Here is a 136257-nt window from a genome sequence, read left to right on the forward strand (position 1 = left end):
CGATTAAGTAGACATTCAATCCATATAAATAAGTTACAGTCAATATTAAGGTGTTTTAGTTTGTAAGGCAAAAGATTGTGACATACATTGTCGAAAGCCTTTGAAAAATCCAGTAATATACAGTCAGTTAGTGATGATAAGTCTAGAATACAGTGCAATGCATGTGTAAACTAGCCTTAGTCGCTTTGGAACGTAAAACCCCATAAACCAAACCAAACTATATTAACTGTGTTTCGCAAGAGTAAGGTTTTCGAAAACCATGTTGCGCTGACATAAAAAAGCTGTTCAATGAAAGGAAGTTAACAAGGTTGGTGAATATTATATTTTTGAAATTTTGGGTCAAGTATTGGTAAGGGATATGGGACGATAATTAATAGGGGATGCTTTGCTGCCGGATTTGTAGACTGTAACCACCTTTCTGATCTTCCACTCAGTAGCAGCTTTGACTGGTCAATGCTGGAAAAGTTTGGTTAGTATAATGGGCGAATAAGCTGCAGTGCTTTTTAAGAACTTTGCGTTAACGCAGTCATAGCCCGGAGCGGAATGAACACTGTGTCCATCAATAAGCTTATTCACACCAGTAGTAGCAACAGTTATAAGTGGCATGAAAACATAAATGAAGTGGTGAGTTATAGGCATATGTATACATCAGATATGGCTTGTAAAGTTGTCAGTGAATGCGCGGTTAAGAATCGTGGCGCAAATGTCGGAAGGGATGGGGTCGTCTAATGGGTCAGATAAGGCAAAGCTATCGTCGGTGGAAGAACTAATGACAAGCCCGAAATTTTCACATTGGTGGTTACATGTGAGTGGAAGTGCTTTTAGCTCTTTTGAGCGCCTGAACATACATGTTGGAAGCCGCTGAATACGAAGTCCATCGCTCACTAGTTGGCGAGAACTTTGCGATTCGGTAGAGGCTTTCTTTTTGTTAGATAAACGTTTAATGTGATTATTACACCAGCGAGCTATTAAGTGGGTGGTAACAGTGCATTGAGGAGTGTATTGTTCTGTGAGTTGGGTGACTATTGCTGTGAACCAGCTCCAGTTGGTCTGAACGCTGCGGAAATCAAAGCTATGGGAAAGCATCGATAAAAAAAATAGTTCATTATTTATCGCCGGAAAATTTGCTCCGTTGTAGTCTCGTATTATTATTATTTTCTTTTTGTTAGTGTTCGGAGTAGCTAGATTAATGTCAAAGTGCATTAGCAAGTGGTCGCTGACGCCTGGCAGATATGTAATAGGTGAGACTAGGTCAGGTCGATGTGTCAGGATTAAATCTGGCGTATTCGCCGCGTTAGCTGTTATAGTGGCTTGTGTGCACAAATGCACTAACGAGAATACTGAGCGCACATCTAAATATTCGCGACTTTGAGACGAGAACGGGGACATTAAAGGGGAGTTGGTATTCCATGTTATGTTCGAAAAAATTAGATCGGCAAATAAAAGAAAACTGAGATAGATCATGGTGCTTTGTTTTTGTTTCCATAAAAAAGTATGGCAACAGATAGGGAAAGGCTTAAGTGACCGTGATCGAGGAGGTTAGACTGAAAAAAATTCAGGGGGCACTTTGGCTCTCTAAAGTGCTGCAAGGCGAAAGCGTTTCCTGGCACACTGTTTGTTTTTATTTACTTTTGTTTTTCATATTCTTTTTATTTTGTCTCCTATCTTGTTTTTATTGCTTTTTATTTTTATTTTCATAACCTATTTTATTTTTCCTTATTTTCTTATTTTTATTTTCCTTTCCTTCACTTTATTCCTTTTATTTTATTTATGATCCTATGCATTCACTAGACGCGCATTTATTTGTGCTGGAACCTTGCGCCTTCGTGGCGGAGTGGTAGCGTCTCCTCTTCAAATGCCAAAGGCCCTGGTTCGATTCCCACCCTCGGCGCAGTTTCTTTTTAAGCAGTGACGCCGAAAGGCGGACAAATCTGCCGATGCGTCTGTCGACATGGCTGCCGACGCGTCTGTCTGTCGACATTCCTGCCGACGCGTCTGTCGACACGGCTGCCGACGCGTCTGCTAACGACAGTATGAGGCATTAAAGGCTTTCGCCTTAAAATAGTACAACAGCTTGAAACAGGTCTCCACATCATTCGTATATACTAGGACATTGCAGGAGCCCGGACAAAGGAAAATGCCAAAACACAAATTACGTTTGAATTGAGATCATGGCAGGAAAGTGGATGAAATGTAGCTAACCCGCCGCGGTGGCTCAGTGGCTATGGTGCTCGGCTGCTCACCCGAAAAACGCGGGTTCGATTCCGGCCGCGGCGGTTGAATTTCTTTGGAGGAGAAATTCTAGAGGCCCGTGTACTGTGCGATGTCAGTGCACGTTAAAGAACCCCAGGTGGTCCAAATTTGCAGAGCCCTCCACAACGGCGTCTCTGATAGCCTTAGTCGCTTTGGGACGTTAAACCCCGTAAACCAACCAATCAAATGTAGCTAAAAGAAGAATTGTGAAGAGAAGCAAAGAATGTAAAGCCAGAAATATGCGTATCAAAGAAGACATTGCACTGAGAAAATGGACAGCATGAAATAAATGAGCAGCACAAGTGCAGCGTACAGGTCTTTATCAAAGAATTTACTTTTTTGTTTATTTACCACCTCCTGATGGTGTTCGCTCCATAAAGGCATTATCAAAATTATCATAATTTTCAGTTTTATTTGCTTAGGAGAACGTTAGAGCAATAAGAACTTGGTTCATAACTGCACTTCAAATATTGCCATAAATCATCATACTCTTCGTCCTGGGTCACAAGAGCTGGGGCTTCATGAGATTATTATTATGGTGCATTAACAAAAAATTCAACATGCCGTCATCATGTAAGGATTAAATACTGGCACTGAAAAAACACCGCATGTTGAAAATTTTCACTGGCAGGAGGGAGTAACTTTCTTAACTGCGATGTTTTGTTCCTAAATAAATGAAAGACGTGTATGCTGACCTCTTACACCTGTTTTGCAGCAAAAACAATTCGAAAAATATGTAGCGTAAGATATAACACTAATTCACTGTGAAGCTTGATGCCTTGATTGGTCCAGTAGAGTGGAGGGCTGGACGAGTTAATTGGTGCACGATTGTAGAAAGAAAACCAGCGCAAAGGACGGGGACACAGAACTGGGAACACAGAACACAGCCTCGTCCTGTGTTCCTGTTCTGCGTCTCCGTCCTATGCCCTTGTTTTTTTTCCTTAATTGGCCATGCACTTGTGCCAATTTAAGTGCACTTCCTGTGAATTTTGCACAAACGTAGGTTATTTTTGCATTCACCATTTTAATAGACTCAGTTGTTTTATCATTTGGTCACTTCAGAAGAGAGGAGTTAGTATAGAAGTAAAATACTTGGATGATACAAGGAAATAGCTTGCGATGAATTTTCTCGTATTTTAATTGTGCCCGATGGGAATGCATTACCTGCCATACGGTGTTACTCAGAACCAAACACCCAGGGCTCTAAGCTGGGCAAAGCATGTATCATATGTGGAAGAGTGAATATGGTCATGGTGCGCTGGGCGTCTTGCATGCACAGCAGGAAGTGCTTTGTGTCTAGACCATCCAGGAGGGAATGCACAAGGACGGGAGGAGTACAAACGCTAAAAAAAAAGCTAGTTGGGGCTCGAAAACGCCTTTTTGGTTCTAGCAAGTACCAACGTTGGGGAAAAGCAACCAGTTTTGGGCGCCTTGAAGGGTAAGAAGAATGGAAGGTTCTGGGAAGCGTAGGAAGGGCTGCGTACAGCGCACGCGAGGTTGCGCGGTCACGGTGTCCAGGGAAGCTTTTCAAATGAATTACGGTATTGCTAGAAGGCTGGTCGTTGACCGAGGCCGACAAGGAGAACTTTCACTACCCGCCCCAGATGTCTATGTTTTCTTGGAGCAGCACCTGGGGAAAGGGTTAAATTCTTACACTCGCCACTGTCGGTATCCAGCGAAGGTAACGATAAGAAGTACTTGAAGCTGGGCTTGTTGGTGCATATTCGTGAAAGACATGAGAGCGCAAAACGGGGACACGGACGAGGAAGGGAACAGGACGAGCGCTGCCATTACAACAAAACCGCCTTCTTTGTCTGCCTGCACGAGCTGCAGATCTTTCGCTCGAAAAAACGAAACGACCTTCGCAGTGGGATCAGCTCGATGGCTGGGAGGGTTTGGACCCTTACTGACCTGGTGAGGGTGTCGACGCCGTCCAAGAGGCACCTTTCCTGGTTTTCCTTCGTTGCTTTTTGGCCAGTCGTCGGTTGAGGGCCAGCCATTCGTGTGGCTTAAGCTTGGCTTGTACGCTGAATTTTGGTCCTTCCTTTAGGACTGCCGCTATTCCTTCGGGAGTTCGGCTCCTCCCAAGTCTATCACATCGTGGCGTCCGGGATTCTTGATCTCCCCCTTCTTGAGTTGTTCCAAGTGTCTCGTTACTCGGTTCATAGAGCACTTCCACCAAAGCTCTGTTGTCTGGGCCGCGAGCTTCTTGCTTTCTCGATGTCTGATGGCCGCCAGCCACTCTTGGTCTTAGCATGCTGCGCGTAGAAGATCTTGAAGCAGCCTCACTTGGTACCACAGTTCGGACCGGAGTATCTTGCAGACTCGTTTGGCGTGGCCTACGGTAGGCTTAAAAGGACCGAAGATGCCGGTGACTTCACTAAAGGAAGTCCTAAAGGAAGGACGCTTCCTAAAGGAAGCGGCAGTCCTAAAGGAAGGACGAAAATTCAGCGTACAAGCCAAGCTTAAGCCACACGAATGGCTGGCCCTCAACCGACGACTGGCCAACAAAGCAACGAAGGAAAACCAGTAAAGGTGCCTCTTGGACGGCGTCGACACCCTCACCAGGTCAGTCAGAGATCCAAACCCTCCCAGCCATCGAGCTGATCCCACGGCGAAGGTCGTTTCGTTTTTTAGAGCGAAAGATCTACAGCTCGTGCAGGCAGACAAAGAAGGCGGTTTTGTGGTAATGGCAGCGCTCGTCCTGTTCCCTTCCTCGTCCGTGTCCTCGTTTTGTGCTCTCATGTCTTTCACGAAGGTAACGATGGGACGCTTTGTGGTGTCATTCTAGGAAAAACGCTTCGCAACTCACCGCAGAGCCGGCTGCCCTCTCTTGTCCGTCTACCCGGCAGGAGCTACTCTCTCCGGTGCCGGCAGCTGGGGAGACAGACAATAGTCGCGGGCGAGAGCAAAGCGGGGCCCCTACCACATGAATGGCATAAGAGGAATGTCACTGGTGCCTCCACTATGGCTCAGCTCGTACTTTTCTGGCGCAGCCTTGGTTGCTGCGTTTCGCCGTAATCGCTTGTCAGCGAAGTGAACACAACACCATGCCTTCCCGTGAATAGCAGAAGCAGGGACGTCGCGGCCACATCGGCATTCGCAGGATAGCGCCGCGCCGTCGTTTATTTGCTCGCTTATCCTCTGACAAATCAGTCTTCCTGTCGTGGCACGCCACCCACGGCTTACGACACCACGCCTGTCACTCCCATTCGTACTTCACGCGTTTCTCTACTTGCTATGAAAGTATTAGCCGTTGCGGCCACCAATTCAAGCAGCGAGAAAAATTTCAGCGCCGCAGGCTTCGTAATGAAGGAGCGCCGCTCTTGTTTCGATCAAGCCATCATCTATGAACAATTAAGCATATTAACTTAGAGTGATAAATCTATACCTTTATGCGTTATGTCTGGTGTATATTCGCAAACTGTGATCTGGAATGCGAGGTCAAAATTTGAATGTCATTGAAATAAACTCATTTTCCTGAAATTCTCTTCTTGTGTCGTCGCCGCTTTGCAGGTCGGGCCGGGCCCGAGCGTGCTCAGGGTCCTTCAATGTAGGGCCGGGCTTCTTGACGGTAGGGTAGGGCCCGGGCCGGGTGCGCGTTCGAAATTGCGGCCCGTACACAGCTCTATTCAGAAACCTAACCACATTTCCTTTTGTGAAAAAAGAGCTATGTGCAGACTTTAAATTGTGCAAGTATGAAGCTACAATGAAGCCAATTACAGACTTCTGTACAACAGCTAGAGGAATTTCAAGAGCATGCTATACGGGACGCTAGTTACCTCAGTCACAATTGATGCAGTCAAGTATTATTTTGTATATTTTTTTTACCCAACAGACATGAAATGTCTGAAGATGAATATCTACCAAACACATCGAAGCATCAGTTATGCGTGAAAAAAGTTGTACTCCAACATATAAATGCTCAAGTCTCGATAAGCAGGAATACTGAAGGAGAATAAAAAACAGTTTTCTTTTGTTCGGGCTCAAGCACCTGCTACGAACATATTCTTTATACATAGCAATAAAATTTGAAATAGCTGTATAAGAAGCCTTTTGGTCAAAATAGCTAAGTACGACGGAAAGGAGTCTGACATCGCACAATACACGGGCCTCTAGAATTTCGCCTCCATCGAAATTTCACCACCGCGGCCGGGATCGAACCCGCGTCTTTCGGATCAGCGGCCGAGCGCCATAGCCGCTGAGCCACCGCGACGGGTCGAAAGCACGGTGCAAGAATACTGAGGTGTTGACACTGCGCCCGCTCGAGCGTCCAGATTACGTTCGGCCGCGGCGGGGCGGGCCTTGCAGTTCGGCTGCAAGCCGACAGATGGCGCCGATGTCAGCGGGCCCAGTTGAGCGTTGCTGGCGCCTTGAGGTTCCGCTGCTCCAGCTCGATTCTCGATATCGTGGCGTGAACTGAATTCAAAACTGTAAGGAAATTCCTTGCTTGAAATTACAATCAGTAGTGTGCCAGTCTGAAAACTATGTTTGTATGAAATTATCGTGTGTAAAGCAGTTAATGATATGGACTCGGTCGAACAGCACTCGAAGCCCATTCAAGTTTCGCTTCCTCGCTCGGTTCCTGTTTCATTCGATCTACTCATAGCTCTAAGCACAATGAATGTAAGTGGGGGTCCTGCTACCATTTTCCGCTCGCAATGGTAGAATTGCCGTACCGGAAATTTTCTTGCTCCACTCTTATCGGCCGCCGCGGTGGCTCAGTGGTTATGGTGGTCGGCTGCTGACCGGAAAGACGCGGGTTCGATCCGGGTCGCGGCGGTCGAATTTCTATGGAGGCTAAATTCTAGGGGCTCGTGTACTGTGCGCTGTCAGTGCACGTTAGAACGGGCATAATTTTCATTAAGCTCCTTTCTACAGGAGGCTAAATGGCTCTTGAAGGACTCACGTGTGCAGGGGTCAGCGTTCAGCCAAGTACGCTTTCGAAACTCACAATGAGGTGAAAAAATATGAGGAAATCACCATCTCAGATGTTTGGACTGTCCTGTCACGGCCAACCTGTACTCCCACAATTTAAAAACAATAAAAAATTTCAGAACTTTATTAGACACCATATGCCCAGGGCAAATAAAAAATGCTGTAACTGGGTGAATGATTCAAGATATAATCAGTGTCACAGCGCGATAACAGCAGTTTTCGATGTAACCTAAACAGCAAATATAGCAAAAAATGTGGCATGTTAAAACATGTTAATGACAATTCCGGATAAAAGGAATTTTCTAGGTGACTTCCGAGGTGGCTTTCAAGGTCTCTCTTGCCGCTTGAGATACTTGGGACAGTTCAAAAATAAGGTAGGAACTGCATTTCTGGAAAGCACGGGCCTCTTTTCCGTGTCAAGTAGCACTCTTCCATCGAACTCCGCGTAATATGCCTGGGATATCGCGTCCCCTGCAAAATGATTGGCGCACACATGATCAGTGTGCATTAAAGTCCGGTCTGCCCTAGGAATCGCACGGCGCCACTTCTCCGAACGAACATTGTCGGAAGGAGCTTTGAGTAATGGCATACGCTACGCACAAGTCCGGTAGCCCGAACTGCAGTTGGGCACGAAGCACTTTCTTCCCATTGCGCAGCACTCGCAAGATGTGGGCTACTCTGCCGACGATAGCAAAACATACGGTCTTGTTGCAAAATAAAAGAACGCGTTTAAAACAGCACAGAAGTGCAGCCGCACACTCATAAATGTGGCAGGAACACATGCGCAGAGCCGCGCCACGCCGGACCGAGCCGCCAAGCGTGGGCCCGCCTTTCGCAGCGCCCTCTAGGTTAGCGACCGGTTGCCATGGCAACAGCCGCACCCTCCCCCGAACATATTGTGGCCGCGAGCAGGCGGCACGCTCGCACGCGGCGGGAGGAGAGTGTCAACACCTCAGTATATTATTCTTACACAGTGGTCGAAAGACATGACAGGGAAACGGCGAGGAGGCAACGCTGCAGTGCACGCTGCCTCCTCGCCTCTCGGCTCCTCGCGCGCAGCGGCGCAGCCCCGTCCGCTGACGAGCGGTGGCGGGGAAAAATCTAGAGAAAACATGCCTGTCCCCAACCAGAGATGACGTCAATAAATATCACGCGACCTTTACCGTCACGCGTATGATGTCATATTTTTTTGACCAATCAGCGTTTTCGGCCTACCTACCCGCAACCGCTTGTAAGGCAAGACAACGAATAAGCGTTTGCGGGTAGGTAGGCTGGAAACACTGATTGGTCGATGGGATGCGCTTCTCCGTGACGTTTTTTGGCTTCGCCCTCGTTCTCAACCGGACCTGGCGTCACCGCGTCTTTCTCAGCCTCTCCCTCCTAGAGCGCCAGGCGAATCGCTAGGCGCACCCGCCCCGCGTGCGTGGTGAACCGGCATTCGTTTCGTGAACCTCGGCGCTCCCGTTTCGAGGCGTGTACAGCTATGGCGCTCGTGCGTGGTGTGCTCGTCGGCGACAGCCAGCTGAAATTTGTGTGCAGTTCTTGCTTGCGGCTTTCACCGTTTCGCCAGGAGCACGTGGCTAGTGTCGTGCTCGTATTTGAAGTTTTTGCCGCGGCACTACAAGGATCCACATCAGGCGCGCTTTGAGGACCACCGTTTGACAGCCACGCTGACGCGCTTGTCGGGCGTGCGCATTCTCAACCCCGAGGTAAGGGCTGAACTACATCGTCGCAAGTTTTCTCGTTCATTGAGGACTCGATCGCCAAATCGCGGCGCTTGTAACGAAACTTTTTTTTTGCAGCATCGTTTCCTGGAAGCTTCTTGGAAGCCGAAGTTGTCATTGTTCGCCGCGGACCGCTACCACGTAGCGAGAGATCGGGGCACCGATCACAAGTCTAAGATTATCGCCGCGGCCCTGGTTAAAATCCATGGACCAGGGATCACTTCGGCTTCACGGGCAAGTCCAGGAGAGGTATGCGTCGTGCATCGGTGTCGTCGGTGTGGAGCAAAAGGCCAGAAGAGGGACCGCTGCTGGGCCTACTTCTCACCGCGCCGCCACGCCGCTGTAGGTCGACGTTGACGTTGAAGTGCTCCTCCAAACGTCCCTCTTCAGGGCCACTTCAGTGCTTCCTGGCAGATTGCGAGCATCATGTCTCGCGGCCGTGTTCCCTCTCTTTGTCGAAATTGCTTTAAAGCCCACGCTACGCCTCGTTGAATAGGTTAAGAAAGTGCAGCGCCTAGCTTTGTATCTTTGTGTTCTAACCTGTATACAGTGCACCTTTGTTCGCTCCCTACTTTTGTTTTTTTTCAGTCGTTTCCTGAATCCGTCCAAAGAGCGGGGCTTGCCGGATGATTGTTCGCCGTGAATGGAACCACGAGGCGATCGCACTGCATACAGCACGACTTTGTTCCCTTGTGTTTTTTAAATAAAAACATCAGATGTCGAAGGTCGTGGTCGCGTCCAAGGATTGCTTCGACAGCTCGGGCAAAACAACGAGGACTGCACACGCCGTGTCGTGCTGCTTAGTGAAGAGGCACAAAACGGATGCCGTCCTTACTAAAGGCCCTTCTCGGGGCCACCTCAGTGTTTCCTGGCAGACCACGCGCTTTCCGCCCGTGTACCTGTTCCCCTCATTTCCAGTCATTCGTAAGTTGCATATCAATGAATTAATAAATCAGTCAATGCACTTTATTTACCAGAAAAATCTGGCTTTTCACCCTGGGCTAAAAGCTGTGCACACAGCTTGACAAGGCCCAGGGGACCATTAGATGACAGTAGTGAACGTAAGAAAAACAATTTGCTACTTTAAAAGAACGTGGAAAGTTCACCAAACAACATAAGAGATACACATTACAATCTCATTAAAAAGAAAACACTTTGACAGCAGACATACAGTATCAACTTACACTATAATACAAAAATTACGACTTTCAGCACTATGGCAGAAAATATAAGAACAGCACATAAGGTAAAATAGAGAATGCAAATTGTAATAGTAGATATAGATTAGCTGTTTAAATTTTACTATGCATAAAATGAGTCCTCAGCTCCTTGGGCCTAAAATCGGCTTGTGTGCTTATATACCGTTTACAGCGCGCAGTTCTTCCGTTTGAGACCAGATGGCGCCACACGTGCGCTCGGAACACGGCACCATTACTGGCCTCGTAAGTCGCCGGCGTGTACGCCTCGAGTCAGCAGTGGAAATTTCGCGGGTGGTTGCGGAATGTTTTTGCTACGATGTGAAAAGGCAGAGGAAACACATGCTCGGTTGTGGATTGCAAGAATTGCGACAGAGAGTTAAAGGGTCCCTGAAACGGTGTCCATGTAGGCAAAGAGAAGTCGAAGTATTGATAGACATTGAACGATCCATCATCCTACCGCAAACATTTTTGATCTACCTTGTGCGGAACCAGAGATAATGGATATTAAAAATGACCACCAGCCTTTTCCCTCTCAACTCGTACACCGGAGCGAACCATAAAAAAATAAAGATTACAGGCCTGGACCATGCTCCGCCCACAAATACGTCATCGACGAGATCGGTTTGTTTACTTCCGGTTGACGCGCGCTTTCGCTCGATCGCTCGCTCGCTCGCTTTCCCGCTGTCTGCTATGTTCACCTGTGTCTCGCAACCGTCGCTGCGGCTTCTCTCGTACTATAGACCCCGAGCAGAAGGAACGACTTTTGCGGATGAGTGCCGAAATGGGATTTCAGCCTTAAGGCGGGGACACATGTGCGAAAAGTGTGTGCGATTCGCTGCGGCGCGCCGTTGTGAACGACGTCGTAACAACCGATCGCAGCCCGTCGCCTGCGTCCAACCTGCTGGATGTCTACGACAAGCCGCGCGCGGAAAACGCAACGACGGGAAGCGGGAGCCAATACGAGTGCGGAGAGCGGCAGCGTCATGATGCCGTACAGCGCGCTGCTCAGGGCGCTCGGGGCCGAGCCACGCCGGACCGGCCTGCCAGCCTTGATGCCGGCCACCGGCGACTGAAAAACGCGCTAGTATTATTTGTTCTCGTCCATAGCAAGCCCTTAGATAGGTGCATGTCAAAAATGCATAATTTCTGACGATCGTTGGCCAATACCGAGTTGCTGGTAAAAGTGATGACTGCGATACAAGCAAATTTCATCCAACAGCCGATTTGGTGCTGCTGCTACTTAGTGCAGTTCGCCTACCGTCTGCTAGCTCCGTTGCTGAAGGCATCGTGGAAATCGAACATATCTTTTATTATGGGACGAGTTCGCAGTAAAGCGATGTGAATAGTAGGCCTTTTATTATAGCGCAGGCAACTTCCGAAGCGCCGTCAGCTGCGGTTTCAATGCGAAACCAGATAGGCCTAGCGACGACTAGGGCAGCCTGGGACCAGCGCGCAGTTCGTCGCGCGGCGTTGCCGCAGGCGGTGTCGTTGCCGAAAGATCCACTTTTGCACAGACATATTTTCGTTGCTCGAATCTAGGAAGCATCCTCGCTGGTATCATGGCTGTTTTGCATTTTCTTGTGCGAACGTGATGTATGCCGAGCATGCCGGCCGGCCGGCCAGCCTGGATCCCGTCTGCCGGCGACATAAAAACGAGCTAAAGTGTGTTCTTGACGTAAATAATAAACCCTGGGATAAGAAATGTGAAAAATGTGTCATTTTTGAGGATCGCTGACCAATACTGAGCTGCTGGTAAAGGTAACGACTGTGATACGAGCAAATTTCTTGCCACAACCGTCTCGCAGCTGCCGCTGGTCCGACGTGGGGTCCGGCTCGCCTGGCGCCCGCTCGCTTCGCTGCAGAAGGAGTCGCGGAAAGTGATCATACTATTATTTTATTGTGAGATGATGCTGTTGACTGCAAAGCGATGTGTAGAGTATAAACCTTGTATTATAGCTCAGGCGACTTCCGAAGCGCCGGCCGCTGCAGCTTCGATGCCAAAGAGGCAATAGGCCTAGCGACGACCACGGCAGCCAGGCAGCAGCAGAGCTCGTCGCCCTGAGGGCCCTCGAGCGGTGCCGTTGCCGAAAGCTCGCAACATAAGCAGGCGTGCTTTGTTGCTGCTCGAGAAGTATTTCTGATAACAAGGCGATCTTTCCTTGTGATATTTGTACACCATCACAAGCAGCGCTCAGGCATTGCTGCACGGCGGCGAAGTGCGACACGTTTTGTGAGCGGAGCTTGGGTAGGGCGGCGCAGCGATGCTCACCGCTCCGTGTCTCCCTGCTTGTAGTGGGGCGGCAGTTCGCAAGCGACGATCGGTGCAGCGCGTCGGCCAAGCTCACGCCATTCAGAAATCGAGCGCCGAATCCTGACGACGACGACGGCTCGCTCACTTCCATCTTTCGGCAGACAGTGCCGAAGGGCAACATCTTGCCGAACCCTGGCTTTGCAACCAACGACACAGCACGGCCGGTCCATTTTGATTGCGCATGCGACGGAGGTCGCGACAGAAATCAGTAGTGCGGTGACTCCAAATCGCACCTCGATTCTCGATTCGGTTCGACGGCGGCGCCGGCGGAGTGACACAAGCGGCACGAGCAGACGAAAACATTGTAAACCGGAAGTGCAGTACTAATTTCTGACACCAAACACACAATAACTGCGTAAACATGCATATAAACGACAACTCTGCTTGCTGAAATGCGAAATGTTTCCGAAAAGAGTAAGAGTGTGAAGTATCTAGAGCTTCTAGTTTGTTAAATGCGTGATTTCACGTTGGCACCGCGAACCAATCATAGCCCAGCACTTGTGACGTAAAGAGTACAAACTGACGTAATGAGTACGGATTCGGACGGAAGTTCACCGCCGCTGGTCGCCGCGAGGCTCGGGAGAGGTAGTTTTTGAAAATGTATTGTAAATTATCTACTCGCCTTTGATGTATTGTACGCGGCATGAACGTTCAGTGGCCTACGCTCTACATAATGTAAGTATTTGTTTGCCAACCTCAGACACCCCTTTCAGGGACCCTTTAAAGGTGCGGGATGCGGTAGTTTGCGAGCTTCATGAAACCGAACTGCACAAGGAGGTAACGCCAATGTTCGCGCCCGTTCGCCATGCACACTTTCCGAACGGGCGAATGCAACAAACACGTTCGCCAGCGCTAGATAGCTAATAAAGAAAGGTTTCGATATTGGAAAATCTGCGAGGGTAAGTGCACAACACAGCCGCATGAAGAAGCTGTGCCGCCACCTAAACCATGACGGCGTGCTTTCAGTTGTTGTGCACTGTGCTGAGACCGCATTGATCGTAAGTCATGGTCTGTGACCATTAGTAAAACGAGCGCCCGAGGCCGAATTAGGAACGAAAAAAAAGACGACTTACGCTCCTTCATACGCCTGCTGTTTATTATGCACTGCACAGCCATGCGAGCCGACAACGCTTACCGTCAGTCCGTGTATTACACGCCGTCTTGGTGCTACTGTTCAATTTCGCTCCAAGTAGCGCGGTTTTCGTGGACCATGTTCGGATTACAGCATTTGGTTTACGGCTGCGGTGCCGGGCGGTTGTCACTTGCTCGCGGTCCATGCGAGACAGTCACTAAAAGTGACTCCGCACGCTCAGAGTGAAGCTGATTAATTACAACCAAAGAGACCACGAGCATTTCCATGTCCGCATATCGAGCGTACCAAAATTTTTTATATGAGGCTGACATTACTGTGAAATTCGTCCAGCATGAACGCATGGCCATGCGCGCGTTATAACAATTATATCGCGGAATCCTTCGAAACGATTGCACGCCAGCTTGTGAAGGCTGCTTGATGCATGGTACTGCTACCATGATAGTCAACCTTTGTGCGTCTATTTATTTTTGTCGCTTTTATATGTTTAATCAACCAGTAGGAAATATTTCAGGTTTCCTAAGCACCGTTAACAGGTTGTAAACAAATGCATACGATGTGCATGTGAGCGTTTTAGAGCAGTGTCTGCATGCAGGTACAGAATAGGACAACAGCCTGTAAGGCTGCAAGAACATTAAACCTTGCCGTTTTATATAATAACAATAAAAAAGCATTAAGCAGTCTTCAGCGCATCCAAAGACAAGCATTCAGGCGATCCGTCCATTGGCTCGAAGAGGCGGAGAGCTCAGCGGCTCTCCGCGACATGAAGTACGATCGCGTTTTCACGCCTGCAGTGTTCAAATCAAGGTTCTCACATATCCTTCCAAGCTTTGGCCAAACCTTAGTTCCGTCTTCCCTCTCCTTTACAACCGTATTAGCCGGAACACTGCCTGTCGGAACCGAACCGTCAGACGCAGCAGCCTTCGCGACGAGGCGCGCACCGAGCGGTCAGGAGGAGAGTAATGGCGGCGTGATCACGTGATCAAAGATGGCAGCCCCCATGATAAGCCGCTGTAAAGCGTCTATATAAGCATAGGTCCTTCAAGTCCTGCAGAAGGCTTGAATTTGGAATTGCTAATATCAACGAAGGTTTAGAAAAACTTCAGTTTGGGCTAGATGGTGCATAGTACTTGAGAAAACAAATAGCGCCTACGACAAACACAGCAGAAGAACGATGCAGGACAAGCGCTATCCTGCGCTGTATGCTATGGAACTTTGTGAATGTGAAAAATGAACCTTCACGTCAGTGCAATATGAGTCTTTCGGGTGCCTACAAAGCGTTATTACAGAAAGAAAAAATATTAGTGAATGTTGTGTGGGAGGCTTGAATATTACTCTGTATTTGTTTATTTATTTACGTTACCCCTCAAGGCCAGTGGCATTACACAGGGGGAATGGTAAATATACAAAAACAGAAAAATACCGTTGATTACATGACTGTTAAACAGTGCCTGAATATATAATGTTAGCTAGTGCTACGTTGAACTGCTCATAATTTTCAGTGCCGGCAACTTCTGCGGGAAGTTGGTTCCGGTCGCATGAGGTTCGCGGCAGGAATGGCTGCGAGAAGCATTTCGTGTTGCATCACACAATTCCGACTCTGTGATCATGATCAATGCGGCGGGATACAGAAATTGGCTGGGGGATGAGGTGATCACGAAGAGCGGGATGATGGTACAGCTTGTGGAACAGGGTGATACGAAACACTTTTCGACGCGATGTCAGTGATGGGAGGCAGATATTAGACTTCATCGTAGTTATACTCGCTGTGCGGTTGTTTAACAAGGATCAAACGCACAAAGTTATTTGCACCAGCTCAAGATCATTAATGAAGTTGTCATGAGCAGGGTGCCATGCAGGTGTTGCATACTTGAGTTTCTACAGTATTAGCATTTGATAAAGCAACAGTTTCAAGTTAGAAGGAACGTTAAAGAAGTTGCGACGTAAGTAGCGAAGCATGCGATTAGCATTTTCAGTTATGTTCTCTGCATGAAGAGACCAGTTAAGATAATAAGTAATGTGGACGCCGATGCATTTGTATGACGAGGCTGATTCCAACGAAATGTTATCGATGTAGTAATGAGGTGAAACGGAAGTTTTTCTAGATACACGCATGACTTTGCATTTGTTCATATATAGCTACACTCACCATTCTTCGCACCAGCTCCCCTATTGTGTTGAGGTTTGAATGAAGTCAGTGGCGGTCTTTTCAAGTAGTCCCCTGCTTTGTACGTTTACCTTGTTGGCGGCCGTCTTATTTCACACAATTCCACGTTCTACATGTTGATAGTTATACGAGCACAATTCGTTGTGATTGTCGAGGTATTGTATTCCTGCCGAGCCCCCACCGTTGTCTTGCCATGACGGCAACAGCGGTGCCATTCACCTGCGGATGCGGTGGCCAGCAACCTCATCGGGTCGGAAGGGAGCCACCCATTCATGTCTTTATCCCACCATGTCCCATGGTGGGATAAAGACATGAACAAGACATGGATAAAGACAAGACGTAATGTGGACGCCGAGGCGTTTATATGACGAGACTATTTCGGAAGAAATTTTATCGATGTAGTAGTGATGTGGGGCGGAGGTTATTCTAGACACACGCATGACTTCGCGTTTGTTAATATTTAGCTGCATTAATCATTCTTCGCATCAGTTCCCTATTGTGTTGAGGTTTGACTGAAGTCATGTAATGTTGTTTGTGCTATTTCTCTAAAAATGACGCAAAAATCAGTGAATAGGTGAATATGAGAATCCATAAGAGCGGGGATCATTAATGTTAAATTAGGAAAAGTAGGGGTCCAAGAATTGAACCTTGTGGAACTCCGGAAGACACCTGTGTAAAAAATGGTGCTATAACCGTTAGCAAAAACCAATTGTGAACGATTAAGTAGACATTCAATCCATTTCAATAAGTTAGTCAATATTCAGGTGTTTCAGTTTGATGAGGCAAAAGGTTGTGACATACATTGTCGAAAGCCTTCGAAAAATCCAGAAATATACAGTCAGTTAGTGACGATAGGTCTAGAATACGATGCAATGCATGTGTAAACGATATTAACTGTGTTTCGAAAGAGTAAGTTTTTCGAAAACCATGTTACGCTGACGTAAAAAAGGAGTTCAATTAAATGAAGTTAACAAGGTTGGTGAGTATTACATGTTTGACCATTTTGGATCAAGTACTGGTAAGGGATATGGGACGATAATAACTACGGGATGCTTTCCTGCCAGATTTGTAGACTGTAACCACCTTTCCGATCTTCCACTCAGTAGGCAGCGTTGACTCACACTAAACAGTTTCTCACCCTTAAGGGTGCAAATCAGTTTGTCCCCAGACGAACACCCTTTGCACCCAATTGGGTGCTTGAAAAAGGGTGCTGAGAAAGGGTGCAGACATCAGCATCCTTAAGAAAGGGTGCACAGCATGAAATTTTAAAGGGTGTAAAGGTTGCACCCTTACTAAAGGGTGCTATTTTAGCCATAACACCCTTCAAAATGGGTGTTAGAAGAGTGCTCCGCATTGATTCACCGAACAAGCAAAAGGCTAGGATTGATGCATGAGAGCAAATGTGCCCATATGTGTAGAACGGTCGAATCTGCAGACAGTGCTGGTTGACAGGCCACTGCTGGCAACTGCGATGCATTGCATGATGTTCTATAGCTACCCAGTTTTTTGGATCATGCATGCGGTGCATCAATCGACGGCCCCTCCATGCATGTGCTGGATATGCTTGGTCACCATCCAGACATGCCTGCAAGGAAAAATTTATTATGGCAAACAATGCTGACCACTTCAAAGGTAACATATACTCCCTTGACAAAGGCAGATAATACACATCATGCAGCACTGGGCCACATTTTCCTCATTTGGGGCATGTGCAGCACAGGGAGCCTTGTATATATGCATATCAGAGTGGAGATGAGTGAGTGCATATGAGGCTACAGTTTTGGCATAACAGAGCAAATTTATTAAAAACACCAAAAAACACTTCACACAATGCCACTACATACTGAAGAAAAATACACATCACCTCGACTATACTTAATTACTAGGGCCCGGAACTTTAGGTATTTGCCTAAACATGCCTATAAATGCCTAAATGGGGGATTTTTGCACTTGCCTGCCTTTTTGGCATTTTTTAAGAAATCGTACCTATTTGACCGTACTTGTTGCCTATAAATGCCTAAATCCGGCATTTCAGTCCTAGGTGCCGTTCTCCAATTTTTTAGACATCTTTCTAAGTACAGTGAAAGGCACGTGCCGATGCACGCACAAAAGGCGCGGGTCTAGCCAAACCTTTTTCTCGAAGTGTAACTGGCGCAACTAAGCAGGTTGTATATCTGCTTGAGTGTAACCCGACACCCGAACCGGCACCGTCCAGCCGGCAACCGTAGCCTCAGCGCGCGCAAGACTAGCACACTCGCACGCTCACTGCTCGCTCGTCACTCGGTCGACTCTCGACCGCCTACTCCTCCACAAGGAAGGGCCACTTCTCTGCCTACCGCTTCCAAAACATGTGACATTGACTTGAGTGGCCTCACAAACTTTGCTTCGTCAGCGCTCTCCATTTCATTTCATATTGACATGCCGAAAGAAAAGGTATCGAGAGGCGCTCGTTGCAGGCACTGGGTTTCGCAGTTTGGAAATGCTTTTTCAACTGATGGAACTCTGCCATTCTGCAAAGGGTGAGAAGCTTCAGTACCAAGAGGGAAGCGATGCCATGTAGCGCAACACGTCGCTACCAACAAGCATATTGCAAACCTGAAGAGAACGACGGAGGGGACATCGCAGCTCCTACTGGCAGAGGCTTTCAGCAGTAGTTCGGCAGCAAAGGAATCGTCATTTGCCACAGAGTTGTGTCAAGCATTTTTGGAGGCAGATATCCTGTAATGGAAACTAACTAACAGTGGTTTTCGGATTTTTGTGGAAAAGTACACGAAGCAGCATGTTGCAGATAAATCAACACTTCGTAAGAGATACGTGAAAGAGTGCTACGAGGATACTCTCGCCAAAATCAGAGATGAAATTGGGTGTCAGTCGACGAAAACGCGGACGCTAGCGGACGGTATGTGGCCACCTTCATCGTCAGAACACTGAGCCCAGAGAAATCCAGACGAGCAATCCTGCTCAACTCAGATGTTCTTGAAAATTTCAGCCATTCGACGACAGCGCGTTTTTTCACTTCATGTCTGGAGCCTCTATGGCCAGGAAATATTCAGTATGAGATGATACTTTTGTTCGTTACGGATGGTGCATACTACATGTGCAAGGCAGGAATGGGACTGATGCTTTCATGCTGCAAGATGGTTCACCTGACCTGCGATGTCTATGAAATGCATCGTGTGGCCAAATGTGTCCGACTCTCTTTTCCCCAAGTAGACGAGTTAGTATCTAGCACAAAACAATTGCTGTTTTTAGCGCCACAGCACCTGACATTCCTCTGCCACCAAAGCCTGTTTTGACTCAATGGGGAACATGGACAGACGCAGCAGTATAATAGACACTGCACTCTTAAGTGGTCTGATCTGTCCTTTAGGAAATCAAGGATGACGCTGCGCGTGTGATTAAAACAACAGCTATGTTCCAGGAGGCGAGCGTGGAACATGACCTCACATACAGCACTGCAAACTTCTAAACACTTACAGAAAGGATGACAACGTTGGAAAAGGCCGGATTCTCAGTAGATGAATCATTGAAGGCAGTCGAAGAAGTACAGGCAGCACTTCGAAAACTGGAAGGAAAAGGCGCTACTATTCTACGAAGATGCAACAACTGGTAGAAAAAAACAGAGACCTGGAAACAATTTCGCAAATCAGAGACCTTCTAGGTGGAGACGATACGGCCACATCACCTGAACGCCTGAGCCCCTGTGAACTCTTATGTTTTAGGTTCACCCCACTAACTTCATGTCACGTCGAAAGTAGTTTTTTAAACAACAAAGCTATGCTTAGCGAAAACCGAAGGAGCTCCAAGTTGAAAATCTGAGAATGTGCTTTATTGTCGCGTGATTCAATTGAGGACAGCGTACGCTCCATGCTTGACTGACAAATCCTGTACTAATAAATAAAAAAGTATTATTCAAAGCGTCTATTTTTGCTTTATAGCACCTATTGCAATATTTTTTAGAGCCTAGATGCCTGCCTATTTCGAGGATCTTTAATGCCTAAATTTCCAGGCCCTATTAATTAAACACTTTTTGCGACTTTATTGCGGAATTTCATTGCCACCACCCTTGGTGTGCTCAGTGTGAGGCCAAGAAAAAGGCGCTCTAACACTACAAGCGTGTTGAACAACTTCCGGTCGTATTGAACATTAAAGAGCCAGTAGGCCGACAGAACAGCTGCCAGCCCCTCCTCTGCGTTTTTTAACCATATACAGTTTTTCCCTATCCACCTTAATATGAAGAAACTCCGCCTCTTCAATATGCCGTCCGGTGAAAACTATGCAAGGCGTTGCAGGAACACTCAAGTCCTGTGATGGCAAGAAATATTTCATTGTTAGAAACAGGCCACAAGAGATTAATTCAATCCCATCTCTCCATGCTTAAGTCACCCCCTTCGTAAAGTTATCTGTACGTTATACATTTTTTCAGTACAATACAAAGAATGTTAAGCTTCTCTTACATTTACACATGCAATTTTGGTTTATGTGCAACATTAATTTTTGGACCCCAACCAGCAGCACTCACAATTATTAGATGACAACTTCATTACCTTTATTTATTTATAATACATTTGCTAACCAAAATTACACCATTTCACTGAAGTAACTACATTGATATTAAGCTTCCTCTGTTCATTGCATCACAGTAAAGCTCAGCAACGTCTTAAACCAATGCTTTCAGTAAAGCCCATTAGTTCTACACATGCATTATAGCAGCACAAAATCAAGAAACTTACCTCCTCTCGCACAAACAAAGCTGAGAGCCCGTTCACTTCTTTCACATTTGCAGACAATATCCGCAAAACCGCAACTGTTAGGATGTCTATAAAAGCAAAACATTTATAGGGAACGCTTCAATGCATTTTTTTAGTATCTTCCTAAAGTTTCCTAATTATGTGACAACGGCTGTTTAGAAAGTGATTTGCTCTGTAACCTGTGCCCACAAGTAACGGAACATTGTTGCTGGGTTAACAGTATATTATTTATGTCTGCTGCATCATGAAGGCCATTCCAACGGGTCTTCAGATATTGTCTAGTACTTGACACAGTGCAAAACGTTCCTTATTTACACATGTAACTCTGCTATACTATTACAACAGTTTATTTCTGTTCCGTACACCAAGCAACATGCCATCAAATTCTTTCCATTCAGGACCAGACACGAGTTGCAAACATCGAAAGAACCAAACCTTTAAACATGGATGAACTCTACTGCTATGCCTATAAGATGAAACCCTGCAAAAATAATTTGCTAGAGAGTGTACGTATTAAATATACCAATAAAGCCTTTGTAACAATACTCACGTCGCGTTCGCAGCCTCTCTGGTGCCATTTCTCCAGCACTTCGGAGAGATTCCATGATGCTTGCTTCACAAGCAATCAGCTGCATATGTGCTAATTTTACAATTTTGTCGATCCCTTCTGCTATGGTTGCTGAAGGGTTGACCTTTGTCAGTTTGTGAAAGTCGCTGCAAAACTGAAAAAAAAATATAAAAGTGCTTTACAACAAGATCCCAACACATACAAAGCAGTGATTTTACTTTATAATGGCATCAACTGAATATAAGGCAAGGAACTGACAAATGTGCAGTTAAAACAAGCACTCTGACCACACAAAATACTAACACAACCTTATTTCTGGAGGTGCACTTGGGCCTGAAAACGTTGATTCACACACGAAAGAAAACCAAAAGTTATGGTGATGACAGTTTAATCTTGGCACAAGCACAGCCTTCGTGACACAGCAAATGAGTCTTCTGCCCAAATGCATTTGAGCACTAGCTTTTTCTCTACATCAATTTTTTGGAAGCAGTAGCTGACCGTTTTTTTGTACTACAAAAAACATGAGTTCGTAGAAGAGATGTCAAATCTCAAGAAATGTTGAAAGCTAGGAAAAAGGCAATTCTTTATTTTCTTCCCCAGAAGAATGCAACATTTGGAAAAAAAAGCGATAAAGCACATTTTCATTCAACAAACTTATCTTGCAAATCAGAAATAAGTAAAGAATTTTGTTGGCACCAGAGCAAAGCTACTGCAAATCCTTTTGAGGAAAACTTAGTGGCAATGCATAGAAACCAGTTGATGCAAAGCGCAGCATCAGTCTACCCAGCATGACATTTCAGTGACTAACGTTCGGCCGCCGATTCCAAGGTCGGCAGTTCGACCCCGGCCACTGTGATTGTATTTCAATGGAAGCGAAATGTAAAAACGTCCGTCTGCTATGGGATGTGAATGATGTTAAAGAATCCCAGATGACCTAAATTAATTCGGAGCCCTCCAATACCGTGTACTTCAAAGCCCTGACTTGCTTGAGAACATTCAATCTCATAATCAAAAGAGTATACCGGGGCCACTGAAGTCTGCTTTAGTGGAGAAATGCAAAAGCAATGTGCACTACTGCTGTTTCTGTTGGTGCGTTTGTGCAATTTAGTTCGCAGTGGCCACCAAACCGCACACCATTCAGAGCTCCTCCATGGGCCAATCCCCATACTATATGCAGAATTAGACATTCTCTACTGAACGTTCACAGACGCCAGTGAGAGCTCATGCCACTGCCAGTGCAGTGGTGCAGCAGTTAAGCGAAGCTCCAATGCATTGGCAAGTAGCTCTGCCTGCCACAAGCACCCATACGGATCATGCGACCCATGTTGCTCTCCTACTAGGAGTGCGCACTTTCTGTTCACACACTTGACGCACAGAACACCGCGTCATGAGCCAAGAAATGCTTTCGCATTAAAAATGGCAGTCATTTCCTCGGCTAGGCAAAGTCAAAGCAGCGTGGTAGTTCGAGCTGCTTTTACTGATATGCTTCGTTTTTTTCACTTGGTTTTGCATCTTAAAACGTTGCCACGCTGAGGAGTGTAGGGTGTGTCTTCCTTCATGGGCTACACCCCCCACCCCACCTGATACTGTCCAAGCTTACAACCTGATTACCACCTGCGTGGTGGTTCTTGCTTACTATGTTGTTAGTACCTGCCCGGTGATTACTACTTAGTCGCCTGAATGTGTGACATCAGCATAAATTACCCATAGTGCGTCCCCCACTGGAGGTAACGCAGTGAGCCCTGGCTTACGAAACACACAACAGCTAAATGCAGGAACTGCTAGTAGAAGTGTAGTAGAAGTGCTAGCAGAAGAGTAGCAGTAACAAAATTATTGCATCACTATGACGTCATCACTAGGGAAAAAAAATGTATGCTCATGCGCCTTTTCTTGCATTAAGGTTCGAGAGCATGTAGGTACACAACGCTTTGTATGCATTCCCCCCGTAGAGCAGCTCAGTGTGCACATTACCGAACTGTGACCAGTTTTTTTTTTTCACAGCCCGCAATCTTGGGATCAGCAGCCAAGTGTCAAAGCCACTGAGCCACTGTGGCAGCACCACAACCAACCGCTGTACTCAACGACATTATACCACAAAACACACTGATCATGTTACTCCACCGCAACTTCATAGCCCCAAATCCACAGGTGCAACGTATACACTCAATTACTCATGACTTTTTGTTTCCCTTATGTCTGTTGGCAAGTCTGCCTACTCATTTTTTTTTACTCTCCGTGATTACACGTGGACACACCTGCTCACATCGCAAGCCTGCCACGGCTGCAACTACAGTACCGTAGAAACGCGTGTAAGGGCCACACACTGTTTTCACGAAGGAAATACTGAAAAAAAAAAAAGACCCGTGTAAGGACCGCACCCAAACTTTCCATGACCCACACAATGCACGTGCCGTGGCCTCCGTGATCAGCTCCGGCTACGAGCAATGGTGGACTTGATCGCGGAGGCCACACACATGCACAGGAGCTGGCCAACCATGGATGGCACCCAAGGCCACGTCTCATCATCATCAACTTTTTCTTCCGCCGCGAGTCCTGCTATCCATATTGGCATCAGTATCACGAGCTCCAGCTTTCTGTGGCTGTCAAAGGCACGGGAGTTGTGGTAGTGTGTTAGTTCACTGCAGTTGTGGCTTTCGTGTGCTGCTGCCAAACATTGCAATTTTAGCATGATGGGCAAGCACCTTAATATCTACATGGCTGAGGGTTTGCTCTTGGCCACGACAAGTACGCGGCAGGCAGGGAATTTGACGTGGCTGAGAAGTGCGTCCGATGATAATGCAACCAAAAGGACGCATTGAAGAACACAAGCTGCAAAAAGTGCGCTTTCAGAGGCAAGCCGTGCAAGTTTCCCGAACTGGAAGAAGAGTTGCTCTGCTATGTGATGGAAGTGTGGAACAGTGGCTATGCATTGACAGCGGACATGATGCGCAACTTCTTGTGGGATGAGCATGCGCACAGCACCAGCTCGGAGTCTGAAGACTACGCGAGTGATGATTGAATGTATAATAAGTGCTGTTCATTCCCTGAATGGTGTGTTTTTACATACAATTTTTTTCTCGCACATTGTGTGTATGGGCCGCACCCCAAAAATTGACCCATCTGAAAAAAAGCCTTTATATGGTATTATAAAGACATTACCAAAGGCCCCGGTCAAAAGTTAAGGCACCAACCTGAGTCCACTGCACCTGCTGGCTGTCGTCCTCAGGCAGCAGCCGTGCCAAGGCAATGCACGACAGACAGGCCGCATCAGGTGTCAGCCCTTCCACTGCTGCCAGCAGGGTGTCCTCCAAGGCAGTGATGTTCCAGCTCTGGCCCTGGGCAAGGGAGGCAATGTGGCGCCAATGTCAGAGCACAGATCAATGGCTGAACCACTTTTTCCCACAACAGCATAGCTGCTGCTGCAAGTAAAGGTGGTGTCAACCTTTCACACACCGGCTGTCAGTAAACATGTCCTAGCTTTCAAAGTGCCAATGTCCATTCACATTTTCCCACTGCAGCTGTGAGACAGATGATGCACAGCAGGCAATGTTGCCTCCAAACACTAGAGAGAGAAACAAGCCTCATGAAAGTTTACCTTCCATACTGAAGGCCAGGCCCAGTATGAAGACATGGGAGATCTGGCAGGTGCAGTATGGAGACACAGGAAGGTAAACTTTGTACATTGTGTACCAACCCCCTGAAGTGCAGGACCGATTTCAACATGGTCTTTCCAGCCAGCAATTTGCTTCCTGTGAAGTTGTGCATAACAAACCATTGCCTTAAGTCTGGGGCCACTGTCAGTGTCTTCTTGTGTATTAGACCCATGTCAACCTGGCCAAAAGGGGAGAGGCATGAAGCAGCTCAGAGGTACAAGAAGGAAATCAAAAATCACTACGTCACCGGGCCAAGATATACAGGTGTCCACAAATGGTTTCGGAACATGACAAAAAACAAAAAAATGCTCAACTGCTTGGCTCTCTAGGCACGCAGCCTAGAACTAAAGGATGTGCTCTTCACTTTCCTGTGGTAGCTGCAGATTGTAACCCTATATAGTATCAGGCCATCCCTCCAGGCAGTGATTAAATTGAGCTTCTGTTATGGCATCCGTGTTCCAAAAACTTCTTTGGGCACCTGAACTTATAGGTCAGGAAGGCGTTCCCTGCCGGCAACATCAAAGAGCTATTAAGAAAGCATCTGCCAGATCAAGAAGTGGCATACTGTGGCAATCTAATACTTTCACTTGCAATCTAATCTAACGCAGCCAATCCAGAGAAAGCCCTTCCAAAAAGATCATCTGAAAGCACATAATACTTTAAGCTACAATAGTGTTCATCTTTTTTCCTTTTCCTCCTCCAGTTGTGTGTCCGGCAGAGCACACAGTGACATATGGCCCACCATGGCCACATCACTCTGCATACTTGTGTGTAGGAGTGTACAAATATTCGACAATTTTGAAGATTCAATCGAATAGCACAGTATTCGATATTCGCTTCAAACCAAATTTTCAGTATTCGAAGTATTCGTCTCGTGCGAATAGTGTTTCCGGGACGCTTGCCCACTTGCTTTATGCGGTTTTGGTTTTGAGTATTGCCGCATAGATGGCTTTTTTTTTATCATGCTTTCAATGCTCAGGGGTCAGTCAATATGCAAATCACAGCCAGGTCGGACTGCAAACCCAGCTACAAACTAAAGAAAAAAAGAGGTCCACGCGCTATTGCAGAAGATCCTGCGTGGCCGTCTTCGAGCCTCCGCACTAAGTTAGTTGCTGCCATAAGTCACGTCGCTGCCACCATGTCGAGGCAGACACACTGAAGGAAGAACACAGCAGACAATCGTCTAAGCTTCAAACCAAGAAACCACAATTTACTGCCAGCGAAGCCTTTATATATTCTGGCTGGTGGTGCCATTATCGACGAGCTAGGACATCATAGGTATTCGAACGCGGGCATCACTTGGCCACCTTCATCGGATCGCTAGTTCAGTCCGATGGAACTCCACAGCATATTTATTGCAGAGGCACGTGGCAAGTCAGTGCACCAAATGTGGCTGCCTGGCTCAGTGTTCGACATTTGACCCATTCGACCACTGGTTCAATCGTTGGCACCATGGTCAATGCGTCTATGAAAGGCAATTCAATATGGAGCTACTTCATGAAAGCTGCCCCCGGCAATGAGGCTCGCTGCTTGAAATGCAAGGCCGTTTTGAAGACACCAACAGGGACGACGACAACATTCTAAACGCATTTGAAAAGGCACCCGAATTTCTTAAGGGCCTACTAGGACGACTGTCAAGAATGCAAATGCACTGCCACCTTGACAAAGGCGAGCTGGCCGAGTGTTCAACAACCGTCAGTAGCTGAAAAATGAAGGTGGCAGTACCGAAAGCGCTAGAGATGACAAAGACGGTCGGCTGATTCACTACACACGGTATGCACCTGCACTCCATCACTGAGGAGCCTGGCTTTCTTGACATGATGAAACTCGCCATGCCCAATTACACAGTGCCGTCACAAACAACTTTCTCGGGGGTCATCATCAAAAAAAGAAGAGGTGCGAACGAAGCTTACAGAGGTCTTTGGAAGCGGAGTGGAGTCCTTCTCGATCACTATGCATAGTTGGACATTGCAAGTGAATGACCGCTATGCAAGTTTCACTTGCCATGTGATGAATAAGGCGTTTGTGCAACATGTACATATACTGGCCTGCACTAAAATGGTGGATGCTTACAGCGCTGAGAGCTTGGCAAAGTTCATCGGAACTGTAATAGAGGAGTATGAACTTTTGTCTGAAGGAATGGTGTCAACCTTTGTAGTCACTGACAACGAGAGAAATTTTGTTTTGGCGGTTGCGCGATAGTCATGGCAGGGTGTGCTGTGCTTTGGCCACACGCTTCAGTTGTGCATCAGTGATGTCCAAAAAAATGTGGCAGGGCTTGCGCAGCTTTGTGCAAAAGCAAGGGCAACAGTAGGTCGGTATAAGCGAAGTGCCATGGCTCAAGCACGCCTTAATGAAATTCAGAAAAGCATGCTTTTGGATTGTCTTGAAGTAGTGCAGGACGTGCAGACATGTTGGAACAGCGAACATGCCATGATGGCCAGACTTCGCACCCCTATTACTGTGGAACTCTCAGAATTTGATGAGGTTGGAAATCTCACCACACAAGAGTGGAAGCCACTAACAGCATCAGTAAAGGTCTTGCAACTGCTTGATCAGGCCACAAGTGAACTGTCTGGGGACAGCTACCAAACTAGAGTCTCAAGTTATCCTGCTGCCTGAATGCTCAAGCATCGTTCTTGCACAGCATTTGAATGATTATGATGCAGCATGAATTGCATCCAGCCTACTAAAGAGCACCAAGTCTAGATTTCCGGACATCAAGATGTCTCAGCTTCCAGCATTGGCCATGCTGGCTGACCCTAGGTACAAAGATGCACGCTACACTGTCGAAGCTGAAAAGAAATGGGCGCTTGGTCTCCTTGTGGAGGCAGCAGAAGAGACGGTGCTAGTGCATCAGCATGCTGAACTGCCAGGCAGAGGCTGCGCATCTCCAAGACCTTTGGGTGACTTTGTGTGGTGTGCCTTCAGCAAATTTAGTTCCGATGAGAGCTGCCGACCACGCCATACAGTGAAGAATGAAGTCGCAGAGTACTGGAAAAACCCCCTTCTTCCGCAGTGTGAAGACCCTTTGGCATGGTGGAGGACCAACGGCAGCCACCTGTACCCACCCATAGCACCACTTGCACGCAAATGCCTCTCAAGCCCAGCAACGCAGACTACCAGCGAAAGGCTGTTTTCAGCTGCAGGAAACATCGTGCGCTGTCAGAGAGAGAGCCTGCTCACCCGTCACGTAGACCAGCTTGTGTCCTTGAACAAGAACATTAAGATTGGAGCATGCTGGGCTGTTAATGGCAGCTGTCACCCGGAAGTGCAGAATGTTTTTTTTTTTATAATTGTTCTTAGTGCTCTTGCTGCAGTGTAGTGCAGTTACTCCTTTGGTTTCAACTACTGGCTGTACTAATGGCACCGTTCTGTTATACTCTCATTTTTCGTATTTTATCTCTAATTTCTCATTAGAAAGCAGGTGGTATTTTTATGTGTAACTTTTGATTAACTAAGCAACTAAAAATTGTTCTTCACTCACTTTAGGTGCTTCCTTAAAATTTTGAAGAGTGGCTTTAAATAAAGCCTCAGTGCAATATGTACTAGCTTTGTGTGTTGGAAAAATAAATGGGTTTAGAAATGCGCGCTGTCATTCAGCCTCTTTTTAGTGCCAGAAGTACTATTCGAACTATTCGCTTCGAAATTATTCAAAGAAAATCCTATTCACTTTGAATTCGCTTCGAACCAAAAAACCACTCTTCGCACACCCCTACTTGTGTGTGTACTTGTGTTATTCCTCACGCTGGCATTTCCACATCAGCCCTGTCCTTCCTTCCACCTCTCTTGACTCACATGTTTGTTTTTGCCTGCTCTTTATTTTGCAAGGTTACAATGAAAGGGTGCCAATCACAGATAAAACTAGACAAATCTCAGATAGAAGACTACAAAAGGTGCAGATTTCAATGAAGAACGCGAACACTGCACGCACACAAATTCACACGCCCCTCACTTGACAGCTATACCACCAACAGCAGCCATTTTCTGCCCCATGGCAGCAGGTGGCACAGCTTCTGTGCCCAGCTAACTTGTGCTATTCTTATACGGATGAACAAGTGCAAGGGGCAGCCAGTGATGCCCGCACCTTTCCGAGGTCGAGGAAGCCCTTGCTCTGAAGCACCTGGTCAAACTCCCGAGACATGAGGCCAACGCAGTCCTGCAGCAGGCGGTTGGCCAGAGAGAGTGCCGACTCTGCCCATCGCACCCGGGGCAGGGTCACAGAGAGGCGCTCACAATTCAGAGCCATGTCAATGGCTGTCTCTGCTGTCTGCACATGGAGAAACAACGGCCAGCCCAAGTCATCACAGGGTCCACAACAACAGTAAGTGCACGCCTATTCTGTCCAATGCAGCAAGTAGGCATTTTTTCTCTTATCTAAACAAAAAAAAAATTCAACAACTGGTACAAGAAAGAATGCAACAAGCCAACAAGATAAAGAAAATCTGGCAACAATATGAAGCAACAACTTTGAAAAAGAAAAAAAAAAGTGAAGAATAAACAAGCAATGGCATGAAATTTCATGACAGTCACAACAGAAGCAAATGCTTTCTGAGAAATTAATTGTTTAAAGGAACTGACTCTGCAGCATGTATTACTAACCACATGGGCTGGCTATGTCAAACAAATACTACCTACAAGTCTTCATGAAGCTGTCAGCTCTCACTTGAAAAGGAGGAGAAAAAAATAAAATTTAAGCTTTCTACTTCACTGTTGGCTTATCAATTAGCAGAAATGAACCAGAGCAAGACTTGAGTTAGTCTGCCAAACTCAGCGTTTAAAAGCAAAGCAGAGGGCTAAAAAGAACGCCCGAATTAAACAATTGATTGGTGGTATTTAGGGTTTAATGTCCCAAAGCTGCACGTGGGCTAGGAGAAAGAGTAATGAAGAGGTCCAGGGGAGTTTTAACCACCTAAAGTTCTTTAACATGGAATGACATTGCACAATACACGGGCGCCTTGCATTCCACCTCCATCGAAAAGCCACCACCGAAGCTGGTGTTGTACCAGCATCCTCAGGCTCAGCAGCCAAGTGCATTAACCATTGAGACAGCATCTGGTCGGTCGACTGCTATCATCAGTATGTACTGGTGACGCACCGCCGGACACGACACCTTCAGCACGTGAATTATGCCTTTGTCAAGTGGCTGGTATTGCTCGTCGCTTTTGGCGGCAGAAGAGCGTGGTGTGCCACATAGTTGTCGAGCACGAGAAGGACCATTCTTTTTTTCGAAATGTCATCATAAAACTCAACAAGCCACTTGCACGCAAGTTGCCTGTCATCCTCATGCCTCCTCTAAACTTATGCCTAGTGACACTATTCAAAAAAAAAAAAGTCATGCACCATTCAGATTTTTCTGTTATGCATGTAGCGTATGAGAATGTAGCTTCCAAAGCACTGCGCCTTGCAAGTTTTCCCAATGACAAATGGCGAGCACCGGTCGCTGCCTTGCATGCTACTTCACAGAAAGCCGCTAATGCGAAGCTTGCTCCACTTTCCACCGGCGCTAAGTGTCTCCTTTCAAGGCGTGAGATTTTGCCGGCCGCATCCGATAAAATGTTTTGTCGGCATTTCATATGTTCTGTATTTCTCATCTGCTGATGATTTTACTGTTCACGCTTTTTTGTGTTGGCGCATTATTTTCATAGGCAGAGGAGCGCTGCCGGAGCTGATTGCGGAGGTCACGGTGGCAGGGAGAGAGTGACGTAGCGATTAGAATGCTCGTCACTCTCCGCTCCTGCAAGAAGTGCTGTTTTTCGACTGCCGGCAGAGTTTACACCGCCTAATCATTCGCTGTAACCGAGCTGTGCAGCCACAGGTGTTCATTGTATCTGAGATGCAATGCCATTGCTCTAATGCATATTTTGACGGTAGCACTGCCCTTGTTCGTAATAAGCGAGTGTTCGTTACAACTGTGTCCATTATAAGTGTTATAAATGGGCTGGAGTGTATTTAATTATTAACACAATATAAATTGTCTAAAGGATTAAGGGGGGACACTGGTCTTGAAAAAAAAAATTTTATTAATGAAGTCACAGTTACGAAATCTTCAGGGAATATGTATTTTTGTGTGCTGATTCTAAATGTGTCATTTAATTTCATGTAAAACATTTCCTTGAGCAATTATGCACTTTTTATGCTAGTATTTTGTGGAGAGTTTTGAAGAAAATTTGCTGCGGGAAACTCGCTGAAATGTCTGCCATTGGGTTCTCTTGACACCAAGGAATACAATAAGGGTGAAATTGTCTTCCTGCCTATCATAGAACTTGAGTTAGAGTTTTGAAGTTGTCGCTTCAGAAATGAGAAGGAAAGTGTGTACAGTAAAAGCTCGTTAATTCGACACTGACGGGACCGCGAAAAATTGTCGAATTATCCGAATGTCGAATTATCGAACGAACAACAAAAACAATGTTTGCCGCAAGAGGACAGAGGACGTATACCTTTATTTGGCAAGGAAATCTGTAATCACCGTCCGCTTTTTCGAGCGAATTTGAGCGACTACGATAGCTCTAACAGCTGCCAGGTGCTCCGCGGCGCGTGTGGCACACGCGCAGTCAGGGATTTGTTCACAGAAGTCCTCCCGCACCGACAAGGCTTCTGCGGCTTCTTTCACCGTGTACTTTGGCATTTGGGGCAACTGCTCACAATCGTAAATCGTTGTTGTTGTCAGCGCCTGTGTCAGCTGACAGGACACGAAGGCGAGGCGCGCAGGCCCTGCGCGGCGCTACCCACCGGAAAGCAGCGCGGGGAGGAGGTGAAGGGAGCGCCGCTCCCCGCTTATCTGTTTTTTCAACCAGCGTCCGGGAGGGGGGGGGGGGACGGTCTTATCTTTCCTCTGATCTTTTAACTCTCCTCTTATCTGCACGGGGACTGTGCACAGGCGTCTTATCTTTTCTCTATCTTTTTCTCTGATCTTTTAACTCTCCTCTATCTGCACATGGCAGCGGTGGTGGCTGAGCCAGTAGGCAATCCCTTGCGATTTCCTTTCACCCTTCTCTCAGTCGCAACAAAACAGCAACAAGTAGCGCAGTAAACACGCTGACAAAGCGCGCATTTACCAAAAAAGGCGCCGTAAATAACCGCGATAGCGACTGCTGCGACACAACAAAGCACAAAAAAAAAGAGGCCAGCCGCTTCGGCCGCCGCTAACTCGCTTCCTCGGATGGATGGACAGATGGATGGATGATATGACCATAGGGATGGCCTATCAGCTCTACAGTAGCGCCGCTCATGGCAGTGTTTTTTTCTTTTTGCTCTCGGCACACCGGCTTGGCGGGCTGCGGAGTGAAGTCGAATTAACCGACGCACGGCAGAATTTGTTCGAATTAACGAGAGTTTCGCCCCATAGACTCCTATGTATAATTGTAGGGACCTCGCGCGCGCGTCGAATTATCCGATTTGCCGAATTAACGGGGGTCGAATTAACGAGCTTTCACTGTATTCCTGTTTATGAAGTGGCAGCTTCAGTACCCTATTACTCAAGTTCTATGAGAGCCAGGATGATAATTTTACCCTTATTGTATTCCTTGGTGTCAAGAGAACCCAATGGCATATATTTCAGCGAATTTCCTGCAGCAAATTTTCTTCAAAACTCTCTGCAAAATACTTGCACAAAAAGTGCATAAGTGCTCAAGGAATTGTTTTACATGAAATTAAATGTCATATCTAGAATCAGTGCACAAAAATACATGTGCCCTGAAAATTTCATAACTATGACTAAATTAATAGAATTTTCTTTTCAAGACCAGTGTCCCCCCTTAATTGCCATCAAGGTGTACTCTTCTGGAATGGAACAAATTAAATCCACAAACATAATCACAAGTGCACAAACAATAACTTAAAAATACCTGAAGCTCTCTTCCATTTAGGTCTAACAATATCAGACAAACTGCTTTCACTGAATGGGAGCTCAACGCTCGAGTCGTCATGCATGTGTTTTATGTTCACGCTGTTCCAGTATCTTGCACTTGGTATCCAGACAAGCTGCATTCTACAGTGGACTCCTGAAGGAAAGGAAGAATCTGCTCTGCCAAAGCAGAAACACCCAAATCTGCCGCTACCGTGCACTGGGGCCCAAGCAGCAGCAACCCACCAGTGCCTGGAGGGTGGCTGCGTAGCACTGCTGCTGCCAGTGCTCGGGAACGGTGGCAAAGGCCCGGTGAGGCCACACCCGAACGTAGTGGCGTCCCGCCCACTGAACCGCCCGGGCTTGCAGCTCCCGCAGCCCACTGCAGCAAGGTGCCATCTGCAGGCACTCGGCCACACCAGCTATGCACTGGCTGCATGGCTGCCACAGGGAGAGCAAGGGACACAGGCACGGGAGTTAATTGAGGCTCTCAACGAGAGAGATAGAGAGAGAAAAACAAAACAGCACACAGTCTGACTGTCATTACTAGAGACTGCACCTTTAGGCACTAAATTTCAGGGTGGCAGAAGCAAGCGCGTGAATCCACGTTTTAGACACCAAATGGGTAAAAAATGCAGAAACTGAAAATTCCGCTGAAAATGCAACAGATTTTGAGAAAAGCGAGCATAAACTACCTCTGTGCCAAGAAAACTGACGATGCGCCTTTTTTGATGTGAAAAAAAAAAAAGTGAGCTGCTGGAGGCAACCATTCATGTGCTGTCCATCAGCACGATTGGGACATGAGGAATTGCAGCAAAGCCTGTGCATAGATTTCAGCTAGCCCACTGCTTGCATTACAATACTATCTTGAAAGTTGAAAGGAGCATGAGCAAAGAGACAACGTTTAATAACCACACTTTCTGGCTCACAATGTGACATGCAGTCAAAAAGGCATGAAAACACAAAATAAAACACATTCAGGGCTGAGCATTATGAAGTGTTTCGGGTGCACGGGCCCCGTCAGGCAGAGCACATCTGCCTTTTGCCCTCGTATCCTAGACCTTGTTGCCTGAATAGAAGCATATCTATCTAAAAAAATATTAACCGAAGGCACTAACATCAGCAACAAGTGCACTCCATGAGAAACAGATTTAATTGGATGCTCAGACAGCAGCATCACAAAAAACTGGCAGTACCCACGAAGAACGTGTAACGGCGAGCTAAAATGCCCTCTATGTGGTGTGACAGCAAACTTTCAGGTTCCAATTTTAAGGACAGAACTCACAGTGGGAAAAAAAACAAGAAACTCGAAATTATCCAACTAGAAAAAATGTTCCACAAACACAGCTGCAATCAAACAAGAATTGAAAACCAGTTGATTCCTATCATATTCGTAAAACTTCCGATTTCGTGCGTTTCGGAAGCCTCAGCCTTTAAATTTTTTTTCCATACTGAAAGTAAGTAATAAAAGTGTACAAATATTTCCAACCTAAACAAAATGCTAAATTCATATTTTGCAAGCATTCAGCACTGTATCCAAGGAACAAACAAGTTATGAATGCCATAAAATTTTTACCATTAGCTGGCTAATTGAGAGAAAAAAGGATTAAAGACCACTTCTCCCCTAAACTTCCAACTGATGAGTTGTTCAGCGACAGTAATGACAATATGCAAGCAAAGATCATGCAAGCATGCCCTATGGACTTCAACAGATATGTTTTGTCGAGAGCTACACTGTGGTATGGCAGAAGACAGATGTGCCGACAAATTAGCCCAGGTGATCACCGAAATAGACATGGGCTGCGCTTGAGAAGTGTCAGCCAGACAGCACAGAAAATCCCGCTTCACATACCGTCAGACAGCACTCTTACCCCCAGTAAGAATGTCATAGGACGGTACGGTCAGATTGGAACGCGAACACTCATATGCCGCACTTTTCTAGTTTGCAGCGAGATGTTGCTTTATACAACCAGTTTTAATATGTACTTCGGTAGATCCTATACCCAGAAACGTGAATAAGGCAAGTTGTACGCTGCAGCTTAAAGTACTCAATATATCCTTTTGTTTCGTTCAAAGGCGCTGTTCATGTTTCATTCTGGCCTGACTGTACATGCTCCATAAACACTGCTCTCTCCTTGGCACCCCCCCATCAAACCCCATCAACCCCCCCCCCCCCCACCAAAAAAAAAAAAAACTTTCATTATGCATGCAGAAAGTACCCGAGACTCTGCATCTGCACAAATAAAGTTGTATGTGGCAGCCATGAAAAAAGTTGGGCCACATTTTGGCCACAAACAGTGCACAATCACTATGTCAAAACACATGGGCATGCACACTTATATGGTTTCTATGGTCTATACCATTGAGCAAGTGGTACGATTTATGTTTCAGAAACAAATCGTACAAGCTGCCACACTAAACATCATGCCTAATACATGCTAGCAACTGCTTAAGATTTCACTGCCACAACACAGGCTTGAGTAATGGCGCATTAAGTGTGTGCCCGCTACATTATGTCAAATTATGCGTCGGTGCAGTGTGAAATGCTGTTATTTATACCATGCAATCAGTACACAGCTAGAGTGATCCGCAAGTGCACAGATAACTTGAGTTACAAATTATTACAGGTGGCAGTGAAGACTGGTATGTAAGCTACAAAAACTCATGACTGCTTATCTGCGACAGCAAACTGGTGACAGTCAGACCTAGCTTTTTAATCTTGTCCTGCCTTGCTCCTTGCACAAAGCTCACAAGAAACTATCTAAAGACAGTACAGGATTTTTTTATTTATTTCATACTGCAGATCGTCAGCAGGATGGCGTCAGTCCTGTCTTTTGTGTGCCTTCCGTGTCCTCATTTCTTGCACCATTACCAGTTTTTTCTTTCGAACTATCTCCGTAGACAGAATATTATTACAAGGAAAATAAGCATTTCATTTGATTTGAACTACTCCCACAGCTATCTGCAACAAGGGAGCGGAAAACACAGGCTGGGCAGCCAGGTCCCATGCACGCACACACCTTGTGGAAGAAGTGGCAGTAGTAAGTGCGCACATGGGAGAGCACCACTCGGCGCAAGCTGTCCACCCCGAGCACTTCAGCCAGGAGGGCCAGCTCTGAGACATGCACCTCCAGGGGAGGGCTGGCCGTGCCTCCGTACAGGTGGTGCAGAGCAAAGACCACTGCACCATGCGTGAACCTGCAGCACACAGAGAGCATTAACACTCAGCCAAGGGCTGTCCACCCATGAAGTGCTGTATTCCCCAAGTTAGAGCACACTGTTTAGAGTTGTTCTCATCACAAGAATAAGCACCATCATCACCACCCCCACAGTCCAAGTATGGTGGCCAGATGAGTAGGAGTGCCAACTGGCAAAGCAGAAAGTGCAACTCCCCATGTCTCCACTTCGTGACGGCAAAAATGGCACTGCTTCTCTCAGTACATTAAAGCCCCAGTGCTCATGTAAGGGTCATCTGCTACTTGTCACGATTACATCTGACCTTTTGCTAACCTTGATCTTGGCTCACAATGTTACTTATTGTGTTTACTATTACTAGACACGATGGCTAAAATATATACGGACTGTCTGGCAATAAAACAGTAAAGGTATAAGTTGCATTATTTTTGTCTGTTTCAGCCAGTTCTCGCACAGCGCTATTTGCAACAAGCCCCGGGCTTTATACTAAAAATGAAGACCAGAATCTGTAAGGCCAGCCTGAAATTGGCAAGAAAGATACCCAAATTTCTATTGCTTTGGTGCCACTGCATTAAGAATTGTTTAGGAGATGCAAATTTGCTCTCCATTGGCTGAGAAGGTACTGCACTCCGTGTGAATGCCACTTCGAGGAACAGCTCATCAAATGGTACAACACATTTGTCATTGAGGGTAATGCTTTTCACATGTCGAAACTATTTTTAAGTAGTTGGCTATGTAGAGCAACCAATATGGGCCGAGTGCTAGTGTTTAATTTTTTTTTGGTGGCAGCCAAAGCTCATTCCCCTGTGGACATGGGCACTGCCAGCCTGTGTGAACATGGGATACCTCCTACTCCCACCCGATTCTTTGGACAGCTTGGAGATACATTGCTCTAAGACCCCACCACTTGCTTGTTTACTATGGGGAGGCATAGGTAAGACAACTAACTTTCTGTGAAGAAAACTTAAATTCCCAGAACTGGTGATGATGAATGATAAATCATTTGCTGAAAACCAAAAAGGCTAGGGCTACGGGAAGACTGATCGAGAACAAAGAATCTGCAGTAGTCCGTGACAGATCAAATAACGGTTCAGAATGCACATCACGTTATATTCGGATCCAAGAGATGAGTATGGTGCAAATTTTTTTAATGCAATAGCATTTAGGCTACCGTCGTGCAGTTTCTAGTTTCTCCATATCAAAATTCCCTGATTGGTCAACTGGGGTCAAGTGCATCAGCTTCATATGGGCACAGCAGAGGAAGTGAACAGTCTTTTCACTCGCGGCGCCACCGCCATGCCGTGGAAAAAATGCTTGCACTCCCCCTGCCAGTTGGCACAGGCACTCAACCTGTACACCATAGTCCAAGTGAAATCGACTTCTGGACACAGCCCTCTTCAGTTGACCTCCAAAAACTCCTGTCTTGTCCGAGCACCAGCCACACTACCTAAGTAAATTTCCTAACCTCACCGCTCTACCCAATTTTCTGAGCCAGTTTTCTACCTGTCGTGTGGAATACATGCCCTGACATGTAATGACATTACAAGAAGTTCATTTTGTCATCATAATTTCAGCTAAACCATTTTCAACTTGCATTTCTTCTCTGCAAAAATAATTTCCTGCCCCTTGCTGTATAACATTTTCTTTTCCATTGTTTGCTGGACTGTTTTCAGCTTCAAGCATTTTTGTCAGTCTCCACAACTGACCCTTACAGGTGAGTAATCATGAGATGCAACAGTTATATACCGTATTTGCTCACATGATGGGTAATGTTGGTTCGGGGAAGAAAACTTTGGGAACAACCCAAAAATTAAGAAAAATTTGGAGGATGCTTAAGCTACACCTTCAAGAGTGGAACGCGACAACGTCTTGCAGCGCTGCCAGGGAGTCCACGGAATGCTGTCGCCCGTTAGACAAATCGAAAACTGATTTTTTGAGGAAAGGAAATGACGCAATAACAGACTCACTTATCATGGTGGACACCTGAACTGTGCATGATACGCAGTCCCCAATTAAAGGTCACCGGTTCCCCCAATTATAGGTCGACGGTTCGAATCCCTGCCGCAAGCTAGGCTCTAACTTAACTAGTATGCTTATGTGGCATGAAACACTGAATCGTATTACACCATCTGGAACATTCTGTGGCAAACGGTTGGCATGATACGATTTTTTCCGAAGCGCGGTGCTGACACTACTATGACACCGAAGGCTTTTCGACCAAACGAGCTGTATACGCTGTCGCGTAAAATTGTAAATGCTGCAGAGGTTGAAAAACACAGGCTCCAATCCATCAGCATGTGGTTAAGGTGACTGGTACAGCACATCACATAGAATAGCAGCGGTGCTGTGAGAAACTCGTCGCTAGAGACAGCACCTCTGAGTGCCAAGTGCGATGATTCTTAGTGCTGAGGAGCGCACAAAAGAAGATGCAAGGAATAAGTGACTTCATTTCATTTACTCGCATAATGCACTCGCACTCGCTTAATGATCGCACCCTCGAATTTTGTTGGCTGCTAAACAGAGACTGTTGCAAGGGTTGTGCTGTCACTGGTTCTCAAACCAACACTGCACAGTCAAAGGCTTGTTACATGCTATTGCATGTCCTCAGGTATGTGAAGGGCAGAACTTCTTTTTCATGATTCCGGCGCCAAACATTATAATGAGTCAGTGCAATAATCCTATGCCTGATAGTAACACCAGCAACGTACTCTTCCTCCTTTCATCATCTTCTCTTACACTTAAAAGTTCAGAAAACATTCGAATATCAAACTTCATGTCAATTTTCCACTCTTTAAAACCTAGCCCAACTCGCTTGAAACATTTCAACATTATGATTTGCAAGAATGTGAAACTACTGTGTCATAACATGTACACAACAACACCTGTTTGTGCTATTCTCAACTCTGGTGAGATGTACCCTGCCATGCCTGACGCATTACATATGACATAGAAAGAAAATGAATGGTATTCTGCTGCCTATCGCACATATCTCATAGCCTTGGCATTCAATGGCTTGGATTCAGGCCCCTTGGTAGTTAAAGTACCACAGAAACCTAATATTAATTACATTTCTTCTTTCAAGTGATGCGTTAGACACTAGAATACATTGTTCCCCACGTGGTATTTGCCTACGACAACTAAAAAATTTATAATTGAATTTCTTCTCTTATGCTGTTTCGGTTTCATCAACCGAACAAAGGCAGTGACATGGTTGCAGTTTAGGTCACGCGAGTCACTACGTAGTTTTAATTCACTACAACCCTTAAGCCAGCCTGCTTCAAGATTTGGAACGACAAAAACAACACATTGGCAACTACACAGCCGCTTTTCCATGGCTCACGTGTCCTAAACACCAACTATACGTCACTGCCATTGTTCGGCTGATGAAACCGAAAGCATCAAGAAGAAATTAAAATATAAATTATATAGCGGTTGTAGGCAATTACCACAGGATGATATATGTGTACTAACGTCTAACACATCATTTGAACGAAAACACACAAGCAAAAATATGGTGTCTATACTCCTTTAAATACCACAAGAGCAGTCTACACAATAAGCTAGTGCAGCATGTCAACTACGCATATTTGGTTCATATGTGCAATTTATCATCCCAAAGTGGCATACAGGCCCCGAGAGATGTCATAATGAAGGGTCATGGATTTACTTCAACCACCAAGGGGCTTTTAAAGTGATTGCACAGAACACAGGAATTTTTCAATTTTGCTCCCATCAAAATGTGGCCAGAATTTATCTTACAACCTCATGTTTGCTCAGTAGCAGAATGCCTTAACCACTGCGCCACCACAGCGCATCAACTTATGTGGAAATGCTAATGGTCAACGAAACTGAACAGATCAAATGGACACTCGACAAAAATTTGACTACCAGAAGTTGTTAGACATGTGCCAGAGCTTCAGCAACAAGATAACAGGCCAATTTTACAAAGCCTACTGTGCATGCACGTGTTTAGTGGAAGCAGTCAAGTGCCATCTTGGTAGTAGTCCTTCGTGGCGGCGTCTGCATGACAGCACACCTTATTTGGTGCCTTGACTGGCATTAGACCCAGTCACAGCAGCTTTTCGCCATGCATTTATTTTGGTCGGTTAAAGGAAACAGAGGCGCCATGACAGAGTTTTCAGGGGCGCAGTCCTAATCGCAGCTGATGCAGTGCTGAGAGGGTGTGTAGTTGCTGCATACAGTGGGGTGAAAGCGACAGCGATGCTGCGCTTGTTACTCGAACCTTCATGCTTAAAACGTTGCAGGCGATGATGAAAACATGCTTGACAGTCACTTTTGCTCATTTTGCCAGCAGAACATTTCTATGCATAGCGATGCACGTGTTTGAGCGCCTTCATACAGTGCTTACACTTCCTGCCATCTCCTTTTGCCGTGTTAATTTTCGCACATCCATCTAGGCATCCACTAGCCATGCCATAGAATGTTTGTTGTCTATTTCTTTTTCATGCTTCTACCCTAAAAATGACCATCATCATCATCATTATCAGCCTGACTACGCCCACTGCAGGGCAAAGGCCCCTCCCATGTCTCTCCAATTAACCCTGTCCTTCACCAGTTGTGGCCACCGTATTCCCGCAAATTTCTTAATCTCATCTACCCACCTAACTTTCTGCCACCCCCTGCTACGCTTGCCTTCTCTTGGAATCCACACCGTTACTCTTAAGGACCAGCGGTTATCTTGCCTTCGCATTACATGCCCTGCCCAAGCCCACTTCTTCCTCTTGATTTCAACTAGGATGTCATTAACCCGCGTTTGTTTCCTCACCCACTCCGCCCGCCTCCGATCTCTCAACGTTACACCTATCATTTTTCTTTCCATAGCTCGCTGCGTTGTCCTTACCTTAAGCTGAACCCTCTTTGTTAGCTTCCACGTTTCTGCCCCATAGGTGAGTACCGGTAAGATACAGGTGTTGTATACTTTTCTCTTGAGGGATATTGGTCAACTGTCCATCATGATTTGAGAAAACCTGCCATATGTGCACCACCTCATTCTTATTCTTCTAGTTATTTCCTTCTCATGATCCGGATCAGCTGTCACTACCTGCCCGAAATAAACATATTCTCTTACTACTTCCAGCACCTCGCCACCAATTGCAAACTGCTGTTCTCTTACTAGACTGCTGAATATTACTTGCTATGCATGCATATGCATGCTAATTTTTAGCCCCGCAGTTCTGCTCTATTCTGATATTTTCTAATTCCCTCAGGACCGAACACGCTAATTCACGGGTAAACACTAGATGGCCGTTTTTTATTTTTTAAAATACTGATTAAGCCAAGAGTGATGCTTCAGCATAAATGAAATGTTGCTAAGGTGTAATGGTCAAAGACCATTCTACAACAAAAAATAAGGAATTATTTTACATTTCCAGTTTCATAGCCATGCTTTCTAATTCAACAAAATAGAGAAAGCACCATCGCTACTAGGGCAACTTGAGGGATTGGGAGAGAATACATGCATCAAGAACACACGCACTGTGGACTCCTGAATATAAGAACAAAACTTCACACAGTTCTTCACCCGCAACCTTACACTGGGCAGAAATTGCTGTAAAGATGGCTCGACGAAGCAGCTCAAAGGCGAATCTAACCACCTCCTTTTGTTGGCAGTTTAAGAGCCTCCCTCAAAGCTGAATGGCACATAGAAGGCTTTTCGGAGCTTCAGACCTTAAAAATTCACCATTTGCCAACGTACACTGATTACAAGGACATGACGGCTAAATATGCTGAATAAGGCTTCTTCAGCTGCCTCTCGTGACCAGCCCCTGCACTCTCTATTGGGGACCTTTTCATCTTTCCAAGATACAAAAAATCCAGCGCCCTCTGCTTTGCGCAGCTGTCGGAACACCTGGCACACCTCAGGTGAACCCACCTGTCCCAAAAATTCAGCATTCAGGCAGATAAACATCGCCTGGGGATGCAAACATGACTGCTTCTCGCACGTACGCCACACACCACGGCGACGCGGCCACTGGCTGGAGTACCAAATCTCTCAGAGTGCACAGTAGCAGCCAGCCTATCAGAGATGATAGGCTCACTTGTTGAAAGCCCAAGTTTCTCAAGTAAGAGAAACTTGCGCTAAAAGCTGCGTGAAAAAAGGATAAGAACACAAGCCTTTCTCACCCATCCATGCTGATGACCTCGGTCTCCTCGGCAGCAAAATCTTCCCTCAGAATGAGCAAGAAATAGTCAGACCGCAAGGCCAAAATGAACCTGCAAGGAAAAAAAACAATGCAATAGACTAATTAAACTGGTGGGCTTAATGAAGCCACATCAGCTTCACCTCTCTATTGCCAGAGGCACCTGCTACAGGAAAATGCCAGCACTATAAATCTATCTGTAGTGTATGCCTTCAAAGGCCACCCAATTGCTAGGACTCCATCTAATGGCTCAGGGCAGTGCAAAATGTACCAGCAAAATACTACATGAAAAGATCAATTTCCGTGGGCCACTTCAACATCCGCCGGATGAGTCTCCCCTGGTACACAGACTTGACACTCTTAATAACCCTTTGGTCGAGAGGCTGGATAACGGATGTGCATTTGGGGGGGAAAAAAAATCAAGTGGACAGTCATCAGGAAGTCTTCGATGTGGTGGGCACTGCAGTTATCCAAAAAAAGGCAGATGGATCTGCCCTGCTTTGGCATATCTGCATCAAAGGCTTCCAGCCAGCTGGAGAATACTGTGCGTGTCATCCAAGCTTTCTGATTAGCAGTGTACTCAACCAGAAGCCTTCGGTTACCTTTAAAGCACTGTGGCGTCGTGCTCTGGCTGATCACGAGGAGAAGACGCTTGTCGGATCCGTCCATGTTTGAATGCAAAAGAATGGTCACCCGCTTTTTGCTCAGCTTACCGCCATGACATTTTTGTCCCCTCAGGTCAAGCGTTTTTGATGGCAACATTTTGTAGAAAAAGCCAGTTTCATCCACATTATAAATTTCGGAGGACTTGCATTTGTCCATTATGCTTTCGTAACTTTCTTGCATCCAGGGTGATGCTGCTTCACCGTGACGCTCACAGGCTCCCCCGACAACACCTTGGTGAACGATGCAGTGCCATGCTTTGAATTGGCTTAGCCATCCAGCGCTCGCTTTAAAGTTGTTGTTGCCCCAGAATGCACGCGATGTGAATAGCCTTCTGCTGCAGAAGGCTTCCATACAAAGGCAGCGTGTTCTCTTTCGTGTCGAGGAACCACTGCAACACAGCCTTATCGACGTCTTCGCAGACCGGCATTGCCACAGTCTTGTGCTGCACGCACACTCCGGTCTAAGTGCCTCTATGATGCTGCTTTTAGATTTCAGAAGAGTAAAAAGTGAGCTGCACTGGATACTGAACTCCTCTGCAATATCAGACTTCTTTCTCCCTTTTGCAGCTTCGGCGATGACTGCAGACTTTTCCTGCAGCACCAAGAACTTGTGCTTTTTAACAGGAGGCAGAATCTTTCTGACACGCCGAACAAAACATTGGACGAAAGCAAGACACAGGCGATTTCAGCGTTTCAGCGTACACGCGGCACACGGCAAGATAGCGTGGTAGTGGGCAGTGTCAACGGCCAGCAAGGAGGAAAAAAAACTGCCAGATGACCAGCGGTGTCGTCACATGAAGCGTCACGTGCCTGCATAGTTGCCATCAGACAGCCTAGCAAAAAGCTGCTTTAAGCTAAAAAAAAATAAGTAACCTAGTGTAAACAGCAATGACCGCGCTGATGCTTGCTGGCAGAAACGTATGTGCCTGACTTGTCGGATGAGTGTGCTGCTGCAGTTTTGGTACTTCTCCGTTCCCAACTGGCTGATGAGCCGAAAAAAATGTTGCAGATCACTACCTCAAACTTTTGTTATTGCGGGACTGCTTTTTAAAAACCCTTTGCTGCTGAGAGGGTGGAAATGCATTGAACTCTATGGAAGTTTGCTGGCGGCACAAGATTTTTTCGTTGCCGCGAGAATTTCGCTCTTGAGGGCTTTCGTTAATGAGCAGTTCAACTGTATCAAATTTCCTGCATACATCTTGAAGCTTTAAATTCTATACTCTACACTGTACTTATTCGTAAACTCTCTACTATTTCTGCCTGGTCTTCTGTGCTCACCACTCAGGCTATAAGCATTACGGTCTGAATGTGCATTATGAAGAAAACACTGCCTGGCACTTGCAGAAGTCCAAGAAGCTTAGGAATGACCTAAGCTCTTCATCTTCAGCTCTCAACAAAACAGCAAGGAAAGCAAGATGGAAAACAACAACAATAGCATCACTGATCCTGCTGAAAAAGCTTTCAGCTTAGACCACTTTCCACAAGCTCAGCCCTCAAGTTCATCTTGAAGAATTTAAGCAAGTCCCATTGCCATATGGGGATCCCATTTAACGAAAGCTGGCAGGTCCTATTGGGAAAGCCTGCTCGTTCTACAGGAAAGGCAAAATACAAGACAGTGCATGGTGCAATATGCCAGGCAGTGCATGATGCGAGACAATTTACCTCTCACCCCATTCATATTTTTATTACAATTTTTAAGCCTATGATAAGTGGTAAACTAGTGAGGCAAGCACACCTCCAGCCAAAGCTTGTCCAACAAATGCTGTGGCTAGGAGATCATGAGAACATACAATGCGAGTCACCCTTACAGCCCTTTCAACAGTCTTCACAGCATGTTTCAGATAATTTTAAGTACCCACTGAGGTCCACGTCGGCAAGGCACATGACCGTTCAAATTCCATCACTTCTGTAAATGAGAGCCAGTACATCCTTTTTTTAACCTCAAAAACTACTCCAACTTCTCACATTAAGCAGTGCATTGCCTGTGCAGTAGGTGACAGTTTGTCGATGAGTGTTCATACCTGTGTGCCCCGATGTCCTTGCCCTCTACGCGAATTGTGATGTCCGTCTCCACCTGGCCAATGAACATCCTGAGCAGGTCGTCCCCCAACTTGGAGCAGGCACCCAGCCTCTCTGGGCTGCAGCCTGACTCCTGCATCCTCTTGTCGATGCTTGACAGGCAGCTCACTTCAGAGACCTCCGAGTACACAGTCTCTGAATCATCATCCCCATCTCCAGGAGAGAAGGGAGGCTGCGGTAGGCATAGGCAGCACATAAGGAAAGAAGCAAGGATACCAGGGCACCCACAAAACACTCCGCAAATGGTTACACTAATTACATTACACTAAGATATGGATCAATTTTTTGTTAACCTATCACTGCAAGGATATCTGCAACTATTTAATAAATGCTAGCCCTTGATGTCACCCTTGGAAACACTCATAAAGCATATTTTACACCAGGACTTGATATCACGTAAAAGTGTCACCAGCATAGTGTTCACCACCTTGTGAGCTGCTCTCCGATGCCAATCCATCAATTAGAATGTCCCTGCTTCACTTCCCATCAAACACTGAAGAGCAGGAGGAGGTCAGAAGTATACCACACTGAAAATGCAGACAAGGTTAGGCATCCCCAGAATCAGCATCCCAGAAGTGGTATCAAACAAAATTTGAACTCTGTGTTCATTCTTTTAAACCTGACACTTTATGCAGTAATTTACAGAGAAAGAAGTGCTTTAGTTGGATTAGTCAGGTCTGAGCTCCTGTGCTTGGATAAGGTGGTGGACCCTTTGGTCACCAGCATCATGCCTCAGTCACCAGCATCATGCTAATGGCCTGTGTTGCAAAATGCACATTGTGCACCCATATAAGCTCCAAAGATTTTTTTTTTATTTATTTATTTATTCATACTGTTCACCCTCTGCATGAGGGTCATTACAGGGAGGGAAACATATACAGACACAAGTGCAATTCTCTTCGCTAAAAAAAGAAACACTCAAATGCACAGAATTACAGATTTGCACAGCAATCTTCCAGGAACGCGTTCACACCTATCACAAATTTGTCTACATCTGTTTGGTCCACAACGTCACTTGGTAGTTGATTCCAAATTTCTACAGCATCGGGAAAAAAGGAGTAGCGATAGACTTAGTACGTGTAATAATAGGTTGTAATACCTTACTGTGATTTTTCCGAGGGCAACGCTTCAGGGGAGGTGTAACATAGTGATGTTTATTAACTTTGACTTTATCATTCATTATCAGAAAAAAAAGTTTCAATTTCTGCTTTAGTCTTCTTTCTTCTAGTGATTCTAACTGACACTCTTTTAGCATTGCTGTGACTGAATCAGTGCGGCGGTATTTAGAGCATATAAAACGTGCTGACATCCTTTGCAATCTTTCCAGTTTCCGTTTTAAACCCTTTTGATGAGGACTCCACACTGCACTTGCGTACTCTATGATTGGCCGCACGAACGTCTTGTACGCAATCAATTTAATTTCTCTAGTCGCATTCGGCAACTTCCTCCTCAGGAAACAGACCTTCTGGTAGGCTTTTAAATAGACATTTTCAATATGGGTGCGCCAGTCAAGATTATTTGTTAATGTCACTCCCAAGTACTTGAGACACTTTACTTGATCTAAGGAATTTTCACCGATATTGTATCGAAACATCATAACATTCTGCTTCCTTGTTACTTGCATGTAATTAGATTTTTGGTAGTTTATTTCCATACCCCATTTCAGGCACCATGAGTTTAACGACTGAAGACATCTATTTATGTTCATCTGATCTGCCGGGGAAGCCACAGGAGAGTAAATTAAACAATCATCGGCAAAAAGTTTCATTCTGACAGGCGATTCGACAATAGCAGAAATATCATTTATATACAATAAAAACAAAAGCGGACCTAAAACGGAGCCCTGTGGCACCCCCGACAGAACTTCACGCCTATTCGATACTGCACTTTCTATTTTGACGACTTGACAGCGGTTACTTAGATAGGCCTGAATCCATAGTACTATATTTTCAGCGATTCCTAATCTGCGTAGTTTAAAAAGAAGCTTATGATGCGGAACTTTATCGAAAGCCTTCGAGAAGTCTACACAGACCACATCTACCTGCTGACGTTCATCTATAGCCTTGCAAAAGTCGTTCACTGTTTCAATTAAAACAATGAACAAAATAAAATGTGCACTCATCAAATCCAAACCAGAGCTATTAAAAAACGTGGTGGGTGGTTACCTTAAACACAACTTTTTAGTTAATGTTGCATGCCTGTCTTGAAATGGTTATACAGTAGAACCCCGTTCATACGTTTTTCACCGGACCGGGAAAAAAAAACGTAACAGCCGGGAAAACGCAACAGTGAGGAAAGCACCGAAAATTAATGAAAACAGTGCAGCTTTGACTTGAAACAATTAATTTCCGCAATTTGACCCTAGGACTTTAAAAAATCGAGAATGGTGGATTGCAGTTTCTTTCGCTCGCTGGAAAGAACAACGCGTTTCTCAATAGCAAAGGCCGCATTGCTGTCAGCGTCGCTTTGCGGTGCGGCCACACCGCACGCACGCAGCAGTGCTGTGCAGTTCACGCGCTCACTGCAGTCCACGCTGAAGCGATGTTGTGCACAGCGTCAAGCACTGAAATGTTTGTAGGCTGCTCGCCGCGCTGCTCCGCGCAAGCTGCCCTGGCTGCCTGTCAACTGCGTTTAGTACGTCCAGCTTTTCCTCAAGGGAAAGCCCCTTCCGCTTACTCAACGCTATCACGCCATCAAAGCACAATAAAGATGTTGCGACTGAGAAGGATGAAAAGGAAATTGCACGGGCCCTGCCGACTGGCCCCTGCCGACTGGCCCCTGCCGACTGGCCCCTGCCGACTGGCCCCTGCCGACTGGCCCCTGCCGACTGGCTCCAGCCGAGCCACCACCGCTGTCACTTGCAGATAGAGGAGAGTTAAAAGATAAAAAGAAAGAGTGAAAGAAAAGACGCGCTGATAAGCGACCGCAGCCGCGCGCCTCCTCCTCACCACCTCCCACGATAAAGATCGCGGCGTTCGGCGTGCGAGGCAGATAGCCATCTAGTGGCGGCCTCTCCAACTCGCGTGCGGCTTCTTGCAGCCAGTTCGGTAGCCAAGCCGGGCCAAGACTCGTCAAAAATCAAAATGGCGGTTGGCGCGCATTGCCCGGGCGGGTTCGGGAAGCCCGGTTGCGACGTATCATGCGGGATCGTTTCCTCGGCTACGACGTAACAGCGGGGTTCCCAATACATTGGATCCTATGGAAGCTGTGCCGGGACCCGAAGAAAACGACGTAACAGCCGGGAAAACGCAGCAGTGAGGAACGTAACAGCGGGGTTCTACTGTACTAAACATTTTACACATACAGTCTCAGCACTTTCTTTCAATGCACACACCAGCGGAGATTATGCCTTGTAGAGGAGGATCTGACAGTGCTCAGGTCACTTGTACAAATGCAAACACAGTGCATGAAGGGGCTATACTATCTGAGGCATGTACGCACCCTTGGTATAGTTTCCCTGGGTACGACTGCAGGAGACTCTTGAACCACACTGGTATCAGCCTTAGTCACAAGGACTTCCAATTCTGGTTTCTTGGGCAGTACTGTTGATGACACTGGTCCTGCTGATGGCAACACCTCAGCTTTTGAAGACACGTCCTTTTTAGGCACATCACCTTCCCAGTCACTCTCATGCTCTAGGGAATCACTGTCCTCGCCATCGCACACCTCAGACCTGTGGAATGTCATGGCATCCACATCCTGGGGCCGTGTTGACGACTTCACGGGCAATGCCCTGGGTGCTGGTTTCACAGGCTCTGGCTTTGCCTTGCGCCTGAGAATCGGGCTCATTGGCAGCAAGCAGACTTCAGGAGGCTGGAACCTTGATTGGCATGTCGACACCCTCTTTGGTGAGGAGACGTCCCCTTCAGCAGTGGGACAGGGTGCAATTCTAGTAGTAGGCTGTTCCGTAGCTGGGATCTCCTCCGACACAACCAATATCTCTTCACGCTCAAAGTGTTCCCACATGCGGTGTTCAACAATGCTTCGCTGCCTCTCTACACTGTTTGCACCATCCTTTGCAGGCTTTCCCTGGTAGTTACTATACGCTTCGTGGGCACAGACAACACTTTCACTGTGGTCATCATTGATGTCAATGAACATCGACAGTGACAAGGTGCATGGCATTGTGCGAGAGGATGGCTTCTCATCAGGATGAGAGTCATCGTGGTGAACTGTATTGAAGTCAACGTACATGTAGCATGACTGAGGTCGTTTGGACGAATCACTATCTCCTTTGGGCTTGCTTGCTGGTGACCTTTTCTGGGCCTGGCCTGCACTAGCATCTCCACCAGCATCTATGTACATGTACAGAGACGAACCTTGGTTTGACGGCTCCTTGTGCTGCTGTGCCTGGGTTTCTTCTGGTTTTGTCTTGTTTATGTCGATGTAGAAGGGGAACAGCGCACCCGATGCGCGACGCTCCTGGTTTGACCCCAGTTCAGCTTGGTCAGCAGCACCCTGCGAGGGCACTTCCCCCACATCATTAAGGCTGTCGTACGCCACTGCCTCAGTAACAGATGTGTTCTGGGACATGAAGCCAGAATCATTCATCCCAAAAGCAACACAAGAGCCTCTCTTCTTCTTGCCAAGTTGCCCACCGACCTTAGGTGATCTCGGAAGGCATTGGTATGACACTGGCATGGGAGCAGGAGATTTCTCGTGCAGGAAGAATGCAGACATTGGTGCCAGAGACTTTCCATCCTGCTCTGTGGAGACTTTCAAGCCTGCTTTATTGCACTCCTCTACAATTGTGGATTTGTTGCTATGCTGTTGCTCCTCATGCTCCTGCACACCCATTATCGCTGCTGTCTCTTCCCCATTCCACTTTTCAATGGCTGCCTCGAGTGGCATCTGGCTCTGCAGATCAAATGTTCCACTCCGCACCATGCTGCTGCTCATGCTCACGGAGCACTCGTCCCGGTTGTCTGAGACGTCATCGCCAGCTTGGCTTTCCTCGTACACTTGGGTGTTATCGCACAGGCTGTCTAGAGGTTCTTCTACATTTCCAGCTGTTGCACCACGGTTCTCACTACAGTTGGCGTCATTGTCATTCACAAAGCATGAGCGGAAATTCTCTAGAGAGTCCTCAGCCCCCGTCTGCTCAAGTGACCCAGTAAACAGGCCGTCATTGTCCCCACCTGGTTCATTGGCTGAGCCGCTCTCGGTTAGTTCCCGAGTTCCCTCCCTGGTGTCAGTCTCGCCAGTCATGTCCTGAAAATCATCATCGCCACCATCTTCATCATCTGTCGAGGCAGGATCATCCTGGGAGCGGAGGGCTCGAAGAATATCATGCTCCTTCTTTCGAATGTCATCATCGGAGTACACGCTCCTGGATGAAATGCCAGACAAGAGAAAAAATCAATCAATCACTGCACCAGCCCCCAACATGAACGGGATGTTAAGTGGTTGCTTCAGTAATCAGACATATTTGCACAAATAAGAACATCGGTAGACATTTCAGAAGAGATGAGGCTTGGGCATGTTGGTCAGACATACTTAAGGGAAAAAATAGCGCACACGAGAAGACGGGACAAGCGCTTGTCTGTGTCTCCTCGCTTGTCCCGTCTTCTCGTGTGCACTATTTTTTCCCCTTTAAATCGGTAGACAGGTCCTTAAGAACCAATTTTTTACTCCCTTCGTCACTTTGTGTCAGTTCAGTGGAAATGGAACAGCACACAAAGGGAACAGCATAATGGGACAAGCACAAGTACGGACAGACACTAGGACAAGCCCTTCCCTTTGTGTGCTTGTCTGTTAGAGCTGAATTCACATATAACCAACTATAAAAAAAAACAGTTTTCTTCCTTCCTTCTTCCTCATCCCAAAGGTGACACTACGTAGTCCTGGTATCTGTATTCTAAGCTCAACGCTCTTAAGGAATATTAGCCTGCAATGCACACCACACGAGTGAAGTAGCAAAAGCAGCTGTAGCAGATCTAGTGTGACAGAACACACAGGCAACCAGCGGTACCCACTCCCCCTGCTGCTTTGTACTGCATTTGCACAGGTCACACGGTGTTAATTTTCACTGAGAACCAAAGTGCTACAATATCAGAAAGCATGTCATAAAGATTCTGTTCATGCCCACAACTTTAAGGGGAGACGCAGGTCTTGAAATGATAAAAAAATGTGAAAATTTCGATGTTGCAAAAATGGCAAAGCACCCGCACAAAAAGGTTTAAGGCAATTGCATATTCTCCGCCTACGAAGAGTGGAAATTGTGATTTCGGAGCGAAATGTGACAGAACTTCGCGCCTGTAGCTTCTCATGACCACGTTCCCGATGGCCACCATCTTAGTTTTGTTTAAAAACTGGGCCCCTCCCCCACATCCTGGTATTTCTCACTACTGCGAAATATTACTGGAGTGTCCCCATTCTGCTGTTTTTTCAGGCCTCTACAACGACCTCCAAATAGCTGGCACACGCACTTCAAATGAGATTTTCTCAGCTTCATGATTTTTGCCATCGTGACTAGCCTTACGGAAGTTTTTATGTTTTTAAGGCGCAATTTCAAATATTCTTATATCGTTGAAAGCAGAAAGAAGTAAACTGTGGAGCTATGCTTTTTTTTTTGGCTGAGTCGAACATTATTATTTTGCAAACCATGTCACCTAACTATATTTCATAATTATGGTGCTTGGACATAACTGAACATTTTTATATGATGATGCACCTCAAAAACAGTATAATTAGCATAGCTCCAGATGGCAGGTCTTTGCCTACGGCTTCATTTCAATTGAAACCAAAAAATGTTGAAAGTGTCTTAATGACCCGTAAGAATTCAGGTAATTATGCTTCAATTATTTTCATATACTATGGGAACCACTGAGATACACTGAAACTAATTATATTTTTGAAAACAGGAAGAAACACATAAGCACACCCAATTTCATTATGATATCTTTTATAATTAAAATTTTCATTTCCAGTCCGTGTCTCTGGTTAACATAGTTACAATAGCCTTTATTGTTCCCACACTGCCCGCTTTTAGGCACTGCATTGAGAGTACGACTGCAAGGTATTGGCCTCACAAAGAATGAACTCAAAGTACAGGCAAAATATGTAACCTGGCAGCACACAACCAGGCAGCACACAACCTTGGATTTTGCAGCTGACATGATTCAGGAAAGCAAAGCCCATGAAATAAATCCCCACAAAGACTCACAGCACAGACAACACAGCAGCCACCATCATGCCCCTGAACTCAGTTTTCTTCACATCTCTTCTCCCATATAACACTTAAATGACTCTTAATCAATATAGCATGCCTCTCACATTCTGATATGGCCACACTGAATATGGAAATGAACAAAAATGGGCATTTGTCCGAATCCATGTAATTTAGCAATTAGTACACAAATTGCAGCCAAATAAAGCTGCATTATTTCTGCAGAACTTGCAACGAGATGTCACCCATGAACTGCCCAAGGAGACAAAGACGCAGTTCGTTTTTATTGCAAACTTTTGCCACAGGTTAACATTACAAGTAATGAGCTACTAGAAATAAAAATTACTACATCATGCATAGTTCCGTATGCACGAAAAGCATGTAGAACTAAGCGTTCACAAATGAAAAAAATTCACCTCTCTCAAGAAAGCAAAAATGCCTCTGTGTACACACTCAGTACTCTCTTTTTTAGCCCGTGCCATCATACAGACAACTTGGCACAACCATTTCTTCTACTTTCAATTGAAAAGCTCATCCTGACCAAATCATAGAAAATGGCAGTGCGAAAGAAACGGGGATGAAGATGTAGAAACACAGGCGACAGGACAAGCGCTGAACTACCCGCTTAATTTTATTGAAAAACAATCCAGATCTTAAACGTTCGAGTGCATCACAAGTCAGGTTATTGATAAAACTATGAATGCGCATCTAGCAGCAACACAACATTCATTCTCATTATCACTGGAGGCTAGATACAGGCAACCACGTGAGGGCATACCTCTAAAAGCGGAAGAAACGACCAAAGCACGGGCAGAACGAGTCTTTACATCAGAGCAAAAGCAGAGACAGATTAACCACAAAAACAAACAAAAAAATCAACAACAAAAGAGCCAACAAGCAAAGGTCTAGTCATTTAGTTGCACAAAAGCAGTGTCAGGTGGAAAAGGAACTAAGTAAAACCACGAAAGAAATGTAATCATTGGATGGCGCCATCCTGAAAGGAGATTTGTCTTGGTGCTGGATGCACTTTCATGGTTGCATCGATAACCTGACTTGTGATGCACTCGAATGTTTAAAATGTGGCCCATTTTTTCAATAAAATTAAGCTGGTAGTTCAGCACTTGTCCTGTCGCCCATGTTTCTACATCTTCATCCCCATTTCTTTCGCACTGCCACTTTCACTGATTTGGTCAGGATGAGCTTTCAAATTTAAAGTAGAAGAAATGGTTGTGCCAAGTTGTCTGCATGATGACATGGGCTGAAACAGAGTTTATTGAGTGTGTACACATAGGCGTTCTCGCTTTGTTGAGGGAGGTGCATCATTTTACATTTGTTAACGTTTAGTTCTGCATTCTTTTTGTGCATACAAAACTATGCATGATAGAGATACTTACGAGTTTAGAGCTCGGCAATAAATATATTTTGTTGACGTGGCCACATTTACATGCTGCAGTGTACACTCAAGCTCTCAAGTAACACACCCTTTCCACTCCTCTCAATCCCAAGAGTACCGGCTTCCAGGATCCTGGATCACATTAAAGGCCTACTTGACCAAAATTTTGCAAACCATAAAAACGTTTTTTTCGTAGTACATCCCCGGATTATGTTAACCACAAAACATTACGTTACAGTTTCAAGCAGTTAAGTTGCCAACGGTACACAAAATTCGGAGTTTTCAATACCGAAACAGGAAAAATGGGCGTCATTACCACCCGCTGGAAGCGATGCATGTTTAAGACAGGAGTCCATATAGGTTCAGAGCGTCTGCTCGATGCAGCTCGTGCAAAGCACTGGTAGTGGTAGCGTGTACAGCACTTTGCTCAATAAATGGTAGTTATATATGGAAAAACATATATTAAATTACATAACTTGCATCATACATGGAATGAAACGCCCCAGAAAAAACTGGCAGTGGCTTAGCTCAGCTAGGCCAGGATATACACAGCAAAAGCAATTTTGTCTCCTGACATTTCGGTAGCAACACGCCACCGTCGTTAAGCAGCTTGGCGGCGTCTCTTAGCGAGACGTTCCTCTCGTTTTTTGGACGTCTCGGCCGATCGCTTAGCTTTTCTCGTTTCATTATCATGCTGTCGGCCTGCCTTGCACCATGCGATGACTTCTGGATCGGAAGACTCAATGTCACGCAGCCTGTCCTGCTGCCGTGACGAGCACGGCCGCTCTCCTTCTTCTATGGTGCGTGTCTAAAGGTGGATTCACACGACGGACCGCTTCACGGACCAATCGGTCACGTGATGTCTGACGCGCGGTCCCCCCGTCCGCGGCGAGCATTCACACGACGGGAGGAAGCAGCAGACGACAGCGCGGACGAGCCAGTCGGATTATCGCATTGTCGGCGTAATCGTCTCTGTGCGTATCCCACAGAGCGGGAAAACTTTCCACAAGGGCAAGAAAAAAAAAGGTTGCGTCATCTGTGAACCTAGAACCGTACGAACAAGACGCGCTTTGGCTGTTAGAAAGTTCGCCAAGTGGTTCCATCTTCGCAGCTGTCAACAGGACTATGTAGTTTTTCGCGCTCGCATGTACTTTGGTTCGACCAGAGGCTTGTATTGGATTTTGTAAGCTTGCTCGTTGCCAGACTAAACAGTTTAACCGCTACTGCTTTGAGAGTCACGGCCAAGGATCTCAAGCAATCCGAAGTGTGAAAAGGTCTCTCGGCCATATCACGAATCGCTGCTCGCGAGTGAAGCGGAGCAGCAGGAATCAGTGACGTAGGGTCACGTGATGCCCATCCGCGAGGGCACTTCGCGATTTGGTCCGTCGTGTGAATCCAGCTTAAGGAGCGAGCGCATCGCTTCCAGCTTATATCCCAGCTGCGCGGCGCAACTCTGCGCATGTGCAGTGCGGCGCAGCGGCTGCGGCGCCATGGTTGCCATGGTACTGGTTGCCTTGGCAACAGCGCATGCGCAATAGCAGCCTTTGGCAGGCACCGCGAAATGCACTTCTGCTAGCCTAGCGTAGCTTTTGCTGCAAAAGTTTTAAATGTGTTCTATTTGCTGTGGTAGACTAGAAAACTCCTCGTTCAACCTCAGTGAAGATGATCGCGCCGCTATGCTAGTGAGCGTTGTTTGCCTGGTAGTATTCGATTACAGCTTGTGCAAAGTTTGGACACCGCGAAGGAAGGAGGCATGTTCAAATGGAGGCCAAGTAGAAAAAGTGCTTGTACTAATCAAGTCACTATTTTTGAGCGGGCCCGCATGCCAAAAGCACACATGCGCTATGCTATGTGTGCAATATGGTTATTGTCTTGATAAAAAAAAATGACCTGCCTTCTCCTTTCCCTTCTCATTTTTTATCCCCCGTAGAAAGGTATTTCTGCCTGTGCAAAAAAATTTGGAGCAGGTACAAGGTAAATCAATAAAAAACAGCTGGATATCCAAAAAGGGAGCTCTAGAGAATTAAGCATAGTGTAAAGTGAAAGAATCTACCAGAAGCAAAATTTGTGTTAACGAAATAAATATATATTTTTCTCTACGAGGACTGTGGTGTCAATGCGGTGCTGATGGTGGGCTTGTTCATCTTTGTGCGCCTCGGCCAGGCAAGCTGCTGCGCGTTGCAAAATGCATACCGGTTACAAATGAGCATAGACTTATGCGCTGTGTTCATTAATGTATTTACAGAGAGCCATTTAAAGCCTGTGTACTGCAGGGATGAAAAAGTTATAATCTTTTCAACCACACAGCTAGGCAGAACGACATGGTTGCCGGACCCCAGCTGACCATACGGCCACCACGCAAATTGCTGGTAGGCAGTGTATCTGCATCGACTGAGTAATAATGCAGAACATATAATCAAAATTATTTGTTGCTCTCGGTTGAAAATAATGTCATTTAAATAAATTATGCGCTTCAGGTCGCTGAGGTTTTGGAAACGTGCCAGATGATAACACTAAAGCTTCTTGTATTTGACCTCAAGTATGAATGGCGTGAGGCAGTCAGTAAGAAAATTGGGTGTTTTCAGTAACGCACGTGTAGCCTTCCAGGATTCTGAGCTCGGCCTGCGAGTCTTCGCGGAAGCAGATACACTCGATGCCCGACTGCATTATTACGTTTCAGGTACAGCTGCACCTGAAATAAATGTGTGAATGTTTATTCCTTTTCAGATGAAGCAGACCTCTACTTAGACATCTGCCTGGTGTAAATAACGTGACATCAAAAAGACACTGCTCGATGAGCAAAGCCGTCTACTTTAGCTTCTGAACCAGCTAAGCTAGCTTGTGACTCTGATTAGAGACTCCTCGCAGCCTTCCTTCTCCCAATTATAGCCCTCTTGGTACGTGGCATGCTTTGCCAATTGGACCAGAAACACGTATGTGCTTTGATGATGTAGACCAGGAGAGGTCTACTGACAAAGCCCTGCCCATAAATGGGGTTAGCGTGAGAGAGAAGAGTCAGTCGCCTACTGTTATATTTTTTTTTTTAAAAAAGGGAATACACGTTAAAACTTGAGCTCCAGACAGTTGACACCATCTTTCGAGATCGGGTGTGAAGGGCAGTGGCCGAGAGGTATACATGGTGCTTTCCGCATTCCTCGTATTCCTTTCCGCGGCCACGCACTTCGTCGACATGATGCCAGAGGTTAATTTTTCTCGGAGACTATCGAGCTTCGCGGCGAAAACCGCCAGAAATGCGCCAGAAGAAGGACTTACAAGGGGCACTCACTCACTTCGGAACGCCTGAAACTGGAGAGCCGACGATGCCCGTGTCTCAATTGTACGTCATTTCTGGTCAGATTTGTTAATTGTCCAACACACCGCTAGGGGACTGCGTCGTCTGCTACAGAAGTATCTGAACGCTTATGACTGAAATACTAGACGCTTCACAGCCCTAATATTAAACATAAATATTGTTCATAACATGCACACTATATCGAGCGCAAAATTAGACATAGTCAACTTTCGGTCAAGTAGGCCTTTAACACACATGGCAACCTCATCAGACAGCATCTTCACTGGTCAGACCAAAGACTTGGGTTACATTCTTTAGAGAGGTGTGACCAACACTGTGTTCTCGGTAGCAAAACACTTTCCCAACAGGAGGATTACAATAAAATACACCTATACTGACAACGTAATGCCTGAAGAATAGCCCTCACAAAACTACCCACGTCAAACCCATTTCAGGATCTCTGTAGTGCACACAACATACAAAAGTGTGAACAACGCTCCTTTTCTTAACTATGGCGGCTCACCTGAGGAAGTCCCGGAGCAAATCCTTGTCAAGAGGCACAGCAAACACATTTGCACCTTCCCCTGAAACAGCACACCTCTCAGTGAGAAGCTTCCAGAAGGCAGGCACCCTCACTAGAAGCACTGCCTTGTGGGCCTTCAGCACCAGGCCACCGGGAGAGTTGTCTGACAATGACTTGATGGTCACATCTGAGAAGAGGCCGTCTTCAAACAAGCTGCACAATAAGGCATCAACTATGTACTCAAAACCTCATAGGTAGCATTATTACAGCACTGAAAACAATGATAAAGATTAGTGGTTGGCAACTGAGACACAATGATGCCACAGTTGATGTAAGGAGCCATAGTAAACACTTCATAACACTAGATGTTTTCTAGCTTCCACAGAGAACTAACTGGATGGCCTAAATCAAACCTGACCACCACACTGACTGAGAAATGTTCTTATGTACTCAATATAAACAGACAACCAAAAGTTTACAGGTGTTCACACCCACTGCACATAATTAAGGTACCGTATTTTCCGGTGCACAAGACCCGGCTTTTTTTTCGAAAACCTTGCTGGTGCGTCCTATACAAGGGTGCGTCTTATATGCGAATTTTTCATTGTTTTTTGCGAGTTCAGAAATTACTCAGGTTCATTTTCAAGCTTTTCTTACCGAAAAAATATCACTAGCAATGATGCGGTTGTGGTTAATACTTCAATACGGGTACCACCGTGCGCAACTTTTTTTAGGTGAACTTTATCATGAAACGGCGGGGATGACAACTTCCGGGATCACAAACACACGACCGTTTCGGAGGCCCCAAGCAAAAGTAATGTGAAATGCCAAAAGATGACGACAATCACGCTTCTCGCCATTGTCAAGACAAGCCAAGACAAGCCGGCGTTCTTTTTTTAGCCACCCTTTGCAACTTTGTTTGCTCCGTGTACGTAGAGCGAAGAGAATGTTTCAGCCGCGTTGACTCCAGAAATGGGCGAACTTTTTGATAGCGCATCCGAAGGTGATGACTTCCAAGGTTTTAAGTAGAAATAAAATGTTCTTATGGACATATGGGAGAGTTTTTTAATTTTTCTTCCTTTTTTTCTAAAACATGGGCAGGAATGGCGTGAGTGTTGCCTTTTTTCACCACTTAGCGTTGCTTAAGAATTTCTCACAGGTACGGTGAATTTCGTGATGGTCGCGCAAGCGTGTTTAATTGATCCTCACTAGCCTAACTGGGTAAACTGGGGTGCGTCTTATATACGGGTGCGTCTTATATACCAACTTTTTCAATGACAGCCTGCATATATGGCGGGTGCGTCTTACACAAGGGTGCGTCTCATACGCCGGAAAATACGGTATGCCAAACAGCCTGCATTTGGGCTATTCAGTTTGAAAGGGACACTGATGGCAAATCGAAGTTGGTCTGTATCGATAGCTTATCATGTTTTAGTAATAATGATGCTGATTTCACTGAAAACAGAGCTTTTATAAAACAGAAAAGGCCAATAAATGGTAAAGAAAGTGTGCTGCCGCCACAGGCTGCTTTCACAAACAAACTGTGATCAAACCAAGTGCTTTTCTTTTTCTGTTTGTGGATCTCCGAAGCTAGACCACATTGACATCAACTTTCAGCTGGCGATCACAGAGTTCCAAATGCACTCAACGACATCATCAACTTTGGGAGTGTGAATTAAGTGGTGGGAAAAAATGTTCCATTTTATAGCCCAAATTTCTCAGCAGTCAATACATCTTTTGCCACTTAATGAATGTCAATACAGCCACAAAGAGCCAAACCATCAAATTTTACAAATAAAAAATTGGACGGTGTTGGCCTCAGGGTCCCTTTTAGTAGGAGGCCACAGAGGAAGGAATGCAAAGGCTGACAACTGTGCAAATCTCGCCATTTCTGTACTCTCACTGGCCAATGCTGCCTGACAGGGACCAGCCATACACGTAATGCATACAAACCAAGCTGCCACTCAAACCATGACACAGTTAGCTGCAACATGCAGCAGCAAAGATTGCGCTACCTCAGCATGTGGCTCTGTAGCTGCGCACGGATGCGGAGCTTGAGTTTCTCGTGCTCCTTGCCTCACTTGAGCAGGAAGCCTGGGCTCGGATGCAACGGGCTCCAAGCTGGGCTTCCCGCCGCCATGGGCGCATCGCAGCAGGTGCTTCACCCACCGCAATGCTCAACCATTGGCCTGCACACAGAAAGCGCACCCCTTAGCAGACTGCAGTCTCATACGAATGGTGTTGAAACAAAATGAGACTTCTGACAAATTTGTCCACAAATTTCAGACTGTTCCGCAATTAAATGTGCGCTGCAGAATGCTTCTCTCAGCTAAATTGGTGAATTATTCGAGCTCAAATTTCAAACAGAAATGGCATTTGGTCAGCAGAATTGCTTTATGCCGGAGTTGTTTGGGGTACATGCCTGACTGAATTGATAACAAAAAGTCAAATAATCACATCGTCTGCAGCGACAACGAAACAAAACAAGCCGTTATCTGAGCGACTGCACCAGTGGCACCATCTTATTTGTCAGCCGTAGAGATTTGGCAAAAGTGGGGTGCGTTTTGCGAGAGATTTGAAGACGCTCTTTCAACTGCTTTATAAATGATCACAAACAACTTACTTAGGCCAAAACCACTAAATTCAGTCTTTCATAAAGAAGAGTCTTCAAACCTCCCGCAAGCCCCCCACCCCCCTTGCCGAATCTCCACAGCCAACAAAGGAGACTGCACCACCAGTGCAATTGCCCAGATATCGGCTTGTTTTATTTCGTCACCGCCACACACGGTACAAATATCCAAATTTTTTTATTGATTCAGGCAAGTACCTCGAACAGATGTAGCATAAAACAATTCTTCTGACCAAAATGCTCTTTCTGTACGCAGATTTGAGCTCAAACAATTCACCAGTTTAGCTGAGAAGAGCATTCTACGGGGCGCGTTTAATTGTAAAATGCAGGGACTGAATTACAGCCTTGGTGCCTGAACTAGCCATTTTCTGTTCATCTAAAACGCAATAAGAAAAAGAGACAATCTCCAATGGGCAAGTGATAAGGTACGCATGTTAACAAATAGTACAGACTGGTTGGTTGGTTTATGGGGTTTAACGTCCCAAAGCAACTAAGGCTATGAGAGACGCCGTAGTGGAGGGCTCCGGAAATTTCGACCACCTGGGGTTCTTTAATGTGCACTGACATCGCACAGTACACGGTCCTTTAGAATTTCTCCCCCAAAGAAATTCAACCGCCACGGCCGGGATCGAACCCGAGTCTTTCTGGTTAGCAGCCGAGCACCATAACCACTGAGCCACCGTGGCGGCAAATAGTACAGACTATATTGGCTGTAGCAGCTAAGGCACATCAATACCTAAACAAACAAAAGGTGTTCTGTAGAAATGACAGCAGGTGAATATTTTCGGACAGTATGTGTGGTACTGTTCTCAAGAACAGAAAAGTGCACAAAGACTAAGGTGGAGACAGAACAGGTACTATGAACACATTTCTGTGTGCTTTCATGTTCTCAGAAATGCAACTCCAACTTGCCCAATCAATAAGGCAATGCCAGTTAACATGCAGAAAGCCTTCTCACTCGTAATCACACTGAAAACTAAAGGGCAAGGATGGTGGCGAGGGGGGAGACAAGGAATAAGTAAAGGCAAAAAAAAAATTATTTTTGCCTTAACTTATTCCTTGTCTCCCCTCTCGCCACCACTCCTGCCCTTTATTTTTCAGCGCAGTTGCGAAGGCTTTGCGTACACGTGAGTGCTCACTTAAGAAATGCGAGCTTCAATATAGTTGTTGAAAGTTAGAGCTCGTCCCGTCCACTTCTCTGCTGTGTCCTTGTGTTTTTGCACTTCCATACCTCGTAGTGAAAGCTGGCGTTGTGGCCCCTGAGAATACATGTAAACAAAAGTTTTTCAAAGCAGTTTTTCTGATTTCACAGGATGCCTATGATGTCATCCATTCATGAAGAAAAGCTGAGTACATCCTAGAACTTAATGCACAAGTATGAAATGTGATTTCAAAAGCAATATACCATTTCAAAACACTGCGATACGTGCATGTGGAAGTCATTCCCAGCTGGGGGTAGAGGGCAGCCCACAGACACACATGCAAATACTTCATGGAGTATTTTTCTCATTTCAGAGTACCCATGGAGACGGCTGTTCGTTAACAGTTGGCGAGTACTTTGAAGAAGAGAGTGACAAAGTATGCAATGTTAAGTCATTTCAAAGTAGTAATCTTTTTAAAACTCCACAATGAACATGAGCTGTAAAGCCATACACACCCACAAATGGCACTCTATCTGCTGGGTGTTTCTCCGAATGGCACAAGCTTCTCGTGGAGTCTGACATGCTGTCAACTGCGCTACATTGGCTCACAAATACAGTCGTTCAAACTAGCCAGCCTAGACAGCCCAGCACGAAGTTTTGCTATAGACAGCTCTACATGAAAAGTAGTTCTCAAACAGCAAGATAAGCAAACGCAAGCGATCCATGCACTGTAGCATGCGACAGCACAGATGACACCCCCAGCCACCTCCGCTAAACTCTAGCCTCCGCAGTTCATGAGCACCACTTACCTATAAGTTAGAAATTTATCATGATGTTAGTCTATAGAATTCTTTTGTTAACTCCACTTTCTCAGAAAATTGCTGCTTTCAAGCTTCCTTCATGCTTCAGCATTTATTCAAACTTCTCCATGGATGTCGTTCACCTGCTGCTTATTCATCAGTTTTGACAGTTTTGCTATAGCTCCATATCATCTTTAGGGTTCCGATGTACCATTGGCAGGAAAAGCAAGTGGACCAGACAAATGTCACTAAGGTTTTATTATAAGTCAGCTTAACACTGCACTCGACAAATTCTGAGCACAGTAAGCGTGGCCTGCTACACTTAGCATCTAATGACAGAGAGAACTCATACTATGATGACCAGTTTCGAGAAATAAAACTAACTCTGTGTCAATGGTCTATCCACTTTTTCTGTCTATTGTACAGTCAGGCCGGAATGAAATGCGAACAGAGCATGTCAAGAAAACAAAATATTTTACCTGCCTACTTTCAGCTGAAGTGTACAACTAGCCTGATTCATGTGTCTGGGTAAAGGGCCTACTGAAATGCATAATCGGAAATAGGTTGTAAAGGAATATCTCGCTGCAAAGCAGGAATGTATGTCATATGCGTGTTCGCGTTTCATTCCGGCCTGACTGTACATGCTATCACATTCCCCAATATGATCCTACATGTTCTGTGACAGTTTGCTTGTGCCCAGCCTACTTACCTTACCTTCTACTTTACTAAACAAACTGAAATTTGGCAAGGTTGGTTTTCAGGCTAGAACTTTATCAAGCAGTTATATAACCAGAAAATTTATCTGGGAAGGGAGGGGGGACCATTGCTAATGAAGGGGAAGGGGGGCCTTATTTAACTGATGGCACCTTTCATGGCAGCAGAGGGCTGCTTGTTTGAGACGGTGATACCTGCTCGCATCTAAGTAAGGATGAAAAATGAACTTCTAGGCTCGAAGACTCTGTTCACAGCCTTGCTAGCGTGAAATTTAATCCGAAAAACTACACAGATCCAAAGTATCTGCCGTGAATATGTACACATTCCTCTAAAGTGTCTGACAGTGCCTCAGTAAAGTCCAAAAAATCGTGCAAGTCCGAATTATTGGTCCGAAATATCGGTTGGCTACTATAATCAAATTAGATGAAAATGACATTTTCAAATACTAGCTCAAATATGAATAGGAGCACCCACCGTTGCAAGCTGGCAGTTCTGTGCGGGGAAGAACAGGCACTCAGTTTTTCGTGGCTTCAGGAATTGCCGCAATCACCTTCGAAAAGGCGCTGAAACTTGGGAAGAGGTCTCCCCTTTTCTCTAGTCACGGCCACCTGAGTTGCCGTCCCTTCAATTATTAAGCTGCGCTGCTCTTGCGTGCAGTTTTCGACAAAATTTTATGTCACGAATTTTGGCTATATTGAAACCATTTCACAATTTTTTAACCTGTTTGTGATGTTTATAAGCCAATGAAAAGATGAAGTCAGGATAGCGAGACAATAAGGAGGTTCTGTGAGGACATTAAAGCAGCAATTAAGTAAAAAAGCATCACACTATAATTTTGGGTGCTTGACTGCAGAAGCAGGGAAGAAGCATGGGTGACCAGGGATTTTGAAAATGTGGCATGGATTTCAGAAGTGAATAGTTAAGAAAAGGAAATGGGTACACATAAACAAAACCAACTTCACACTGTACACCAAATAGCATCGTTCAAAGAGCAGAGCTGTCAGGGAAATGAGTGACTGGACAACCGTGTGACAACGAAACTGAACTCATGTGAGTTGTACAACATGAACTAGTGGGCGAGTTGGTCTGACATATCTAGTGAAGCAGCGCAACGGCACAGGGCCAAAGGGGAGAAACACAGCGCTGTGTTTGTCCCTTTCTTCCCTTTGGCCTTGTGCCGTTGCGCTGCTTCACTAGACTAGTCATGTGAGTTACTAATCCTGCACAAAGTTTGCACCAAAATAATCAAAACTGTCCCCAAAAGCCTTCGCTAGTAGCAGAAAGGCATTCAGAAAAACGTTTGCAACACCACACAACAGCTCGCAGCAGATCCTAACCTGATGAAAAGGTGTGCACATGCTACCACACATGAATTTTTCAATACATTCGTGGGATAAAATGACAATTGATGCACTTGCAATGAGTAAAAGCACGAAAAAGCAAAGAATAAGCCACACAGAAGTGAAGGCAACGCTAAGTGCTTTTTTTTTATCAATGGTATGGTCACAGTAGAACAGGTACAGCTGGATTGGAAAAATGAACAGCAGTACAACCTCGAAAACTGCAGTGAAATTAAGTGTACAGGATAACCTGGAGGTTCTCATGAAGCTGACAGCACAAAAAGGAACTGCAGAGCTTGGATTCATCAGGACCATGCCTCAGGTCACAGTGTTCGGCCTGTAAAGCACTCTCTGGCTAACAAGGGAACCCCGGTAATAGGCACCCATTTTACTAACCAGATTTAGCTCCATAGAATTTTTGTCTACTTTGTAGGCCAAAATCTGTATTTACAAAAAAATTCTAAAACTCCAGATGAGGTAAAAAAAAACAAAATAGTGCTCTCAAATGAGCCAACACATGATGACCTCAACCACTACTTCCAAAAGCAAAAAATTCGTACTCAACAGCGTACCAAAAAAAGAGCTGAGTATACTGCAGGTGAGAACAATTAAGTTACAAGACTGCAAAAAGGGGGGAAAGTTTTTATGCATAGCAAATTTTATAGTAATAGCTCCCTCTAAGGTAAACACACTTTGAATTGTAATCAATTTGAGCAAACTGTTGCGATTTTTATGTTGTATATGTCACGCAAATACACATCTGATTCCTGTTTTGCATTGTATATGTATTGAATTCATGCTACGCCATATTTTAATCCTCTGAAATTTTTCTAAGAATTTGGGTGACAAAATTCAGGCGATATTTTTTTAAATTCTGATATTCAAGTAGAAATAAGGTTATTCAGCAAAAAGTCACATAATAACAGTTTTTTGGGGTTTTGGGTAACTTTTCACAGTAAAAGACAAATACTATACTTTTTGCTCTTACTTTCCTAAACATGGAAGGTGCATAAAGGAGTAAAGACACCTAATTTTGGCGGCATGTTTTATTCTCTACAATGATGGGGAAGACGCCACTATGCATGGATCAACTTGTGGTGTTCACCTATGACTACTAAATAATTTATAATCAAATTTTTCTGTGATGTTGTTTCAGTTTCAACAACTGAAAGATAGCTATGATGTCAAAGTGTGGTTATATGTGATGTCAGGCATGGAAAAACTGTGATATAATCACTGTGTCATTGTTTTAATTCACTACAGTACTGAAGCCAGCCTTCTTCAAGAACTGGAGTGGCAATGAATGTAGAAGCAGTGATTATATTGCAGTTTATTCATGCCTTACTTGACCTATAACCACATTTTGACGTCACAGTCATCGTTCAGGTGTTGAAACTTAAACCGAAAACAGCGTGAGAAATTTATTTGTACTCTAGGAGAATACCACATGGTAATTGATGTATAATAATGCCTTACATAATATTACAAAGAAGAAAACACGCACACAAAAGTAAGGTGTCTATACTGCTTTAAAATACAAGCCACTATAAGTGATAATTATTGAGTGGGACATAAAATGGTACATTTTTTGCTCATTACTTATATAAACGTGAAAGGTGCACTAAAACTGGTTGCCACATCAAATATTCCTTTTTATTTCCCCCATTTTTTACAATTTCCACTTCATTATGATGCCCTGAACAGCACTCTCGTGTCGGCACAAGACCTGCCTGCCTTTGTCGGTATACTGTGACAACATTCATTCAAGGTCACTTGAAGCACACAAGAGCCTTGCAATAGGATGTTGTTAGTGTGGGTATTGCTTGACGCAGTGACGACAACTGGACGTCTGGTCAGTGCCCGTGTCTTGGCCTCTCTTGCCAGTGTTCTATGAAGCAATTACTTTGGTGTTTTCTTTTATGAATTATTTTCAAAACTGCTACCCATTAGGCAAGGAAAATAAATTTGGAAAAGTATGCATTAAAGGCTCTCTAACACTGCATATGCCACATGAAGGAAAGTACAATTAGAGTAGCAGGAAAGAAACTGCTCATTAGTTTATGGTGTAGTAACCTCTGTCCTGCATTATTTCATGTGCACAAAGCAAATTACCCATATATGCTTAAGTTCACAATAATCAGTATCCTGGCAAATGCAAAAGACAGCACAATGACCAGGCCTAGTGAAAGGAAACTAACGTCAGTGATCACTAATAGCCTAATATTTGTCATTTCAGGCAGCAATGGCCTCACAGCCAGTAAAAAGAAAAAAAGAAATGAACACAATGAATACAGGAAAGTACTTAATTAAGAAGTACCTATGGTAAAAAAAAAGATATTTTTTCACATATCAATGAAGACACATATGCAAAATTCCATATCTGTCCTCACTCATTATTGTAGAAAGCTTACAAATTAGTCATGCACACTCAGTTGAATGCCCCGGTACAACAGCATAGTATCTGAAGTGTAGCTTGCACCTGCACTGATGGCAATGCTGTCAAGTGACTATATTCTTGTCTATATATTACCTCACAACAAAACGAGATCCCCAAAGGTAAACGGAACATATCTTAGCACTCTTTTTCACGATGCCACTATGCACTTTTGCTCCTCCAATATTTGGCTACATGCTGTTATTACAGCCTCAAAACTGCAGCAAGGGCCACTCAGACAATGGACTACACCTGCACTTCGGGCAGTGACACGCTAAAATTTCCAATAGTATTGTGGTCGTGGACGCAATAGCAGTACATGCAGCGCAGCAATGAGAACTGAAGGAAACAACTTTCATTTCAACATTCATTTCAGCAATTGCTGAGCATTTAAACTGGAAAAAATTGCAGGATAATCACTGAGAATCGAATCATAGTCTTGTGCATGGCATCTATTGCAGTTCAAGGTAATATACGCAAGAAATCATTAGAGTAACTGTAGCCCATTACACCCAGCTTACCACGTTTGACTCAGAACCCAAAAATGCCAATAACTTTTGTTGTCTACACTGGCAAAAAAACTAGAATCAAATTTCGTCATTATTATGAAAACCACTTTTCAAAATATTTTTCTTAAAGCGAAGTGTCAGCTGCCAGAAATGGCAGAAGACATGCTATAAAGGGCAGTCCGTGTAAAGAATTTATTAGGTTAATTTTCTCTTATAAACTGGACATCAAAACAGCTGCTGTACATCGGGTGTGCATGGGCCAATGCCAAGCAGTAGTTAACACCTTTTTCGCCAGGCACCCATTCTAGAACCATCAAAAATATCTGGAAAAATGAAGTTCAAGTGAAAAAGTTAGCCCTCAGAGCGAAGCAACCTAAAAATTTAAAACCTAAATACTACTACATTAGCAGATGACAGAAAGGACTTGAATTTCTGTACTGATTTATAAGTGGTTTGGTTAGATGTGTGCAGCTTTTTCACTTTTAGAAATTTAGAAATTGAATTAATTCTAAATATATACGATAATATTCATAAATCTAGCATATTTTTACATTCTAGCACTGTAGGGGCCAGTAATGACGAAAGGCTGATAGTTTAACTATTCCATTTTATAACTGTGGTTTATGTGGTTGTGGTTTATGGGGTTTAACGTCCCAAAGCAACTGAGGCTATGAGAGACGCCGTAGTGAAGGGCTCCGGAAATTTCGACCACCTGGGGTTCTTTAACGTGCACTGACATCGCACAGTACACGGGCCTCTAGAATTTCTCCTCCAAAGAAATTCCAGCCGCCGCGGCCGGGATCGAACCCGCGTCTTTCGGGTCAGCAGCCGAGCACCATAGCCACTGAGCCACCGCGGCGGCCCATTTTATAACTATTCCATATTTCCATACGTAATACAGCCTTAATAAAGCCAGAGCACACATAAAGCAGCCATAACATATAAGTCTAGCACATTTCTTTGAATGTACGTTACTTCTACACAGAACATTCAACGTTCAGGCATTATTTTCCTGCTCCAGGGTCTAACTGAAAATTGGTTTTGGGGAAAGAAAAGGGTGCAATAACTGTCTAACTTCTCAGTGTATGCCTCCAATGCACCGTGAAGGCTAGAAGCTGAAAATGCCAGTATTATAAGGAAAGGCAAGTACAATTGCTGCGTCTTTCCAAACCATGCCACCCATCAAAAATAATAAAGGAAGGCCATTCAAAAAACAAATAGAGGCACCACAGGTGCAATGCAATAACTTTATTTCCCGCACAAGAAGTCATGCAATATGCCTCACTAAACTGCACTGCTTTACAAAAAAAAAATAAACAAGTGTTCGTGCTATGACAAAATATGATAAAATTTTGCAATATACTCAAACAAGTAAAACTATGCAGATATAAGATTTCATCACTGCTCAAGCAAGGTGAAAATCCTAATTGATCCATCTGGTTTAAGGAACAAGGTTTGGTTTGGTTTATGGGGTTTAATGTCCCAAAGCGACTAAGGCTATGAGAGACGCCGTAGTGAAGGGCTCCGGAAATTTCGACCACCTGGGGTTCTTTAACGTGCACTGACATCGCACAGTACACGGGCCTCTAGAATTTCTCCTCCAAAGAAATTCTAGCCGCCGCGGCCGGGATCAAACCCGCGTCTTTTGGGTCAGCAGCCGAGCACCATAACCGCTGAGCCACCGCGGCGGCTTAAGGAACAAGTTCACACTTTATATACTAACTGGAACCATTTAACAGGAATAAACTGGGAACTTCTTCCCTAGAACAGTTTTACCAGTCAGAATTCTCACCTAAGCAGGAGATTTTCAAAGCAACATCTTCTAGCAGCAGCAAAGAAAACAGCAGCGGAAAAAACACCAAACACAAAATCCACGCATAACTCCAAGAAAAGCGCGTTACGTGTTTATACACACCGCGCATACACGCCGCGGCAGGCAAAAGAGAGGGGCTTTGCTTTTCTTCTTTGGCTATTTGCTCCTTTAAAAGGCGTACGAATTGCAAACTTGAAGCCCAAGGCTGCAAGTTTGCAAAGAAACCAGTAGCCTTCAACATAGTCAAGACGGACAGGCAAGGGAGCTTTTATCTACTGACGATAGGAAACGCAACCGAAACCGACATACATCACGACGTCGTATAAACTATTTCATAGATCGGAGCGTAATTATCGTGGTCGACGATCAGTGTACAAGATTTTCTTCTTTTTTAGCACACCTCTGTCTTCCAGAGTATTGGAGCGTATTCTACGCTGGCAGAACGCGCTCCAAAAGATAACGCGCGCAAGAAATGCCACAACAAACCTAAGGGCCCAGCTGCAGTCGCGCGCCGGGCACTGCGCCGATTTTTGCTCTTTCCTTCACGCGGAGAGGGCGAAGCGGAACCGCACTGCCAAATCTGGCACCCTAGCGCCATGGCCTTGTTTGGAAATAGCTGCGAAAAAGGATGCGGAGGAGATTTCCTTCCTTGCCGGGGTGTGAGGGGCGAGGCGCGCCCGCCGGAGCACTGCAGCGAAGCCTACCCCATCTCGGGACAGCCACCCAACACATGCGGAGGAACCAACATGCCGCTAGTACGCGTGCGGACGTGTTAGCTCACACAAACGCTCGTGTACTAGTGCGCAGCGAGACTTTGGTCGCTCGCGTGTCAAACGCTCGACAAGCAACAGCTTTCACACCAGACGCGAACCCATGAGAGAAAGCCAGCGCTTAGCTTGGAGGATGATGGTTTATCTCAGAGCCGTCAAAAGCTGGCACCAGCGCAACAGCAGCAGCAAGCGCGGCACAAACGGCGCGGCATTTTGAGTAGCGTCTCTCTACGCGCTGGCGTGCGCGCGTTTTCACCAGCAGCGGGCCGTAATCAGTGGTACACAGTTAATGTAGCGGTACTTTACCTTTCTGGCGACTGCTGATGACAAACTCCACCACGGCTTACGACCGCCGAATTCACCCATTGTGAGCCCAGCGAGGCCCGAAGGGAGAGACTGAGAAGCAGAGAGCGAGAGAAGCGACGCGCGTTCTCTAGCGCCCTCTTTCGAATGTGGTAAAAAAATGCATGTAGTTTTTGTTTCGGTTTCGGGCCTCAAATGCTTCCTTAGTGTATGTGCGCGTTTGTCCTTCGTTCACGGTTTTAGGTTGAAATACACTCTTGCACAAAGCAGACGCATGCCAGGAAGAGACGAAGCTGGTAATTACCAAATGAGTACTGTGGCTCTTAGAGAGTAAATGAGTGAGTCTGTACTGCCGTAAGATTGCCCGAAGCCCAGAGGTCGCCGCAGGAATTGAAATTAAGGGGGAGTGTTGAGGATAGAGGAGAAGCGCATGTTAGTTTTAATTTTTAATCGTGGCGTTCCTGTGTCGTGTAGGAATAGCAACGTTTATTGCTCCAACACTCATATCAAATATGACAAAGGGAAATCACTGCTGTGGCCTATAAATGAGGATCGTTTCCAGTTCCCTTCCCTAACTCTTCCAGAAGAGTTACAGTACCCCGACCGGGAACAGAACAAAACGATGGGTTGACAAAATGAAAAATTTGTTTACAAAGGATGACATAAATCTCAAAAGAAAGTTTTCGATTATATGGGAAAGTATAGGCGAGATAGAGATAGGTCGATAGTTCTTCATATCATCTTTTTAGCTCATCTGGGAAAAGTGCAGTGTGTGGAAAACCATTTCACATGAAAATCAGAACATCAGACAGTGCCTCGAAGTTCCTTTAGAGCAAATTTGCTCACAAGAAGTCAATACCAGGAGGTTTATTTCGCTTAAAGCTAATGATTATATCATGCAGTTCTTGTTTTGTAATTATGGCTAAAAAGGCGAACACAGAGTTTGATTCTTTAAAGTGTATTGGTATCTCTGACTGGAAGATACTTTCTCGGAGGCCAGGGCAAAAAAAAAATCTACTAAACGTAACACCGACTTCGATGGAATCTCCCGGAAAGAAAGAAAGCGGGGAGGTGTTTCCATAAGTTTTGCCACGAAGAAGAAATTTATTCAATTCTCGCCGTGCGAAACCCGACATGGTTTATGGGGACATAACCTCCCAAAGTGACTCAGGCTATGAGGAACACCGCAGTGAATGTCTCCTGAAATTTCGACCTCCTGGGGATCTTTAACGTACACAGACATCGTACAGTACACGGGCCTCTAGAACTTCGCCTCTATCGAAATTCGACCGCCGCGGCTGGGATTCAACCCGCGTCTTTCGGGTCAGCAGCCAAGCACCATAACCACTGAGCCATCGCGGCGGCGCAAAACACGCCAGTAAACTGCAAAACCTTGCCATAAAATTGGACTGCTTTAGAGGGAGAAAAAAAATTGAAATGAGCAATTCAACGTTCCAATAGAAAAATGAAAGGCGCAACAAATAGCCACAATGAACATTTTGCAGTGACACCAAAGGCAGCCCTTAATTAGTCGATATATAACTGCTTTAGGCTTTTACAAATACGCTTTAACGATACTATCGCGATCAAAAGTTTACGGGACGCATGTTCACGGAAAAAATCATTGTAGCTCTGCTTCGCGACGCAGTCGTGCGTTATTGTTACCAGCGGATAGAGCATCCAGTTCCCTAATACTTTACATATTTCAGGAGACCGGATTACGTGACTGCGCCGCAATAATTTTGGAACGAAAAGCGCCCCTTCTAGCATGCAAAGCTGAAGGTCAAATTACGCTTGGATTTGACCTCTAGCTGGAGGCTCGCCGCAGATATGGCTGTAACGTCACACCACGTGGCTAGTCGCCACTCGTTCCGCCGCTGCGCCGACCGCCACTCAGACCGCTCGCTCTCGATAGTTGTGTCGCGTGTCTAACCACGTGATTCACTCTTGCTGAATTAAGTCAACGCTCGCCGGTCACCGGGACGAGTTCCTCGAGGAGCCGGGTAGGTTCTAGTGATCCCTACGACAGAGAGCGTCACGAAACCGCGTTGGCTAGAGAAGTTGCGAAAGCGGGCTCGTGGATTTGATGAAACCGATGAAGAACGGGAGGTACGTTTGGAGAAGCAGCGGCACAGGCAACGCAACGGTCTCCCTGAGGCGCGCCAAGTACAGAAGCCGCGCTGGTCAGTAAGGAGAGCCGAACCTCGTTTATTGCCAAAGCTGGGTGCCTTTTTATAGGCATGCTTAACGTGAGGGAAGGGGGGAAGAGAGGGAGAGAGAGCGGCGATAACGGCTACCGCAAAGGAACGAAAGGGTGCGCGCCGGTGACGCGCGCGCAGCTAAATTCACTGAAGCAGATGCCACAAATCGACACTTTTAATTGGGCTTGCAGCGAGTTGCGGGCGTACGCATGCTACAAACCGTAGCGTGCGCGCGCTACGGACACGTTGCGGGATGCGTTGACAAGATGGCGGCGCCCTGCTTGCCCGCTTCGGAATAAATGCATGTCGCCTGAGGATTCTTCGACACGATAGCTCGCTCAAATGGTAGCAGTTCGCGTTTGTTTCACACACTCTCGCCTTCGCTTAGTATATGCGATAACTAGCCCCTGTTTTTCAGATAATTTGGCGATTTTCAAGCTCTTAGGCCTAACATTGAAGGACTATGGCCTAACTAAATGCAGTGTTTATTCCTCGCAGGAACGACACCTGTCGCAGCAGTTCTCTAGCTTATAGTCACTTGTCACATTTTTTTCGATTTGCATAGTTTTTCACCTTGGAATAAAAAAGGCTCGCAACGCACCCACCCTCGTTATCAGTAATTACGGATGAAAATTTCTTCAACCCAGCGTTGATGTGCTTTGACTTCTTGTCACTAGATGGCAATACTGTTTACACGCGCCCCCTCTGCGCGCCCCTGAGGGACGCTAGGGCACGGCCAACTAAAAGTGTCGTGAAGGCTGCCACTACACAGAAGGGCAGCGGATGTTGCCATCTCCGCGGGCGTCGACATCGGCCACTGGTTCGGTTACTTTTCGCTCCGGCTTAGCTCAGCCGAGTTGAGCCAAAGCCATATTTTTTTTTCGCACAGTCGCGTCCCGTAAGCGTTTGATCTAGAGCAGGGGTTCTCAAACTGGGTTCCGCGGAACACAGGGGTTCCGCGGGCTGTCTTCTTGTGTTCCGCGAGAACCCTCACCGGCTCTGACCCGGCAGCTGATATGAGACTGGCTCTGAGTGCTACTGAGCCACGCTTTGACTTGCTCTTAAAAGGGAAGCCTGAAATATTCTCAGGTAGGCTTCACAGAAATATACAATTTTAGTAATTCTGTGTGTACAGCTGCTGATCAGTGCAAATCTGTGTAGCATAGGCTGTAGTGTCACAATTCTGTAGCTTTTACATAGCTATGTGTGTCAATGTGTGTAGAATGAAAGAACCCCGCAGTCGGTGAGGCCAAGGAAAGCGCAGGTTTTTAAAAAAATTTTGGTTCTTGCTATAGATCAGAATTAGTGCTTTAATCATTTTGGAAAGAAAGGTATTAACTACAAAGTAGAAGGAAAAACAACACGCCTATAGTGGGAACCGAACCCACGACCTGTGAATATCGTGTCCGTTGCTTTTCCGAGAGCTACATCAACGACTGTCCAACCTGCTACTTGTTTGGGTATTAATGCTGCCTGTAAACAAACCTTAAGAGTGTTACCAGTGCCACCCTTCTCCTTAGCAGTGGACATGGAACGTCTTGTGTTACTGCCAGCTTCATGTAGAGCGTGATCGACAGAGAGGGCGGAAACTGTGCGAGAACCCTCTTATGCTGACTATGGCTTCAAGACTGCCAGAATTGAGACCCTCGTTAGCTATTAGCAGGGAACTGAAAGAAGGGTGGTGCTGGTGAACACTCTCGAGGTTTGTTTACAGGCAACATTAATACCCTAAAGAGTAGCAAGAGCCGTTGATGTGGCTCAGTTGGAAGAGCACTCAACGTGATATTCGGAGGTCGTGGGTTTGGTTCCCACCACTGGCGTGTTGTTTTTCCTTCTACTTTGTGGTTAATTACCTTTGTTTCCAAAATGATTACAGCACTAATTCTGGTCAATAGCAAAAACCAAAATTTAAAAAGAAATCCCCTACGCTTTCCTTGGCCTTGCCAACTGTTGGTTTGTTTCATTCATGTTTCATAACGAGCCCCTCATTTCCCTTTCACTTCCCCGCTAAAAGCGTGTGTAGAACTGATTCTAGGTTACCTGCTTTTTTTTTCTATATTATGAGTTTTGGTATTTAGTCATTTAGCTTTCAGTTTATATTACTCTGAAAGTTGACAAGTAAAGGCTACTTACTGTACTGTCATTTAAGCCAGTATTTTTTAGTATCTAGGTTTTTTGTATTCCTTGCAAGATGACAAAGCATTTGGTGATATTTTGATTTTGCACTGTTTAATGTTTATTAGATAACTACGATCTGGCAAGAAAGAAGGAACTACAAGCTACGCTGACATCTGACCTGGGTTCTGAACCTGAAAATGTGCGGCAGAAAAGGAAGAGGAGGCCAGTGCAACGCCTGATTTCTTCAGATGAAAGTGACAGTGAAGGAAACACTTATGATGTGCCTTTTGCAGACTTGCCACATCCAAGCCCTATTTTTGTTCCGCAGCCACCGCCGCCGAAAATAGCCAAATCCAAGGAGCATGCCTTATCTCCACTAGCGACTACAGCTTCTTCAATCAGACGGTCTCCTGCGACCACCTTGCAGCAACCTACCGAAGACAGTCAAGCACCCCAGCAAGGCAAATCACATAGAAACTGTGAGTGCTGCAGTCATTATTCATAAATTATGTGATAATGTGCACATCATATGATCATAATACCATTGCAAATCTGATAACTTGCTTGCCTTAGCAGCAGGAGTGTTTATCACAATTGCATATATGCAGAATGATAGCATCATGGAGGTTCATTTCAAGGCAGTCTTGAGAGCACAGTAGATAAACAGATGTAACTTAATACATAATAAACTTACATCTGCAGTGGCATATTTTTGACGTAGTATGTGTCAGGGCATTGCTTTAAAGTTACAATGTGCTTCTCAACAAAGAATGTTTGCTTAATGATAATGATCAGGCAGCCCCTAATTTTCATGATTTGTCACTGCAGTGTTTGTGTTCCTTAACTCTTTACAGGCATTCTGAGCACTTTAGAAATTCGCTTAGCAAATATTAATGAGCTTCCAGTGATGGTAATGTTCTGTTTTTCTAATGGAGATTTGGTGTTCACATCTTTTAGCATTGCAGCTGAAGACCATCAGAATGCTGAAGGAAATGACAGTCTTGATGAATGAGCAGCTGAAAATACTTAAGAACCTACAGAACACCATCGTGCTGCATTTGCAGCCATCGACAGCAGCAGCAGAACCCGTGGATAGCACTGTTCTCGACTTGCTTCCTCTTTCAACGCACTCAAGACTTGAACAACTTGAGCAGCACCTCTGTGTTGCAAAAAAGAGATCTGACCTAGTGAGTGCAGCATTGAAATTATTGTAAATGATGTTCCTAACCATTTATAACTCAGATGAACAACTGTTAAGTATTGCAAAGTCACAGTGGCATTTGAACTTGAATGTGTAGTCAGTAGTTCTATACTGCAATAGTTTATTACAAGCTTCCTTGGTTTTAGAAGCATGGTCCATGATGAAAAAGGGGGGGCCGCAAACAAAACGGAGACAAGGAAAGGAGACAACAGGGCGCTCGTCCTCTTGTCTTCTTTCCTTGTCTCCGTTTTGTTTGCGGCCCCCACCCCCCTTTTTCATCATAAGCAGCTTCCAACTCATCCAACCTTCCATTCCGTAGAAGCATAGTGCTAGAGTCATTAGCCTTTAGGTTTTTTTGCAATTATTAAGTACCCTTTCTTTTTGTTGTCACTATTTCACCATTGTGCACGTTTCTATTTTAAGGTGGCACACCTCTCACTCATAGGGGGATCATCACTTAAAGATGCCTTACGTCAGGTTATGAAAAAGTGCATTTGTGACAGCTTGGCACGAGACTTCTCGCTGACCGGAAGAAAAGGGAAGCGGTCATTTATTGGCCTTCAGCTGCTTCTTGTCATAACAGGTACTCTTTGCTCTACTTTTATTTATGTGCTCTGGGCAAATGTTTAATATTTCCCAGTCTGTCGGCTCAGAATTTTAACAACCACAGTCTACTCATGCATCTGTACACAAAACTATTTGGCATGTCAGTTATTACTGGCACAAAACCTTGTGAGTTGTTTACATAGCTCTGTTATCTAATCTGTGGCATCTTGTTGTGAAGAATGAGTCTGTACATTGCAGCTTGCTAGTATAAAAAGAGAAAACAAATGAAGTTAGAATGTGTTCTCATAGGGCTTACCTGCATTTAATGATAGCAGCCTTGGGGTCTAGGTCGTCTGGTCTTTCATGTATCCAAAAAAAATATAAGGAATCTTTTTTCGTGTGAAACAAATGTGCCTAGAGCATGTCTACATGCTGTTTATGTTGCTTTATTGCATCTGCCAAAAATCATGCTAGAAATGTGCAGGGCACTTCACATGAGGCATGCAAATTAGTTCTGTATGTAGGGATGTCACACTGCACACTGTCTTCCTTTTAGCAAATGCACTCGCCTCATGTTGGCTGCCACTGCTTTACCAGAATGATCACAAACTTTCTACCTAAGTGCATGTACAGTCATGGGCGTCCGGAGGGGGGGGGGCAAGGGGGGGCGGCTGCACCCCCCTGGAAAATCACTCACTCGAACCGTGAGTGATGTCCGCACGCCAGGGGCGGTGGTGCGCTCAGCCAAAAGGGTAAAAGCAGCCCCGCTTCCACGCTTTGGGTCACATCTGCGAAATGCCGCGTCCGGGCGGGCGTCGTTCCGCCGTTTTCAAACCACGCCATCGTTAGCTCTACTAAAAGGCGACCTGTTGCAGACATACAGCGGCATCGGCGAGCATGTGTTTGAGCCTTCTTACGATCGGTGTCTGTTTTTTGATCTCTAGAGAGATAGCGGTACGGAGGCAGACAGTGCACAGAGCATCTTGTTTTCGCCTTCGTCGCTCGCTATAATCAGGATACGTTCGTACGCCGGCCACCGATGAATTCTTCAGGAGGGAAGGACAAATCAGCCGTATCCACCCCCGCTTTGTCGGGCTGCTCAGGGTCAAGCGGGCGGTGGGTTGGCGCCGCAGCCGCCGCTCGCTGTCTCCTCCGATCCACGGGAGAGCGCAGTTCGGTAGAAGCGCCGCTTTCAGAATCTTCGGCAAAGGGGATTAGCTGCTTTTGTTCACGGCGACGCAGTCTCCAGAGGCGCCCCCACACCAGCGTTTCTTGCGTCTTCTCCGAAAACCAGCGCCTTTGGTCAACGCAGACCGATGGCGCCTGCCTGGCTCGCCTGTAACCTCTGGCTGGGTCTCAAATCACAACAGCGCCCATGTACTGTGCGTGTCAGTGCACGGTAAAGAGACCCAGACCCAGGTGGTCGACATTATCCGGAACTCTGTACTACTCCGTCCCTCATAGCCTGATGCGTTTTGGGGCTCTGAACCCCATAAAAACACAACAACAAATTTTCCGACCGGAGTGGCGAGTGTTCCTTCCCCTCGGAAGTCGTGCGGCGTTCCTTTCACCCCCCAAAGTGCGCATTCGGGGATATTGCGGCAAGTAAGCCCTTGCACGTGTGCGCGCCTCTGTGTTTGTGCTTCAGTGTTTTTAGTGGCCGGTTGTCAACGAAGGTCAGAACAACCAAGACAGCGGACGAGAAAACGACGAGCGGCGAGCAGTGTGTGTGCAGTTGCTCGACTGTGCGGACGCGCGAGCAAAATGGAGCGAGGTGTATGAAGCGGCGAGCGTGCATTTATCTTGTAAAGAAGTTTTTGTTGTATATATAGTTGTCTTTTGTTTTCAACGTACGCGTTCAACCGTTTTTCCATTCAATGTGTATGATGAGTATGCACCGAGAGCGTGTAGTGAAGCACAGAAATGAATTTATCGCCCGTGTAATTACACAATTCGCCCAGAAAAATCCGAGGCGCCTACAGTTGCTGTTCAAGGAAGACTGACTGAGTGACTGTAGTTGCGTGTTTGTGAACATATTGTGCTGTGTGCTGGTCATCAATCCGGGTGAGTCGAGAACCCGTATGCAGCAAGACTGAGCACTTCTCCACGAAGTGATAGTATCTTTTTGTATTTTTTATTAATTTTAATTGTTTTTTCGTTGATAAACTTTAATGTATCTCTCCTAGCCGCGCTTTAATTTGCTGTTTGTAATTTTTCTTTCATGTGCGTATTTTACTTATTTTTTTATTTATATATAAATAAATAAATTTACTCCGCAAATAGTGCCTTTTTGCTACGAATATACGCCCCCCCCCTCCGGCGCCAACAACCAATGGGGCCCCCCCCTGCAAAAAATTCTGCGGACGCCCTTGTGTACAGTTGCTGTTATATTTGCTACAAGCATGCAAAACCAGGTTCACCTTATAGTGTTCCAAAATAGGCGCGTTATTGATGAAAAATTTTCATGAAAAAAAATTGTACACAGTATGTTTTGCTGCCATTGAGCAGTATAGGCATATTGTGGACAGAAAACACCATTCTGAGCACTCAGTAAGTAGCTTTGATATTAGAGTAAAATAAATTGTTTGTTTCTGACTGTTTTGACCGCATACTTTGTTCTTTTCTAAATGATAATGCTGCTGTAATCATTATGGGTGATTTTAATATTGATGTATCAAATAACAATTGTCCGTCATGTTATGAATATGTTTCTTGTTATACTAGTTACGGGTATACGTGTCTTGTTGACTTACCCACGAGAGTAACAGAACACAGTGCTACAATTATTGACCATTTGTTAACTAATGTCCCTGTTTGTAGTTCTTTCGTTATAGAGGCAGACATTACTGATCATTATCCCGTGCTGTTTACAATGTCAAACTATTTGAAAATTTCTAATAAGCATTATAATCGGAGATTTTTTAATCACTCGCGGTTTGTAAATAATGTATGTGCTATTGACTGGTCGTCTGTATATTCATCTAGCTGCGCCAATGACAGCTATAACCAGTTTGTTGAACTTTACACAGAAGCAATGACGTCTGCGACCACCTCTTACTCTGTTACTGCTAAGCACAAAACCCCACGAAATCCTTGGGTATCGAACTCGGTCTTACTTTGCATTAAAAAGAAATACAATATGTATAGGAAACTAAAAAAACAACCCTTTAATGCATCATTAAGACGTCGGTATTCTGAGTACTCAAGAATTTTAAACAATGTGCTCTTTGCTGCAAAAAAAGCTTACTTCAGTGATCAGGTCCGTTTTAATGGAAAGGATTCAAAGAAAAACTGGAGCATCGTGAACAAATACCTTGGCAGAGAAAGAAAGCAACAACTTCCTGATAAAGTAGCATATAATGGCACAACGCATACGTCACCAGAGGATATCTGTGCAGCTTTTAGCGATTACTTTTCATCAATAGAAAATGTAAATCCCACGGAACCTCGTGCCACATGCCTCGTTCGACCAACTCGCTCATTTTATCTTTTTCCCACAGATCATGATGAGGTAAAGTCAGCAATAACCGGCATGCGTAATGCTTCTTGTGGCATTGATAACATTTCAGCCCAAAGTGCTAAACTAGTGATAGAAATAATATCTCCAGTGCTAGCCCATATTGTCAATTTAATTTTCTCGACAGGAGTTTTTCCGGCAAAAATGAAAGTAGCGAAAGTTCTTCCATTATACAAGTCAAAAGAAAAAGATAACATCCAGAATTACAGGCCAATATCAATATTACCGTTTTTCAGCAAGGTCGCTGAAAAACTGTTAGCAGCAAGACTTAACAGGTACCTAGAAAAACATAGTATTCTGTCACCCTACCAATTTGGGTTCAGAAAAGGATATTCCACAACAACTGCCGTTTCGACCTTTGTTGACATAGTTAGGAAGTTTATTGATTCAGGTTCCCTAGCAGCAGGCATATTTATCGATTTCGCCAAAGCCTTTGATTCTCTAAATCACAGTATTCTTAAAGAAAAGTTAATTGGTTACGGCGTCAACGGCACACCCCTAACACTCATTGAAAGTTACCTAACGGACCGTCATCAGGTTGTTTTCTTCGGAAATTCACAGTCGAGTGCAAAGGTGATTAATGTCGGGGTTCCCCAAGGCTCCGTGTTGGGACCTTTATTTTTTTTACTTTATATCAATGACTTGCCTTCCCAATTAACTTATGCCCAAACTGTATTATATGCTGATGACACGACTTTAGTATTAGCAGATCGCGATGAAAGTGCCCTGATTAGAAAAGTAAATAAAGAATTACAAAATGTACATAAATGGTGCATGGCGAATGCAATCAACCTTAATCCTAATAAAACCGTCTTTATCCTTTTTCACTCTGGCAGAAGAATTGTTTCTCAGCATACAGAAGTAATTTACAATAACCGGCCTATTCACCATGCTAACAACACAAAATTTTTGGGTATTGTGATAGATAATTATCTCAAGTTTGATTTACACGTCCGTTCAGTGATTAAAAAAGCCTCATACGGCCTGCATGCACTTTCCAAATGCCGAAATTTTTTCCCCGTTGATGTACTTGTTAACCTTTATTACGCCTTTGTCCATTCACATATTAATTACTGTATATCTGTTTGGGGATGCACATATTCATCTCACATCGCCCCCTTATATGTTTTTCAAAAAAGAGCTCTTCGAATTGTCGCGCAAAACATTCAGCATACTCATCTAGATGAATTATTTGCCGTTCTTGGTATCCTAAGTGTATACGACCTAGTAACTTACAATACCGCTTCCTTAATTTATCAGATATTTCACAACACACTCAATTTAACTACAGTACGTCTTCATCGCTCACTACGCACCAACACGTCTACTACAAGACATCGGCTCTTGCTTCCTACCATACACACAAATTATGGCCGGCAAACGTTGCAATTTACGGGTCCTCATTTGTGGAACAGTCTTGATTATAACATTCAAATTTCACCTACACTTCATGCCTTTCAAAAACAATTAAAACATTTTCTACTAAGCTCAACCTAGTGTACATTCTTTAGTGCTTTTTTTGTATTTTTTTTCTAATTATAATATGTTTATTTCATGTTTTCACTAGTATTCAGTGCCTACTGCTGTAACATGCTTATTGCTATATAGTTGCCTTATTTGTTATTTGTTGCTGTCGTCTACATCATGTGTAACAGCTTATAGTGGTCGGGACCCTTAAACAAATTTTGTTGGGTCCCTGAAGTTCTGTGTTTGTATTTCTTTTTTTATGCTAAATAAATACTTTCTATTCTATTCTTAACGCTTAACATTTCTGAATAGTATGTTTTCTTTTGAAAGTGGCCAAAATTGGACCATTGTAATACTCAACTGTGCAAGTATTTGTAATGGAGTGCAAGTACTCCAGAGGTCTCTGGAAGCAATTAAATTGTGCTATTTCTTGCAGAGACACTTCGAAGCTCATTTCCGAAAGCAACGGACTGCCAGATTCAGATGTGCGTAGCAGACTGGCTGCGGTATGCTCCTTCTAGATGCAAAAAGCGGTATGAAATTTTTTTCAGTTTTTTTCTTTTTCATAGCTCCTTACAGCAAATTAAGATAAATGCTGGCGTTTGCACATTTCTTTAGTGTTCTACCACACTGTATGGTTTCACAAATTCTGCCTCTCTGTCGTTGCTTTTTCTTAAGAATAGTTCTAGGGCTTATTGCCTTCACCTTATAATCATTTGTATGCAGTAAAGTTTAATAATTTAAACTTCAGAGGCTGGAAAAAAATATCTGAATTATTTGAAGTTTTAATTATCCAATAAGCTAAAAAAATTTACAAGAACTGCTTGCATCAAAATATATTTATTTGGTAAAAGACTTGGAAATGGTCACCTGCTGGAGAACAGCATGACAATAGCAATTTTTTGCATTTGCATTTATGCTGTGTCGTGCGCACACTATGGAGAGCATGAGTGCAAAACTGCTCTAAAATGGTGCAAGTCTCCTTGGCATTGTTCCTATAGTGCAAGACGGTAGTGGTGGTTCCCTCTCACAAGGAGCATCACCTAGTTTGAGGAGGCTTGACTGCACAGCATCTGGCTGGCACTTAAACACACAGTGTCGGTGTAATGAAAGAACCATGCGGGTGGAAGCAAGGGAAATAATCAATGCCACCAACACGGCTGTCGGTGAGCATCCAAAATGGCATGCAGCTAGGCTTGGTTGGCTTGCTGATGCGCAGCCAGCAGCCGAAGCTATTAAAAGTGAAGCCGAAATTAAGTGTTTGGCATACTTTGGGTCAGAATTAAGGCCATCCATTTGTCACTCTTGCTGTTGTGCATATGTCAGAGATGCATAGTCATCTCTGCAGAATGCAGTTCATGATTGAAAAAAGCCATTTTCACAAACAGTTCTGTGTGAATAATACCTAAATGCGACCTGCTTTTGGGATCCCATTGGGATTAATCATTGCGAGACCTGTAATGCCTGAATTGGCAAGCATTCGAGACATAGTAGATGGGTGTTGGCTGTGGGGCAGTGCTGACAATTTGAATTACTCGGATATTTGAATTAATGGGGGTTGAAATAATGAGCTTTTACTGTAGTTGCATGTCTTGAAGGTCATGCGGAGCAGAGAGGAGGCAGCCGCCGCATTGCTTGTCATGGCACTGGCTAATTAATGAGCTTCCACTATATGCTGCTTACCCACTTGCCACACAGCATGAAGAAGTAATTGCTTGTGAATGGTCTGCATAAGTAAAAGAGAAGTCGAGAAGTCATGCTGTTTTATATTAAGACAAACTTTTCGCGAAGCAGACGTTTCATGACAGGCTGTTTAAAAGAATGACAGAGTGTATGTTGTTCTCGTTCAAACAACAAATAGAGGCTATTCGTGTTTTCTTTTCTCTTGCTGTCACCTCTTTGCGGCATTCATGTTGGACCAAAAGAACCCAAGCTGCAAGCTCATTTAAGCCATGCACCAGACTGAAGGGTGTGTGCATACTTCCTAAAGGCCGCAAATACACTGAGCATTTCTTGTATTTCTTTCTGTGGCATTACCAACAGTACATTCTGTCAATGGTATTTAACAGGGCATATTTAGTTGTAAAGAAAATGTAAACATGCTCTTGCTGTTTACACTTGAGTCCACGTTTTGCAGCATGGTCCGAAAAGTAAATTTATGGTGACTTTCAAAGGCTACGATATATATTGTGGTATATGTTGCACCTCAAGTGCTTAATGATAAAGCTATTTTTCTCTGGTTACCTTTCAGAGCTTAAAATGAGGTATACGTGTTAATTCTTGGTGTCACAGAAAGCATCATTTCTTTCAAGAAGCAGCTTGTTTCCTTTATGTTTCAGGGAGATCGCCAGATTGGTAAGGGCTGAAGCTGACATGGAACCAGTGGAATGAAGAGCAGTACATCAATGTTAAGGTTTATGCAGGCAATGTTGCTACCTCTATTCCTTAGCAGCACTATATAACTGGTGTGGTGAAACTGTTATTGCCGATAAGATTTGTCATTACTGTTCATGTACCGTTTATTGTTTCTGCTTCACTGTGCTTTCTGGAAGCAGGCTTGCATCTTTTTATTCATGAAACATTGATCACAAGTTTTCTAAGTGTGCTCACTGCCTCGAGTCCCTGGCAGCAATATTTACCTGGTGTGGTCAACTGGTATCATTACAGCATTTATTTGTTATTACCACTTCATGCTGTGCTGTCTGTATGCTGTTCATTGTTTAAGCCAGCTTTGTTTAGATTTTTTATCAATGTGCCTACTTGCTATCACTACCTTTAGTTCCTGCCAGCAATATTTCATTGTTGTGGTGAATCAGTGTTGTTGCAGCAAATGTTTACTGTTTTTATTTCACGCTGCACTATTTGCATACTAATCTGTTGTTTCTTTCTGCTGTGCCATGTGCAGGCAAGCTTGTATTCTTTTCATAAAAGAAGAATCTTAATTGTTCTCTGTGTATGTGCTGCTAGTCGCTGCCTCTAGTGTTTAGAAGCAATATTTAACCGGTGTAGTGAACTGGTATCATTGCAATATTTATTTATTATTACCCCTTTATACTATGCTGTTTGTGTGCTTTTTATTGCTTTTCTTTTAAACCAAGCTTGTATCTTTCTTTTTTTTTCACTTTTTTAGTAACCTGGGCAGTTAAAATAGTAATATTTTGTCTGATGACTTTGCACATTGAACATTTTAACATACTGTCAAGAACAAAAGTGGTGTATGCCACTCAGTGGCCGATAGAGCCTTACAAAGCTGCATTGCCAAGCCATCTGCCAGTAGCATCTGGAATGAGATAACTGTTGGGGAGCTCTTTGTGTAGGAAAGTGACATGCTGGCTGGCAGGTAAAAAAAGGGTCATCATTTTTATTGGTCCGAAACACCGCCCGAGGACGGTGCGGTGATGTAGTTGTCTGGCTCTACTGGCCCCGTCCCCTGCACTCGTGCTTCCTACACTACATCACCATCAAACTCACTGTAGTAAAGCAGTCAGAATTTCATGCTTCAGCAATTTCATTGCTTTCTGTTTGAATTGATCATTGCTTATACTGTTCTTATCAGTATTTTGAAATGCCAGTAGCTTCTCGGACTCACACTTGGTGTTGAGAAATTTTGCCGTGCTTTGTTTCCTAGTGAATGTAGCATTGTGATTGGAGCTGTATTAGGCATGTCTACAACATGGCAAATTGCTACCAAGCTTTATTTTGCCAGCTTCAATGCATGGTTTGTTTACCGTAACCTGTATTTGTAATGGTTCTGTCAGCCAGTGTCACCTTGAATTTTGTATTTCATTACTTGGTGTATGCATTGTTTTACCAGCACTTCTCATGCAACTAAATGAGAGCTTTAGTTTTACTGTGACGTCATCTTTTTTTTGTGTTCTTCACCAGCTTTTAACTTTCATTGACACAGTTTGTTGGTATTGTTCTGATCTTTGTATTTGTTAAGTGCCAAACATTTTTTTTTTAGTAATAAATATTTTTGTTTGTATGTCAGTCTTTCTCTGCTACAGCCCCGCCGGGGTGATGCAGTGGTTAGGCGCTCGACTACTGTGCCCAAGGATGCGGGATCGAATCCTGGCTGCGGCGGCCGCTTTTCGATGGAGGCGAAATTCCAGAGGCCTGTGTGCTGTGCGGTGTCAGTGCGCGTTAAAGAACCCCAGGTGGTTGAAATTTCCGAAGCCCTTCACTACGGCCTCTCTCATAGCTCGAGATGCTTTGGGATGTTAAACCCCCACAAACCAAACCTTTCTCTGCTACAATTACACCTTGCTTGTCCCACTTTGTATGAAAGTGTGGTTGAGATCAGAAAAGCATTATTCATTCGTTTTATATTTCATAACTGACAGGAAAAACTTGTTCATGATAAATATATTTTTTTCCAGCAAAGTGTACTTTACATACCACCCTGCAGCTGTGGTTAGGGCACTTGGATGCTGATCCCGAAGATGTGGGCTCAATCCGAACTACAAGAGCCACATTCCGATGGAGGCAAAATGCAATATCCTATGTACTGCGCAATGTCAGTGCACATTAAAGAACTTCAGGTGGTTGAAATTATGCAGGGAACTCAACTATGGCGTCTCTTATAGCCCAAGCACCTTTTTAAACTAGCTATCATTTTACTGCTTCCTGCCATGTGTTCCGAGAACACTGCATTATGTAAAAAGAACTGCCCTAAATAAGAATACTAAACTGCAGCTACAATGTTTACATGCCCTCCTTTAGTCTTGTCTTTTAGTGCAGCATATTTTCATGGAACTTCGTCTAGTATGAACTGCATGTGTGCTGCACAAGCATGTCCCCTGAATGTTATGGCGACGTGACTAATGTTTGATTTTAATGTTTTGTGAATGTGGATGAAACTTTGCTGCAATGTTGTTGTACATATGCTAAATATGGATGCAATGTTGTAGACAACATCGCAGCAATGTTTCTGTATGTATGTTGTCTTGACATGGCCAAAGGAGGACGCTAGCCATGTTGGTGCAACCTAAAAAGGCAATATTGGTACAATGTTTCAGCAACAATTTGTGCTACAATTTGTGTACTAAGCGTACGCTTAGATACTTGTATATCTCACGTCTAAATACCTTCCAATTCTGATATTCTGATATATAATCATTGGTTTGGTTTGGTTTATTGGGGTTTAACGTCCCAAAGCGACTGAGGCTATGAGAGACGCCGTAGTGAAGGGCTCCGGAAATTTAGACCACCTGGGGTTCTTTAATGTGCAGTGACATCGCACAGCACACGGGTCTCTAGAATTTCGCCTTCATCGAAATTCAGCCGCCGCGGCCGGGATCGAACCCGCGTCTGCCGGGTCAGCAGCCGAGCGCCGGAACCACTGAGCCACCACTCCAGGTGGTCGAAATTATTCTGTGGATCTCCAGGTGGTCGAAATTATTCCGGAGACCTCCACTACAGCACCACTTTCTCTCTTTCTTCTTTCTATGAATGCCGTCCGCATGGCGAAGTTGGCAAAGCGCGTTGCCGGCGATTGCGGAGACGCTTCCTGCAGTGCTGCCTCTGCTACACCGCTAGAAGAAGTCTGCGTTGCCACTTCCAGCGCCGTACCTTCCGAGTCAGCAATGCAAGGAGACGGCGTTTCAAGTGTGCCTGCTGTCCCGACCGCATCAACCTCGGCGATCGCGGCACCCTCTCTCGCGTCTGTCGCCGTGAGCAATGACGCATCGTCGACCGTGCACGTGAAAACGCACTTTCTGACGCCGGAGGAGATAGAGGCGGCGGAGGCACAACGTAATGCTGTGAAAAACAAACTCGGTGCCACGCCCGCGACGCTACGAAAATTTCAAGCGATGTCGCCCGATGCCGCACCTGCCACTGCTACTACCGAAGATGAGGTTTTTTGCCTTGTGCAAATGTGTGTGTTCGGCCACCTGCTCTCCAAAACCTTGTGCGAGCGCTGCCTTTCAACTGGACTGGCAATTCAACAAGGTACCCAGTTCGGACTGGCTACAAAGCTTGAGTTGGTATGCCCACATTGTGGGATTATTGCTAATTCTTGGAGTTCACCACGCCAGAACGCAGGAAACGCTTTTGAGGTGAACATCCGAGCCATTATGGCTATGAAGCAAATTGGAAAGGGGCAGACAGCTGTAAATGACTTTTGGGCTGCTATGAATGTATCTCACAGAGGACTTCATCACAAGACATACCAGGAACATCTGAAGAAGACATTCAGGGGCCCAGAGACTCAACGCATGGAGAGTTTCTATTCAGAATCAGCAGCTGCTGTGAAAAAGGTTTACCAGGGAATGGACCCAGGATTTACCAGAGACATTACTGTGGTCTATGATGGCACCTGGCACAAGCGCGGACACACATCCCACATTGGAGTTGGGGCAGTGATAGAGTATCACACTGGCCTCATCTTGGATGCAGTTGTCCTCTCAAACCACCCTAGTAGCACGCTTTGTTGCCTCAGTGTGGCCACAACGTTACATTCTAATATTGCCTTAACGTGGCTAGCGTCCTCTTTTTGCCACGTTAACGCAACATACATAAGACAACGTTGAGACAATATTGCTCCAATGTTACATCAACTTTCAGTCAATGTTAAAGCAACTCCTGGAGACAATATTAATGCAACATTGCTACAACATTTTCTTAATGTTGATACAACTTTTTATTCGCACACATACAACATTCCCACGACAATTTTACTACAATATTGCTGCAATGCTGTCATAATGTTTCAGAAACATTCAGACAGCATTCTAAATTACTGAAAATATTTCAGCGACCAATAATGGCTGCTGCTCAATCAAGTGATCTCTTGAAAGACTAAACTGTGTACAATGGCATCATCATACCAGAATGGTTACAGCAGCTTAAGGTCACAAGAATGAGCAATTGAGCATTACTCCTTGCTACACAGTAATGCAGTGCTTGCTATAGAATACAAATACAAGACTGCACTGCACAACACATTGTTTTTCCATACTTTCCAGACCACTTACTCTAAATAAATCCTTAAATGTTACATTCATTAGCTCTCTACCAGTGCTCCTATCGTTTAGATGCAACAAGATTCCATGACATGGTTATTCTGACAATTAGACTGATTTATTTAAATAGACAGAAATATAATTTCGAAAAAGGAAGCAGACTTATAATACACTCAACATTTACACAAACACATTGGCATAGCTTGAAAAATGCAACACGTGGGCTTACATTTTCACGGATATCAATTATTTATTTACTTCATAAAGAAACTTGCAACAAATCTAAAAAAACAGTACACATGTGAGCTACTCGGGAACAAGAACCAGAGCTAATGTTTTAAACAGTTACTAGGCACATTACCATAGCATGAAAACGTGCACACACCTCTCAACTGGCATGTTATAAATACAAAACACTTGAGTAAATTATTTACACAACAATAGCCCACCTTGAAAACATGCACCACCTGGACTTTGTATTTCCCAAATATAACACATTCATTTTGTGCACAAAATTGCAAAAAATAAACAAAGTAGCAGTTCAACCTAGTTGGCCATTCAGAAACAAGGAGCAGAGGTATTATGAACAGCAGAGTTAGTTGTTGGGCTGTTTAGCATCACTGATTTAAGTGCATAGTTTTCCAGCCCTACGGAACACACACACACAGATACATGAGCCGCCGCGGTGGTTCAGTGGTTATGGTGCTCGGCTGCTGGTCTGTTAAGACACTGGTTCTATCCTGGCCGCAGTGGTTGCATTTCGATGGAGGCAAAATGCTAGAGGCCCGTAAATGCAATCTGCATGCAAGCGATCTTAATAATGAGGACAGGTGCCAAACTTGTCAAGCACTGCAGTGATTGTACCGAGATTTTCAAGTGCGAAGATCCTTAGCAGAAGCAGACCACAAACCACATGTGAAGCTACAGAGACGCATCATATTAAAAAAGCTGGTTCACAATGTGCGAGCAATACTTCAATTGTATCATATAATGCAGATATGTTTCTTTCATAGTTTTTATGATAAAGGTGTGATAAGTTTGTTTTTTTCCGGCTGGGCTGGTCTGAGGGCATTTAAGCAGTGTCTGTGCCGTTAAATAACCAGTTGTCAGTGAGCGCTGTGTTCTATCCTTCTTCCCAACTTCAGTAAAACGGCAAGTTGGTACATACTTGAAGAAAACAGCGCAGCAACAGGCACAAGAGAGAAGATGGGACAGGCGCTGACCAGCAACTGAAGGTTTATTGAAAAGGAACACTTAAAATATACTCACTTTACAACCAAGAGCGCACATGAGCTGCGCGAACAACACCGATAAGCTATAAACTTCAGTCATGGTGGTCAAGATTCAACAGTTCACAGTCATGAACGACTGTCCGTCCTTGTTCATGATTGTGAACTATTGTATCCTGACCACCATGACTGAAGTTGACAGGTTATCAGTGTTATTCGCGCAGTTCATGTGCACTCTTTGTTGTGAAGAGAGTATGTTTTATGCGTTCCTTTTCAATAAACCTTCAGTTGCTAGTCAGCACCTGTCTCATCTTCTCTCTTGTCCCTGTTGCTGCGCTGTTTTCTTCAAGTAACCTTCTTCCCTTCTTTGGTCATGCACCGTTGCACTGGAAAACTACAAATTTAAAGTACTGTCAACATTTGCCAGAACAATTTAGCATGTCTAAAATATGCTTGTCTTCTGGTAGCCTCCAGCTGCTCACGATGACGGTCTCTTCTAATTCATGATGTCACAAGCGAAGCTGCATCCCTGCAAAAAAAAAGAACCAAAAATTTCCTAATATAAGCATACACGTCTAATAACAAATCTTCTACACTCCTCAAGGAACACAGACATTGGACAGCCCTGTTTAAAGAACTTATGTCCAGTCACTTGGCTCAAACCAAAATAGTGAAAAAAAATCTGCCCTTCCCTGGCACCGCGAGCATATTTTAACAGCCTGAGCAACAAATTGTTCTGAAAGTGGCTAAAAAATGGATTCATTACATAAAAGACATCGACTATTCATGCCACCTAAAATTCTCAAAAGCAAGCAAATAATATACAAACAAAAATTCCCATTCCCGCACCTCACAGCAAAGGCCAGTGCTGCTGTCTCGCTTGAATCCTGCCTTACAAGCGGACCTACTGGTGTCAGCCATGGGTACGGCCATTCAATTGCTTAAACCCACAAGGGCGTTTGTAGATGAAGGCGTAGCCGGCTGGAGGTGGTTGCACATCACTCCCTTTGTCTTCCCTCAATGTACCATGGCGGTGGACGACAAAGTAAACCGAGCTAAGAGGGCAGGCCCAGCCTATAGACTTTTTCAGCCTCACTGCTGTGCACAATTTGAAAGGCATAGTTGCTAACGGCCTATTCTTCCTGGGCTACATAAGCTAGATCACAAACTGATGATGGGTGCAGGGGTCAAGTAGATGCAGCTAGCACAGGAAAGGGCTAATTTGGGGAATATGGGAGAGGCTGTCGCCCTGCAGTGGGTATAGTCCGCCCGATGATGATGGATGATTGAATAGCAATGAATATTTCACTTTTCTTACCCTTGGCGCAAATCGCTGCACAGTCCCATAAATGTTGGTTATAAGAGTATACATCTGATTGGGAATGAGAGGGCAAAGACTAGTATAATGCAGCAGCGTCAGTTTCGAGTGAAAGAATAAATTCTGGTTCCTTGCTTAAAATGCCGCTGGATTTATGCTATCTTCCAGTAGAATGCATGAGAACTGGTGTAATGCCCTCGCACAAAGTGCAGACGTTAAGGAACATGCACATGTTCTTCCAGAGAACGAAACTTTCCAAAGTAGTGGTAATGACCATCGCTCATCCCTGCTGGATCAGTATGCCTCTGCGTCTTTAGTAATTTTCTAGCATCCGTGGGTAACTCTGGATGGTATCGCTTCAGCACTTTAAGCAGGGAATGCAGGTGAGAAGCAGGCTATTAATTGCCCACACGCGCAAGTCGTGCTCTAGACATTGAGTAGCGGCACCAGACTCAAGTGTCATCCTATCTTCATAAACCACCAACTCCTTATTGTCAGAAATCCGCGACAACTCCTATGTTGGCCTTTCTATGTCAGAGATGCTGCTAGCGGTGCTAAAATCCGACAAGTGAGAACTGCGGCTTTCAACTGCGTCCTCGCCTGGCGCTGATAAAGAGGATAAAATAATATTATGCGATCAAAAGGCATCTTGATACTGTTCTGCTCATGTTGCGTACAATCTGCTGCCATGACCATTATCAAGCCTAACAACAGAAAAACAGTTTTCTAGTTCGTCGTAAACAGCCTCTGCTGTTCTTCGGCGTCGTTGCTGAATGGACACTTCGCTTAGCGAACTCTTCATTCTCTTCATGATACAACGAATGTAACACTTTATCAAACTATCACGAAGAACCAACACAAGTCACAGCACAACAATGGAAGTCTAGAAATCACTCACCATTGAGGCCATCCTCTGGGCAAGCCTTTGTTGTTTCAGCTGAATTCCAGTGAAACCACAACGAAACACAGAAGCGCGGGCACGGCGACCGCAAGAAAAAACTGTACTAGAAGGACAAAAAACGTCCACGACTGCCGCTGACACGCAACGCAGGTTCTCCGATGAGCGCGCATCGCAGGATTGGCTCTCGGCGCGGCCGCGGTTTGGATTTGGATTTGTGATAGTGATCTCCATGGCCATTAGACTGCGGGGCGTCAGTGAAACCAGAACTAAATTTCTTCGGCAGTTTTAATTTGGTCTGCATGTTTAATTGAAAAACAAAGTACTTCCAGCTCATTAAACATATTTTAGATAGAAATATATCTTTCTACATTAGTGTCACAGAGTGCAAGTACACTTGGACTGCTCACCATTTGCATACACACCAATGCAAACTTGCCCTCGAAGTAAAAATTAATAAATAAATAAATTAATACTGTCATGGTGAGTAGAAGTGATCTGGTGCCGGCTTTTCTATTTGGGCTTCAGAAATAGCCCGAGAGGGCAGACAATTAACCTATAGCATGAATGTTATATCAATGCTATCGTATGTGGTTCAACATTTATTCATCATTTGACAATATTGCTGCAATGTGAAAAGACCACTTAAGGGCAACGTTATCAGCATGTTGCTTGGTAACATTGCAGCAACATTATCTAATGTTGAAGAATGTTAGCGCAACATAGTACAACATTGGCAATGTTGTTGCAACGTTGCAGTAACATACTGTGCTACTAGGGCAGTGCCTCGGGTGTCAAACAGGACCCAAACCTGAAGACTCCGAGTACTCAAGCTGGCGTGAGCAGCACATCTGCCAAAAAAACACCGATGCGAAGTCTGGAAGGATGGAGGTCGAGGCAGCCTTGATTCTTTTCGCCCGTTCACTGACAAAGCACAACCTCCGTTATACAACGATTGTGTCCGATGGAGACAGTGCCACCTACTCTGCCCTTGTGAAGGAGAATGTTTATGGGCTGGTCCCAGTTGTCAAAGAAGAATGCCTCAATCATGTGCAGAAAAGGATGGGGGCTGCACTGCGCAACCTAGTGCAAAAGAGTGATAAGGCGTTGGGAGGGAAAGGAAGGCTGACAAAGGCTCTTATCGACAAGCTGACGGATTACTATGGCTGGGCTTTGCGAAACAACTCGAATGACGCGGCAGCAATGCAGCGTGCAGTGATGGCGTCCTACCATCACATCACATCCACCGATGCGGAGCCTCACCACGACCTATGCCCAGAGGGCGCTGGCTCATGGTGCCGTCACAAGGCTGCTGAGGCAAATGGCTTACCACAACCAAGGCACAGGTACAATCTGCCAGGCTATGTCGCTGAGGCTATGCTGCCTGTTTATCAGCGCCTCTCCGAGCCTTCCCTTCTTCAGCGGTGCCTGGGAGCGAAGACTCAAAATGCATCGGAATCATTTCATTCTGTTCTGTGGTCACTGATGCCCAAGGAGCAGCATGCATCCCTGATTGCAGTGGAGACAGCACTGAATGATGCAGTGATGCGGTACAATGCTGGAAACCAAAGGGCCACCAAAGAAATTTCTCTGTTTGCGGGGCTCACACCTGGCCACCTAGCCATCCATCGAGCCGTGGAAAAAGATGCCCTGCGCATGGGAAAGGCTGAGAAGCGAGGTCAAGCGAAGACTGAGAGGCGGCAGAGAAAGAAAGCCTGCAAAGACACCGCAAACTATTCTGCGGGGACATTTTAGACCCAGAAATGTTGTGTCAAAACTTCAAGGGCCGTTTTCTCAAAATGAATATTTTTCCTGGTGCGGCTGCTTATGCAAGCAGTATCTCTGGAACCGCTAATCAGATTCCCACCAGGTTTTTTTTATTGTGTGCCTGAATAAATTTCTAAGGGCAAGACAGGCCCACTTTTTCAAGTTATTGAGTCTGGAATTTATTATAAGCAATCAAAATTAGGCTAATGCAAGTCTAATTAGTAACACTAAATTCAATGATGTGCTAAAACTTTTCAGCAAGGAAATTAAAAAAAGGGCTCTGTCTTGCCCTGTGGTACCTATTCAGGAACCTTCATAATGAATTTGACAGTGCTAACACATTTTGCAAGTTCTCCAGGCATATCATAAGGAACCTATGTGAACCATTCTGATATACTCCTGTAACTTGAGTACCAGTGTATGTAGCTCCATGAAACTTTGTAGTTATTCATATGTCTATGCCATGAGTGTACCCTGAAAATTTCATTCAGTTATCTCAAGAAACAAAAACGTTGGTGTTCGAAGGTAGCCTCCCCCCTTAACATGAGTTTAAACGTCAAGTGCTAGTCATATATTCAGTTTCCCACATCAATCAGTTCACTGGATTGCAGATTGCACCCAAAACATGATCTCTATCACACCTTCAGTTTCCCACATCAATCAGTTCACTGGATTGCAGATTGCACCCAAAACATGATCTCTATCACACCCAAAGAGAATAATCCGGCCTACCAGGCCTCCTCCTTGATGGCTTCCCTCACGGTCGGATGGCGGCCGGGCGTCAAAGAGCCACCTGCTACCACACTACGGCTGGTGGACTCAGCTGCATCCCAAATGGAGCTCTGAGAATCGATCGGCAGTGACCAAGGGAACGCAAGTCTCTGCTCCAAGGAAGAGGCAACTTCTGCAGCAACAAGACTCCTTGTATGGCAAAGGTGCCAAAGAGTGGCCAGATGTATTTTGTGCCACCTATGAATGCATGCAATACAAGGCAAAGCATGTCACCCGGACATCGCTGTTTTGCATGAGAGCAACGTGTGCAATGCAGGCCGCTTGTCTCAAGAGCCCACGCAAAAAATCGGGTGCTATTTTGCAAACAATGGATACCTGTTCAAGCGGCTCACTTTACGCAGCAGAAGTACTATCGCACTCAGTACGACTTACAACACGCATCAGGTGGTACAAGCTGATGTCACGAAGCAATGCGAGTGGGGCGCTCCTGCAAAGTTCTGTGTATAGCTGCCGAGCAGCGCACTCGATACAGTACTAAATGTCCAAACTGGCTCCACGCAACCACTTGCATATGATATAGTGAGCACAGGCTATGTACTATCGGGGACAAAAGCGGTATACTCCATGCGGCGGGAGCCGTAGCAACGAAAAACTGCATTGCAACACCATCTACAGGCGGCATCTGGGATCGAGACAGCCAATGCGTGACCTTTATTATCAGCAGGCATGTCGCTTGGCTCGTTTCAATGTTTCGGGCTTTAGCTCGCCAAAATGCCGCAGTTTTCCACTGTTCCGGCTCCCGCCGCCTGGAGCATACCACTTTTGTCCCCGATAGTACATTGTGAGCAATGCAGTAAAGAGTTTTTATCTTTTGCGCGTAGCACTTCTAGCCGAAAACATGGATTTCGCCGATGGCAGTCCGAAGCCTGGGCCGGCCTGCACCTCTCAGTTTTGAGAAAAGGAAAGGTGCATGGCTAGTTCATTTTGTCAGTGCCGACTTCGAGCTCTTGAGGCGTCCACCGACAAAGTGAACTAGCTATGCGCCTGTCCTTTTCTCATAACTGAAAGAGGGTTTACACCGAAGATAAGACTGGAAATAAGACTGTCTTATTTGCTTCATGCAAGCCACGCCTTCACGCTCACTCTTTCGCAAGCTCTTTCTCCGTGAGCTTGAAGTGCAAAGGAGACTGGCGATGCCATGCCGCACATCTTAGCCGATGAGAAAGCGGAGTGGCCACATAGAACGCTGGTACACTTTGCGCCACTTATAAAAGTATAGCAGGGGTAAGCAAAGAAGGGAACGGGGATGAGGGGCTCGTTATAAATATGAGTGAAGCCAACTGCCACAGAAACCAAGGGACACAGGTTTTTTTTTAAATTAATTTATTTATTTAGTGCTGTTGTTTTCGATTTAGAATATTACTGAATATGTTATCACTTAAAGCCAATTGATTAGAAAAGCAGAAGAAAAAAAAACGGCGTTTGACCGACTCCAGATGCCTGGGACCGCAGGTTTTTGAAGTTGACGCATGGGTGGATCCAGCTTCATATTCTCCCCTAGAAGCCATGCCGCTTTCACCATTCCGTCCCGAAGACTCCTGTGGCTGCGGAGGAACAAAAAAATTACCGACGATTACGTTACTTCCTAATGCGAAATTTGAGCGCAGCAAATAAGCTGTTTCACCTTTTCGATAGATTGAGGCAAAGAAATCGAGCAACACATGTATGCGCTATCACAGAATTTTTTTTTTAGCAGACGGAGGACTTCCATCGGTCGTCTCGCTCATGGCTCAGAAAGAACTGGCAGATAATTTCGCAGTGGCGAACGGCAGCGGCAATTTCGGCTCGGGCGGTGCACATATACAGATCCGCCGCCACCGATCTGGCTCTCTGATTGCCACCGCACAGGGGTTGCAATGGAGGAGGAGCGAAGAAAGGAATTAAGTTCGAGCCGGCGCTTTGACAACCGGAGACTCGCAGGAAGAGGGGGGAGGGGGGCGGCGTGTACACCCAGCGGCAAACGATGGGGGCAGAAGCGCGTGCAGCAAGCGGACAACACGATAAAGGGAGGAGGGAAGAGATAGCAGCGACTGACTAATGCCGCTGACGCCGATAGTGAGTCAACCCCAGCTGCGGATGAAAGGGGCGCGGAACTGGTTACGAGGCCAACGACAACGCCGACGACGACGCCGACGCGAAACCCAGGAACGGACGCCAAAGAGCTGCGCTCTAAAAACAACCACGTGCCGCCGGTGGGATCCGAACCCACGTCCTCCGAATTACGTGTCCGGTGCTCATCACATCAGCGGTAAGTCAGGACGTGCTACGTCCGCCGCTTAAGAACGTCTGCACATGCCATCTGTTAAGTACGATCGTCGGCTAGACTTGGCACATAAATTGCAGCAGCAAGTTCGGGGTGCGATCATTGTGGGGAACAAAAAATTTAATTTTGCGAACAAAATTCAGGAGCGTGATCATTACGCGAGTAAACACAGTAGATATCTTGTTCTAACTGTAAGTTTCTTAATGCTTGTGCAAAAAAGTTTGTTTTCATTCCTGATTGGTGACCCCTTAGATTTGACTAAAAAAGAATCTGCAAACCAGCTCCACACTGAAGCTTGGTTACACATACTACAGTAGTTCACAGTCCCAAATATAGATGCTACACAGTTGCAAAGTGAACGAAGGCATAAAAGCAAGAATACCTACCTGTCGTCAAAGTAGCCATGAAAGCCAGCGATGTGTTTGTGGCTGGGGCTTCAATGCGCTTCAGTCTCGGCCGTTGACCTGAAAGACGTAAAAATAATGTATGAGAACAGAACTGGACGATACACAATAGATTCAGCAAAGCAATGAACGGTGTAGCAAGCACACTACGTTTATCACGAAAGCAGTGCACCGCAATTTCATTGTGTTGTGTTAGGTATTAGAGTGTATAAGCAATTGAGGCCATCAAGCACCAACCAGAGCTAAGGTTCAGTGGTTTGTTTTTGTGTTGCAAACTAACACATCCTAATTAGATGATCCAGGGTGGCCGTGAGCTGTGGTGTAGGTCACAGATGCGCCTCGGATCTGTGTGGCTATGGCTGTGGGGTAGGCCAGAAGCTGCAGCTCCTGTTAGACCCCTATCCTGGGAACCTCCACATGCCACGGGTGTGGCCATAAAAATTTTAAAAACTATGAGGTAGAGTCAGGTCGCATGCCATATGTCTAATCCTTGCTCTCTCTCTCTGCTCTGCTGTGAAACGAAAAACCCAAGAGATGAAATCTGCAACCGACGGAGTTACATGTTCGGGAGGAATCACTCAAACTGCATACCACCTAGGTAAACTAAAATTCAACCCGCCTAGGACTTCCCACAGATATGTGCACAGAAGAGTATTCAAAAGTTCTATATCTAGAACACTGGTATCGCATCGTGTTCCAAGAAGTCAGATCAAGGTGATATGCGAAATTCGCGGTAATTCTCGCCAAGTCCGCCCCGGCATCGGTGGGGCCCGCTGGACTCACCTGCCACCAGAGCCACCGGAACCACCGGGCTGAAAGTGGCGTTGATTTTTACACCGTCTTGAGCTGGTCTGGAGCTGCATGGTGCATCCGTAATTATTGTCGATGTTCCTCATTAAGGGATCGCGCCACAAGCAAAGCGTGTCACACAGTACATGCAATGTCATCGAAACTGACTGCAACATCTTTCAGCAAATACACAGGTTGTTTTGTATTCAGTTGATTTTTTCGCACCATAAGATGCTTACACTTCCGCGCTCTAAACGCAGAGTTAAGAGCCTTTTGTACTAGAGCACTTCAAAGTTTGCAGCAGTTCCAATTCATGCAAAACGCTACGTTCTAACAACCTGTGACACAGGATGTGTGTCCTATTGCTTCATATTCGCTTTGAAGCAAGCCATTTGGTCTGCCGGTATCATCTACATGATTTTGGAGATAAGAACTACGCTATTAATTTCACTTTTATGTCCAACTTTTCTCTAATCCTATTTTTTCTCTGCTGTCATGCCTTTATCACCGCAGTGGAGGGGAGGATTTATCGTGTTCCTCTAGACTTCTGGCGCCCTCCTTGAAGCATGGTGCATTAGAAATGCAGTGACTGCAATGCCGCAGAGGATGATAACTTGTTTTTATCTACAAGCGTGCTACATGAAACTCTTAAACAGTGCCACCGCAACAGATGGCAAGTTTCACTTTTAGGTGACCTGCAGTTCGTCCTTTGTTGTCGACAGCTCACCGACTGCCTATCTTTACATCGCGAGCCCCCCAACAGGCAAGGATCTATGAAGAAGGCGAATATAACCGTTTGCTGGCGAGGAAAAACAGCGATTCGATGCTGTCCTGTAGTCAATTCTTCTTTAAATAAGCTGTATTTACACGCAGCAAATACAGCCTCTAAACCTTCAACTAATAAAGGCCGTCCCTCTGTGACCGCGCACCGCTCATGTGTCCAGCCACAAGCACAAGATATTGGTGTTTTGCCATATTAATATGTTCTTGAGCTAAGAAGAGTAATTTTATGATAGTGGAATGGTATCCACTTCCTGCAGAAAGACAAGCCAGTTGTCACGTTTAGGAGCTTTATTTCACTCTTTTAAAAGACTGATATGAGAATCTGTTTAAAATAACTAACACGAATCCAGCCTCTTGTCAACCTGATATGATAAACGCAATTTCACGAACGCGGAAACGCTGGTCAGAGAATTTCATGCCTCTGTCGTGCTAATATAAACGACTACAATATCGCTTCGAAACTCGAACGTAATGTGATCATTTACAGACCAACTAAATATTTCCACACTATGATTGAAAATCCACTCAGAGATTCCGCAGATCTCCATCTGAAGATAGAGTTAGCATTGAATGGTCCTAAATGAAATAAAAACGACTATGACTTACCGGGCGCTCCAATGCCCGTCGATGGCCCTCTCTTGATCTAGTGAGTGTCGCATCGATAAGACAAAACCGAACAGTCTTCTTTTGGCTAAACAGCTCGTTTATTCGGGCTCAAATTTCGCACTGAGGTTAAATTTGGCTCCAAATTTTGTTTACAATGCGTTTAGTGTGGGTACTTGCTTGATTAATTATGAATTAATCTGAAATCTCTAATCAAAATAGCAATCTTTCGCAGCATTAGTACCGACAGCGCCACTTCACGCCCACGGGTCAGCGAGAACTGTATTGGGCACGGTGCTAGAATTTCTTGGGATGGCACGATGGCACCTCCGGAGGCAAGAGGCATGGGTAGGGACTTTCTTTGTCCACCTGGATGTGGCGTTACCTAGAGTTACGCCGTCTGCGCCTGTGATCAGCCCCATTACGCGTTGTCTCCTATGGGTGACGCTGTAAACTCTGAAGATGCGGCAAGCAGTAGCACGAGAAGGTACTCGTACAGCTTCCACCCTCACCTTTGATCACGTTCCACGAGACGGTCGCGGTAATGCCGGGCGTACAGTCGTCTACACACCTGTGTACACTGCTCGAATAGCGCGCCAGAGCCTACAAGTATGTCATTTACGAGTGGCTTAGAGCTCAAAACAAAACCTCATCGCACATGTAGATTCATATAGGTCGTGCTTAAGTTTTCAACTCTTCAAAAATTGTAGGGCAGATTTCAGCTACGCGACGTGACAAACCGGATGCGTGTTCGCTCTGCGGGGATGCGAGTGGCTAACCCACTGGGCACTGCCGGGGGATGAGCGAAATTTCTCGGAAGGGCAGAACCGGGCAATGAGGCAAGCAACACTTGGAGCGCCGCCAGTGCTCGCCACTTGAAGCTGTCACTTGGTCCCTCGCGCAAAATTTCGCAATACACAGAACTAAGCCTTATATAAAATCCTGCGCGTCATAAGGTGGATAAGTCTGAGTGCCAATCTATGATGGTTAAGAAGACTGGTGTGGGGAAGAAATGCAGACTAAGCTTGCGACAGTAAAACCGGGTGTAACATCGAGGCATTGGAAAGCAAGCCAGATCCGAACATGCGCCTTCTCAATGCATGTGACAGTCTGCTCCCCGAAAATCGTTAAGAGATTCTTAGCCAAAGGATTCTTTGTTGGTTTATGGGGCTGAACGTCCCAAAGCAGCTCAGGTTGTGAGGGGTGCCGTAGTGAAGGGACTGGAAATTTCGACCACCTGGAGGTTTAACGTGCACTGACATCGCACTGAAATATTAACCAAGTTGAGGCAGAGGGATCCAATTAAATACCTCAAACGGGTACGGAAGACGCATTACAAGGCTAGATTAGTGTTGAGTTCATTTTATGGCTCATAAGCGACTAAGGTCTGTTTTGGTAAACTACTAAAAAGTTTCGTAAACTACTAAAAATTTTCGAGCTAAAGAAATCAACTCGCCAAGTATCAACTTCCATTTCACCTCCAGCAAAGCTGCAGCTATCGGCTAAAACAACACCACGCTGCTTATCAGTTGTTTTTTGCAACATTACCGAACTCCAAGAGGGCCATAATTTGTTCACAGTTCGAATGTTTTGATGAAGCCCATGCATTTGTTCGCGTAAACCGGCAGTTCAAAATAAGCGAGTTTGCATTAACGAGATTCAGCTGCATTAATGTAAGTAGTGATTGCAGTTTAGGGGCGGTTTAGCACTATAGTGGGAACTAAGTCTATGGACCAATTACTACTGGACTAAGGCCTACCTGGACGAGTGACGGCGACACGGACAACGTGACCTGCTTGCATGTTGGGGCTTCCAGGGGTTCTGACGTAGCCGTGCGCCCCCCAGGCTGTTCTTTCTTTTCCGGCAGGAAACGCAAGTCTTTTCCCAAGCAAGGAGGCTGAAAAGGAATAAAAAGGATGCTAGCAGTAATAGTAAAAAAAAATCTCACAGGATGGTTACAACAGCATAACTCGAGCAACAGCTATTTGCGATGAATGCAATACTGGCTTTCCTTACTGGCATTTCTCGGAGTGTACGTGCCTTAGTCTCGTCAACGTGTTCTCACTCGCAATGCAACTGGGTTCCCACCCACAGTGCGGCGCGTTGCCCTGGCATGTTGCAGAGACATTGTGCGTGACGACACGGCATGCTGACCAATCATTGTGACGCGCTATTGCACCCAAGTCACCACCGCATAACCGGGAAATGTGCCCTTAGTAAAGTTGTGGTTGGTTGATGGGGTTTAACGTCGCAAAGTGACTCAGGCTATGAGAGACGCCGTAGTGAAGGGCTCCGGAAATTTCGACCACCTGGGGTTCTTTAACGTGCACTGACATCGCACAGTACACGGGCCTCTAATAAAGTTGTAGTGGAGTTCATTTAAGGTATAGCGCCTAATCATTGTTTGTAAATGTTGCTTCTAATGTAATCATTGTAAACACACCGTGAAGAAGGGTGCGGCTTGTTTTATTTAGAAGGTTAGTCGCAACGCAGCAAGTAATTATTCGTCCAGACTACGTTATCTCCTGCTTTTACTATACGCAGATATTCCTGAACATTTCACTGAGCGCAAAAATGTTTTAAAACTAAAACAGAAATCGAAGACAGGCATGGAAAAGTGCCTGTCTTCTCAAACAGCTACCAAACAGCTATGATTTTCCAAAAGTGCTCTGGCGCAATCTTGCCTACCAAACACAGTGATAACCCTTATGCTACCGGCGATACACAAAGCGCCAAAGTCGAGGTCCGAAACGATAAGAACACTTCGCGAGAGTATTCGATTCTGCCGCGAGTGCCTTAACACGAGCTTCAATGTGATCTGTGCGGACATACCATAAGTCGGGATCCTTCCTGATGTTCGGGGTGGTCAGAGGGTGCTCGCTCTCTTTGGTGGGCATGAGTCGGGACCCTACAAGACTGAGAGGGAAACTCAACTGTGATGAAATATTGAAGCGATTTTCGGCAGTGGATATGAGGTGGCAACCAAATTGGCCGCACCCTTTTTGATTAGTCGGACGTACAGTTCGAACTTAATTTTTATGTACTCGGGAAAGGGATATAAAATAGAATGTCTCTGAGCATTGTCACCGTTTCGCTCGAGAAAGAAACAACAAAAGAAAAGGAGTAGATGCGACTGATAGTTAATACGAATCAAGCTAAGGCAACAGTTTTCGTTTTGCTTAAAATTATCGTGAAAGCGAGTGCTGCTGTTCAAATTGCCAATACCGAGAAGGCACCGAAGAACAAAATGTCCGGCGCCACAGCCAAAAATGTGACCAGAAGAGAACAGAAAACTGAGGGCGGTGGGCGGACGGGCGGCCAGGAGCTTTTCATAAACAGGTCGAAGGGTGCCGGCACGTTCGACACTAGACTGTGCTCGTAGAACAGGAAAGAATTGAAAAGTAAGCTCCAGCACGCTTTACCCGGAGTCCAAAAAAAAAATCGTCTTTTTTTTTGTGGTCATGAAAGGGCTCCTGTAATCGTCATGTAAGCAGAACTCCGTCACCGGCAATCTGAGTGGCTGGGGCTGCCTTGGCAAGTCAACACTGCGTGCAAGCTTGTGCTGCATGTGTGCAGCGCATGGTTCGCATTTGTGGCACCTAATCTTTGGCACTGGGCGAGTGAAATCGAAATGGGCTTGTGAAATGCGATTTTGTTTATTTTTCGTGTTTTCTGTACAGTAAGGGGATTAACTGCTGTTTGCACGCACCGATTTCAGCAAATCTACCCTCACTGATGTCTGGCTCATTCTCATGAAGAACCCTGCGCACGCCTATGGATGCTATTCAAAAACTTGTCTAAGCATCTTAGCTGCCGACGCTATACAGGCACTCATGATCTCGGCAGCAAGTGCGGGAGCACACGTGTGTAGAATTCGGTGCATGGAATATGCGTGATGAGTGACTACTTTCCTCGAGCATCAAAACTGTGAAAATTGGCCAAATAGCCCGACAAAGCCTGGGCGGCTCACTACCACATCTATGCGTCTCAGGCTATGCTAGGGGAGCCACGAGGCCAGTCGGCCACGACAATAAATCTCTCATCCGCTCCGTCGTCAGCAAACAAACAAACAGTTATTGAACGTGAATGAGAGTGAGCAAACGTGAATGAGAGTGAGAGTGAGTGGACATGAGGGTGGTTGAATAGTTGTGAGCACCAGTGAGTCATTGTGAGAGCGAGTGGTCATGACTACGAGTGAGTGGTTGTGAGTGTGAGTGGACATGAGTATAAGTGAGTGTGAGTGGTCATGAGTGTGAGTGAGTGGTTGTATGAGTAGAGAAGCGTGCAAGTGTGAGTGAGTGGTTGCGAGTGTGAGAGGACATGAGTGCATGTGTGAGTGAGTGGTTGTGAGTGTGAGCGGACTTGAGTGCAAGTGTGAGTGACTGGTTGTATGAGTGGACAAGAGTGCAAGTGTGAGTGAGTGGTTGCGAGTGTGAGAGGACATGAGTGCGTGTGTCAGTGAGTGGTTGTGAGTGTGAGCGGACTTGAGTGCGAGTGTGAGTGAGTGGTTGTGAGTGCGAGTGGTCATGAGTGTGAGTATGTGTGAGTGGTTGTGAGTGTGAGTGGTCATGAATGTGAGTGAGCCACCTCTCATGGTGCCGCGGTATGTATTCCAGACATGTCAGCATAACCAACATATAGAACCACAATGAACTGGAACCACAACAGATAAGGCTCCAGAAGCAAAGGCTCAAAGTTTTGCACTCAATATACACCGCCAGGATAGGCACTGATAAGGGAAAGTACCTCTAAGCACCCCACTATATTTCTAACAAGGCAGACCGCAGTTTTAAAATATGGGAAATTACTGCAAAACGAACTACAAAAAGTACTAATTTTTTCCCAATCGTTCCCCATGCCGCCGTGCTTTCAGCGTCCCACGCTGCCAAGACATAAGAACACAAAAACCAAGACGGTATTAAAGACGAGAAAAAGCAGTAAGAGAATAAAAAAGCAATTAGAACACTATTCGAACACACGTGCATGTGCACGTGTGCATTCAAACACACGTGCAAATTGGTTACCCAGCACACTACCCAAGACAATACATCAGCTTTCCGGTGCCCGCCAACAATGGTGACACTAGGCCGCAAAAGCCATACTTTACCCCTAAAAACAACTTTTGAACCACCGCAGTGGCTCAGTGGTTACGGCGCTCAGCTGCTGACATGAAACATGCGGGTTCGATCCCGGCCGCGACGGTCGAATTTCGATAGAGGCGAAATTCTGCAGGGCCATGTCCTGTGCGATGTCAGTGCACATTAAGTGGGGACATGGGTCTTGAAACATTTTTTTTAATTACAGGTCGAATGCAATGAAACTCCACAGACTTATTCAGTTTTTCCTGCTGATTTCAAATATGCAATGTGTTTATTTCTAGGCCAATTATTTCCTGAGATATTAATATATATCATGCCATTGTCTGCTCAAACAATAGAAAAAAATGGGCCACCAGAAATTTAATTTTAATATGCGGGTAGGTACTACAATGTGTGAGGAATGCAACGCTGGAAGCAGTTTTCAGTTTTTTGCATGGGATGTTAAAGCACGCCGCGTTAGGAATATTGTCCAGCAAGATTTTTTTTAATGCGCTTTCTGGAAGCTCAGTTATCTGTAGCCAGAATTTGAATTTCAGCGTGTTCACGCCTTTCCCTCTCCTTTTCTCACTTTTTTGCACGCCGCCTAGCGGTGCGGAGCTTCCTGATCTGCCGGAGCTATGCGGCTTGTTGGCCGCGGCCATGGTAGCTGCCTAAGGTCTGAAAGAATGTAACCAATAGCCACCTATCAACTTGTATACGCAGGTGTGGGTGACGGAGTAGGATGCGAGCATGAAAGATTCGCCAGGAAGGGCTTGCCAAATTAAGAGGGAAGGTGTTTCAGAGCCTTTCAACTGCCCCCTCCCCCACTGCCGCTGCATCTGATCGGCGGGTCTACGTGTCAGTTGCATATGTCACTTACTCATCACGTGGCTGGCTGGCCTATTTTCACTGTTCTCTCATTGTTTTACGTCATCTGTGTTCACATTTTGGCGCCATTAGGCGATGAGAGATCAGCTATGAAAATTAAGACACGTGCGCAGAATAGATGCCACAAGTATTTCGCTCAATGATGCGGGAAGATCCGCATCCGGGAGATGGCTCTAATAGCTGTTCGTTATATCTAACCTACGCTCCGTACGTAGACGCCGTCCACAGACCCTCTGAATTTTAAATGGGAGCAGTGGGGAAGAAAGAAGGTTTTCCAACACCTCCTACATAAGAAACAAATGGAGTAAGACCACGAAACTAGGAAAATAAGTTATGACACAAATTTACAGCAAATAATGCGTCGGTAAACTTGATCCGGCTTTCACTGCGAAATGAGTGACTTCCTTCCACTTTTCCTCTCGACATGAAAGCTTCATTTCAGTTCCCCAAAGAATAATTCAGACGTACTCTACATTTGCCCTGCATGGAGATATTATATCTATAAGTATCATGTGCTGAGGTTGTCCACGCGACTTCGCACCTGCTACTAACCACAAAAGGCCATCATGCAAATTTAGCGTGTACAGTTATAGCCTTTATTAGTAGAGTGTCGGTCTGTGAGTGGGAGCTCAATACTCCACTTTAGCAGCGGTCAAGGAGCACTGAATTCGTCCTCCCTTACCCTTGAGACAGGCAGATTCAGTACATGCCGATGCGATGTGTCATCCCTTGACATGCACAAAAAAACTATTTATTTTATACTTTACTTACTGCCTTTTCAGCCTTTCCCACTCGAGGAGCTGGCTGTAATAACGCTGCCGTTCTTTTGGTCGCGACAAGACTTTGAAAATACGGCGTCACAGAAGGCACATAACCAGGGCAGCCAGGTGTGATTTCTGCATAGAAACCACAAAAAGTGCTCTTTGCAGCGCCAAAAAGCGAAACCTTACGCACATTTAAAAGGTGCCATTCTGACTTAAGCGGTGATATTTTTGCACCAAAAATTAAGTGCTTATGTGCAAAGTTTTGGAAATTCAAATTTTCTTTGCATTAACTTATGGAGTTGTGACGACATTCTGGCTGCCTTTTTTTTTCGCGGCAGTGAATATTTTTGAAGTGTGCTCTATACTCTCCCAAGTCCTAATGAATTCTGGTCGAGAGGACAGTGACATGTTGGATCAAGATTGTTGCGCAGGTCTGGGTTTTCTTGACATTCCCAAACTGTGTGAAATAGTGTGCCAGGTGCTCCACAGAAGGGGCAGAATGAATTGCGTATGTCTTGATACCATTAGCTCATAAAGTAGGGATTGGACAGTTTGCAGCCGCCGGATGATGTGTTCTTCAAATTTACTACGGCTTTTGTGAGCTAGAAAATATTTCCTTGTAACAATCTTATCGTAATCTTTAGTTTCAGCGTAGCTTAGTAAGGGTGAGGCATCGTTAATGGTGTCAGAGAGAGGCTGCGTGCCAGATGCTTGGAGGAGGGCAGCTCGAGCAGCTGTGTTGGCCACCCCATTGGCCGTCGTTGAGAGGTGCCCTAGTGTCCAGACCATCTGGACATTCTGGGGATTGGACGTTTCGAAAATGTTCCAACATGGAACGCCCACGTGGTCCCTAATATAACTAAGTACCGCTATGTGTGAGTCGGACATAATCGTTTCCTTGCTATTCTTGGATATCGTTAGTGCGATAGCTGCTTCTTCAGCCGATGTGGTATCCTATACATACTATTTCTCACCGGAACAAGCTGCCAATTGGAGCTGCGAGTGCTCATCGTGATGTATTTTTATGGCTAATCAATGACTGGTGATTTAACTGTTCTTTCAAATATTAGTTGAACAAATGCACTGCTGCTTCTTCGGTTGTATATTATTTGTTTAATTTATCTGTATACATTGCTTCTTTGTCAACCCTCACTCCCCCTTTGCTCTTTCTCTCATGTGATTTTATTCAACTGCTTATCACTTTAACGTTGTACCCACTCCCCTGCTATAAAGCTTTGGAGCTGCAGCGTGTACTGAAAATAAATAATAAAATAAACTGCATGCTTGCCGTGCAAAAGCTCAAAGGATAAACTTCTGAGTAAGAGACTAAAAGGTGCACGAACCATAGCACAGCAGCACATGAAATAAATGCGCTCACTGAGTGCCCTTTCAATCGTCCACAGAAAACATGGCAGAGATAGGCAAGTTGTCTACTAGCGCTGCTTCATGGAACCCCTGAGAGAGAGCCCATGTAGCTGTCGCTCCTTTTAAAAAGCAGAGCCTTAGTCATGCCGCCAAACTTCAGTTTGGTTTCCTGATTCTCCCAGCAGTGCAGCCTGCATAGAGATCCAGCAGCCTATAAGCTAGAATTTCTAATAAGTTGCCGTAATTGTCGAGCAGTCATGTCTGAATACGTTGCTGAGTAAAGACTAAGATGAAAAAGAATTCCAATTTCATTGAAGTGGAAAGTTTCCATACGTTCACTATTCCCTACATAAACAAACTCTGCCTTGTAACCGTACACAGGAAATGTACCGGGTGTTTCAGGGAACACCTTAAAAATTAAAAAAGGCTTTTTGGAGAAAAATTATGGCATTTGAGGCACAGTATTACTAGTGTTGGCAAACCAAGAAAACTGGTCAACTGTCTTCAGTAGTAAGCAGGTTAACGCATTTTTAACTTTTTACATGTAGAGTTAGGCACCTAGCTGCATATATAGATTTGTACCCGGTCGCTAGTAATAGCCATATCAGTTCTTAGCATTTCGAAAGCTACCCTTGGCGCTCTGGCTTGACAAAGTTTGGCTTTTTCCACTAGCCACGTGGACTGGAGGGGTTACTTGACATGCACAAAAAAGCTAGTTATTTTATACTTTACTTACTGCTTTTTCAGCCTTTCGCGCTCGAGCTGCTGTCTGTAATAACGCTGCCTTTCTTGTGGTCCCGACGAGACTGAAAATACGGCATCACAGAAGGGACATAATCAGGGCAGCCAGGGGTAATTTCTGCATAGAAACCACTAAAAGTGCTTATTGCAGCGCCAAAAAGCGAAACCATAAGCACATTTAAAAGGTGTCATTCTGACTTTAAGCGGCAATTTTTTGCGCCCCAAATGAAGTGCTTATCTGCAAAGTGTTGGAACTTCAAAATTTATTTGGATTAACTTATGGAGTTCCGACGTCATTTTGACTGCCTTTTTTTTTGTGGCAGTGAATGTTTCTGATGTGTGCTCTAAACTCTCCCAAGTCCACTCTCCCTGAGTTTCCTAACTTTTGTCTTTTTAAAATTTAGCGAGGGGCTAGATTCTTCTCCCCCAAGTAGTCAATCTACAACAAGGTTTCGAAACCTGAAATGAATTGTACCTCACTGTTGTCATCACTCTGGCTCAGATGCTTTCCACACCAAGAGATCCTGGTCACTTTGCATGCTTCCGAAAATCCACCCCCTCCCGCCCCGCATTCTTATCCAACCCTTATTCCTTTCACTACTCGTACTGCAACTGGCGCCTGGAGCAACCTTGCACTTCCCTCTGCTAAATAACAAGCACAGGATGTCTGCCGGATCTTAGCTACTAACATCTGCCAACGACGTGCCCAGAACCACTGCATTTTTTAAGAATGCTCGAATCAATTACTGTGTATTCTGTCCGGGAGCACCCTTTCATTCACGGGAGAGCATTTCTCATAACATTTTCATTAATTTTTCTGGCCGCCATCACAGTCAGTTCCTCCACGATTTGTGCGTACGCTTAGATACTTGTATATCTTGCGTCTAAATACCTTCCAATCCTGATATATAATCATTGGGGCCACCATTAAAAACTGTATGAAATGATGTCTGCAAGCATGGTTAGAGTCCTAAAACCTCCGCCTTCATTGAACGCATCTTCGCCAATGTCACCTCTTTTCACCCTTATGCTTCCTCCCACCCTTAGAGAGTGTGGAGATAGCGGTCTCAGTCTCAATGGAGATGTCCTCGACTGACCGTCCAAGCTCCCATTCCATGGGTTTCATAGCTTAAGCCCTAAGCTGGCACTAGCAGGCTATGGCTTCAAAGCTGAAAGCATTTTCATCTTCCTGTATTAAAATCATTTGCTTCTCTCTCTTTCATTCTCATATCGCATACCATTGCAAACCATGGCCTTGCACATTTAAAACCTATTTGGACACAACTGTTTCACTCGAAAAATTAGCGGTGTGAATAATGCCCTCTTCAGGTCTATTGCATTCGAGCAGTGATTTAGTTTTCAGGATGAAAATACTTCTCTTCACAAAATCCTCTTAACTGATTGTCTCCATTTCAAACGATAAGGCAATATGTAATAATCACTCATTATGGTTAGCCGTCGTTAATTCACCAGTTAACGAAAACACGTATAGATAATCACTGTTTCAGTATCATGGTTCAAAATAAGGAAAACTTTGCCAATAGAAGCCTGCTTTCAATGTGGTGTCCTCCATAAAGAGGTTCCATCTTTCAAAGGTCAGTTAAATAACTTGAGATGCCTACATGGAGCCAATGCTTTGTAATAAAATTATATCATTCCTGCATTGACGTGTGTTTTCTGTCATTCCAACTGATTACACTATTGTTCAATCCTGTTTTGTAAGCTGCTGCACTTATGCATGCATACTGTATGTGCCAATGCATGCTTTCGCTATTGACCCAACAGTTGTTTGCTGGTGTTTCCTGTGCAGTTTCATGATGAAATAAATTGAATGGGCATTTCTGGTGCTTCTCTGGAAATGAGCTTGCGACCTCACCTGGCGTACTTCCTGTGTTGTCGACAGGAAGATGACCAACAAGACACCCACGCGACGACAGCACTCTAGATGGAAACATGGAGAAAGAAATATATATATGGAATACGAAAAGATGGAAGTTCTCAAATATAAATTCATACAAATGATTTTCAACCATGCTACACACGTACTGCATACGCACTTGAAATTACGAATATTAGTTCACCCCACACCAAAGTTCTGTCATTAAAAAATGCAGTGAAAATGGAGGGCCACATCCAGCTGCAATCCATTTCGATATGTCAAAAGATTATCATATTATGCACGAAAGTAGTGCTTACCTTGAATATTCATTAAAGGATGCTGTAACAGGGCATTTATGCAGCCAAAAAAACTTTTACTCACGTATATTGAGCTCCGGACACACCTACCCAAAATTAAGTACACCATTAAATGTTTTCGGGTTACACTAGACAGATAATTTGACTCCAAGCCACACGGTGATAACTTAAGCCCTGAGCTGGCACTAGCAGGCTATGGTCTCAAAGCTAAAGGCATTTTTATCTTCCTGTATTAAAATCATTTGCTTCTCTCTCTTTCATTCTCATATCGCATACCAATGCAAACCATGGCTTTGCACATTTAAAACCTATTTGGACCCAACTGTTCGACTGGAAAAATTACCATTGTGAATAATGCCCTCTTCAGGTCTACTGCATTCGAGCAGTGATTTATTTTTCAGGGTGAAAATATTTCTCTTCACGTAATCCTCTTAACTGATTGTCTCCATTTCAAACGATAAGGCAATATGTAATTTATCACTTATTATGGTTAGGCATGCTTGTGATTTTAATATGACACGAAAAAAATGTTAATTTACCAGTTAACGGAAAAACATGTGGTGAATCACTGTTTCAGTACCATGGTTCAAAATAAGAAAAACCTTGCCGATAGAATTCTGCTTTCAACATGGTGTTCTCCACAAAGAGGTTCCATCTTTCAAAGGTCATTTAAATAAGTTGAGGTGCCTACATGGAGCCACTTCTGTGCATAAATAGGACCTACCATATAGACATGCACCATTCTAGTTGAGTAGCTTTGGAGCTCTCTGTAGATGAATCTGGGAAAGAATAAAAACCTGGTACCCTTTCTTTTTATAATAATGGGTCCAATGCATCAAGAAATGAGATTTTGAAATGTTTAATGTGAAACACGACAAACCTATTTACTTCAATATTTTACCAGAAAAACAAAGTCAACCTTCTTTATGCTAGCCAATTCCTCTGCTATGTCACATCTCCACTTTTATGCTTGCCAGTTTGCTTCTGGAGCCTCTTTCATCTGCTCTGCACCTCCCTAAGTGCCTTCGGCGACTGTCCTTGTCACGCAACCATGTCATGATGTAACGCCACGGTTGTATGCCAAATGCTTTAGCAAGCTGCCGGAAATATCACAGGGCAGAAACTGGGGCCATGCTGTCATCACCGAATGCGTGAACTGCATCTAAAATGATAACTAGGAGATGTGCATTCAAAAACGTCCATTCTTTCCTGTGCACAGTCGGACTAGTTGGGTAAACCACTCAGTGGACTTTTGCCTTCGCTTCTGGGGTCTTTCGAGCACAGGGTGTGACATGGATCCTTATTGCTAGCTAACATATCGACATACGTGGCCCAATCTGCAGCATGCATCTTTTCCAAGTCTCTTCAACAAAAAAGAAAAAAACATTGAAATAACTACCTAGATCTCATGAAATCACGCACGTCACCTTAAGTAAGGAAAGCGCAAAGCAAAACATGGCCACATTCAATCAAACATACAATGTACCTTATTTGCTTTGTCTGACAGGTGTTAAAAAATCAGCAGAGGTAAACGGAATTCCCAGTTTTGCTTCGGAATCGTCTTTAACCGCAGAATTGCGAGCGGGTGTGAACTCCGGAGAATTTGGGTGCCCTTCCTCGCCAGTTCAAAAACCAGGCTGTTCAGAGAGAAATTAATAGAACATTTGGAATGGGCTGCTGGGAAAGAGTGCAGGAACAGGGACAAGAGAAAAGAAGACGACAGGACGGCCAGCGCCTGTCCCGTCGTCTTCTTTTCTCTTGTCCCTGTTCCTGCGCTGTTTCCCAGCAGTGTGTACCAACTCGCTCAACTCACCGTTTTACTGAAATTTGGAATGAGCCTAGGTGGCAGATGACGTTTTAGCTGCAAATTGTACGACAAATTAGCGTTCCACTCAAATGTCAGTTATTCGCTCTTTAAGACTCTTTACAACTGCACAGAAATAGATGCTACAGGAAAACTCAGGATGCACTACATCACCCATACCCGCCCATGTGCAACGACATGAACATTGCATGAAGAAACAAAATGACCCCGCCCTGCGAGTGCTGCACGATGGTATTGTTCCAGCGCCTAATGCACATCTTTATTTAAAGCAGCAGGTTACCTCGCGTACCTGTTATACTAACCCAAGTGTTTTCGAGCTCTCTAATTACACGAAACACTGCAGGAACCAAAAAATCAGAAAAAAAATCCCATCTAATTTTTCAGTGTGCAAAAATGGATAGGGAAGCCAAACATAGTCTATCATGAACTTTTTTCCGTGTTCTGTGAAATAAAGTGAGACAAGCAAGCATATTGAGAACAGAATATAAAAATTTTTTCCCATTCCGACGCGACATAAAAAAAAAACAGAACAATGAAAGGCATTGAGGTAATAATATAGAAAAATTCTTATAGTAGTTAGTTTTTGTTTGCTTGGTTCTAAAATCTCTGCACCGATTTGACATACGAACTGCAAAAGAATGCTGCTTTGCATCCGAAGCTGGACTGAAACTGCACCGCGTGAACACACACCTTACACTCAGAAATCCTGGCTCGACACCCAGTGCGTTAACTCCCTTGTTTCTTTCTATGCATCCAAGACAACTTCTATCGACTCACTCTGAAAGGCCTTGTGCACCCTGGGTGTACCCACGTGCCTGACCTTCGTCTGGATGCGATGCAGGTATTCTACACGAGCTCTGCAAAAATTAGCACACACAACGAAGAATCCTCTTGAAGCAGCTCATATATCTCATGGCTGGAGATCTACCTTGCAACACACACACATCGAAAGTATCTAATAATGAAGCCAAAGTAGGGTGTGAATTTAGGACCGAATTCCTTATGCTTGCAGACTGGGTAATTCAGTGTATGTGAGACCTATTATGTAAGAATTTTATAAATATAATTACACCCTCTCATCGCCAAAACCACCATTTGACACTTTCACTACACATACATCAGGATGATGTAAGAAGCATTTCTGATCTTCCTTCTCTGACCGATGTCCGATGTCTATGTCATCCCCGCTAGGAGCTCCCTGTGTAAGCAGCACGTCTTCCGCTCTACCACGTCCCGGCAGGTTACTCTTCCTGGTCCTGACACTGTGCTGACTTAAAGCTCTATTAACACAGAAACAATGAAGATAGAATGCAGAGAGAAGTACGAATAGTTGACTGAAAGTAGTTTTATGCCAAAGCAAGTCATAGAGAGCCTGGGACGAATTCTCTTGAAGGAGAAGAAACCTGTAAGCGAATTAGTGATGCTGCTGTGTGTGATAGTATTTTGTGCAGACTATGTACAGAGAATAAAGTGGAATGACTTTCGCCAAAATCTGGAATAGCGCCTCTTTTAATTAAAAAGAAGCCGTGCTTTCCATGCTGACAAAGACTCCGCATGTGGCAACCGTGCACAGTCCAGTCTTCTACCTGTGCCCCTGTCTTTCTTAGATTTGTTCAATTTGGGCACAGGCCCAATGGACACTTTGATGCATTGGAAGCACGAACACTTTACGCAGCGTCAGCCATCGCAATGAAGGCCGGTTGCCTCAGGCTCAAGCCGGTGGGCAAATGGCAGCGGCGTCGTTATTGAGAATAGTCGAGAAACGGACCAGTGCCATCCTGAACTCGCAGTAACATTCTACAGCTTGGAAATCACAGCTTTCAAAATATTACAACAAACTGCAAAAAAGTTACAAGAATACGAGTAAGCAGAATCAGTGTTTTGAACATTGAGCTTTAAAGTTAAGGTAATCCAGGTACGTATTTGCAAATGACTTCAAAGTGACTGCCAAAAGCCAACCTAAAAGCATTTCACACAAGTTCGTAGAAATATACAAAAAATTTTTGCATGATCTGATACTATTGACACCGTGAATCTAAAGGAGTTCTAAAACACATTCAGAGGAGAGCACAACACGCTTAATCCCTACAGTGTGTTGCCATAAAAACCTGAGCCGAATAATACACTTCTGAATGCAGCAGAGAACCCACAATCACGTGCGACAACCAAATTTCACATGCTTAGCGCTCCAAATTTTCCACAAGTGCAAACAATGCCTAACAACAGAATCCTTACCTTTATACATTGGCAGGGGCAATGCTTGAACACTGTCGTGTGGAACTGTGCACCTTTAAAGAGAAAATAGGCGTCACTGCCAGAGCCTTTAATAAATCTTTCTTTAAACAGGCCAAGATGACAAAATTTCCAGTTTCTGAACAAGGCCTACTTTGCTTCTGCCAAACGCTCTGCTTAAAAGCTAGGAACCACAACTTAACACATTTCAAGCTCAAAACTAAACACGCAACTTTACACATCGCCGGGCACGGTCAGACCAGAGCCAGGCCTCTCACAAACCAGGAAAAGTTAAAAGCGCCACATCTTTGCAGGCTACTAGGAGAGCCTACAGATAGGCATCAGTAATGTATAGATCACAGGTCTCCATTTCTACACTTCACAGTATGCAACACCATGCAATTTCTGGACTACCTAAGTGCTCACAGACTCACATTTTCCCCAGCTTTTCGATGAAGACAGTGATTGGCCCTTCGTTGGGCTCGAAAGTTGGCGAGCCGGCAGAAGAGCGGCAACCTTCCAGCGTGCAAAAACTGACAAGAGGAGAAGGAAAAGCGTGAAGACACTGCAAATAACAATTTCACTAAAGATAACTCAACTTCTATGTAGCGCATTATAATTTGCTTGGTGGTGAAACTGTATTCGCTGCTTAACAAGAGGGTCTTAGAAATAAATTTTTATTAATGAAGTCACAACTATGAAATCTTCAGAGAACATGCATTTTTGCGTGTTGATTCCAAATATGTAATTTAATTTAATAGACAACAAGTCCTTGTGCACTTACGCAATATGTTAGGTAACTTTTGCCGAGAGTTTGAAAGAAATTCTGCTGTAAGGAACTCGTTAGACTACATGCCACTGGTTTCTCTTGACATAAAGCTATGCAAAAGGGTAAAATTATCATCCTGCCTCTTATAGAAGGTGAGTAATAGGATTTTGAAATCATCAGTTTCTTCCAGCTTGTGAAGTGGCAAATTCAAAACCCTGTAACTCAACTTCTATGATAGGCAGGATAATAATTTTGCCCTTATTGCATAGTTTGATGTCAAGACAGACCAATGGCATGCGTCCTAGCAAGTTTCCTGCTGCAAAATTTATTGAAAGCTGTCGGCAAAAAGTTGCATAACATATTATATAAGCTCCCCCCTCAAGTGAGCTGAGGGATCAGAAAAAAAAAAAAAAAACTCATGCTGAATTATCAGTCTTTTTTAAAACTTCAAATTTACTGTTCTATTATAGTGAATTACATGGCGCATTGAACTCGAAGGCATTTTTCTATTGCCTTCTTTTTTTTTCTTTCATTTCAGAAGCTGAATACGCTTTCAGCCCCTGGCCCACCTACTGCATCAGGTTTCTCAATTAGTCCCATTTGATCCTTTGGCCTTCGTTTGCGAAAATTAACTACAAGCGGAAATTTAAATTCCTTCCACCCCACTGGGGCAGAGCACAACTAACCTGACGTTTATGTCGATGGAGCCCTCGGGGGTGCTGGACGACTGTGAATTCTGGATGGAGTGCAGGCTCACAAACCCGTCCGTCTTGAGACGTGACAGCTGCCGGAGGGTGCGGCCACCATTCATGTGGGCAGCCTGCATAAGGACCACAAGACACCCGCGTGTGGCCACTGCCCAGTTTGCATGCAATCATTCCGTTACGTGGCAAGTATGAGGGCTAGCTTCTTGTACGAAATGCATGCCTAGAGGTTTTCACGCACCTCATGCCGTTCACCACTTCACAGGTGTAGCTTTCGAGGTCCTGCTGACACTCAAGCGTCTTATCGTCACTGTGTTATTGCCCTGCCCGCAACTTTGAGACTGGCAAGGAAGGCTCTTCCTCCCGGAATCAGGAAGCAGCTGGTTTGTATCAGCTGCATTGTTAGCACAGATTTCTGCAAGGCACCGTACCACCTAGCCCATAGCACTGCTTGAGCCACAGCTGGCCTGCGCGTCCCGATTCTATGCTCTGCTGCTCTCAATGATGCACCGTAATGCCTCAACTCATATGCATCGTATGGTGTACTATGACATCTCACTGTGTTGCTCCTTCTCTCCTGCGCACACTCCGCTTTTCCCCTCAAACCACCGCGGTGGGTCAGTGGTTACGGTTGTCATCTGCCGACCTGAAAGATGCAGGTTCGATTCCAGCCATGGTGGTTACATTTCGATGCAGGCGAAATGCTAGAGGCCCATGTACTGTGCGACGTCAGTGCACTTCAAAGAGCCTCAGGTGGTCGAAACTATCTGAAGCCCTCCATTACTGCGTCCCTCATAGCCTGAGTCACTTTGGGGTGTCAAATTCCATTAACCCTTTGAAGGTTTTTGCCGTATATGTACGGCGGCGGTCTTCTGTCCCGCAAGGTCTTTGCCGTACGGGTACGGTTTCGATCTTCCGTTTGAAATTTTGCGCCAAAAGAACAATGCGTGCTCACTGGGGGGTGCTGCCACCTCTTTGGACTTACAACAAGTGTTTGAATTTTGTGCTGCCTTCTTACGGAGATAAGCAGAACTTATGTCTAGCTTTAGCGCAGCGGCACAGACTGCGGCAACAGCCCTTTTGTAGTTTTGGTTTCGCCGCGTGATCGCAACGGAGTCGCGCGAAATTTGAGTTTTCTTTTTGGCAGCACTATCTTGCAGTGGCTGCCGAAGTTGATCTCTATCTTTATTGGCGCTGCTCTTAGCTTGCTTACCACCGTTGCTCGCGAGGTATTCTCGCCCTCTGTGGCAACGCGCCTATGCGGTTTCGATTCCGCCGCGGGATCGCAACGGAGTCGTGCGAAACGTGTTTTCTCTTTGTGGGCACTGTTTTGCAGAGGCGGCGAAAGTTGATTTCTATCTTTATTGGTGCTGCTCTTAGCTTGCTTATCACCGTTGCTATTCTATTCTATTGAACATTTTAAGTTCTTGCTGGACAATATTCGTGGAGCGGTGTGACTTAACATCTCAGGCATACCGCAACTTTATTAGATCCCCCTTAAGAAGCCTTTTATAGCCGTAACAGAGCCCACTTGATCTAGACATTTTTAAGTCTAGCTTTTCTGCAAACAACACAGCCTATGCAGATAGATCGCACAAACAGCCTCCCGAGCCTTCTGACCTCTCCCTCACAATCTGTTCGTACCAAAGTTACTACTCCCACTAAGGTGTCCGGTTTCTGAAGTCAAGAACGGTACGTGACTGCCTCGCACCACTGACATCAGCAGTTATTGCCAAGGTGGCAGCCAGTGAATGAACGTCGTGCGGTATGAACGGCTTTCAGACTTAGTCCTTCGTGGGCGGACGCTTTGTACCGCAGCACTTTGCGGGCCGTGTAAAATTGCGCAGATAACCAAAAGAGCGGGTGCATACTCTGCGATATTAGCCGGAAGCACGAGGCGACACTACTACTGCACGACTGTGACTATACGTGAAAACGCCAGCTTGCCCAGCTATTATATTTCAGCGAGGTAAACCCCTGTCACTATATATTTCATCTCAGGGCAAAAAGCCAGCCGCCGAACCCCTCGACAAACTTATATGCGAAGATATTGTGCGTATGTCGGACGTGTAATCACCATCTTAATGGTCAGCTGTACACGAAATGTAACGAATACGTGACACTTGATTAGCAGATACCCTCGGTCTTTCCTGTGAAGACCATTCGCACAGGCAATGTAGATGGCAACATACTAATTCGGATCTGATAAAAAGGAAGCCTTCCAGATTGTGCCAGTGGCATTCCGAGCCTTTCCAAAGTGTGGTTCACGGCTTAAGCATAGGACTACTGCCAGAATCGTGGATATACTCTGTAGCCAAAATACTGTGTTCGTCGCCAAGAGTGTAGCTCCACACCCTGTGAGAACTGACTTTTTCAGAGAAGCATGCCACTTATAACTAAAAAATACCTCTTTGAGGTAGTAAAATGGCTTCTGCAATATAGTACTAACAATTTTGGCGGATGCCAGAAAACAGATGAATGCTGGTAACTAGTAAGCTGGTCAACTTAATTTGAATAGTTAATTTTTTAACGATTAGAGAAAGGCACTTGATTGCAAATGAAGATTTTGTAGCTGGCCATCAGCAATAGGCAAATCAGTTTTTAGAATTTCGAAAGCGTGATCACTGTGGGCACTGTGATTCAAAAAATTTCAGAAACTTCATGCGAGATTCGAAAATTGCCTTCTGGCAAAGCACACATAGCGACATCTGCTTTTGTACATCACTCCAAGGGGGCAAGACCATAACCACTGAGCCACTGCGACGGCCAGGTTTGAACCATTACGACACCAAGCAGTACAAGCGCTTGGTGTCGTAATGGTTCAAACCTGCCACGGTACAAGCGCTTGGCAGGTTTGAACCATTACGAAACCAAGCGCTTGTACCGTCCTCTCTTTTGTCAGGACAGCAGCGTGGGCATGTTGGTTACTCATTGGTGATGGAACAGCAAAAAACACCGGGGGCAACATACATGTGCTGACTTACAACTCATTTTAATTTCGAAGAAACAGGGCTTCTTTTAACTTCTTCACACCCTGAAAACACATGGGTCACAACTATATTGTTAACGATATCATTTCTGATGGATGAGCTTCCTGCTCAAGGGTCTCAGAGTTTAAGACCTGCGACTTGAGTTCAGTAGAGGGCATGCCTGCGGGGCCTATGAGCACGTGATTTTTGAATATGTGAAATTCTCGAAAATCTGCTGAGCCACAATGCAGATAGAAATTGTGTGATCAAAAATTTAGATACTATAATATTGATGTTACGACTCACCAGCTACAAATAACTAGTTTTCTCTCTTCTGAAGTACCCCAAACTGCTATCACTATACCACAGAAGTTGTCTTTATACATCAGAAAGCATACTGTCAAAAATTATTGGCGGGCTTCCCTGAAACACCCAGTATATACATTGAGTCTGGCTGTCATCACTTCCCTATAGCACAAACATTTAATCTTCGCCGTAGGTCAGCGGTAGATAGGGTGACTTTTTTATATATGGCTGCGATGTTGATGAATCAGCCACAAGCAGTGACTCTCATGGATGTGGAATGAGAAGAAGCGCAGCAGGCACTTGGTACCCCAACTCCGATGGCCACAGAACCCCAGGCCATGACCTTCGCCGCTGCAGTACGCACTCTTGAGCCCCCAATGACACCCTATATGTCCTCTCCACCATGAACCACTTGTTCCAAAACGCTGTCTGCCTGTTTCTGCCTGACCAGCCTACAGGCAACGCTCAAACGCCACGAAATGCCACGCCTAGAACTCTTCCGACAACTGTCCGCTACGCTTCCAATGCGCTGAGGCCGCATATTCTTCGTCACTGCACCTATAGAAGAATCGGCCTGCACAGCAACTTAATTGATGCCCCGTGACCAAAACGCAGCCAATGGCCCCAGACCTGCGCAGAGAGGATTACGGGTCATTGAGCTGCCTGTCCCGCTCACCATCACTGTCCACACCACGTTTCGCATTGCTGGGCCGCAGCTACGCAGCGGCTGTTCGCGGAAGGTGCTAAAGTTCCGCAGAGGAAACCAAAGAATGCAACTTTTGGAGCTGAGGTTGCTCACCAGCGAAACAACGAAGATCCTCCACCGAACATGAAGATGTTGGATCTGCCACGCCGACGCCGCACACAAACACGAGAATGATGAAGGCGCGATTGGGCTTTAGAATGACCACATCAACCAGAAAAGCCCTGACGACGCGAGCTACCCACCATCCACATACCGACAAAGCCGTGACCCGACGCACACAGGAGGCCATCGTATTACGTGAACAGGGTGATGCAATGCGCGAGTGGCCATCAAGGGACACACCTTTCCTGTGACCTTCGTAGTACTACAACATGGTCTCGCGATGTGATACTGGGAACAGATTTCCTTAATGAGCATCAGGTGATCATCAACCAGCGTTCCAAGCTCATCACACATTCAAGAAACGAAGCTTTCCCTTCGATGACAAGCACAAAGAAGCATGTTGGCCTGAATGTCTGGGTGAACAAGGGAGCATCCCAAGCCGGTCAAGCGTCATGGTCACCGTAGGTGCCACAGATGCCAAGAACATGAAAGCTCTCAATGAGGGGAACACAGAATTGGTTCTAGAGCGCGGAATCGGCTTCACAAGAGGCATAGTACACATCCGCAATGGCCAAACTGAAGTGATGCAGACGAACTTCAGCGAAGAATTCCGGCATGTTAACAAAGGAACAAGGATTCCTTTCATCGACGAACTCTCCGACATTCTCGACGCCTTCACCCTTTCCCGTCCAGACGATTTACCTAAGGAAGATCACAAGCACGTCTTAGACATAAACCAAGTCCTGCCCCAGAACAAGCAATACCAGGTCCGCTGTCTGCTTTGAAGCTACAGTGAGTGCTTCTCGTCATTGCCGAAGGCTCGACAAATGCACTTTGCCAAGCATCGTATTGTAACAGACCAGCACGCCAGACCTCTCCTCCAGAGCCCCTACCGTGTGTTGCCCCGATATGCTTTGCGACGACGTCATTCAGCCATGAAAGAGCCCCGGGCGGCACCGGTTGTTCTAGTGAGGAAGAAAGGCAGTGCACTTTGACTCTGCGGTGATTACCGACACCTGAGCAACATAACAAAGGACGTCTACCCACTTCATCGCATTGACGCCACACTGGACTGGCTGTGCATGTGCTACATGTGTATGCATGTGCTGCGTAAAAATTGTGAACTCATAAAATCAATATTAAAAATGCTATTTATGGATTGAGTAACTCACTGATTGATTGATTGAATGACTGAACCTTGTACACGGGAAATTCTCTTTCCAGCACATAGGATAGCTCTTGCTCACGAGTCCCATTAGTGAAGCATGCCACGACCACTCGAAGATGTCCGCCCAATAGTGGTTTCCAGCTTCAGCAGGCATAGCAATACTTAATTGCAAATCTGCGCGTCAGCGTCTAGCATCTAAGCTCGGACAAGGCATCAGTATCGAACTGGCTGCAAATTTTATCGGAATCTAGACAGGCGTGTCGCAACATTCTAATGTGGAATAGCAGCCTAACATTCACACGACCTCGGTAATATACAACGCGGATGACAATCACGGCGCTCTCGTTACTCCTTTTCCATGAGCGTCCTTAACAGCTCTCGGCAACTGACGTTGAATGCAGCGGTGCCATCACTGTGCACCTTGCCTTGGGCTCACCCTCATAAACATTCTTTCTTTTTCCTGCAGGCCTCATTTCTGGCACTCCCGCTGTGAACGACGCTGTTGCTTCGGCTTCACTCTGAACCGCCGATATCCAAAGTGCCGAAGCGCCTGCCAGAGTCCATGCACAGCGAAAGAGGAAGCAAACAATGACACCAAAGAAAAACGGCGCGGCCGCAGGCGTCGACACAGAAGCGCCGCTTCAAGTACGCCCACCCAAGCCCTGCTGCAGATGCGCAGTGTTTGCACTTGCCTCTTCGTGGCCCATCAGGCTCGCGAACGACCCTGAGGACGCCTCGCCCCGTGGAGAGGTACACGCGTGACCCCATCACTACCGAAGGTGGGGGAGGAGTCGCTCGCGTGATAATGTAGTTCGTGCCCAATTAACTCCGCTTAAGAACGGAATTCCTCTCACCCGGACTTCCTCACGGGAATAATTAATTATTTCATAGACGTTATTTATGACCAAGCCTACTTATACAGCATCTACAGGTTTAGATCGTGACAGACGCCTTGGGCTTCAGTGTAGGTTAGCTCCTAAGGTATTCAGTGACAGAACTGAACAGAAAGCAAAGTAGCGGAAGCATCAACCGCATTTCTCTGTCTGAAAGTGACAGGAAGAACTTACAGTATGCTGAAGCTTATCGGACGCCATCCAACTTTGGAATACGCGTGCTGTTTTTAAGTGCATGGATGCTCAGAAATAATTAAGTTATGGCACACTGGAGAGGCTCTGTAGATTATCATTAATGATAATTATGGCTCACCTACATGATGTGAAGGGTGCCAGTTTGCGGTAAAGCTCATGGCTTCAGTAGCGCAAGCCTTAGACAGTAGTGATAAGAACATCATGTTAGCGTGCCGCCTATCGGCGTGCTCAATGCACTACAAAATGGCGGTCACCAAAGTCTGAGTTCATGCCGCAATAAGGACAATCATTTCATCCATCTCAACGATTGAAAAATGAAAATGCCTGTATTTCTTAGTGAGCAGGGATTCGTTACAGCTGAGTCATATAATGTTTCGCATTTATACTTAAATTACGAGTAATGGGCGTCTAACAAGATTAAGTGATGTGATTAACGCTGCATATGTGATCGTCCTCACTTTGTGTAAACAAGCGTCCTCTTATTTTGTTGCGTTCTGTTTTCTTTTGGGGCTTCTCTTATTTGGGCTTCATGCGTAAGAATGAAGGTAGCGTTCAGCTATGAAAGCAGCGAAGCGCACATCTCTGCAGAGCGCGCATTCCGCATTCAGGCTGTAGGTTTCGAGCACTGTGGTTTCAGGTTGCAACTTCATCAGCGATCCAGCTGCCATTCTAAACGTTCAAGCAGAACAGTGTGCACAACTACATGTTTTTTTTTCGTGCGCTTTTGGAACCAGCGGACTGTGCGACATAGAGCGAAGTGCGCATTGATGAGGAAATATGTGCTAACACGCGCGCAGCAGTTATTGAAATGTCGTGATAATAAACATTGCCAAGTCTGCCCGGACTGACGTGCTTAGCATGGAAGTTGATGACTGGATGGCTGTCGCAAGTTTGGCCCATCGCGGCGTAGATGGAATGTCTTGTGTTGTAATCTTGTTTGCGCCATAGTGGTACTGCCGCTCGTTATGCAACACTTCCCGTTTTTTTGTCTCCTAAATGGGAGTTATGTGTGCTGTGGCTACAAAGCTTGTATCACATTAGCGCAAGCAGCTCTTGTTTGAGAAAAATTCGCCATAACAAGGAGTCAGGGGAGATGATACAACAATGTTGCTGTTCTTCATTGATGTTTCCGTTTGTTTGCTGATCCGGCGACACGCTGCGACAGGCGGACAGGACAACGTTTTCTTCCACTATGTCCGTTTATCTTCAGCTATATTGCAAAGTGGTCAGCAGGTACTCCCAGTAAAATCTACAACTTCGAACTCTTAAGCAGACCGAGTCCACACCAAGCGGGATCCTCGTCAGCCTCCGACTATTAAAGAGTCTAGCACCCAAACTACAAGTTTCAGAGCCAGGCCAGAACCCGCAACCAAGTGAAATATCTGCCTCCAGCTCTCAAAGAGCCCGGAGCCTGCAACAAGCCGGATATCCGTCAGCCTCTGAGTCATGACCGTATAGGACCATTTCGTAAGGTTTAAAGCGGGTCGCTTCATACACTTTCCTTAGGCGAACAATCATTTGGCACAAATCTTAACACCCTGCCCGTTCAAACTTTCAGGCTCTCGAGCTGGGCTTGCAATGTCGTCGCCTGCAGCACTATCAGCGTTCATGCGGGCTAAACTACCAGTCTCCAAGGATGTGGATTGAAAACGTGGTCTTCTTCATCTTCCATTTCTGCGCGTGAAAGCGCCATCAGAAGACCATGCAGCAAGCCACACGAAATGACGGGAGATTAGAAGCAGTGAAATTCAGCTATAAGGCCCACTGATATCGCTATGTAATTAAGCAACCTACAATATTCCTTGCCCTGAGTCTATGTCAGTGCACGTCAAAGAACCCCAGGTGGGAGAAATTTCTGAGCCCTTCACTGCGGCATCCCTCATAGCCTGAATCGCTTTGGGACATTAAACCATCATAAACTATTTTTGAAAATTTGATAGCCTTCCCTGAAACACCTGGTATATATCTAGGGAGCACTAGCCTTTATGCACTTCGGCTAAGGAGTACTGAAGAGCACTAATAAAGTCCATGAGCTGTAGCTGCCCATTTTAATCCAATAGAAATGCCTTCTGGAGGCATCTGCATTGCAGTCCTTTAAATAAACATCATCCGCATGCTTCTGAAAAAAAAATAATTGATTTGATGGATACTCACCCCTCAAGTTCAGGAAAAGTAAGCCGAGAAATTTTCAATTTCAGGGGAACTGAAAAGAAATAAACCCAGAAGTGCACGTTTATACGCAGCTTTCAATGTATCTCGCCATCTGAGGATTTGCAGAAAAGCCTTAAAAGTGTTTAGAATACAAGAAATCTAGAAAAAGAATCTACCCTACAATGAACTCAAGTAAGTCTACTCGGCTACTGACTTCATCAAGAGTGAAACAGTAAAGAGCCATTACGTCCTCGAGAAGGGCCGCATTTGAAATTGTGAAGTAGCAAATTCAAATTACACTGAGAGGCCAGCTGAAAGTAACTTCTATGCATACTCAAGCCGAAAAAAGCAATTTCTTTGAGACTGGAGAGTTAAAAAGACATTGCTGAATAAGTCAGGCACGGATATCCTCCCAAAGTTTTAACAAATGAAGGGCATAGCCTCTCCTTGACATTTTTGGCTGTTTTCATCGTTAGAACTGGCAGTGAACTTAAATAATAGCGGTGCAACTTCCCATGTCTTCCTCTTCACATCTAAGATCACTCGTAGACACTCACACCAGTGGGCGCTGTGCCTCTTCGGCCCCCCCTGTACGCGATGCAAGTGTTTCAGACGACATCTGCAAAAAATTTAGAACACAAGACCCTTAAATTTGTGGCATTGGGTATGTGAAACACGCTTTCGTCTCATCTTATTTTAAATTTTCAAACTGGAAAAACCTTCGTTTGCAAGCCCAGATCTCAATAATTCTTTTCGCACTTGTCTCTGGAACACGTGATGATATCTAATGATATTAATCGGTACCCAGGAACGCATCGCAGCGCACCTTTAAAGAGTCGCCGAAGGAAATGCTAAGTCAGGCTACACTGATACGTGGTAGGCTTCTCTGAAAGTTAGGAGAGTTTCAAATTGGGCTAGTTGGTGGTTGTTATTCTCGTGCATTGTTGCGCTTACGAAGGAACTTGGACACAATCAGGGACGACACAGAACAGATGTGCGCAAACTATCAACTGCAAGTTTATTTCTGAGTGCATGTATATATAGGCATTGTCAAGACAAAAACAAAAACAAAAACAAATCCGTGATCACATCGTCATGGCAAGATATCTTTTAACGTCCTGTCCAGCAGTAAAAAACATGCATTATCTTTCTGACTTAGCTGTTTGTTATTATTTTTCCAAAAATTCTTTTTCCTGATTTGAGAGCTCGATAGAAGGCACGCTTACACATGGCCCTTCTTTTCCTGATTGTATGCAGTATGCTTCCCAAAGTTCCCTGATTAGCTTCTCTCTTGAACCGAGCAGTATTGCTGTCTGCTTAAAGTGAGGTGTGCAATTTTTGCATCTGGCGCAATGCGCTGCCAGATTTCCCGGTGAGTTGACAAGACTGCAGTTGCGCCTATGTTCTCTGAGCCTCTCATTGAGGCACCTACTGGTCTGGCCAACGTACGTTTGCCCGCATGATAGCGGTATCTTATACACAACACCTTCGCGGCATTCCACGAACTTTGTCTCATGTTTGACGCCACATGACACCTCTTTCTCGGCATTGTCTTCGTCGTTTACTTTCGCGCACATTGCTTTCAATTTTTTGGGTGCTGAAAATACAACTTTTACGTCGTGTCTTTGTGCAACCTTTTTCAGGTTGTGGGAAAGTGCATGGACGTATGGGATAACCACAGGCCTCTTCTTTTCTTTGGCATTGCCTTGGTCCTTTGTTCGGACTGTTCTTCTTAGCACTTTCTCTGCCACGGAAACGAGCAAAGGTGTCGGATAGCCTGCTTTTCTCAGGCGTGTTGCCTGCAGATGGAAGCTTTCTTGCATCTTGTGGCTGCATGATTTCTTTATGGCCTGCTCAAAACATGACATGGCCATATTTCGTTTGATCAGCTTGGAATGGGCAGAGTCATACGGTAGTAGGCCTTTCTCATTGCGCGTTTTGTACTGCCAGCATATATGTGGTTCAAGAGTGAGAGCTAGATCAAGGAACTGTGTCCAAGTTCCTTCGTAAGTGCAACAATGCACGAGAATTCTCTGAAAGTATAATTTTCAACGAAAGCAGTGCCTTTCGCAGAGGTGCAATCGTTCCATGGGGTAAATTTTGTCCAAAAATTTTTGAGCACCGAAAATGCCAACAAGTTGCAAGTCAGACCCTTGTCACACGGGTGCGCTTAACCACAGTTTTCGATACCTGTGGTTACTACTATCCACACAGCAATCAAACTGCGGTTATCGCGAACCGTGCTTGGCAACCTTGGTTTAGGTCATTAACCGAGAAGGTGGCGGCATCTATAGACAGAAAGTGCACGTAGGTGTCAGAGCGAGAAGTGCACGAGGTGGCCCGCTTCAAGAACATACTTTCCTTTGCACAAAATTATGTTTCAAGAGCAACAAATCAAAATAGGCAGTGTGTATAGTACCATGCGATGACACTTTTATGCAGAGTTCGATCTCGTCCGAAGGTGCAGTAACAGTGCATTGCAGCAATGTCCCACGGCACTCAAGCTAATCATTTTACCACATTTAAACTGAAAAATCTGTGGTCCCTGCTGCAACGTTGAAGCAGCTGACACATTCGCAATGCTCGCTGCAAGCGCCACCATCAATGGCGCTCTGGCGTGCTACTCCAAAGTCATCGCTAGGCCTAACTTCTTTCGTATCGAAGCCACAGAGGACGGCGCCTTTGAATTGACCAAAACTATGCTACATTGTCTACTTATGGCACTGCCTCACTGACAACCTCATGGTTTCATATTAAAAGAAAGATATATGATTGATTTAAACGACACCTTAGCAGTGGCACTGGCGTGCAAGCAGATCGGGCCAGTTGCACTGAAATGGCGGCAGCTGCTACGGGGCTGGGAGCATAAAACTACCTTGTATTGCAATTATTACTCCTACCAGCAACTCGGTACAGGTCAGCAGTCCTCAAGGAGGACTGCTTTATTTTTGGCATTCACGTAACCCAGAGCTTATCACTGTGTTCGTTGCAGCGCAACTCAGAACGGTGGCGAGCCTTGTGACGACAACGAATCATGATTCGAGATAACCGCAGTCAAGTTTGGTATCTGTGTTTAGACTGCCTGAGTGACTGTAGGTCAACCAACACCAATGTTTCAGCATCAGCAAAATTTCAACAAACATAAAAAAAAATGGTGGCTAACAGAGCAAGATGGTCATCTGCATGTGCCATCTGTGAAGTACGATCGTTGGCTAGACTTGGCACATAAAATGCAGCGGCAAGTTCAAAGTGCATCATTATGCGGGGAATAAAACAAATTGAATTTTGTCACCAAAATTCAGAGGTGTGATCATTACACGATTGCAATCATTATGAGATTAACACTGTAAGTGGCCCGCACAAATCTCAGCATAACAGTGTAATGCACTTCAAAAAAGTATGATAAGATTATGAGTGTACCACTACAGTCAAATGCTGAAGGCAACATGCAGCAGGTAATGTCGAAATTTATAAGCGCGATTGGTAGTTGTCTGAGCCAGGCCTAAATGACATTAAAAAGGGTAGACAAAATAGAACTGTTGGTCGACTTCATTCTGTTGTAATACTGAAAACATCTCAGTACCCATGTCCAACATTCTTGGGAAACAATTATGAAAGTTGAAAGATTTCAATATACTATTCTAGAAACATTAAAGAGCGCTTGCAGAAGAATGCAAAGGCATCACGTTGGGCCCGATGTCACTGCATTATGAACTCCATTTTTGGCCCGTCTTCCTCAGCCAGGAGGCACAGCTGCAGTCATGAGTAATTGAAGGAGTCCTCCAAATACCGAATGCAGAAAAAGCAAAACTGTTCCTAAATAAGCTTGCATGAAAGAACATTTCATCAACCTCCTTAGTTCGAAAACCTGCTTGAATTAGTTGCGTTGTCATTGCCACCTGCCACTTACAGGGGTACATATTTTAAAAAATACTATCCCTATTATTATATAGGTTTTAACATGGGCAATGAAAAAGGTTTTAGCGGAGGGCTCCGGATTAATTTAGACCACCTCAGAATCTTTACCGTGCAATGACATTTCACACCGCAGGCCCTCTTTGGGTTTCACCTCCATGGAAATGTAGCCACTGCGGCCTTGATTGCCTGCCACCTCCATGCACTCAGAAGCAGAGCACCCCAACCATAGCCACCATGGTTTTTGTTTGTGGCAGTTTAGAGTGCCAAAGCAAAGCAGGCTATGAAGGACACCATAGTGAAGGGCTCAGGAAATTTTGACTACCTGGGGTTCTTTAACATGCACTGACATTGCACAGTACACAGGCCTCTAGAATTTCGCCTTCATTGAAATTCGACTGTTGTGGCCAGGATTGAGCCCCCGTCATTTGGGTCAACACCCAAGCGCCCTATCCAGTGACCACCGTGGCGGCCGTACCTAAGGCAACAAACGTACTGAGCACTGCACTCTCGAAGGAAAAATGCTCAAGAGCGTAGTACTACTGCAAGAACGTAGCTTAAATGCCGCCTTTTCACATAGCCTAGAATAAACATAGTATGCATGACTATGCATATGCAAATTAAACACTACGACACTAAATCGCAAGTAATTTTTACTTCATAAAAACCAATAAAATTTTACCACCAGTGGTGTTCTTGATAAACTGTTCAAGGTGGCAATCAACCACGACACTGCCAGTACTATAGCTACATTAAAAAAATCAGAAAGGACCAGCAAACGACAAAGAGGAGAAGAGTGATTTCCTCTCCACCATCGGCAGAAGATCAGAAAGGGCACATTGAACACACATTTAATCTATACCACCATCAGGGGTACACCTCTTTAAAGGGGTAGAGATATCAAATTCCAAGGTTGTACAAAAGACTGCCATACGTTTCCTTTGTATGTGAGGACCATAAGAGCGAAGTATTAAATTTAAGGGAGGTCTAGAACATATTTTAATTTCATTTTAAAGTTTGTGAAAATGCTCACTCTTGAATGCTGAGCCATCGCTAGTGCATCAATGTGACGTAGGAACAGAGAAGAAAACACAAGCATTTCCTACGTCATTGCACAGTTTTCTGACGTACGGGACCAAGTTTTGCGGTTTCGCGGCCTAGCAACCTTGGTTACGCACGCTCGCTGCACGCTCGCGAGTGCGACGGTGCTTTACGCCCGGCGTTGCCGCAGGCGATGTCGTTGCCGAAAGATCCACTTTTGCAGAGGCATATTGCCCGTGCTCTAATGTAGGAAGCATTCTCTAGTATCATGGATGTTATGTATTTTCTTGTGCGAACGTGAAGTACGCCGAGCATGCAGGCCGGCCGGCCAGCCTGGATCCCATCTGTCGGCGTCATAAAAAGGAGCTAAAGTGTGTTCTTGACGCAAAATAATAAACCCTCGGATAAGAAATGTGAAAAATGTGTCATTTTTGAGGATCGCTGACGAATACTGAGCTGCTGGCAAAGGTAACGACTGTGATACGAGCAAACTTTTTGCCACAACCGCCTCGCAGCTGCCGCTGGCCCGACGTTGCGGTCCGGCTCGCCTGGCGCCCACTCGCTTCGCTGCTGAAGACGTCGTGGAGATTTACTATACTATTATTTTATTGTGAGATGATGCTGTTGACAGTAAAGCAATGTGTAGAGTAGGCCTTTTATTATAGCGCAGGCGACTTCCGAAGCGCCGGCCGCTGCGACTTCGATGCGGAAGAGGCTATAGGCCTAGCGACGACCACGGCAACCAGGCAGCAGAAGAGCTCGTCGCCCGGAGTGCCCGCGAGCGATGCCGTTGCCGAAAGCTCGAAACATAAGCAGGCATGCTTTGTCGCTGCTCGAGCAGTCTTTCTGAGGGACTGCTGTACGGTGGCGAAGTGCGACACCGGTTGCGGGCGGAGCTTGGGTAGAGCGGCGCAGCGATGCTCACCGCTCCGTGTCCCTGTTGCAGTGGGGCGGCAGTTCTAAAGCGACGATGTGGCAATATGGCTTGATGAATGTTGCTGCGCGTGCATTATTTGTCTAAATAATGATTGCACTTCGCGCTCTGAGCTCGCTACTTGTTTTTGGTCGGAGAATGTTTTCGCTCGGCCACTGATATGCCCAAGGCACGTCGGCCAACGGGTCTCGTTTTGGTCGGCGGCGTTGTCACACTAGGACGACGCTTGGTCGTTGGGGCATCGTCGTCGTCGTCGGTGCAGTGTGACTGGCTAGTCTGGGAACGACCAGATTGGCCGACGCGACCGTCGGCGTCGCTGTCGCGTCGACCTCGGGATCCCGTCGGCCTAGTGCGAACGCGCCTGAACTGCGCGCTGGTCCCAGGCTGCCCTAGTCGTCGCTAGGCCTAGGTGGTCTCGCTTCCGCAGTTGACGGCGCTTTGGAAGTCGACTGTGCTATAATAAAAGGCCTACTCTTCACATCGCTTTAGTGCGAACTCGTTCCATAATAGAAGATAAGTTCGATTTCCACGACGCCTTCATCAACGGAGCTAGCAGACGAGCAGCGCGCACGAAGCAGCAGCGTCGAGCTGTCGGGATGGGAAAACGTCGGCGTGAGGTCGGCGCTGTTGTCGGCAGTGTGTGACACACGGGTCGGCCGACGGCTGCTATCTCGGCGACGCGACGACGATGCGCTCGTCAGGCGATGACCGGCGCTCGGTCGGCGTCTGCGCAGTGTGACAGACGCGCCGACGGCACGAAAATCGCTGCCGCCGACCATCGCCAGACTGAAATCGGCCGATCGTCGGCGTAGTGTGAACGCGCCTTTACCATTTGACGTTGCCTACACGCTCGGCGTTCGCTGGCACAATTTGAGCTGCGTCAGGCCTGACGCCTGCCTCCTCTTCGGAATCGCTGGCCAGCGGATCAAAAAAGAAGTGGTTGTCGGGGTTCGAACCGCGGCGTCTTCTTCCTCGTCTGCGTCATCCCGCGATTCCTCATAATCAGTGTCTTCGCCGAAATAAAACTCTTCTTTCCGACTCGGAGCTGTTCGACTTGCCCTCCGCCCGGCTCTCCGTGTTTACGCGCACCACGTGCGTGTCAAGCAGACGACATGCCTACACGACGTCACGGCTTTCCGGACCCACGTGACAACGCATTCTCTGGTTTTTGACATCATGAAAGAGCTTGGCAAAACCTGGCAACTACGAACCGAAACTGAAACTGCTGGGTACAAATAATACGATTATTATTTATATAATGCGAGTTCATGCTTCTAATTCTAAGATGGTGTTCCAGGCTCACTGAATCGCTACGCATTATTTACAACCCAGAGATACAACACAAAAATTTGGTGTCTCTACCCCTTTAAGGGTCCCAATGTTACATCTTGCTTAAAGGGGTGGAGACACCAAATTTGTGGTTCGCGCGTTCTTAGTTTCAGACGTTTCTTATGGCTCCAGGAAGCATGATACACACTCAAAGATTCATATATTCACAGTGAATAATTTATTATAGCATTTTTAGGTGAACGATTTTCGGTTTCGGTTTCGGAACGCCGAGTTGTACAGTGACGTCACAGAGGGGGAAGATCAACTGCTTCGCTTGGTCACGTGGGCCCACAAAAGTTGTGACGCACCTACTGCTGCATCGTCTGCTTTCCCACACACGTGCTGACCAGCGCATATGAAAACAAACAACTGCACGTCTAGTCCCAGCAGCTCGGATTCTGACAGATCTGATTCCAACGAGTGAGGACATCGACTTTTTTTTTTGTTCGCACGCTAATATCGCCTTCGCGGGTTCGCGTGAGGATGCGAAACACTTTGCAAAATGCCAGTAAGCATCGCTGCGCCGCTCTACCCAAGCTGCGCCCACAACCGGTGTCACACTTCGCTGCCGTGCAGCAGTACCTGAGCGCTGCTTGGGATGGAGTACAAATATCACAAGAAAAGACAAGATCGCCTTGTTATCAGAACTGCCAGCTATACTCGAGCAGCGACAAAGCATGTCTGCTTATGTTGGGAGCTTTCGGCAACGGCACCGCTCGCGGGCGCTCCGGGCGACGAGCTCTGCTGCTGCCTGGCTGCCGTGGTCGTCGCTAGGCCTATAGCCTGTTTAGCGAGCGGCCGGCGCTTCGGAAGTCGCCTGCGCTATAATAAAAGGCCTACTTTTCACAAATAGCTGTAGTGTTAACAGAATCATCTCACAATAAAATAATAGTATTGTCAATCTCCTCGACGCCTTCGGCAGCGGAGCTAGCGGGCGCCAGGCGAGCCGGACCCCGACGTCGCGCCAGCGGCAGCTGCTAGGCGCGGTTGTGAGAAATTTGCTCAGATCACAGTTGTTACCTCTACTAGCAGCTCAGTATTGGTCAGCGATCCTCAAAAATGACATTTTTTTCACATTTCTTGTCCCATGGTTTATTATTTACGTCAAGAACACTCTTTAGCTCGCTTTTATGACGTCGGCAGACGGTATCTAGGCTGACCTACCGGCCGGCAGACTCGGCGTACTTCACGTCCGCACAAGAAAATACAAAACAGCCATGCTACCAGAAAGGATGCTTTCTAGATTCGAGATACGACAGCATGACTGTGCTAAAAGTGGATCTTTCGGCAGCGACACTGCCTGCGGCAACGCCGGGCGACGACCTGCGCGCTGGTCCCAGACTGCCCTAGTCGTCGCTAGGCCTAAGCTGGTTTCACATCCGACTCCGCAGCTGAGGGCGCTTCGGGACTGGCCAGCGCTCAGAAACGTGCTCCGCTCGGCACCCCTTTACTGTGAACTCGTCCCACAATAAAAGATATGTTTGATTTCCACGACGTCTTCAGCAACAGAGCTAGCAGACGGCAGGCGAACCGCACCAGGTAGCAGCAGCACAAAACCGGCTATGGGATGAAATTTGCTTGCATCGCAGTCATCACTTCTACCAGGAACTCGGTATTGGCCAACGATCGTCAGAACAGATGCATTTTTGATATTCATATATCCCAGGGTTTGCTATGAACGTGAACAAACAATACTATCGCGTTCTTCAGATGCCGGCGTTCGGCACGAAGACTGGCGCAGGCCGCCCGTGTTTTGGTATGTGTTTTGGTATGACGTCACTAAAACTTTATTTTTCTACACCCCTTGTGACGTCATGGTTGATGGCGCTAGCGAATGGGTCTAGGTCGTGAGAGTGAGCATTTAGGTAATCTTTGGAACCGAATTAAAATATTTTTTAAACGTTTGTTGCGTCCAACACCTGGCTGTGACTGCCCTTGCATACATAGGAATCCCATAGCAGGCTTTTTATAGCTTCAAAATTTGGTGTCTCCACCCCTTTAACGAACAGCTGGTTATGAAGCACGTTTTCAGCTACATGTTCACCCACTAAAATTCCAGAAAGGAACAATACAAAATTATTATTCCACGATTGCCATTGCTCTCTTCCCTGAACATGCCATGTACGATATCTCCCACGCATTTCAGCAATTTCAAACAATCCACCACCGGTTGGAAAATGGAGTGTCAGTGAGTGGCATCATGCAGATTGCTGGCTCCACTGTAGAAGCCAATGCTGCAAGCTTTAAACTGATTGCTCCGGGACGATTTACTGAAACTAAGGTGTTGCTGAGATCCTGGCATGGTAACAGATCATGTTTAATCCTACGAGATACATGTGGCCTAGCACGAATCCAGAAGAATTGATGTGATAAACAAGGCCGTTAATCCAAGAACATTTTTGGAATTTTGCTAAAATATCATAGTTCCCTTGCGGAATAGAAAATGAAGAGTTCAACTGCGATTCTTCTTTCCTTTTCCACTTGCGGCTATAAAGCATCAAACAGATGGGCACAACTGCAAGAGGGCAATTTTGCAGGAAAAACAAAGGCAGTGAAGTTTTCGTGCACTGCAAAACAACAAATGCAGGGCGTCAGCTTAGGCAGATACTAATACCCTCTAAAAGAAACAAACCATAATTAAAAAGCCTATGGTTATACTGGCCTGCAGTCCCTCGTGACAAAATCGTCTGCTGAAAGCACTGTATCCTGTGGAATTTTGCGTACTACAAGTTCCATTCTCTCGTTACCGCGTCTCACACCCTTGTGCGGCCGTCGTTTATGAACCGCGGTGAAATGTCTTCAAAATAAAAGGTCATCGCGCATCTGGAATGACCAGACTAATCCACATCCTGTCGTATTACACACGGCAATTTTGTTTACAATAGTATCCGCAATGCACATTTGAAGAGCTAACAACAAAGCAATGCACTCCTAAGATTCATAAGGTTCAACAATAAATAGAAGAACCTCTAAAGTAGCCAGCGTGGAGTTCTGCCAAAGTAAGTTGCTCTGCTGTGGATGGCAGGTGAAGCGTAGTGCCTTCATCCTAACTCTTCTAACCACCACTAGGTGTACATAACCCCTAATGCTTTAGGACGCAAGCGCACAGTCTTGCCCAATCACACTCTCCATCATGCTATGGCAATTGAGTTTCTTCAGATGAAACATTAAGCATTCATGTCAATCACAGTGTGACTTGTGTCGCGCATTCTTCGCTATGAAGGAAACGCGAAGGAAATAGATCCTGAAGTGTATCTTTCCGCAGAAACGTATGCGTTCAGATTTAGTTTAAGGAGCCACTGCATCAACGTCCACACCACGTGCCCCTAACAGAGCCCTTCAGCTTGCTCGTCATATTTCAATACTCAGAAATCCAAGAAACGGACCGGAGAACATGCATTTTGTTTCCAGTGAGAAAAACATGTAGACAGAGGAAGAGTGGACACCACGCACATCGGAATGCTGCTGCTTTGCCTTGCTACTGAGGTGGGGATAAACACGTGATCTCACCTGGAAGGCCTTCCAGCACGCTCGGCAGAAAGACAAGCTGCCTCTACGTGACGACAGCAAGCCAGACAAAATCCTCCATTTACAGGACGTGGCGACAACTCTCCAGATTAGAAAACGTGAGCTGACCATCAAGCCGCCCTCTGTACTGGCCGCCACCACGTGTCCTTCCTGCACCACGAGTCGCATACAGATCTCAGCTGCAGCATACACACCAGGGCACACATACACTGCAGAAAATCTATTCCTTCGGACCATATACTCCGCAGCCAGATTTCGAGTACGTGAAAGACAGCACTTTTGGAAGAAGTTATTTCAAGCGCCTCTTGGAGCCCCCAGGCATGAGACAAAAACCTGACAGCAGAAGCAGCTGAAGCAGCCTAAGAAGGTTACTGCTACCACGCTACGGGGATTTCTTGTCCAGATGGCAGTAATAACTGCGTGACAGCTTCACTTAACAAAGTGGTGCATAACCGGAATATGTGCCCAGTTCTCACACGTCACTTTTTCTGCAGGTAAAATCAATTGAGGCGCCCACGGAGATCAGAATGGTTGCTATTACGCTGTAAAAAAAAAAAAAGCGAAATACACGTCGTTCCCAAACAACATAAGCGAATTCATATCATTTTCTTCGAGTTGGGTTTTTCATACAAGCACTATCTGCCAGCCTCCAGACCAGCATCCTAGCTCAAACACACGAGCAGCTACCCCAACAGGGTGATGCAAAGCGCAACTGGCCGTCAAGGCCTGTGGCCTTTGTAGTACAACAGCATGTTCTCGCGACGTGATACTGGGCATAGATTTCCTTAATGAGCATCAGGCGATCATCAACCTGCGTTCCAAGCTCATCACAATTTCGACAAATGAAGCTATCCTTTCGATGAAAAGCAAGAAGAAGCATGTTGCCCTGACTGTCCTGGATGAACAAGGAAGCATCCCACACCGGTCAACCGTCATGGTCACCGCAGGTGGCACGGATGCCAAGAACATGAAAGCTCTCCTCGAGGGGAACACGGAATTGGTTCTAGAGCGCGGAATCGGCGTCGCAAGAGGCATAGTACACTTCTGCAATGGCCAAACTGAAGTGCTGCAGACGAACTTTAGCGAAGAATACCGGCACGTTAACAAAGGAACAAGGATTCCTTTCATCAATGAACTATCCAACATTCTCGATGTCTTCACCCTTTCCCGTCCAGACGATTCACCTAAGGAAGATCACAAGCACGTCTTAGACATAAACCAAGCGCTGACCCAGAACAAACAAGACGAGGCCCGCTGTCTGCTTAGAAGCTACAGCGAGTGCTTCTAGTCACTGCCGCAGGTTCGACAAATACCGGTTGCCAAGCAACGTATTGTAACCGACCAGCACGCCCGACCTCTCCTCCAGAGCCCCTACTGTGTGCTACCTTGAAATGCTTCGCGACGACATCATCCAGCCATCAAAGAGCCCCTGGCCGGCACCGGTTGTTCTAGTGAGGAAGAAAGGTGGCGCACTTCGATTCTGCGGTGATTACCGCCACCTGAACAAGATAACAAAGGACGTCTACCCTATTCCCCGCATCGACGCCACACTGGACCGGCTGTGCAATGCCAAGCATTTCTCATCGATGACCTCAAGATCAGCTACGGGAAATTGAGGTCCATGAAAGAGATCGCGAGAAGACCGCATTCATTAATCCGGATGGTCTCTTCGAGGTCAAGGTGATGCCATTTGGTCCCTGTTCCGCACCAGCGATATTTCAGGGAGTAATGGATAATGCCGTCAGGCCTGAAGTGGAAGATTTGTCTGGCATATTTATATGACATAGTTGACTTTGTCTTGAACTTTGGAGATCATCTAAAAAGGCTTCGAACAGTACTGGAGGTAATCAAGTCATCCACTCTCACCTTGAAAGCAGAGAAGTGCCACTTTGACTATGAAGAGCTGCTGTTTCTCGGCCACATTGTTTGCAAAGAGGAAGCACGCCCAGACCCGCATAAAAGAGCTGCAATCGCACAGTTTCCATTGCCAGGTGATAAAGCTGTACGCAGACTTCTTGTACTATGCATGTATTACCGATGATTTTTCAAGAACTTCTCGCACATCGCCGTACCTCTGACCAAAATGACAAAGTTTCGCACATTGCCAAACCTCTAACCCAAATGACAAATGCAGACGAGCCATTTAAGTGGAGAGTGCCGCAAGCAG

The 136257-nt window shown here is 45.4% G+C and overlaps 4 protein-coding genes and 2 pseudogenes across 10 annotated transcripts; 3 read left to right on the plus strand and 3 right to left on the minus strand.

Annotated features, from left to right (window-relative positions):
- The first annotated feature begins 8615 nt into the window (after nucleotides 1-8615).
- Nucleotides 8616-9395, plus strand: LOC149357481 (uncharacterized; annotated as a pseudogene).
- Nucleotides 9396-17460: 8065 nt separating this feature from the next.
- On the minus strand, nucleotides 17461-69533 carry LOC149357482 (uncharacterized; annotated as a pseudogene). Its single transcript, XR_016291843.1, has 13 exons — nucleotides 69434-69533; nucleotides 58992-59165; nucleotides 56977-57189; nucleotides 48042-49929; nucleotides 44543-44772; nucleotides 41840-41929; nucleotides 35521-35698; nucleotides 32747-32941; nucleotides 28742-28924; nucleotides 24193-24336; nucleotides 20984-21155; nucleotides 20416-20501; nucleotides 17461-19987 (listed from the first exon to the last, which is right to left on the minus strand). The product of XR_016291843.1 is annotated as an uncharacterized LOC149357482 (transcript).
- Nucleotides 69534-72273: 2740 nt separating this feature from the next.
- Nucleotides 72274-84126, plus strand: LOC149357483 (uncharacterized). Of its 3 annotated transcripts, XM_089584743.1 has the most exons (6): nucleotides 72277-72720; nucleotides 73875-74228; nucleotides 74707-74936; nucleotides 75374-75533; nucleotides 80917-81013; nucleotides 82820-84126. In XM_089584743.1, the coding sequence occupies exons 1-6, from the start codon at nucleotides 72648-72650 to the stop codon at nucleotides 82869-82871; spliced, it is 966 nt and encodes a 321-aa protein (XP_089440869.1). In that variant the 5' UTR covers nucleotides 72277-72647; the 3' UTR covers nucleotides 82872-84126. The 3 variants fall into 3 exon arrangements, with proteins under 3 accessions (XP_089440870.1, XP_089440867.1, XP_089440869.1); XM_089584744.1 differs by lacking the exon at nucleotides 82820-84126 and having other exon boundaries at nucleotides 72274-72451; nucleotides 80917-81467; XM_089584741.1 differs by lacking the exon at nucleotides 82820-84126 and having other exon boundaries at nucleotides 72274-72720; nucleotides 80917-81466.
- Nucleotides 84127-85904: 1778 nt separating this feature from the next.
- LOC149357484 (uncharacterized) lies at nucleotides 85905-92796 on the plus strand. 2 transcript variants are annotated; one of them, XM_089584746.1, is made up of 2 exons: nucleotides 85905-86900; nucleotides 91669-92796. In XM_089584746.1, exons 1-2 carry the CDS (start codon nucleotides 85928-85930, stop codon nucleotides 92643-92645), a joined length of 1950 nt encoding a protein of 649 aa, XP_089440872.1. In that variant the 5' UTR covers nucleotides 85905-85927; the 3' UTR covers nucleotides 92646-92796. The 2 variants fall into 2 exon arrangements, with proteins under 2 accessions (XP_089440872.1, XP_089440871.1); XM_089584745.1 differs by lacking the exon at nucleotides 85905-86900 and having other exon boundaries at nucleotides 91751-92796.
- A 1945-nt stretch (nucleotides 92797-94741) lies between these two features.
- Nucleotides 94742-109082, minus strand: LOC149357485 (uncharacterized). Its single transcript, XM_089576592.1, has 6 exons — nucleotides 109004-109082; nucleotides 107123-107192; nucleotides 100051-100188; nucleotides 96900-96973; nucleotides 96099-96176; nucleotides 94742-94993 (listed from the first exon to the last, which is right to left on the minus strand). Exons 1-6 carry the CDS (start codon nucleotides 109080-109082, stop codon nucleotides 94965-94967), a joined length of 468 nt encoding a protein of 155 aa, XP_089432718.1. The 3' UTR covers nucleotides 94742-94964.
- A 3077-nt stretch (nucleotides 109083-112159) lies between these two features.
- LOC149357486 (uncharacterized) lies at nucleotides 112160-134207 on the minus strand. Of its 3 annotated transcripts, XM_089584748.1 has the most exons (6): nucleotides 134073-134207; nucleotides 123347-123395; nucleotides 119830-119901; nucleotides 114836-114969; nucleotides 113815-113913; nucleotides 112160-113436 (listed from the first exon to the last, which is right to left on the minus strand). In XM_089584748.1, exons 3-6 carry the CDS (start codon nucleotides 119863-119865, stop codon nucleotides 113301-113303), a joined length of 405 nt encoding a protein of 134 aa, XP_089440874.1. In that variant the 5' UTR covers nucleotides 119866-119901; nucleotides 123347-123395; nucleotides 134073-134207; the 3' UTR covers nucleotides 112160-113300. The 3 variants fall into 3 exon arrangements, with proteins under 3 accessions (XP_089440874.1, XP_089440875.1, XP_089440876.1); XM_089584749.1 differs by lacking the exons at nucleotides 123347-123395; nucleotides 134073-134207 and adding an exon at nucleotides 120541-120605; XM_089584750.1 differs by lacking the exons at nucleotides 119830-119901; nucleotides 123347-123395; nucleotides 134073-134207 and adding an exon at nucleotides 115095-117625.
- Between the last annotated feature and the right edge of the window lie 2050 nt (nucleotides 134208-136257).

The sequence above is a fragment of the Amblyomma mixtum genome, chromosome 3 (genome assembly GCF_055824585.1).
Source record: "Amblyomma mixtum isolate Tamu chromosome 3, ASM5582458v1, whole genome shotgun sequence".
In the NCBI taxonomy this organism is placed as follows: Eukaryota; Metazoa; Arthropoda; class Arachnida; order Ixodida; family Ixodidae; genus Amblyomma; species Amblyomma mixtum.

Excerpts from the sequence above, each read along its gene's own strand:
- LOC149357485 (XM_089576592.1), bottom strand. The coding sequence starts at position 109,082 with ATGTTTCCATCTAGAGTGCTGTCGTCGCGTGGGTGTCTTGTTGGTCAT. Across the intron at positions 96,974-100,050 it reads TGTCGCCGTCACTCGTCCAG|CTCCAGACCAGCTCAAGACG; the intron begins GTAGGCCTTAGT and ends TGCACCATGCAG. Across the intron at positions 96,177-96,899 it reads TCCGGTGGCTCTGGTGGCAG|GTCAACGGCCGAGACTGAAG; the intron begins GTGAGTCCAGCG and ends TACGTCTTTCAG.
- LOC149357486 (XM_089584748.1), bottom strand. The coding sequence starts at position 119,865 with ATGACGTCGTCGCAAAGCATATCGGGGCAACACACG. Across the intron at positions 113,914-114,835 it reads TCCATCGACATAAACGTCAG|TTTTTGCACGCTGGAAGGTT; the intron begins GTTAGTTGTGCT and ends TCCTCTTGTCAG. Across the intron at positions 113,437-113,814 it reads ATCGAAAAGCTGGGGAAAAT|GTGCACAGTTCCACACGACA; the intron begins GTGAGTCTGTGA and ends TTCTCTTTAAAG.
- LOC149357483 (XM_089584741.1), top strand. The coding sequence starts at position 72,648 with ATGAGACTGGCTCTGAGTGCTACTGAGCCACGCTTTGACTTGCTCTTA. Across the intron at positions 72,721-73,874 it reads GAAGCCTGAAATATTCTCAG|ATAACTACGATCTGGCAAGA; the intron begins GTAGGCTTCACA and ends AATGTTTATTAG. Across the intron at positions 74,229-74,706 it reads AGGCAAATCACATAGAAACT|CATTGCAGCTGAAGACCATC; the intron begins GTGAGTGCTGCA and ends CACATCTTTTAG.
- LOC149357484 (XM_089584746.1), top strand. The coding sequence starts at position 85,928 with ATGAATGCCGTCCGCATGGCGAAGTTGGCAAAGCGCGTTGCCGGCGAT. Across the intron at positions 86,901-91,668 it reads TGTCCTCTCAAACCACCCTA|GGCAGTGCCTCGGGTGTCAA; the intron begins GTAGCACGCTTT and ends CTGTGCTACTAG.